General features: G+C 38.7%; 2 protein-coding genes and 2 long non-coding RNA genes across 10 annotated transcripts; 3 read left to right on the forward strand and 1 right to left on the reverse strand.

Annotated features, from left to right (window-relative positions):
• Positions 1-11,278: 11,278 nt before the first annotated feature.
• Positions 11,279-21,236, reverse strand: LOC111090106. The gene is made up of 4 exons (XR_005370914.1): positions 19,373-21,236; positions 17,810-18,065; positions 16,624-16,850; positions 11,279-11,327 (listed from the first exon to the last, which is right to left on the reverse strand). It is a non-coding gene; the product is annotated as an uncharacterized LOC111090106 (long non-coding RNA).
• A 6,901-nt stretch (positions 21,237-28,137) lies between these two features.
• On the forward strand, positions 28,138-36,005 carry LRAT (lecithin retinol acyltransferase). The gene is given in 4 exon segments (XM_038559078.1): positions 28,138-28,250; positions 29,375-29,705; positions 29,707-29,916; positions 34,148-36,005. Coding segments are annotated over 3 exon segments (693 nt in total). The 5' UTR covers positions 28,138-28,250; position 29,375; the 3' UTR covers positions 34,301-36,005.
• A 3,426-nt stretch (positions 36,006-39,431) lies between these two features.
• Positions 39,432-49,704, forward strand: LOC111098916. Of its 2 annotated transcripts, none has more exons than XR_005370009.1 (3): positions 39,432-39,748; positions 41,782-41,887; positions 49,547-49,704. It is a non-coding gene; the product is annotated as an uncharacterized LOC111098916 (long non-coding RNA). The 2 variants fall into 2 exon arrangements; XR_005370010.1 differs by lacking the exon at positions 49,547-49,704 and adding an exon at positions 42,794-43,498.
• A 6,316-nt stretch (positions 49,705-56,020) lies between these two features.
• On the forward strand, positions 56,021-106,915 carry RBM46 (RNA binding motif protein 46). 6 transcript variants are annotated; one of them, XM_038559082.1, is made up of 6 exons: positions 56,021-56,174; positions 69,916-70,077; positions 73,233-73,700; positions 74,250-75,032; positions 96,575-96,634; positions 103,499-104,739. In XM_038559082.1, the coding sequence occupies exons 2-5, from the start codon at positions 69,927-69,929 to the stop codon at positions 96,628-96,630; spliced, it is 1,458 nt and encodes a 485-aa protein (XP_038415010.1). In that variant the 5' UTR covers positions 56,021-56,174; positions 69,916-69,926; the 3' UTR covers positions 96,631-96,634; positions 103,499-104,739. The 6 variants fall into 6 exon arrangements, with proteins under 6 accessions (XP_038415010.1, XP_038415009.1, XP_038415011.1 ...); XM_038559081.1 differs by having other exon boundaries at positions 104,601-104,735; XM_038559083.1 differs by lacking the exon at positions 103,499-104,739 and adding an exon at positions 102,908-103,492.
• The last annotated feature ends 37,264 nt before the right edge of the window (positions 106,916-144,179 follow it).

Below are 144,179 nucleotides of genomic sequence, written 5' to 3' on the forward strand. Positions count from 1 at the left end.
TTAGAAATATACCTTAACAGTCTAAGATCAGAAGGTTGCAATAAATAATTCTATACGTACCACCTCAAATCAACGATCAGAACAATCAATGCTAAAGGCGGTATAATAGATGCTCCTACTAGGATATAAATAATCCTTTCTGTCATTTTTGATTTTGGAATATGTTCCTATTTTGGTTATTTTGGTTCGTTGGTGTTTTATGCCTGCCTAAAAGCAACAGTGAGGTCATACATTATTTTTGGCACTCCTTCACCCCCAAGTAAAGCCATTTGTCACTCCTTCACACTCTGCATGGGTCTTATGAAAAGGCTTGACCTATTTAATTTTATTATTATTCTTTAAATAGGCTCCACGCAGAGCATGGAGCCCAACGTGGAACTTGAACTGAAAACCCTGAGATCAGGACCTGAGCTGTGACCAAGAGTCAGATGCCTAACCAACTGAGCCACCCAGGCGCCCACACTTTTGACCTGTATTAGATGTTTAGGATATGTGAGGTCGATAGCTATTAGAGCGTATGTGTGCCACTACACTTTGATAAACAAGTTCAGAAGGTGAGGCATTGCAGATAGAAGGTTTATACAAGAATTCTGAGAAGACAGGCAGGGAGCAAAACCAGACAGATCACCACCAGTGTTTTGAGTGGGAGTGTTTGAAATGGGCTGGCATTGCAACCTGAAGAATGACTCGGGCAAGGCTTAATTGAAGACCATGACCCAGTTGCGTGGGGTCACGGTAGGGTGGAACTCTTAACAGGTTGAAACCCATTGGCTTAGCCTTTCTCAGGGAAGACAGGTCATGATCAGAGAAGTTAGCAAGGCATACTGAGAATTTCTTAAGGAACATAAGACAGCCAGATAAGCTGAGTTCTAGCTCTGAGATAGCACTACATATCAGTTTCTGTAAATTATTGGGATAAGCTATATTTAACCTGCCTTTTCTCCATCTGGACAGGTACAAGCCTTCCACAGGTAGCTTTGCCACTGTGTCAGTATTTCTAAGACTACCGCAGAGCAGCAGCTGTGTTTTCACACTTCCAAGACCTGAGCCAAGTTTGCGTGGGACGGCAGTGCTCTGCCAGGAGACTTCGGCAGGAGCCCTCTTAGAAGTCCTCTGATTTCCTTTTAGCTTAGCCTCCTTCATGGGACTTACACTCCCTCCCTACCCCTACATTTTGGGCCAAGGGCCAGGCTTATAAAGCCAGGCATTGGGTCAGGGTTTAGACATACATGGCCTATAAAAATGTCTCTGAATCGACAGTAATTAATCTCCTGTGCAACTGTATTTGGCTTTACAATGCTACGAGTGTTTAGCAATTGCTCTTACTGGAACCAGATCTACAGAGATTAGGTTGGGGATGATATAAACATTTTCCGAAAAAAAAAAGAAAAAAAAACATTTTCCGTCAATGGGGGAAGATAACCTAGAAACATTTCTTTTTACTGTCTCCTCGTCAGAGCTTTTTTTTTTTTTTTTTTAGTTCTTTTTTTCTCGTCGAGCTTTTATAACTACTGACCTCTGATCTAAGGTCCCTAAGTATTCCTGGGGAGAGCTTCATGCTAGTGTGACTTGATTCTGCAGGAGTGGCAGGCTGTCTAAAATCAGCTAAGTTATTCTCAACCCAGGGCATTTAGAAACTAATTGGACTGGGTTTTTGGTTATCACAATGACAGGGGAGCAATTCTGGTATCGAATGGATGGAAGCCAGTGATGCCACCTTCCTACAATGCACACGGATAGTCCTTGCGGAACCAAGAATTACCCTACACAAAGTTCCCACAGCACACTCGGGACTGACAATACTTGTAGTGATCTCTAGTTGACTCCCACTTGCATTTCCACTAGTAACTGTCCCAAACTATTTTCTCAAAACCACCCAATTATGCCCTCATTTCATTTTCTTGTTTCCTCAGACTCTTCATTCAACAAAACTTATTCAAAGTCCCTCCCTCTTCCCTTTACTGTTTTCTCTGTGTCCACCCTGTTCTCCTTCCTGCCCTCTCAGAAGAAGGCATCTTTTCATCTCCTTCCCAAGGATAACAACAGATCTACCCAAGGCGCTGGTCCCTCCACCCCCCCCCCATTCCCAACTCTTGTCTCTTGCATCTTTAATGCCTCACCAGTACTTTCCACCCCTTAGAAAAGTACTTGAGTCTTTCACCCCTAAAATATCAAATAAAAGCAAAAACAAAACTCTTAAGCCTACTACTTGCTCCCTCAAATTAACATTCCACTTCATTTCTTCCATGTAGGGCCCAGTATCAATAAACCATTTTAGGTACTCACTGGTACTATTTCTTTACCATCTACTGGCTCCTAAAACTCTCATAATGTGATTTCCACTCCCAATTCTGCTCTCTCCTGAAGGTAATCTCAATGGCAAGTTGCCAGACCACTCACTCTTCAAAATCCTTGGATTTCTTGGCGAAATGGGATCCTTGATAAATCACTTATTAAAGATCATTCTTCCCCACTTTTCTTCAGTTTGCCATGTGATTGTTCCCAAGAAGAGCAGAGCCACACCAGATGTGGTTCTTCATTTTCCTGCATTCCCTTTTAGTATTTCCCTATTTTCCCTATTAGTACATGCTCACGACCCTGACAGTCCCATCTTTGAGGCTCCTTTTCCTTCTCCCTTTGCCATACGCTGAATGCAGGTGTTGGCCACCCTCTACTTGGTGTCCTTGCCTTCTTCTTAACCAAGTGAATGATCCTTAAATCTACAAACACTCCTAGCCATGACACCACTCTTCAACTTCAGGCCAGACTGCTTGTTATCCGACAGATAATTCCACCTGGCTGATCCACTGCCACTCCCTAAATTTAATAAAATCTAATACATTCTGGTGTGTTTCTCTTATAGCACTTTAAGTTTGGTGATCATTTTTATAGGTGACGGTCTTCACTACTGACCTGGAAATTCCTTGAAGACAAGGATGGTTTCTTCTTTAATTTTGCCCTAAAATCTGGTGCTTCAAAATGTGAATTGGATAGTAAAGAAGTTGATGAGTGAGTGAAGACTTATCATTCCTTAGAAAAGATTGTGTCTTTCATATCTGTGGTCCAGTGCCTGGCCCGGTGCTTCGTGCATAGACAAATATCGTCTGAGTGACTCTGCCTTCTTTTCTTCCAAGCCAGTATCTTCTATTTTCTTTCTTGTCAATGTCAATGATACTAGCATTTTCCTACTTACCCAGGTTGTAAACCTCAATATTCTCTGACCCTCCCAACAGTACCTAATTCCAATAAGTTGCCAAGTCTGGTAAATCTCCCTCAAAGATTTTAAATATTCCCTTTTACAGGCATACCTTGTTTTACTGTGCTATACTTTATTGCACGTAGCAGATATTGCATTTTTTTTTTTTTTTACAACAAAAGGGTTGTTAGTGGCAGCCCTTGTGTCCAGCAAGTCTCTTGGTGCCATTTTTCTAAGAGCGTTTGCTTACTTTGTGTTTCTCTGTGTCACTTTTTAGTAACTCTTGCAATACTTCAAACTTTTTCATTAATATTATATTTGTTAGGGAACTCTGTAATCCATGATCTTTAATGCTACTGTTGTAATTGTTTTGGGGTATCACACACTGTGCCCATGTAAGACAACAAACTTAATAAATGTTCATGATCATCATTCTCTTTCTTCCTTTCCTTGGGCCTCTCTATTGCCCTTGCCTGAGACACAGCAGTGTTGAAATTAGGCCAGTGAATACCCCCACAATGGCCTCTACATGTTCATGTGAAAGGAAGAATCACCTCTCACTTTAAATCAAAAGCTAGAAATGATTAAGCTTAGTGAGGAAGGCATGTCAAAAACCCAGATAGGCTGAAAGTTAGGCCTCCTGTGCCAGTTAGCCAAGTTGTAAAGGCAAAGGAGAAGTTCTTGGAGGAAATTAAAAGCTCTACCCCAGTGAATACATGAATGATAAGAAAGTGAAACAGTCTAACTGCTGATAAGGAGAAAGTCTGAGTGGTCTGGATAGAAGATCAAACCAGCTATAACTTCATTGTTGTCTTATTTTAAGAAAGTACCACAGCCTGACCTTCAACACCCATCAACATCAAGGCAAGACCCTCCACAGGCAAAAACATTCAGACTCACTGGAAGCTACGATGATGGTTAGCATTTTTTAGCCATAAATTATTTTTTAATTAAGGTAGTACATTTTTTTTTTTTTTTTGTGGACATAATGCTATTGCATGCTTAATAGTCTACACCTAGTTTAGCAGAGAAAATGGGAAGGGCATTCCAAGCTCAGGAAACAGAATTTGCAAGTAGGAAATCAGAATATAATGAGTCTGAGGATGGGAGCTTTGGTCAGAAAGTGGAGGGCCGCTTTGCCACACTAAAGAGCTTAGACTTTACCATCCCCAGTAGATAATCTGTGCTTTCCCAACTCCATGTATTGGATCTCACTACTTCTTTCTATCAACCTGCTCTTCTTCCTCTCCATCTTTTCACAACCAAACACTCCTATTGCCCTTATAAATCCTAGCTCCAATTATTCTTCCCCTATGAACTGTCCTTAATTCTCCCAGGCAGAAACAACCTCTACTTTTACTCTTTAATTCCCTTCTGCTTTGTTTGGCATGTGTCTCTCTACCTTGTATTGATGTTGTTGTAGACACTTTATGGCTCCATCAGCTCCTTGAAGGATAGGGAGTACGTTTTCTTCCCCTATTACGTCCTTACATTCTTTTGTTCTGGGCACTAAGCACATAGCAGATGCTCAATAAATATTTGTGACCCTTGGATCACTTTTTCACAGATTTTTAGTATCACTTTGTTAGCTAGTATTTAGCAGTAAACAAGATATCTTTGTTTTCCAGAACATCTTTTTCAATAAGAAAATATCTTTGGTAAAGGAAAGCATTAAAAGTACTTTTTTTAGTTTTTCAGGACACTTAAAAATACTTTGGATTATTGAATTGTATAATTTGGGGTCTGTCTTTAAATTGGAATTAGAATGAATTTTTGAGAATGGAGAGTAAAAGCTACTGGAGGAAAAGTTAGAAATTTTTATTTAATTTAGGAGAATCATAAGGATTATGTTACAATATGTTATGTACAATTATGTTACATAATTATGTTACAATTATGTCTTCGTTCCTAACGGATTACTTTTTTGTTAATTTTATGCAGGTGGAAAGATTCAGTCAGCAGTTTTTTTACACACATTGTGAATGTCATTTATAAAGTTATTAAATAAAAGCATTTTAGGAAAATTTACATTTTTCAGGTTTCTAATTTTTTTTTAAATTTTGTCTTTAAAAAAGTAAAACAAAACTTTTGCCCCCAAAGAAATTAATGTGCATCATAATGGAAGTATCTAATCAGAAAAAGCAAACCTTATATATTCTATTGCTCTTCAGTTTATTTCAGTGAATATTCAGTGTTTGAATAAAGTAATAAAGTACATTTCCTAAGAATGTAATAGTTCCCTAAATACACAAGTTTACTCTTGTGTCAGTCAGGCATAGTTATAGGTTTATGCCCACATATGTCTTTCCATAGGAGATAGTGATTTTAAAGCCTGCACCACCTAAACCCACCTACACTTTAAATATTTAAGCAGATGTGATATATTCATTGATCTCTAATGATGTTGATAGACCTTCCAGTTCATCCTCACCCTCTCACCCTATCCCCTTTCTTATTTGTAGGACGTTCCTGCATGAAAGTAGAGCCATTTGCGCTAGAGACAAAAATACTGATTACCCTGTATAGTGCTAATTTAGTACTCATTAAAAAATTTCCCTAATCAGTTGCACTAACTAGCACCAATAGCATAGGCTGTTGGACATAAACATTACTCCAATGATTTTTAAATGGTACAGCCATTATCATTATCAGTCTTTGGATGATGGAATCTGTACTTGAAGTACTAAATCCTAGGAAATGTGTAGACCAAGAAAAGCAATTTCTGATTCTGCTAACCAGAGTAGCATGTGGCCACCACATGGGTAGTAATACAGCCACCCACCAGCTCCCTCACACCATACACACACACACACACACACACACACACACACGGTGCTGCAATTTTTCTGAGAACAAAGAGCCTGTTTCGTCATTCATCCTAATAAACTCATGTTTCCTATCAGTACCAGGGAAAACTACACAAAGCATCCCTTTGAATATCTTCGAGTGACTTCATGCTTAGATTGGTTCCTAAAGGATTAGGGTTTTCTTTGTATAACATCATTTCCTAAGTGTGCTTAATCACAAGGAAATCGTGAAAGCTATAATACATTAAATTTAAGATTTTTATTTTCTGGATAAGTAAAATTGAAGAAAAATCATATCCTTTTTTGGGGGCCATCTGGTAACCTAAGAAGGAAGGAGTAAATATGTTTCTAGTTGCTTTGAGCAAACCCATATGCTGCCAGTCATTACTAATGCTGGCCAATGAGAGAGTTGAATTTCACTAGTGTATTCTGAGATGTGCTCCGATCATCTGTTGCTTCTATAGCTAGATTCTGTGCAAACATATTTTCTCTCTTGTATTTTCATTTCATACTTTCCAAAGACTATCTATAATCAATTGATATGTTCTACTTTTCTCTAAAATTTGCCAATAATAATTTAGCCAAAACAAACAGGAAATTCTTCTGGAAGTCTGATCTCTAATTAATTCTGAAACTAAGCTCAGCATATTAAAGGAAGTAATTAAAAAGGCACCCCACAGTGTTTAGATATACTAGGTCAGCTAAAACAGAGGATTTTTCTATTTTTATGAGCTTTTGTCAAATTTAAAGTATGTTACATTTTAAAACAAAAATTTAAAAGAATTTGTTAGTAGCAATACCACTCTATAAATATATTTTTTTCATGATTCTTTTGTCACTTAAAGATGATTTTTGAAACAAATGGCCTAGATATGCCAATAAAACACCTATTCAATTTGCAAAATAGTAATAAATATCACCAGTATTTTCCAGTTGTGTGTGTGCACGTGCATGCACATGCCATATTACATACCAGCCATGTAATAATATTAGTTGTGAAAGACTGTAGAGGTCATCTGGTTCATCACCTTACTTCAGAAAGGGCTGCTCCCATTATTACCCCTGGAACAAGGTTAGCTAATATTTTTCTTATCTCTTGCTCTTCCACTTTGTTTTTCTTCATTGCAGTCTTAATCATAACTATCCTTTTTATAGTGCTCCCTGTTTGCCAAGCACTGCTGCACTTTTCATATACTGATTCCTGTAACCCTTATAGCGATCTCTTAAATATTGCCTCCAAATGCCTTTTCTTTGTTCTCTTCTCACTAAACTCAATTCTGACTTTAGATGGAATCTCCTTTCTTTTTTCTTATATTTTCCTGTCATGCTTCCTTCTTACTCTTTTTATTTTTCTGCCCTGGTGCCCTATTTGGGTCACTAATTTATCTTCTGCCATTTTTTTCCCTTCCTTCTATCACCTTTTCCCAGCACGGTTACCTTTCCTAAAATCCTTAGCTGGAAGTGTTTGCAGGACTCAGAACTCTCAAGGTGTGCAGAGTGGGTGTTCAGCATTCCCACGCCTGAGCCACTTGTTCCCGTCTCTGTGGGGCAAAAGTCTAATGGGCTTACAGGTAACACTTGCAATGAATGATGTACAGTGCCAGTTTAGGTCCAGAGACGGTCAGTCAGATTGCTATGCACATTTGCAATTTTGTGAGAAACAAAAGTCCACCCTCTCTGATGAGTATCTCAAACACTCTTTCCAGCAAAGATCTTTTAGAGTAGTGCTTAAGAAATTTTGAGCTTATGTCAGTCACCTGGAGAACTTGTTAGAACAGCCTGCTAAGTGCACCCCCTTATGCAATGGAAATTGGACATTTGCAATTCTTTTTTTTAATATTTTATTTATTTGAGACAGAAAGAGTGAGAGAAAGCAGAAAGAGGGAGTGTGGCAGGCAGAGAGAGAGGGAAGAGCAGGCTCCCCACTGAGCAGAGAGCCAAATGTAGGGCTTCATGTGGGGCTCCATCCCAGGACCTCTGGATCATGACCAGAGCAGAAAGCAGATGCTTAACCAGCTGAGTCACCCAGAATTTGCAATTCTGACTAACTATGCAGATGCAGCCTGCCCACAGATCACTGTTTGAGTAGCACTGCTTTGCAGTTCTTTTCATTTTTCTAATCTCTTACTTAAATTATTCTGGCTTCATTTTAAGGCCAAGTACCTGTATCCTTCTTCCTTTGGTAAGGATCTTCAGACAATCCCTATGGAGTGACATTCAGTCATTCGCTTATTTTCATACACATAAATCTCTTCAGCTTCTTTATAAAATCGATGCTGTAAATCTTTTATCGCTATTAATTATTCTCTTTCATTTATCCTACCAGTTGTCTGCATCATCCTCCAGTTGTAGATATGCAAGTGAACTTGATAATCTATATAGTGTTTGAACTGAAAAGAAACTTGCTTTAGTTAAACTTTGGTATGTGGATTAACTTTTGGTTTCTATGTATTTAATTTATTAATATATATGTAGGGGTGTGTGTGTGTCTGTGTGTGTGTGTGTGTGTGTGTGGCACCAATATGTAATGTACTGTGCAAAGTGAACTAGTGTTACAAAAAAATGTGGCATATGGATCTAGCACTCGAGTTGCTTTTAGCTCTTTAGGAGTATAAAGCAAAACAATAATATGACAACAAAAACAAAATCGCAGAGAAGTAGAACTTTATTTTTTTTAATTATTTTTTAAATTATTTTTTAAAGATTTTATTTATTCATGAGAGACACAGAGAGAGGCAGAGACATAGGCAGAGGAAGAAGCAGACTCCTTGCAGGGAGAAATAGTCTACTCCAGTTCTAAAACTGGAGTAAACATCAAAACATAAATAAACATCAAGCCTTGAATAGCAATACAAAATTGAAACAGCAATTCAAGGGAAAATGGTTGAGTCAATCATGCTTGAGAAAAGAATGACCCTGTTAATAATTGTTCATTTGTATTTCAGTACCTATACATACCTAGTTTCTATCTATGCCATCACTTGAGATATGCCAGCTTTTGTAATCATTGGTATTGTATGCCCTATCCTCAACTACCATTTAAGGCCCTCCAAGACAGAGATGATGTCTCACACCTCTTCATATTACCAGCACTGAATATAGCATAAGTATATGTCCCCAACTTACTATTGACTAAATAAATGAAAGTAAACACAGGCCACACACTGGCTGACACAACCGTGGTCATTGAATCAGTTCTGGGAAGCCTGCCAGGTAATTTCGCATCAGCCATATCAAAGATCCTTGTAGGAGGTAGCATCTAAGCCCAAGTGTGATGTCCTGCATGGAGAAGGACCTCCAGCATACTTTGAGCTATAGCAATTCATTCAATGAGCATTATTTTTAAAAGTCCAACTGACTAACTGAGGGTCTTTCAGCACGTATTAATTCACTTATTCCTCCTCACAACCTAATGATACTGGGCAGGAGGTACAGTACGCAACGAAGAAATAATTTACATAAGGTAACGGTAGTTGACCCAAGATTCAACTAGGCAATGTAGCTCTCAACTCTGTGCTTTTGATGACTACGCCACTTTACCTTACCTCTCAAAGCACTGCCCATCACAATCTATCTCTGCAAGGAGGTGACACCCTCTCTTGCACTCTTTCTTTTGGCAGAGTTGGACATGTTTGCTTCCAAGATGGAACAGGGTATATATGATACATGTGGGTTTGAGGCTTTACCTTGATCTATGTTTAAAGTCATCCAAATTTTAATACTATGAATATCATGAGCTTAGTTTGCTGCTGGTTTAAACAGGATATTGGAACTCATATTTTCAAGTCTCTGATAAAATATGTTTATAGTTTCTAGATATTAAGATAAGTATCTTGATTCTTCCTTATCTGGAGTTAAGGTTTTTGTTTTTGTTTTTGTTTTGTAAATAAATTGTTGATCCTATTCATGATCTCCGTCTCTGCAACAAAGTATTCCTCTCTTGCATTATTTCTTTTTCCAGAGTTGGACATTATTGCTTCCAAGATATAATGAGATGTATAGTACATGTGGGCTTGAGGCTTCATCTTCTTCATCTAGCACTAACACACTAAAGTGATTCAACTTGAATATATATGAGTCAATCTTGGCCAACATTTGTCCTTCTTTGAGCTCTTAAAGGACCTCACATTATCCTCTTGTCACTCTCAGCCTTGGATTGTTATGGAAGGCTGGTCTACATCCTGCAGGGCAGAAATATCTATCCAGTAAACCAGGAAGTAGATGAAAGAAGTCTGGGGAGAATTCTGGATCACCTGAAATTTATGAGCAAACTTTTCTTTTTGAATGTAATTGCAGTAATTATAAAAGTGTCATAAATAACGGTTCTTATATAATGTTCAATCTCTTCGTTAAGCCCACATTCTACTTGGTTATATGTAGAAGGAAAAAATGAGTCAAATGTATATTAACAGTCATTAACTTACAAAGGAAATAGTAAGCTAAGGCAGGTTTCCTTATTCAAAATTAATCTTTGCTTGAAAGGATGCATTTAGAAATTGCTCTTAAACATAGATATTATCCATTTGAGTAATAATGAATGTATTTTTTAAAAGATTTTATTTGTTTATTTGAGAGAGTGAATGAGTGTGGGCACAAGCATGCAGGAGTGGGTGGGGTGTGCAGGCAGAGGCAGACAGACAAACAGACTCCCTGCTGAGTGTGGAGCCCTACCTGGCTGGATCCCAGGACCCCAAGATTATGACCTGAGCTGAAGTCAGACACTTAACTGAGGAGCCCCACCCAGGTGCCCCATGAATGTTTTTAATACTATGGAAAATTGGTAACTGAAATTGCACAGTGGAAAAACAAAATCAAAGGCTAGTTGTTTCAATTCCTCAAGGTAAAAAGTCTAAGAGGAAATAATAATCCTCCCTTATACCAGTCTGATGATTAACACAATACATGCAATATTCACAAAATGAATATATGAAGAAAATGAAGAACTGTTTTAAAGAATTGACGATGACGTTGTCTTCTATCAGTCTTAATGCTAGGACAGATGTTGAATGTGTAAATTCTCCTATCAGTGCCTGCACAATCAACCACGATATTTATTCTACATCCATAATAATTTTATTGCTTTTATACATCCTTGCATAATTGCAATTGTATTCATTTTTCCACATTGTTATTCAAGAAATTGGCAAAAACTATTTAAAATATCATAAGGAGGGGGATCCCTGGGTGGCGCAGCGGTTTGGCGCCTGCCTTTGGCCCAGGGCGTGATCCTGGAGACCCGGGATCGAATCCCACGTCGGGCTCCCGGTGCGTGAAGCCTGCTTCTCCCTCTACCTGTGTCTCTGCCTCTCTCTCTCTCTGTGTGACTATCATAAATAAATAAAAAAAAAATTAAAAAAAATATCATAAGGAAAATATTTTGTGACTAGATGAAAGTATCCATACTATATCCCAGCAGTTCAGCCACTTTTATTTTTTCACTTAATTTCCTCATTTCTGCTTCTCCTTTCACGGATACACATCTTGGTCACCCCTGTGACCCTGTCCTGGACAGTGGTGATCTTCTCAGAATGACCTCCATTCATGTATACGGACACATAAGTATAAATGAAGACACATATATATAAAATAATCTATTAGTACATACTATATGTACTATATATGTATGTATTCATATACATATATATCTTTTTCCCATGCTCTGAGCCCAAAGAACATTGAACAGAACATACAATATATCTGTCTTGTGGTCATTAGTAAATCTTACCAGTAAACACTCTCATGAACCTATCTGTTGAGATATTCTGACTTCAGTGCATATTTTGTGGCATATGGTTTGGTCAATGCTCAAAGGCTAAAGCTTGAAGGCAAAAAAATTTAGGGGGAAAAATAACATCTTGATATCAGCCTCATGATTAATATAATAGGTGCCGTATGTAGACTTCTTGCTGTCTACTATCAATTTTGCATCCTGGCAAACGGTTTTGAATTTTAAGGCTGATAGCAGTATGCCAGTGCTAGTGCTGATGCTATAGCAAAGAAACTGGAAGGATGTTTCTGTACATTAAAATGCACGTTTGACCCTGACATAAGTTTTCTTCAACTAATTGTCAATTAAACAGTGGGGAAAAAATAAATAAATAAACACTGGGGAAAGTCAACTTAGGATTTGATGGGAGCCCATTGCTGATATGAAGGGCATCATCATTACCACTGCTGACACTTGGGAGGGCAGACCAGTAACTGTTAAGGACCGTGCCCGGAGGAAACTATGGCTAGAGTCTAATCAGAGCTTTAGGAAGAGGGATTGCTAACACAGCCTGGCCATGCTTGTTCATAAGGACCATATTGTATCTATCCAATAAGATGTTCTTCACTTAAAGCTGCTATGGTCGAGGACATGCTTTTTACCTTTCACCCATGATGCATATGTGTATTTAAAATGCCTTCTGGGATGCCTGAGTGGCTCTGTGGTTGAGTGTCTGCCTTTGGCTCAGGGCATGATCCCGTGTCCGGGGATCGAGTCCCACCTCGGGCTTCCTTGCATGGAGCCTGCTTCTCCCTTTGCCCCCTCTCTCTCTCTCTCTCTCTCTCTGTCTCTCATGAATAAATACATAAAATCTTAAAAAAAAAAAAAGAAAACTAAAAATAAATAAAATGCCTTCCAATTCTACAAGGACCCCTATGGGGTTAGATTAGGGGTATCAGGATAAACTTATGGTTTTTAATGTATATAGACAGACATGGAAATAAATATAGATTACAACATATGTGGATATATATACATATATGTGTATATATATATATATAATTATTTTTTTCTGTCAGCTGAGAGGGCCTAGAAGCAATAGTAATGAATAGACCAAGTATCCAGATTTTTATTTCTAAATATTTTACACTAGGAGAAACAATGGCTGTATGGATAAATGGCTGATTGAGAATTGGGGTAGGAAAGAAAAAGATAAGCTTGGAATATCTTGTGGTGGCAGAAAGTGGAGAAATGCTCAAAGAATAAGAGACAAATCCAGAATACACAGGCCAGTCTGAAGGAGCTCCCACAAGGCAAACTTGGTAATGATGGTAATAATTTGGTGATGATAATAATTTGAACATCAAAATAAATAACACGAATGGATTGTAATCCACTGGATAAAATAAGAATACAATGAAACCCAAAATAATATTAACGAGTAGGGGAGAATGGAAAGTTTTTCCTTATGATAGAAATCTAATATCTTACTATAGAAAGGATGATGAAAACAGGAAAATTACCACTTGGTAGTATTTTGAATTTCTGGACCCAATTTCAATGGCACAAGATTGGAGTATGGTTTTCTCTTAACACTAAACAATTCTTTGGGCACCAACTCCAAATGGTAATATCCTACAATTCAACTCAATTCTGACACTGTCTACCTAGAGCTCGCAAACCAGGACACAACCTGGAGCTAGATATAGGCTATGGGCTCAGTTCTCCACCAGCACTTCAGATGCTCCTCTAAAGCGTAGGTTGTTACCTATACTTCTGACTGATTGACTGTAAACCAGAGAGTCCAATAATTCCCTCCTTGGGTTTGCTTAATTTGCTAGAGCGGCTCACAGAACTCAGGAAACCCATTTATTCACTAGATTACCTATTTATTGTAAAAAGGATACAGCTCAACAATAGCCAGATGAAAGAGATGCATAGGGCAAGGTAGGTGGGAAGACACTGGAGCTTCTGTGCTGCTTCCAGGCATGGCAGTGTCACTGCATCTCCATGTGTTCACCAACTTGGAAGCTCTAGGAACCCTGTCCTGTGGAGGTTTTATGGGGTGTCCTTACATAGCATAGTTGATTAAGTTATTGGCCACTGGTGACTGATCTAACTTCCAGCCCCTCCCTCCTCAGTGAAGGTCAGTGGGGGATGGGACTGGAAATGCCAACCTTCTAATTACCTGGTTGTTCCACTGGTGACCACCCCCATCCTTAAGTGATCTAGGGGCATTGCAGAAGTCACCTCATTCACATAACAAAAGACACCTTTATTCTTCTCATCACTTAAGAAATTGCAAAGGTTTTAGGAGTTTCGTGTTAGAAATGGGAGAAAGACCAAATACATTTCTTATCATAAATCACAGCATCACAGGCCATGATCCTAGTAAGAACCGATTCAGGCAAGAATCATCAATGGATACTAAGACTGTGGTAGAAAGTTAGATATTACTGGAACATATCAATAGTCTCCACGGAGCAGTTAGCATCACTAGCATCAGTGCCTTGCAGGTTGAGACCACCAGGAGCGCACCTGTAGTTGAACGAGTTGGGATTATTAATCACGGCAGTAAGGAAGAGTGCACACAGTGGGAAAGCATGGGGCGGATTGGTGGGAGGCTGTTAGGTAACTGCGGAGGGGTAAAGAAAGTGGTTCTGAGTTGGAAGTCGTCAGGAAAAGTGGGTAATCCTGTCAATGCGTGTCTCCGGAAATCTTATGCGGAAGGAAGGAAGAGTAGACTAAAGCAAGAGCTGTAATTGGCAAAGCAGCCACAGGCATATATATCAGCCAAGAGAAAGGGAGTCTTGGCCATTTTTGCAATGATGACAGTGTTCATTGTTTTGTCTGTGTTCAGACATGATAATGGAGGGGGTCTTGTCACAAGGTCACAGAGTAGCCTTGACGAATATTGATGTTTTGTGAAACAGATTATGTTCAACATAGGAACACCAGGGCCCAGCTCTGAGTGCTAGGGCATCTCCTAGCAACACGCCAAGCACTAGCAAGTGGCATTCTCAGACGCCAGATGTCAGGGACTGCTTTTCTCTTTCTCACTAGTAACCCATTAACCAGAATCAACCAAATCAACATCACGCGCCTACTGATATGAAAAGGAAAACATTACTCTTGTGGTATTTCTGCCAAAAATGCATACCCTGAGCCCAATCAAGAGGAATATCAAACACGGATTGGTGGATATGCTGCAGAAGAGTGGGATTGCATTCATGGGCCTCAAAAATGTCAGTGTTGTGAAAGAAAGAGATTGAAATTGTTCTAGATTAAAGGAGATGAGCCAACTGTAACAACTGACTGCAACCTAAGAATTGGAATTTTCTTTTGCTATAGCAGACATTACTAGGCTAACTGGAAAATCCTAAATAAATCTGTAGTTTAGATCATTGTAGCAATGTTAATTTTCCAATTTTGATAATGATACTATGATATTTAAGAGAATGTCTTTACTTTCAGGAAACACATTGAAGGATTTAGGGGTGAAGGGGCATCATATCTACAACTTACACTCAATCAATTCAGAAAAAAAATGTATATATGTATAAACATGAGTGTGTGTGTGTGTGTGTGTGTGTGTGCGTGCGTGTACACAGAGAAAGGATAAAGCAAAATTTGGAAAATCTGGGTGAATACATGGAAGTTCTTTACATAATTTTTGCAACTCTTTGTAATTATACCAAAAGTTAAAAGAAAAAAATGCCTTTCTCTTGCCATTTACAAGTCCTTTTCTTTTTTGAGTAAAGGTTATCTTGGGTGAGGATGAACTCAGCATTGGTGTTTCACTCACTACATTTCTTTTTTTTAAGACAGAGAAAGAGAGAGAGCATGACTGGGGGAGGGCAGAGAGACTATTAAGCAGGCTCCATGCCCAGTGCAGAGCCTGGTGCCTGGCTTGATCTTCAAACCCTGAAATCATGACGTAAGCTGTACTCAGGAGTCTGCCATTTAACCGACTGAGCCATCCAGGCACCCCTCACTCACTGCCTTCTTGAGTAAAACATCTATTTATATGCGTATTTACATCTAAATCTCCTTAATTTTTATGGCTAATATTTTAAGGCTGGTATGGGGTTTCCTTGGGGGGTAGCTACTTCCTTTAGCAGCCCTTATATTTGGTAAAAATTTATCATAATTCATCTTCGTTTAAAAATTCTTTACATATGGATTGCTAGGAACATATATATATATTGAGCTTTGTTTTGAAAAGTTCTCTTGGTGGTGGAAGCACTGCCTCACTGAGGAGTGATCCACAGGCGAGCGCCTAAACATTGAATGTTTTCCCTTTGGTGTCCTTTCCACGGGTTGACATTAGCCTGCATCAACACCATTCTATAAAACATAACGTATGAACTAATACCACAGAACTTTCTGAATGAGGAAGAAAATAGGAGGGAAGTCTCTTTGGAGAACTTGGTGCAAAACAGTTATCTTCATTATAAATGTTGCTTAGAAAACTTGTGTCTCAAGATTCAAGAAAACCGTTCATATATGATTTAATCTTGAAGCTAAAGAATGTTCAGTATTCTATAGATTAAGGAAAGACATTATTTGAGGTAAAGAAAGTTACTCTGCGTTATCATTGTCCAGAACCAGCTGAAGCCACCCACGTACAATGGAACTGGGTTGAAATATGCCTGGATCGTCCTAAGAAGGAACTAAAGTCAGTAACTTGAGCTCACTCCAGTGTATCATTTAGTCTTAAAATTTACCTATCACTTTGAAACTTTGCTATATTTAGATCTTCTTAATGATAATTGACAACTAGTGGTAGCTATGTGATTTTTGATAAAAGTATTGTTACAAAATTTTGTGTAGTAGGTGGAAGCTTCTCGTAAGTTCTCACGTATATACTTTACCATGAAGACTCCATTATGAACTTCGCTCAGCCCCATTACCTTTTGTCAATGACCTGGGTTTAGCAGAATTATAAAAAAGAAGATCTTCAGTAAAGGTGGTTCTCAAGGTGTGAGGGCCACTTGCCTGAAGATCACCTGGAGTGCTTGTTAGAATGAAGATTCCTGCCTCCACCTCAGACCTGTTCAGTTGGAGGCTCTTGATGGGAGGCTCTGTGAAGCAATTCTTAGGTATCTAACGTGGGAAAAACATTCCCAGTAAGACTTGCCTGAAATGAAATTTGTAACAGTGGATGTACTTTATAGCCTTTTATATCTCTTTCATATTTCTCACCGCATCACATGGTTAATGTCTCAAACATGAGAAACCACAGAAATGATCTTATTCCATCTATTTTAGAAGGTTAGAAGTACATAAATTATCCTAAATTCAGCTTCTCTGTAGTTCTGCTGTCTTTTAAGATTTTATTTATTTATTCATGAGAGACACAGAAAGAGAGGCAGAGACACAGGCAGAAGGAGAAGCAGGCTCCCTGTCTCGATCCCAGGACCCTGGGATCACGCCCTGAACCGAAGGCACTCAACCACTGAGCCACCCAGGCGTCCCTGTAGTTCTGCTGTTTTTCAATCCATCATTTGAATTATCCGAAGCCCATGAAGTCATTCTGAACTTTGGTCATTGGTTAAAGGAAGGGATTGTAGAGCTGCTAAAAACAACTCACATCTTCAGCTGTGCTTCTTGTCTAAGCCAACAACCTACATTATGCTGAAATTCAGATTGTTGTAAACATATGGCAAGTCCTTAACAGAAAGAAAATCTATCAAAAATTAAACTCATGGGGCACCTGGGTGGCTCAGTCGGTTAGGCATCTGCCTCCGGCTTAGGTCATGATCCTGGGGCCCTGGCATCAAGTCCTGCATCAGGCTCCCTGGTCAGTGGGGAGTCTGTTTCTCCCTCTGCCTCTGCTCCTGCCCCCCTCATGCACTCTCTCACACTCTGCATTCTCTCTCTCAAATAAACAAAATCTTTTTTAAAAACTAAACTCATTTTTCCTCCCATAAACCTCTACCTATGCCTCCCTTCCTCCTCCTCTTACTGTTGGTCCAGTTGCCCCAGTAAGGGAACTGCAGAATCATGCCTGGACTCACCTTATTCCTTTATCTCTAGAAGAAGCTTTGCCCCTCCATCTCATCCCCCCCGACCCCCACCTTATTCTAGCTCTCTCACCTGCCCAGCTGCATGGCCTTCCAGCTGGTCTCTGCTTCCAGTTTTTCTCCCTTCTCCCCTCAATCCGTTCGCCACCCTGCCTTCAGAGTCACCTTGGAGCACACGGTTCACCTCCCTGGAAGCCTGCGATGGCTCTCTGCTGCCTCCTCAGTAGAGCCTGAAGTCCCTGCAGGGCATGGGAGGCCTTCGCAACCGGCCCCCACAGGCTGCCAGCTGGAGCTCTCACCTCTACTCAGAGACACATCCACCTTGTGTGCTGCAAAATACACCAAACACTTTTTGAAATCCTGCCTTTATTCATGCTGTGCCCTTGCCTGGCCCCTTGGCACCAGTTCTGTCCACCTGTGTGCCTGGCAAACTCTGACTTCTCGGGGTACTTAGGTGCCACCCCTTCCCTCACTTTTCTTGCCCCAATTAAAAAATGATTGCTCCCTCAGAAGTATGCCAACACCTTTAGTGCCTGCTGCTGTTCAGCACATCACACTGAATTATGGAAATTTTATTTGGGTCTGTCTCCTCCCCACCTAATGACTCCGTGTTTCATTAGGAAGGGGAGTGAATCTCATTTCTTGTTGTATTTCTGGGCGCCCACACAGAACTTGAGGTTCACCTGGAGATCCATCACATTTGTTGAAGTGGACTAGAGATTAGAACTCTCCCATCCCCGTTTCTAGAATTTCCTACTACCCTATGGATCCTCGCTGACTCTTGCAAATTTCTATGAGTGCTATGGGCAGTCAATAGACTGTTAAAGTTTAATTTATAAATTAGGCATAGTAGGAGATTAACCGTAATTACTAATCATAGACCAATTATAGCAACAAGAAACTAACAAAAGTTACGTGACTGTGGTCTCTCTCAGAATTTCCTACTGTACTGTACTCCCCCTTCTTGTGATGATGTGAGATGATCGTGCCTACACGATGAGATGCAGTGAGGTGAATGACGTAGGCTTTGTATAGTAGTGTTAGGCTACTATTAACCTTCTGAGGATATGTCAGAAGGAGGGCCATCTGCTTCCAGACTGTGGTTAACCAGAAATAACCAAAACCAAGTGAAGCAAAACTCAGATGGGAGCGTGGGGGTTGGCACTGTATAAGAAAATCTGGTCCCTTTCATCTAAAGTAAAAATAAAGGCTGGAAGAGCCATTGTTTAAGGAAAACAGAGAATTCAGACTGTCATCTTGTATTTGACTTGGCAGTGAGGCACGCAGGATGACTGTCTCTAGCTGTTGCTCGATTGAATTCCAGAAAGTTCAGGAGGTGAAGAGATGATGAGAGTCTTCAGCAGGAAGTAATGGATACTGTCACACCTACTGTAGGAGGACTGACAGGACACGAAGAGTGGAACCAATTTACTTAAGATCACAAAGTAGGTTGTGACAATATTTTGGGTGATACTGGGCTGAATGTAGGAATTCTACTACCAACATCAAGGATGTCTAAATTCGGGCCTTTGGGCCCGGCACCAACATCACCCTATAATGGCTTCCCCATTGGTACGGCCTGCTGACTCTGGCCTGGCACCCTGAGCTTCACAGCATGGCTGGTTTGGTTACTTACTCTTCTGTGGGAGGCAGGTCACTAGTAGAAGAGACAAGTGATCTCATGGGCCATTCTCATGCTGACTGTAAGCCTGCATTCCCAGATTCCAGAATGCATTTAGGATTCCGATTTTCTGGATGCCATCTGATCCACAAAGATTAGAGCCAGTGGGGATGGTGCCCTTAGAAGATATCACAGAGAAATATCTGAACCCTCCCTTTAAGACTAGCAACTTCTAGAATTAAGTAAGAGAGATAAAAGAATGACAGATTAGAAAAGAAAAAATGTAATATATGTAAGTGTTAACACATGAAATAGTTTTGACCAAAGGGCAAATATCCTGTTTTATTCTTTTTGAAAGTTAAACTAATTGAACATTAAACTTACAGTGATTTCTGATTTCAACCTCTAGTGGATGAAAACAATTACACAGATTTTTAATTCATCTTTAAAGAAAAAGTTATTGAATTTATTTTCTGTGTTAATTCTGTGTGATCCAAGCTCAGCTCCACTTACATGCTTTTTTCTTTTTTAAGTAATCTCCGCACTCAACATAAGGCTTGAACTCACAACCCAGAGATGGAGAGTCACAGCTCTACTGACTAAGCCAGCCAGGAGCCCCCTATTCATATGCATTCCATGTACAGAATGGGCAAAAATAGAAGGCAAGTAATTCAACTTAATGGGAAGTCACTGTAGAGGGCAACCAGGATAAAAATAAGTGAACTTAATTCAAACAGGAAGGTTTGTGCCTGTAGAGAAGAACACAAGCAGCCTAGTTCTTAAAGAGAGATCTGTCCACGTGGACTTTTTCCAGTTAAGAAACTCGAGACAATTTAAAATCAAATTTCCCCTTTTCATAGGTGCTTGAGCTGTTTAGGTATGAGTCAGCTTTAGCTGAACCACGCTGAATTTTGTTTTAGCATGGGGTGGGTTAAGAGTAAACGTAATTACAAAACTACCAGAATGATGCGCTTATTACTTCCCTTCAAATTCAGTTTAGAAATCAAAGAGATAATAATTTCTCTTCAAGAACATATCAATACTAGATATTGCTACAAAATATTTATGAAACAGGGTGTTTATACCATTTAAAGTTTCTATGTGATCTCTGTAAGTTGGCTAATTGAATTTAAATTAAAAAATAATAAAAGTTTCTATTAAAAAATAATAAAAGTTTCTATATGATCAAACATATGTAATCAAAGGAGCCACTGATTGATTGCCAGCACCAACTGCTACCAAACTTTTGCCCCGTCTCTCCTGCCCTTCTTACGGAATTACTGTTTCACTGGAGTGTGAGTGATTTCTCTCACCTTTTTTTTTTTTTTAATTCAGTGAGGCACTGCATTGTTGAAAGCAGTTATTGTGAATCCTATTTAGATTTTCTAAGACTGGACAGTGATTTATCTTCTTTTTCTGGTAATTACTCTCTGTGAAAATTCACCAGAACAACAGCTAAGACTCTCTGCCGGGCCTGAATAATCTGATTTTCATAAACTCCAGGACCATTCACACCTCCACCTTGGAGGGTTTAGAGAGTATGTCATTCTAATCCAGCTCAAGAAGCTTTACACATGAGGTCTTCTAGGCCCCAGGAGTCTGTGAGATCTCACACACCATCAGCTAGGAGGATCTAAAGCTAAACCTGATATTAGGAAAATTCTGCAGTTACCTGTCATTATATCCTTCGAATGTCTGTGCATTTACAAAGAATTTTTGAAATATTAATAACATGGCATTTATCAGTGTTCCTAGTTGTTAGCATTACTGCTGATTGCCAATACTGTCCTGTTGGGTTGATGACAGTACCTCATTTCTCCGTTTATTTTGTATATGAATACAGTGGAGGTGTATTGCCTTTCAAATATGCAGCCAAAGGCTATTGTATTTGCTTTTTTATTTTTATTTTATTTTTATTTATTTTATTTTTTAAAATTTTTTATTGGAGTTCAATTTGCCAACATATAGAATAACACCCAGTGCTCATCCCAAGTGCCCCCTCAGTGCCCATCACCCAGTCACCCCAATCCCCCGCCCACTTCCCCTTCTATCACCCTTTGTTCATTTCCCAGAGTTAGGTGTCTCTCATGTTTTGTCTCCCTCACTGATATTTTCACTCATTTTCTCTCCTTTCCTTTTATTCCCTTGGACTAATTTTTATATTCCTCAAATGAATGAGACCATATAATGTTTGTCCTTTCCTGCTTGTATTTCACTCAGCACAATACCCTCCAGGTCCCTCCACGTCGAAGCAAATATTGGGTATTTGTCGTTTCTAATGGCTGAGTCATATTCCATTGTATACATAAACCACATCTTCTTTATCCACTCATCTTTTGTTGGACACCGAGGCTCCTTCCACAGTTTGGCTATTGTGGACATTGCTGCTAGAAACATCGGGGTGCAGGTGTCTCAGTCATTCACTGCATCTGTATCTTTGGGGTAAATCCCCAGCAGTGCAATTGCTGGGTCGTAGGGCAGGTCTATTTTTAACTCTTTGAGGAACCTCCACACAGTTTCCCAGAGTGGCTGCACCAGTTCACATTCCCACCAACAGTGCAGGAGGGTTCCCCTTTCTCCACATCCTCTCCAACATTTGTTGTTTCCTGCCTTGTTAATTTGCCCCATTCTCACCGGTGTGAGGTGGTATCTCATTGTGGTTTTGATTTGTATTTCCCTGATGGCAAGTGATGCAGAACATTTTCTCATGTGCATGTTGGCCATGTCTATGTCTTCCTCTGTGAGATTTCTGTTCATGTCTTTTGCCCATTTCATGATTGGATTGTTTGTTTCTTTGCTGTTGAGTTTAATAAGTTCTTTATAGATCTTGGAAACTAGCCCTTTATCTGATACGTCATTTGCAAATATCTTCTCCCATCCTGTAGGTTGTCTTTTAGTTTTGTTGACTGTTTCTTTTGCTGTGCAGAACCTTCTTATCTTGATGAAGTCCCAATAGTTCATTTTTGCTTTTGTTTCTTTTGCCTTCGTGGATGTATCTTGCAAGAAGTTGCTGTGGCCGAGTTCAAAAAGGGTGTTGCCTGTGTTCTCCTCTAGAATTTTGATGGAATCTTGTCTCACATTTAGATCTTTCATCCATTTTGAGTTTATCTTTGCGTATGGTGTAAGATAATGGCCTAGTTTCATTTTTCTGCATGTGGATTTCAAATTTTCCCAGCACCATTTATTGAAGACTTTTTTCCAGTGGATAGTCTTTCCTGCCTTGTCAAATATTAGTTGACCATAGAGTTGAGGGTCCACTTCTGGATTCTCTATTCTATTCCATTGATCTATGTGTCTGTTTTTGTGCCAGTACCACGCTGTCTTGATGACCACAGCTTTGCAGTACAACTTGAAATCTGGCATTGTGATGCCCCCAGCTATGGTTTTCCTTTTTAATATTCCCCTGGCTATTCGGGGTCTTTTCTGATTCCACACAAATCTTAAGATGATTTGTTCCAACTCTCTGAAGAAAGTCCACGGTATTTTGATAGGGATTGCATTAAATGTGTAAATTGCCCTGGGTAGCATTGACATTTTCACAATATTAATTGTTCCAATCCATGGGCATGGAGTATTTTTCCATCTCTTTGTGTCTTCCTCAATTTCTTTCAGAAGTGTTCTGTAGTTTTTAGAGTATAGATCCTTTACCTCTTTGGTTTGGTTTATTCCTAGGTATCTTATGCCTTTGGGTGCATAACTCTTTGCATACATAACTCATGTATAACCCATGTAAATGGGATTGACTCCTTAATTTCTCTTTCTTCAGTCTCATTGTTAGTGTATAGAAATGCCACTGACTTCTGGGCATTGATTTTGTATCCTGCCACACTGCCGAATTGCTGTATGATGTATTTGCTTTTTTAAACAAATCTGGGCCACCGAATGTTCATATTTACTATAGCCTCACAATGCTAAGTTGAAATCAAAAGGAAGCAAGATGAAGTTAGTGAGACGTCACACGACTCGCCATTTATTATTGGTGTTTTGAAATGAAATGTGCTTTCCCTATCATGGGGCATCTCAAACATTTGCAGTCTTCCTTGGTATTATGTCATTGTATCATTTCAAACATAGACATTTGGGGGGGTTTTAAAAAATAATTTATGTATTCATGAGAGATACAGAGAGAGAGAGAGAGAGAGAGAGAGAGGCAGAGACACAGGCAGAGGGAGAAGCAGGCTCCATGCAGGGAGCCTGACATGGGACCCGATCCCAGGACCCTGGGATCACGCCCTGAGCTGAAGGCAGTTGCTCAATCACTGAGCCACCCAGGCGTCCCCATTTGGGGGTTTTGTATGTTTTGAGAGGCATCTTCAAACAAGACTGGCCTTTACCTCCGTTTTTATGAATTATAAACAAATTCATTGGTGGTGAGCAGCTGCAGGGCAGAGCTCTAGGGAAGCTTCTGAATCTCCTGTGTGATCCTCCCCATGCCCGCTGTCTGCTGACTGGCCCGTGGGGTGGCACTCAACGCCAGAACACGTCCATGCCTACTTTCCGCTCACCCTTGTGGCTCTGGGCCCAGCCATGAGGAGGGGTCTATGAGTAAAAGCATATCCTCTGTGTGCACCGCAGATTTGATTGTATTTAATCTCCCAAGCATCCCTTTGCAATATCATTCTCATTTTAGAAAGATGACTTTGAGGCTCAGAGGTGACAAAGTGACTCGTCTGAGTTCATGTAGCTGTAAATGGTACCACAAGGCCTTAAACTCCGGATTTTTGCCTCCATCCTCTATGTCACAGCTTCCTCAACCTGTGGTTCATTTACATGAAGCTATATTTGTGGTCATGATTCTTCATATGAAACGTACATTGTTTTTGCTCAATGTTCTTATTTTATGGTTCGCAAAAGAAACAAAGAAACAACAACAAAAAACCCTAAATCCTGTCTGGCTGAAACTGCAGTATTTAATCTTCCTAAAGACAATAAGCAGGACTGGGGCCCTCATAATAAGGTGCTAGCCAACCAGGAAGGAAGCTGGGGAAGGAAGCCTTCCTCGCAGCAAGTAATTGATTCCTAACACTCTAGGTAGCAGCGATCTTGGAGGCTCCAGGGAAAGGTACCTGCTCTTTCTCCTCCGCCCCCAGGGGAAAGTGCACAAAGCCTTTAGTCTCCCCACTCCCTTAGAATTAGCCAGTTAGGGGCCCTGTGTGTCCAGGGAGCCAGACCTGAACATATGTAAATGAACCGAAGGCAGGAGGATGGCTCAGAAGAAAAACAGGTGTTAAGATTATGATTTGCGAGGCCTGAGCGGCTGCCTTCAGGCTCAGGGAGTGGTCCCGGGTTCCGGGATCGAGTCCCACATCAGGCCCCTTGTGGGGCACCTGCTTCTCCCTCTGCCTGTGTCTCTGCCTCTCTCTCCCTCTATCTCATGAATAAATAAATAAAATCTTAAAAAAAAAAAAAAAAGTGGGCGGCCCAGGCGGCTCATCGGTTTAGCACTGCCTTCAGCCCAGGGCGTGATCCTGCAGACCCAGGATCCAGTCCCATGTGGGGCTCCCTGCATGGAGCCTGCTTCTCCCTCTACCTATGTCTCTGCCTCTCTCTCTCTCTGTGTGTGTCTCTCATGAATAAATTAAAAAATATTTTTAAAAAAGATTATCATGATTTATGTGCTCCCAAGTTTAATAATCTTAAAAATCTAAGAATGACAAAATAACCCTAAAGGAGGGCAGTTAATTTTAAAACACAAAGTTTAGGAAACCAAATTTATCAGGCTTAGAAGCCAGACGGGAAGAAGGTATGAGAGGTAAGAAGTCTGGGAAAACCTAGGTTCTGCTTCTGAGCCTGTGCCCTGGGGCAAGACACCGAAGCACAGAGGTCTAAGGAGGGTGTGGGACCACAAGGCCACCGAGTGCTGGGGCCTTCCTGGGGAGGGAATGCTACTAACCAGCATCTTAATCAGACCTTCCTCGCCTTTGCAGGAAGATAACTGATGCTAAAAATTAGACTCCCGTGGCACTAGAGAAGCAGGGAAATGAAGTCTAAGTGAAAGAGGAAAGGCGGGGGATCTAAGTTGAGGGTTAGGCATTTCATGGAACTTCCAGGACAAGCACAGCAGCTGACATATAGCGGTATTTAATAAATGAACGGATGACAGGTGGGTGGACTGATGGAAGGTCAGTCCTTCCCCAGGGTGATGGACCCGGGGGCAGAGAAACCAGTGGTTGAGTCCTGATCCACACCAACACAGTGATGGAGGCGAAACTATAAGCCTCAACTTCTTCCTGTGTAAAAGGGGAAATGACACTTCACAGGGCAATGAGGGTTAAGTGAGAAAATGCTTTGTTCAGAGCCTAACTATGGAAGCACACAATCTGGTGATCACATCCTCCACTCTGAAGACTTCACTGAGGCACAGGGGGGCTCCAGAGGCGAGAAGTATGCCGGGAGAAAACTTGTTCGATTTTCCAGATTTCTGCTGGACGCTGCACCTCGTCTCTGAGAGCAGGCCCTCTTTCTCCTGGGACCCATGATGAGCTCAAGATGAAGCCCAGAAGTTAGGCGGGCTCTCTGCGCCCCAATTTCAGCCTCCTCTGCACAGAAACCCTGTGCAGCTGGGAGAAATGGACCCAGACTGGAGAACCGCAGGTGGGGATGCTGTCACTGTGGGATGGGAGGGTAGGGGAAGAGGTGACCTGGGTGCGAGTCCCGGGACCTTTCAGGGAAGTCTGGGTGTTGACCTGGAAAGCCTCAGCTCTTTTAGGATCCCCAGGCCACACCTGGCCACCCATTTGTGTGCCTCTGAGGCATTTGCACAGGGAGGTTTGAAGACAGCTGACTTTCATACAGTCTGGAAAACAAGAGGTCTTTCTGGCAACCCAGGAGGATTCTCCTGGTGTAGGAGGGAGAGATTTCTTTTTTTTTGGAAGGAGAGATTTCTAATGTCAGATTTCTCCGGGAACATCTAACAGCCCCCCCGCCCCCCCCAGTTTAGCTAAAATTGATGCAGACGGGAAAGTATCAGTGTGCGTGTGCCCGCTAGCGTGAACCCTTAGGGAGTGTGCCTGGAGGGAGCAACGGGAGCAGCGGCCCTCTCTCAGGTGGGGTTTCTGGGCACATCGGTGGGGTTTCTGGGGCTCCTGGGCACATCAGGTGGGGTTTCTGGGGCTCCTGGGCACATCGGTTGGGCCCACAAGAGCTCATTCGAGGACGCAGCAAATTTCCTTTTCTTTTTTTTTTTTTTTCTAATTGAGAAGCAGCCAATCGTCCCCAGCCACTCCCCGCCGAAGGTTTGAGGAGACAGACTTCAAACACAGGACAAACGGAAACGTCCTCCAGCCTCGTCTGGGTTCCCCGAGGCCGGATTTCCGCAGGCGGGGCGGGGCGGGACCCCGCGTGGGGTGCGGCCCTCGCGGCCGGGCTGGGCGCCCCGGGCTGCTGGCGCGCCGCGGGGGCCCCGTGCTCTCCTCGCTTCGGTCTCCGCAGGGCCCCCGGGCGGGGGGGAGGAGGGAGACGGTCGTAGGCGTTAATAAGCCGAAGGAGTGACCACCGGAGACGGAAATCGCTAATTACTAGGTCCTCTCTGATCTCCCCGAGCCGTTTGGCTCCCGACCCGGGGGGGTCCCGGCGTCTACGCCGCGGGAGGACTGTGCCGGGCTCGCGTGGCCGGAGCCGTAGGGCCGGGCGCCGGGTCTGCGGTTTCACGTGCGCGCGGAGGTCTGGATCGCGCTTTCATTCATTCATTCATTCATTCATTCATTCATTCATGATAGAGAGGCAGAGACCCAGGCAGAGGGAGAAACAGGCTCCACGCACGGAGCCCGACGCGGGTCTCGATCCCGGGACTCCAGGATCGCGCCCTGGGCCGAAGGCGGCGCTAACCGCTGAGCCACCTGGGATCCCCTGGATCGCGCTTTTAAACGTGTCCGCCGACTCCCCGGGTTTTCTCTCCGGCGGCCCAAAGTTTACAACCGCTCATGGGCGGGGCTGCTGGATTAACACCAGCGACTCCGCGGCTCTGCGCTTTAGATTTGGGGAAATAAACTATTACTAATTGCCAATGCGCCGCCTGCCCCGCTTCTCCATCCTCTGCTTTCGATCCGTTTGCGGGAGCTGGGGGTCTTCTTGTCTTTGCCGGGACTGTAGAGCGATTCGGGATCGTTTGTGAAATGAACAATAGTCACGGGCAAGCGGGGGGACCGGGGCGGATGGCGGACCCGGGGTGGGAGCGAAGGGCTGGCGTCCGAGGAGAACTGGGAGGCAGCCTCCCCCCGCCCCGGCTCCCCCCCCCTCCCCCGCCCCGGTCTCCAGGGTCCCCTTCATCCTCCAGGTAAGATGAATGGCCCTTCATCCATCATGCACAGTCAGCCTCCTCCCCCGGGCGGGCGGGGAAGCTGCTTTCCGAGGAAACCTATTAGCTCCGAATCGGGCAGCTTTGTGGAGCCACCCGGGGCTCCCCATTGTGGTCTTTGTCTGCGGAATTTAAGCATTTACATCCCGCGTCAGCCCCGAACCCCGCGCGGGGCCGGGACGCCGCGTGCCGAGCGGGGCGGGACCTGCTGCAGCTCGCTCGGCGGCGCCCGGGGACCGCGGCCACCTCCGGGCGGCGGCGCTTTGCAAGTGGCAGAGTCTGGGTGCGTGAAGCCGCGCTCGTCCCTCTGACCCCGAAGCTAGGGAAATAAACGGCGTTAATCCGCCTTTTGCAGGCGGTCGTTGGGGGCTTCGCCGGTTTTCAAACGACCGTTGGGAGCCGCGCGCTCAACGGTCACCGGCGCGCCCGAGCGCAGAGGCGCCGCGGGTTCCAGTGGCCGGAGCGTGACACGGGGACACGGGGACGCGCGGGGCGCCTGGCAGCCCCGGGCCTCGGGGCAAGTCCAGGGGAGGACGGCGCGCGGCGCGGGGGACTAGGTCCCCGGGGAATCCGCGACGGCGGCCCGGGGCTTTGGAGGTGCGCGCGCTTCGCAGAGTAAATGCAAACACTCTGGAAAGCCCTGGGTACCCGGCCTTCGGGGGGAGATGGTGCGACCCAGGACCGTCCCCCGGGGACTCCCAGGCTGCCCAGAAGGCGCCCCCGTCCGGACAGGTGCGGGGGCTTCCGTGCGGCCGCCCGCAGGGTGGGAGGGCTTCGCGGGCGAGCGGCCGAGGGCAGCGGCGTCCGCCCGGGATCCGGGGCTCCGGGCCGTTGCGCCCCTCGGGGGAGCCGCGCTCGCCGCGGGCGCCCAATCAGCGCTGCCGCCGCGGCCGTGACGGCCTCGGCCCCGCCCCCCGGCGGCGCTAAAAGGTCCCCGAGGCCGCCCCGCCGCCCAGCTCCGCGCGGCCCTGCGCCCCCGCCCGGCCCCAGGTGCGTTCCGCCCCCGCCGCCGCCGCCGCCACCGCGCGCCCCCCGGCCCCCGGCCCCGTCCTCCGCGCTCCCGGTGCGGGGCACCCAGACCAGTCTCCAGGCTTCCCCCCTTGCCTCGGTGCACCCCCGGGACCCGGGCCCCCGTCCTCCGCGCTCCCGGTGCGGGGCACCCAGACCAGTCTCCAGGCTTCCCCCCTTGCCTCGGTGCACCCCCGGGACCCGGGCCCCCGTCCTCCCCGCTCCCGGTGCGGGGCGCCCAGACCAGTCTCCAGGCTTCCCCCCTTGCCTCGGTGCACCCCCGGGACCCGGGCCCCCGTCCTCCCCGCTCCCGGTGCGGGGCGCCCAGACCAGTCTCCAGGCTTCCCCCCTTGCCTCGGTGCACCCCCGGGACCCGGGCCCCCGTCCTCCCCGCTCCCGGTGCCGGGCGCCCAGACCAGTCTCCAGGCTTCCCCCCTTGCCTCGGTGCACCCCCGGGACCCGGGCCCCCGTCCTCCCCGCCCCCGGTGCGGGGCGCCCAGACCAGTCTCCAGGCTTCCCCCCTTCCCTCGGTGCAGCCCCGGGCCCCGGGCCCCCGTCCTCCCCGTTCCCGGTGCGGGGCGCCCAGACCCGTGTCCAGGCTTCCCCCCTTCCCTCGGCGCCCCCCGCCCCCCGGGCCCCGGGCCGCCCGCCTGCAGGTGAGGTCCCCGCGCGCCAGCGGCGGCCGTGCCCCCGACACTCGCTGTCCCCCGCAGGATGAAGAACCCCATGCTGGAGGCGCTGTCCCTGTTGCTGGAGAAGCTGCTGCTCCTCTCCAACCTCCGGCTCTTCAGTGCGGGCACCGCGGGCGAAGACCAGGCGAGGCGCGGCTTCTACGATACCAGCTCCTTCCTCCGCGGCGACGTGCTGGAAGTGCCCCGGACGCACCTGACCCACTACGGCATCTACCTGGGCGACAACCGAGTGGCGCACATGATGCCCGACATCCTGTTGGCCCTGACCGACGACACGGGGCTCACCCAGAAGGTGGTGTCCAACAAGCGTCTCATCCTGGGCGTCATTGGCAGGGTAGCGAGCATCCGCGTAGGACACCGTGGAGGACTTCGCCTACGGAGCCGACATCCTGGTCAATCACCTGGACCAGTCCCTCAAGAAGAAGGCGCTGCTCAACGAAGAGGTGGCGCAGAGGGCCGAGAAGCTGCTGGGCATGACCTCCTACAGCCTCCTGTGGAACAACTGCGAGCACTTCGTGACCTACTGCAGGTTCGGCACCCCGGTCAGCCCCCAGGCCGACAAGGTACACGTGGGACTCGCCGGGGACTCGCCCTTCCCCATCCCTAGCCTTTTCCCATATACTCTGGGATCAGGGATTGAGTCCTGGAACAAGGAGCGAGCTCTCTGGTGTTCCTAAAAGAGGCTAAGTAAATAAAAGGCGTGGTTGTCCCCTGCAAGGTAACCTCGAGATGCACGGTCCGGAGTGTGGCGATTGCAGCACCGCCGCCGGCGATTGCAAATCTACCCAGTTACTGCTGCCGAGGCCCTCAGGGTGTGCACCCAGTAGTCGAAACGACTAAAGAGCAGGTGGGGGTAAGGGGGGGGGGGCTCTAGAGAAACTCTGTCGCTGTGTGCTTGCAGATTTTCCCAAGAATTGCAACTGGAAGAAAGGCACTCAGAGTTTGTATTTTATCTATAACCTTGTGTACAAATTGCTGTGCCTTCAAAATTAAGGAATCGGGCAGGTTTCTCCGTCTGTAAGCTGTGGCCTGGATTCCCTTTGCTCACTTGAAACCTATCAAAATTCCCAGTACAAAGACCTCCCTGGTAGATAGATCCCTTCTGGCTTCGGAGAAGTCATTTCCTTGATACTCTGAATTCTTTCCTTGCAGGCTTTAATCCCCATCTAGACTTCCTCATTGTTAGGCATCCTGTAACCATTAGCTCTAAAGGTGGGTTAGATTGTTTATGGGTTCCTCAGAGATCAGAACAATTGATTTTCAAGAAGATCCATTCAATGTTGTAATTTTTATGGGCACTTTAAAAAAAAAAAACAGTATTAGCATTAAAGATGATTAAAGTTAGCCACAAATCCAAAGGGGGGGAGGGAATGGATTTTTTTTTTAATTTCTTTTTGAAACCTGCTCATTTAAAGATAGGCAACTTTTTAAGCCTGCAACTTCATTTGCATTTAGCTTTCTCAACCTTCCCTGTAGTTGTTAAAGAGGTTATTGTTTTTTTTTTGTTTTTTTTTTTTTGCCAAGTCTCTGTTTTATTGAGATATAATTGATATATAACACTGTATTAGTTTCAGGTGTACAACATAATGATTGGATATATGTACATATTGTGCAATAATCACTGCAGTAAGTTTAGCTAACATCCGTCACCTTACATAGTAACGTTTTCCCTTTGATAAGAACTTTTAAGATCTGTTCTATCAGCCACTTTCAACTATAGAAAATAGTAAGGAGGTTATTGTTAATGTTTACTCTCAATTGAAACCTGGGCCATCACCTAATAAGCTTCATGTTTTAGCCTTTAGATGTTTTTCGGACCAAAAGAATGCATCCATGCCACCGATTTTTTTATTGCTCCACATCTTGATTAAATTTTTGACCCATACGGGAAAATCTTTGTCTCCTCTGTGGCAGAGCACACAAGTACCATGCTTTTTACACATCGGTATATGAAACTCCTTATAGATTATTTATAGAGCCACAACAGACTCAATCTTGGAATTCTTTTGTAAGTAAAATAAAAATATTGTTAGATCAGTGTGCAGTGATTTAAGAATCACAGCCCCAGTCCAGGCCTGATTAGAAATGAACTTCACTACATTTACAAACACTAGCTCCAAAAGTATACAAAAAGGAAGCACGTCAGATTTATTTAGGAACCAAGCAAATGATTTCTCTAAGGAAAAACAGTATTTCTATCCGTAATTAGGAGTTACTCTTTCATGGAACACAGATGGCACTGTATTCTATATTTTGACCAAAACCAAAACAAAACCGTACAAGGGCTTTCCTTGAGCTAGTAAAATATTTAATCTGCATAAATAACTAGCTGGAGTAGTTTTTCATCTTTGGAAACTTTGTAAGGTTTTACAGAAGTAGAGAAGTGTTTTAAATTGCTGTTGCTGCCTAACACCTCTTGTGAAACTGACTTTTTGTCTTCACTTTGAATGATGTAACAGTTTGGCCAGAGTAGATTTCTCGGGAAAAAAAAAATCCCCATCCCAAATTTTCCAATTCTAAGAACTGTTTTTTGAACATGCCTTCAGAGAAGTAGGTCATTAATACTGGAGGAGGACTGATTCCTACTTTTCAGAGATGTAAGGAATGACTTGAATTGGGGTCTGATTGTTTAGTTCTCCATCTGTGTATACTATGGTAAACCTAACACTGAGAGTTGCAAGTTGTCTTACTTAAATTCGAGTTTATAAACACTCTGAAGAGCACTTTCCCTCTTGAGAGCCCTACAACTAATTTGAAAATTAGTGGGAAGAAAACATTTTGCTTTTTTGTAGCGTGAAGCTCTTTTTAACAAGTTTAGGAATCATAAAATTAAGGGCGTTTTATATTACTGTTAACAATTTCAGCGTTTTGTAAACTATAAAGACCTTTAATTACTATTACTCTGCCTTATGCTTTTTTTCAACTCTTTGTTTTTGTTATTGTTGCGGGTACTGCTTTTCATTGCCAAAAGAGGAATGCAAACATCCCTTTTAATTTGGGGGGTTTCAGTGCTCAAAAAGTGCCCCTATAGGCATCTTAACACCTAGAAATGCAGGACATTCCCTCCTGTTGAGCATCACTGGAGATGCCTCCTGGGCTAATAATGGCCCATTGAACAAGAACAGAACAGTAGAAATAAGATGCTCCTTGAGAAAATCTTTTGGGGAAGGGATTCCACAATGATTCTCTGTTTTCCTTAATTAACCATTATTGGGGGAAAAGACAAAATAAGCACAATTGTACGAAGACAGCTTACTCATTTACCTGAATGTATAACTTCCCATTATTTGCCAAGCACCTTTTCTCATTGTCCTGAAAACTCGATTTAGTTTCATCTTCACTACTTTAAGATGTTATGTTTAGGTCTCAGTGTTTAGTAAAAAGGGACAAATCATCTGATTGATATGTAAGAAAAACAACATCTGGATAACTAAGAGGAAGCTTTTTGTCTAGAAATTTTACAAAAGTATGGATAGAGACAACCTCACGGTCAAGAGAGTGCATTAAAATAAATTGGTCTTATATACTATGTGCACTTAGAAACCGAGGTGTTCAGGACCGTATAGGCCACTGTAGGAGACCATCAAAGCGTATACAGTGTCATGTCTAGAAAAGGAGCTTAAAACTAGTAGGAGTAGCAAAAGTCCTATATTAAAAACAAAGCCGTTCATTGCTAAATTTTGCCCTGACAGTGAATAGGTAGAGATGATTGTCAACAGATGTAGCAGTAATAATAGTCATTGTAATGCCTTACATTTATGCAGCATGTAGAAGAATACAGAGTACCTTTAAAGATTTCACTTGATCCTCCCAACAACCTTCTTCTTCTTCTTTTTTTTTTTTTTTTAAGATTTATTTATTTATTTATGATAGACAGAGAGAGAGAGACAGGCAGAGGGAGAAGCAGGCTCCATGCCAGGAGCCCGATGGGGGACTCGACCCCGGGACTCCAGGATCGCGCCCTGGGCCAAAGGCAGGCGCCAAACCGCTGAGCCACCCAGGGATCCCCCCAACAACCTTCTTATTCCCATGGAAGAGAAGAGGGTAGTCTGGACAAGTTAAATGATTTACAAGAGATTTACTTGAGCTAATAAGAGGTGAGCCAGGACTCAAACATAAGCCATCAGTACTGAGTAAAATTAGTTTTTAAAGAGAAACATTTTCACATGTTAGAAGCATGCCTTCCTCAGGGGTATGGATCATATTTAATTTATCTTTATCCCCGGCAGCCAATTTTATGTCACAGAATTGATTGAATTTAATTTATTCAGGGAATGGGATAGGACAAAAAAAAATTAGACTTTCTGTGCCTTTAGATTTAGAGACGTAGGAAGAAGGTTGTCATTGGTATCATCAGATTTTCAAATGATGGGTTATAGGAATTGAATTCACCAATAATAATAATAAGCTAAATTCTATCACTCACGATTAGAGATTCTTTTGCTTATATAATTTTAGATGTTATTGACAGGTAGTTTACAGTTTTGACTTTTAATCCTGAATAACTCTTATGTGGTTACATTCTCTATATATAGTTTTCTATAAAAATTCTGCATTTACAAAGGCAGCTGCTATTATGAACTCAGTTGCCTAAAGCATCATTTCAGTTACTATGGGAAGTGGAATCAAGGAACTGAACTATTCAATCTTCAGTTCTTTCCAAAGTCATCAGAGAAATACTAGTTTTTCTGTTAGACAGAAAATTGGTGAGAAAATTATGCTTTACTAGTTGGTACGTGTGATCCTTCTCAGTTTTAGCCATGTTTTCTAATATTCTTCAATTTTATTTTCCAGTTCTGTGAGAATGTGAAGATAATTATTCGTGATCAGAGAAGTGTTCTTGCTTCAGCAGTCTTGGGGTTGGCATCTATAGTCTGTCTGGGCTTGGCATCATATACTACCCTTCCTGCAATTTTTATTCCATTCTTCTTATGGATGGCTGGCTAACTTCATATCCCCGTGTCAGTGTGTGTATTCTGTGTGTAAATATGTTTATATTTATAGAGCACAAGTTTAAGCATCGGTCGAGAAAGATGTGACCTGTAACACTGTGTCCTAGATAAAAATGTGATTAAGAATCACTCAAAGTGCTTACTGTGTAAGCCCAAGAACAAAGGCTTTCTGAATCTTCTCAGGCAGTTCCATTTTAAAGCACTGTGCAAATCTTGGAAACATGACAACTTCTGATAGCATTCATCATTACAGGAGAACCAGCCCCTAAGATGATGGCCACAGGAGATTATTTGTTTGTTTTTTTCTCCTGTAATCATTGTTCTTCTCAGTTTGGCCTGAATTTGAAGATTAGAAGACTTACTGAATGAGACCACTAACTTCATTGTAAATTTATTCTGGTTCATTGGAAAACTTACATTAAACTAAACTAAACGATTTTCCCCTCGTTCAGATGAAAACATGTTTCATGATTGGCAAAAAAAGATTCAAAATCTTTTTTTTCCATGTATTATATATAATTCCCAATGAATCAAAAATACTTCCATTGCTTGAAATCCTGTTGGCAAAGTTAGAGTTTAGTGATAAAGAAACTGACTAGAAGAACTATAGAAATCTGCATTTTCTTGCAGGAATACCTATTATAGCATCAGCTGAACAATTTCATTTGGCTTTACTTACTCAGAAGCCTGGCATTTGTTAATTTTTTTATCTCTTATGTGTCACTCTGGTGCCGTTCAAGCACTCTTGAGAGGCAAATGGATATAGGATTGAAGTAATTTGGATACTTGGAGTGTGTATGGGCCAATTGAATATGCAAGTGTCCACCTATACACAGACTGATGAGAGACAAATTAAGTTTGTACTTGATTGCTATGTTATACCATTGTGGTTACCAGGGAGCATTTGTAGAAGTAAATATAAAAATAAGCTTCGTCTGTTTTCTTATGACCTTTGCATCCATGGTATAACTTGCATATATGTCATTGGATGGTTTACCTTTTAAAGCACTTACTAATGTATAATTTTTTAAAGTCCTCAGATTTGTCTTCTAATGGACTTCTTCATTTCATTGCATAGTTTCCATTCTTAAAAGAAGGATGCCACAAGGAAATAACTGTCAGAAGTAGGTTTTGAGTGTCTCCGTACCACCACGCATGAAAATTGATTACACTGAGCCTGTCAAGAGTTGAGATGTTGCACTGTTAGAGCGAGCGTTCATGTACTTTTGCAGAATTACCAAACTTATAAAAACTAGGCCACAAGCTAGACTTGCATTTCCAGTATTAAAATTGCTTTATGAACTATCAGGAATCACAAAATAATGAGTCACCATTATTGAGTGATACAGGGAGAGTGGAGTCATTTACCCAGTGACGCAATCAGAAGAAATTTAAGAGCAGATTTTAGCATAACTGATGTTTTGCTACCACTAATTTACAACAAATTCAGTTGGAGCTTAATAGTAATTGAACTTTGTGTTTAATCATTTAAATGTTTTAAGTTGTTAAAACATGAAATGGCAACACCAAAACATGAAATGGCATAAAGGTTCTTTGGGCCTATTCCAACCACTTAAAATTATCTTAAGTATGTGTACTTGAAAGCAAGCACTATGTGAACTGCATTGTATTAGAGGTTTTTCACTTACTATATATTACCTTTGTAGCAACTGTTTAAATAAATTGATTTTTTAAACATATGGTGTCCTCCTAAAATAACTACCTTTTTTGCAGGTTTTCAGTATTTCCGGTAGCAAAAAACACTGCCTGTTGTTAAATATGTGTTCAAAGGTACGATCTCTTATTAAATGCTAAGGGAAGTACTAAGGTTAGAATTAACATAATTAGTCCTACTTCATATCCTTAAAGTAAGATCCAATTCCTAGTTCATTTGAGTGCTCATTATATGCTAGACACTGACCTGTTGTAATTTCACGATCTCTAATTAATACTGTATACATTGATGTGTTCTACTATTTACAGGAAGAGGAAACTGGAAGGAAGGTTTTATTTATTCAGTATTCCACAACACTAGAATCTGTTGAACTTAGGACAAAGGAAAGTTTTGTTTTATTGTGCTCAGTTAGCAAGTTAGAAGCAGCATAGATCCCTGATTGTGGTCGTGGAAGAAACAGGTATTTCTGTGTCTCTAATGAATGTCTCTGGGCTTCATTAACTAAGGTTCATCCTTATGATTCTGCAAATCCCTTACAGTTCTAAATTTCCCTTCTAACTTGTGAAATGATAAGCAGTGTCTAACACAGCTTTTTGTTGCTTATGTTGTTGCCATATGTAGATGAAGGCCAAAGAACTAGCTGGGGCTGAGGTGAAATAATGTGTCAAGTACTGTGCAGGTACTAGGAAGGAAAAGAAGAATGAGACCTGGGCCTCCGAGTTTGTGGCCTCATTGACATCGAAGCATTAAGACTACATAGTAGAGCGGATTTAAAGCACAGAAAATGACCTGGCTAGTTTTAACCGAGAAGGCCAAAATTATAGGGACTGTGTACTGAGACTTGGAAAAAATGGGATGTCTTCCAAGGGGCACAGATTTAGGCAGGGCATTCTACACATTGGGAACAGGATGAGCGAATGCAGGACAACTGTCTACAACATGCCTAGCACACAAGTTCGTTGACTATAGCATGAAACTGCATGGAGTAATTAGGCAGAGGCAAGTGGTTCAGAGGTTAGTGTGGAGCAAGGGTGATGAGGAGAGGTGTTGGAAAAGGAGAGCAATGATCAAGTGATGCAAGTTTTGTGTAGACCAAGAAGTTTGGACTTTATGAACCGGCAGTGGACATTTGAGTTCAGAAAGGTAACTCCGCAAAGTACAGAGGAAGGATGGGGCATGGGGCAAGACAGGACAAGGGACTGTCCTAGAAGACTAGTTATGGCCCTTAATCTCTCAAATAAGGGCCTATAATTGTGAGGGTGGAGAGCAAACATGTCAAGGAAGTGTCAGCCGACTAGCCAAATCCTATTTGACTCATGAGTAACTGTTGGTAGGGTGTCAGGGAGAAGTCATGTATCCTTTCCTGCCAGAAAATTGGTTCCTGAAATATAACTTAATATGGTGATGTATGTATATTGGATAGTCCAGATCTTTGTTCTGCTGGTTATGCTTCTTCATAAGGACAAGCAAATAAGTACAGATTTGTTGTTTAAATGTTGTTTTTCAGAATAGATATTTCTACTTTTTCCATTCTCTATTTCATACTATTACTGTCAAATATTTATAAAGATGTTTTTTAGTAATATCACAGTTATGTCAATGGCAAAGTCTTGTTATAGATGAAAAACATATAGGAAATGATGACTGCCAATATTGTGTTTTATATGATCTGTTTAGAGAATTTTACCTAACCTAGATCTGATTGCCCAACTAGTTTAAACTTGGTATATATGTGTATGAAATAAAATCAATTTTATATACCGTCTTCTCTTGTCTTTGAATTTGATATACATAAACATTTTTCTGAGCATGGTAGCCTGAAGAATTTGGTCTTTCAAGGCTTCCTTTATTGAACATAGCTGGCTTTACATATTTGAAGTTAAAACTATGTGGATCTGCCTTTAGATTGACATGATCTATGTCATCTACATCTGGGAGCCTCCTTTGGTTATGGAGAAAAAGTTTCTGCATAATATTAAAAAGCAACTCTCCATTCCATAAAACCAAGCAGCTACAACACAGAGCCATGGGCATAAACTCAAACACTACCAAGGTGGCCTGCCAGTTTACTCCGGCTATGGATCGAACTGGGATGAAGCAAATCCCAGGGTCAGTCTTGAAATATATTTATTGCAAAGAACCACAGAGGTTATTGAGCCATACTGTTAAACACCTAACCATATTTCAGACATGAAAAAGCAGGCACAGAGGTTGAGATACTTTGTTATTTTACGCAAATAATCACAGGCAGATCCACAATTTGACTCCAGCTTTCCTTCCTCTCTATGACATTGGCTTCCTGAAGTCTCTCATAAATTAGACAAGCTTTGGTCCAATTAATGTATTAATTTCTTGCAGACCCTTTGTGTATTCCAATCAGGGCCACAAAAGAATGAACTAGTTAGAATCTTAGTTCTGTGGTTCCTCAGTCTCATGAGAAAGAAAGGCAAGTAAATAGATTTCAAAACAAGAATAAGCTTGTACAAGTGTCCGAAGGGCAGAGACAAAACCTATAGCTGTCTGTTGAAGGCCAGGAAAGGAGAGAGAAGAGAAACGTGTTTTCAGTGATACCTTAATTGAGTTGTAAAGAATACAAACATTTGAAGTGAAAGACCTCCTTTTTCTAGGCCATTACAGGCACCTAGAGAAGTACATACAAAGGCACAGAGTCATGAGAACCCACATCACAGTGGGATCACTGCCAGTCCCTAAGAACAATTACCCTGTGTTTATATTGTTGCTTTGAGAGTAAGGGACCTATACTGTTCCACCATTCCTTTGAGGAAGACAACTCGGCTCAGGTGAAGTTAGAGACCAGAGGCAAGGTCATGGAGGACTTGACACTATAAAAGTCTCAAGTGGAAAGAAAGCACTTCCTAAACTTTCCAAGTACCTCAGGTGAGGCTTATGAGCATTGGTTTGGTCAAACACATGATGAAGAGGGGTGGGATTAGGTTGTTAGGAAAAGAATCCTAAGGTTTATGGACAGAGGTTTATTTCAGGGGACATGGAGATGTGGGAACTACAGGAATCAAAGGGTGAATGGTTACATCTCCCCCATCAGCTCACAACTACTTCCACCTTCCAACAACAACCCTGGTGCCATCCTCCTCTTGATTCTAGATTCTGTCCCAGATTCTTCATTCCACTGACCTTATAACTGCTACTACTATTGCTGCTCACTTACTGTTCTAACCTTCAGTGTATCATCACTTCTACTGCCTCATGGTTTTCCTTACACTTTGATTTTGTGTTACTTCTACTTTTCCACTCTGCTCAGCCTCTGTCTCTCATTTGAAAATTCCAAAGGGGGGGAAAAAAAAGAAAGAAAATTCCAAAGGAACTAAGCTGACCAATTAGGCTGACCAGTCATTACACAATATTGGTGGTCATGACCAAAGTTCTCTGGCCAGGCTACCTCATGGTCATTGGTTCTTCTCATATCCTTTAGTTCTGTTCTCAGGTGACATCCTTGGGCCAATCAGTTGTTGCCAAGTTGCACAATGACATGCTCCAAGATATGGTGATCTATTCTAAAGGGGCTACTTGTAACTGATTTTCTTTAGAAGATAGTTATCACTTTTAATTTAAAAAGAGTAACATCTCATTATCATCATAGCTCATTCTGCAAGAATGTAGAGAATGGATTAGATGAGGTATAACTCAAAGGACATACATTCTATCACCAGACTGTAAGAGAAATGATGAAGACTAGAAGTAATTCAATGGCAATGAGGATGGAGAAAGGAGAATGGATTGATTTGAGAGGTGAGGAGGGGGTTTCATACAGGTTCCATGAAGAAAACAGAAACCATTCTAAGTCTTGCTGGGCAGGATGTGTGTGTGCACGTGTGTAATACCCTAGTTTTCCCTTTCCTTTCACCCTCCAATCTCCCGTGAGGGCCTCACGTTGGCCAAATAAGCCAGAAACCAGCTGGCAGAGAGCCTGCCAGGAAAGGCAATAAATGTGTCGGCACCAGGATACATATAACTGGTTGTATATGACATACTGGCTAATTTAGGGGAGTCAACTTTGGGAGAAGTAGGACAAGCCTAGTTTGGGACATGTAAATTGGAGAAGCCTCGGGTCTCATAGATGGAAATACAGGGTAGACAACTGGAAACTGGAGTCTCATGCTCAAGACAGAGCTCCGGTATGAGGACATATTTAGAAGTCATGACAGTTGATGCCAGGGATGTGTATTAGACCATTCTAGGGAAGTCTGTGCAGAGTCTTACAAGGTGGAAGGATGTAAGATTAAAGTCACACACACACACACACACACACACACACACAAACAAACAAGATGGAAGAAGAAAGATCAAGAACAGTTCTAGAAGAAGACTGAGGAATAGTGGCACAAAGGTTAGAGCCGACTGAGGAGAGACTGTGGGGCCAGGAGGAGCGAGGTTTAGAAGCTAACAATCTGAATAGCATCAAGATATAGAAGAGAGATAGGGACTGAAGGGTGTTCACAGTGGATGTGACAAATAAGGAGACTGAGTGGCCTTGATGAATAAGCATCCCACTAATGTTAGGTAGGGGGGGTATTAGGGAGGTTAGGGGAGAAGGCAGATTATGGGTTGAGATGGAAATGGAAAATGAGCGTGGGCTTCCTTTTGTAGTAGTTTGGTGGGAAAAGGAAATAAATAAAGCCCAAAGACTCAGAAAACAGTATAGTATCTGACATCTCTGTTTTCCCTTCGGCATTCTTTGGAAGGGAACATACTGGGAACTGCTTTATGCCTCACTTAAGAAGCATAAATCAAGTTAATCTTCATAACTATTTTCAGAAGGACACTCTTTGTGATATTATCAGAATTGCAGTTTTCTTTCAGAGCAGTGATTTCTTTTAGAGGGTTAAGTCAAATCAATGAACATTCTCATTTCTATTCTTTGAAAAGAACACATTCATTCAGATGGAAATCCTGATAAGGTTAGGGGAAGTGGAAAGGTGGAGAAACCATACTGCATGGACTCTAGAGTCCTGTGCTCTCCTCCAAACAACATATTGGGGGCAGTCCATTACCATTTCTTCTCTTTCACAGAATGGTGGAGAGATCAAGATATGGTGCAAGACTCAGATTCAAATGCTATTGGAATTTTGGGGGCATCATTACCTCATAAGTACTTCAGATTCTCTACAATTAAAATAGTCATAAAAATTATAATGGAAGATTAAACTAATCCATTAAATTAATGCTAACATGTTCAACCAATATTACATAAAATAATGGTTTCTTATCCTTCAGTCTATATTGACCTCAACACATGCAGAATTTTGAGATAATTTGATCTGCTACTTGTCTGAATCACTTATTCTTTGAAGAAGACTGTGTTACTATTCCTGAGTAAATCTTCTTGTTTATACGGAATCAAACAATGAGCTGAAACCCCAAAATCTATCAGATGAACAATCCTTGTCTGCTAAGCCTGGCTCAGTCTGTGGCTGCGCCCGGAGGATCTGCTCAAGCAGAAGAACCAGAGCTTTAAGCTCCATGTTGGTCCAGACACCTGTTCTGACCAGGTGCCTCACTGCTGGGTGGAAACCAAAAATGTAGCAATCGCTACATGCTTGAGCAACATCAAGATTCATTTCCTCTTCGAGACTCCTCAATTCAGCTCCACACTCCACCAATGCACGCACATCTCTCTCCACTTCACCTCTGGTAAATCACAGACAAGTGACTGTCAGGGAATTTATTAACAGTGACAAATTCTCTTTGTTTCATCCTTCATCTGATTCTTCCTGGATAAGGCCTTCAACTGACAATAACATTTGCCACAATTATCTTAAAAGCTCTAAAGGAACTGAAGCTGTGAGACAGGGAGAAAATCTGAAAATCAGGAGGATGAAGAGAATGGCTATAGAGCACCAGAACAGTCTGGGACTAGTTCCTCAGGAGGTGAGGAGCCACTCCATCCCCGCTTCTCTTTGTGGGCGCTGTGGGAACTACCCCCCCTTCTGTAGCTCAGATTTCTCTACTTTGCTGACACTCATTCCCATGACCACTCTGAAGCCAAGTGCTATGGATATCTTCTCTCAGAAGAGATTTTGAAAAAATGTGCTTTTTGCATTTATTCTATACACACCTCAGCAATAGGTGGAGAAACCAACAAGAAGACTTTCTTTTAGAGCAGTGATTCTCTGAATATGGCCCTTTACTTGGTTTTCATGCCAGGTCTCAAACTGCTCCCCCCCTCCCGCTGCCCCATCCCAGGTAGGCCCATCCATTGGTCTGTGCTAGAAAGTGGGAATGGATGGGATTGATGAGCTGCAGTCTTTGTCTTCTTATGAGGCAGATATAAAAGCTTAAGTCATTGTGGGAGAGGGCTGCGTGGCTTGAATGGACATGAACTAGAAGAGCTGTAATCTTGGCTTCACGTGAGCATTTGGAAGTTTACCCTCTTGCAATGCCATTAAGTATAATTAAGTATAATTTGTAAATTTGCTGTTTTCCTTTTTATCTATTATTATTATTATTATTATTATTATTTATTTTTACTTAGGGATATATGAGTCCATTTTCATTCTTGGAACTTCATCTTTATTTTTTTTATATGAAAGGCAACTAAGGGTGCCTGAGTGGCTCAGTCGGTTAAGTGTCTGCCTTCAGCTCAGGTCATGATCTCAGGGTCCTGGGATCGAGCCCCACATCAGGCTCCCTGCTCAGTGGGGAGTCTTCTTCTCCCTCCCTATCTGCTCCTTCCTCCCAGCTTATGTTCACTCATGCTCTCTCTCTCTCTCTCAAATAAATAGTTTTTTTTTTTTTTTTAAGGCAACAAAGTGTTCATCTTTCCATCACGTCTAGGCACTACAGCTCTCAGTGGCTTCACCTGCTCATCTGGACCTTTTCAATGCCAGGTGAACTGATGCAACACGCACAAGGGACACTCAGCAAGAGACCAGAACATGAAAGTTTTAAGATTGATCTAAGTAGTATGTTGAAACTATGGAATGTCACCACATCTGTGCCAAGCTGATTAATAGTCAGACTACCTCCAAGAGGCAATTGACTAATGTTGAACATCATTCACAACACGTGCTTCTAAGTCACCACGTTAGCATGTGCTCCTCAGTACACATTTTTCCTGATATGAGGGAGACATGGTAGGGTCAGTGAGGTCTCTCCTGAGTACCTGGAATCTGTGGGGCTGAGTTACCAACCACTCCACATTTGTACTTATGGGCTTAGGATACCAACTACTTTTTGGCAGGGCAAAGGAGCCAACTCATTCCCATGGCAGAGAATTCAGATTCTGCTGCATTCCTCTCATTCTGCTCACTTGTATTGGGTATCCATTATATAGTAGTCACTGAACTTGGTAACAGGGCTACAGAGGTGAGAGAGAAAAGTCGTCACTCTCAATGAGCAGGTATATTGTGACCACAATTTTAGAAGTATCCAAGTTGAAAGTAGCTTTGGAAAATATCATTTTCTCATTTATTATTTTATATAAAGTACTGTCGTGCACATTTGCTTATTTAATAACTATTATCCCATAAAGGAGACACTGGGCCTATAAACATTAAATGACTTGGTTTTTAACCACAATGGTTGTTATTCTCATTTTATAGTCCAGGAACTTGAGGCTAAGCAGGTTCGATGTTCATGATCCTGCAGTCAGCAATGTGGTATCAGGACTCAAGCCTTGGTATTTTTACTCTAAATTCTGTATCATATCAAATGGCCCAAACTGTGGGCAACCAAGTAAATGAAGTCATCAATTTCTTTCCAAGATCATATTGTTGCAGCCAGCCAATGTCTTGTCATGAGGAGGCACACTTACTTGCCCAGTCTTTACCTGTGCTTTTTGGCTGTACACCTTAAAGTTCAAAATAATGCAACAGGTCTTAAGATCTTAAATCCTTACAAGAAAGTGATATGGAAAGGTAAGGTGGTCCCTGTCCCTGGGATCGGAAAGTTTAGCTAATACAGCTAATGTCTGGTTTCAGTTCTGTTAAGGAACACAAACTGTACCCAGTTACACCAGATACTGTGCATGTTCAGCATGCTTCATGCTCCAGCAGAGAGCATCAGCAGCTCTCTGATGTGTACAGTACAGAGTCTATAAGCTGACACCATGGTGAGCACCCTAAATTCCACAGTGAGCTGTTTACAAGGCAACTTCCTTTTGTGAAGCAATGCCAAGACAGATAAAACAAAAGCCTGTAATAATAACAACAGGTGTGTCCCTCTACCATCCATTTGTTGGTAAATACACAGATATACAGTTCCCTAAACTGCACATCTTGTTATTTGGGATTTAGTATTCCAGCAATGAGATTCACATTCGAAAAAATAGCCTGGGAACTCAACTGGTGAATATTGAAAAGCTAAGAAACGGGGGTGGCAAAGGAACCATTCTGCCTCTCTACCAGGTAGGAATAGTGAAAATCCTTCTTAGAAGGTTTATGGTGAGGGGTAGAGTCACAAGTAATACCAGGCCCTGGGTTACAGATTGGAGGACATTACATACACGTGTGATATATGTAATACTGTTGATTCAGCAGTAATCTGTCTTGGCCATTTTCTGAGGCAATCTGGATTGATTATTGGCCTTAGTTCTAAACATTTTTCCTCCAGTCTCTCTTCTTATGAACCAGGCCCTAGAATCCCTGACGACAGCCCGTTGAGTGCACAAGTCAGAGGTGACAGGTCTGAAGGGTGAGGCCCTAGAGGAAATTAGCCTAGGAGATGGACATGTAACAGAAGGCAAAGTGGGAGACAGGTTCAGGATGGCAGCTGTCGGAAGGCCACAGGATTGGCCTGGTTCATAAGTATAGGCCTCATGTGGTCACAGGATTGGCCTGGTTCATAAGTATAGGACCTCATGTGGTCCCACTGGGCACCTATTAAGTTCCAGACCGAATGTCTGCAGCAGCGTGAGGAAATAAACAGAAAGCCTACACTGGAGGTGACCTAGTGGATGCAGCCCCCTTTATTCATGACTCTAAAATGGGTCTAGGCCCATTCAAGAGGCTAAGATGACCCAAACGCCACAGGTTGCAGGTTTGTAATCAATGCATTTGCTTCGTCGACAGCTGGCTTGTCAGGCTTCTGAATTAAACCATAGGCTCTTTTCAAGTGTTTCTGAGTGTCTGGCATGGTGCCCAATAAATTCTAAAAAATGAATATGATTTCACTGTCTCTCACAGTTTTTTGGTTTTGGTTTTTGTTTGTTTTGTTTGTTTCTTACAGACAGTCAGCCAAAGGAAGAACATTCTCTCATTTTTAGGTCCTCAGCACTCTTACATTCAAACATCTAACCAGTCATCCTCTGATTCTTTTGATTCTTTTTTTTTTTTACTTTCTTCCTTTCAACAAGTATACACTGACTACTTGAGGGAGAGGTACTTTATGTGCTATGGCTGTGGGTGATGAGGCCCTGGGTCTTCCTTACCAGCAGAAGGGTGGCTCTGTATTGCTGTATTGCTGCTTATACTCTTGTGCCTGACAGTGTTCATGGGGATATTATTCAGGCTGTGATTTATGGGCATAAGCCTGGCACTAATCACCACGAGTTGTAAATCTCTCGTTTAATCCTTTGCTTATCTCTGTAGAACATCTCATGTCATAGTTTAACATCTTCATTCTTAGGACTTGGTTTAAGGCTGGTTTAAGGCACAAATGGTCTTTCTCCATCTTGCTAAATTTCTTCTGTTGCCCAGACAACTAACTTATAAAAAAAAAAAAAAAGTTTTGACAGTGCACCAAGTGGAAGTGTTTTTTTGGCTGGATCTGAGAGCACCACTGCTCCCCCAAGTGTGGGCCTGCTGCCCACCTTGCAGCTGCAGCAGGCACACCTGTCAGTGCCGTGCATGGGCTTGCAGGTTGGCTACATGACGGGTTCCCTTAACCACCCTTGATATTTGCGAAACAACCTGTTCTGTCTTGCAAGTTTTCCTGTTTGTCCACCATCCCATCTCTGGGAGATTGTCAAAATAATTGTATTTCTAGATTTAATACGAATAATGTTTATGCATACTAGAAATGCTGGTTTTGTTTAACCCTTTAATTTTTCTGTCGTTTCATAAACATTATCACATTTATTTGTGATTCCTCACCATACCTTCACTCCCAGCCCCCTCCCCCTCCCCGCCACTGATGCTGTTCAGTCTTTGTCAGGGATCCTCTGTGATAAAAATGGAAAGATCTGGCTTTGATTCTTGCTCCCGAACAGCTGAGAGTCTTTGGCAAACTATCTCATTTTTAATTTTCTGCAGTATAAATGGGGGATGATATTCCTTCTCAAGATTATTGTGAAGGTTAAAGAATGTCGAGCCTTTCACTGGGCTGGGAACATAGATGTGCTTACTAAGTGGTAACCAGGAGGCTGTGGTGAGTATTGCCTCTTCCATGCACTAAGCCGTATTTCTGGGCTTAGGCTCCCTTGCTGGGACCTATACACCGATTCTTTCTCTTAATGTTTACCAAAGGGATTCTCTGCACTCAGCCTCTGCTCTGCAACTTTAGCTCTCAGAAGCAAAGCAGCTGTTTGGCTCTCCTGCTGTGGAGCTTTTGTGGAGCAGGGTCTGGCCAGGGTGAGGTTTCTATGCTGGCAGAGTGGTCAGGCTCCAAGGTCCCCAGATGGTTGTTTAGGCGGTCTGGCCATTCCAATGATGTGACCCAGCTGCTGACCTCTTGGAAATACCAGCAGTGGCCAGGGTGGCCTGGCTTACAGCAACTGGATGTGCTGGCTCCCTTAAAGCATAGACTTCATGAAGAGAAAGGGCTACTGCCAGTGAAAAGTTTTTTTATGTGAATCTGGGTAATAGGAAAAGTTTAGAAGCAGCCAGGAGAAGGAGGGAGGGAGGGAAAATGAAAGGGTGCCCTTAACACAGAGGCCATGAATGTGAACCACAGCTTGTGGCATAAGTGGACACGTCTTATTCTAAACTCAGAACCTAGGAAAGCTGACATAACTGTTCAGTTGTCATTAGCAATCATATTGATCACTGGGGTTTTATAGCGTTCAAGATTCCACCGGAGAGAAAGACTCAATTACGATTAGTCTCTGGGGGTGGCGTGTGTGTGTGTGTGTGTGTGTGTGTGTGTGTGTTCCGGGTTTATTATTTATTCTGGATACTTGGAAATAATAATCCATCTATAATGACATGACAATACTTAGCGAGCTAAATTTTTTATTAGCACTCACACTCCATTTCCTTTTTTTTTTTTTTTTTTTAGTTTTTTTTTTTTTTTTTTTTTTATTTATGATAGTCACAGAGAGAGAGAGAGAGAGAGAGAGAGGCAGAGACACAGGCAGAGGGAGAAGCAGGCTCCATGCACCGGGAGCCCGATGTGGGATTCGATCCTGGGTCTCCAGGATCGCGCCCTGGGCCAAAGGCAGGCGCCAAACCGCTGCGCCACCCAGGGATCCCCTCACACTCCATTTCTATTATTCTTAATCGATGTCAGCTTTCTTCTCAAGGTATGCGTTTCATCAGGTCTGAGTGCCTCTGATAAATGGACTGCTTTTTTAATTTTTTTACCTTAATACCATCCAAAAAGTAAATAAATAAACCTTAATGTCACCCAGTCCTACTTTCCCCCTTATTCTGATTGCCTACAGTACTATTCTCTAATGTGTACTCCGTGGGCCACTTGCATCAGAATCACCCAGGAAATGTGTTGAAATTGCAGGTGCCTGAATAACATTCCACAGACGGTGGAGCTGGGATTAGTAGCTGGCTATCACCACAGCACTGTTGCTCTTCTCTTTAGTAACATGATCCTGATTTAGTTGGGACTAGCAAAACACCTATTAAAATACTGAATTTCCGGACTGCCTTTCCCATGCGATAATGTTCTGACTCATCTAACGAAGACAGGCGTGTTCTGTAAGAATTTGTGGAAGGGAAGGAGTGCTACTTTTAATAAAAATGAGACTCTCTTTTTGCCATGAAAATCATAAGCAGTGTTTTCCACGTCATGGCTACTCTTCCGTAAAGAATTTTTAGTGACTGTCAAATACTCTACCTTATGGATCTTTCATAATTTATTTGATTAATCCCTGAATTTCAGACATTTTGCTAGCTGTGCAACCTCCCTTTTCCTCATCTGTACAATGAGATCAATAATAATGCCAACTTTAAGGTCTGTCAGGAGAATTAAAGGAATTACCCAGGCAAAGGCTTCAGAGCCATGCTGATAATCCTCTTTTAGACCATGACCACCATCAAAGCAAAAATCTTGTCTGCCTTTTTCAGTTTTGTATTTCTAAGGTTTGATATCAATTTGGCAGCTAGGAGTTGTTCAATAAATGCGAATAGTAGCATTAGTCTTAGTAGTACTGGAGGTAGAATTAAATTCACAATAAATATTTGTTGAATAAACCTTGGGTTAAACAGAAGCAAACAGTTATCTTTTTTTTTTCTTTTAAGATTTTATTTACTTATTAATGAGAGACACAGAGAGAGAGGCAGAGATATAGGCAGAGAGAGAAGCAGGCTCCATGAAGGGAGCCTGATGTGGGACTCGATCCTGGGGCTCTGGGATCACACCCTGAGCCAAAGGCAGATGCTCAACAGCTGAGCCACCCAGGCATCCCCCATAAACAGTTATCTTTACCAGAAGACATCTCAGAACTTCTAATAAGCTACTATATAGTGATAATTTTTAGAAAGGGATGTGGGATGTAGTATGTAGTGTTTCTCAAATTAATTTGATCACATAATTATTTTTTCATAGAGCATTTTCTAGTTCAAGTATTGTACTAAACACAGTTTGTGAATTCAAAGAGACTGTTTTTGAAATATGGGTATCTCCACTCAATAAACAAGAAGGCATACAGGGAGTAGCCTGGAGAGAGAAAAGGGACAGGCCTGAGGTGGATGTTATACTAAACACTTTACATTTACCATCTGTGGTAGTCATTGATTCTGATGCTCAGCAAAAATTCAGGTGCTTGCATTCTGGGTATGTAGAAGTATACCTCTTAGGCTCCTTTGTTGGTGGTACCATGTGACCAGTTGCAGCTAATGCAATGTGATCGGAAGGATATGTGTCAGTTTGAAATCTGGCATGCGATTGCCCGTGTGAGATTGTCCTTTTCCTCTGCCATGGCAGCCTGCAATGTAATAGCTAGCTGGTCTCCATCAGGCTGGGTTCCTGAGTAAAGGGCTGCAGGATGACTACATGGCAGGAGAAGCACAGCTAGTGTAGCTCAGGAAAAAAATATACCTCTTATTATAAGTTGAGATTTGTGGGATTATTTATTATTGCAGCATAACCTAGTTTATCCTGACTGATATAGTATCTTATTTAAGCTAGACTACCAATAACCAAAGCAACCAATATTGCTGTTTGAGTGATTGATATGAAAATGGAGACTTTGGGAAGCTAAATAACTTGTGTCCAAACTGACACTGTCAGTGCTTGAACTATTTCATTCCAAGGTCCATCGTATCTCCACTTCATTACTGTGGCAAAAAAAAAAAAAAAAAAAAAAAAAAAAATTGAAATACAACTCATTAGACTTCCTAAGTGCTTAGAGAGAAATAGGTATTAGACAAATATTTGTTGAACAGTGTTGCTCATGTCCTTGAACTACTCTTTCAGTGATGCCTGGGGTTGGAGTCCTCAATTGTGACAGCTAAGTCTACTTCTGAAGGCTAAAGAGAAGGCTGGCTATAAAATTTCCTTTGGGGTCTACAGGACTTTAAACTTCACTGTAATTTCAAATCCCAGGATAAATAAACAGAGCAGCTTCAACTGTCTGAAACGTAATTTTGGAGGCTTATTTCTATCAGTTTCAAAATACTTTGAGCTATATAACCTCTGTAAACCCTGACATTATGAAAATTATTTCACTCATATTTTGAAAATAAGTAGTTTTCCTGGAAGCAGGGAGATGGAGATAAGGTCTGTCTACATTTTGGTAATTTGGTAAATCACAGAGGAATTACATTTTTCTTTCATTCAGTCACTTTAAGCATTCAAATTTGAGAAGAAATTACCTGCGTCTAATTTTTAAACTTTTATTCACTCCTTTGTGTCATTTGACCAATAATTGTTAAGGGCACTATGTAAGCACTGGAGAGGGGGCAAGGAATAAAATAGACAAAAATCTCTGCTTTCTTGGATCCTGTATTTTAGGAGAAGAGACAGTTAATGGCAAGATAATATATGGAGAGATAGATGGTGAGAAACACTGTGGAGAAAAATTAAACAGGCATAGATATAGCTTGTATGAGTGATGGGGACGAAGGATGTAACTTATACAGTATGGCCTTGGAGGGTCTTACTGAGAAAGGGGAATTTGAATAAAGCCTTAAAGAAGATGAAATGGCCTGCCACTTGGCCTTGTATAGGAAGCACATTTCAGGGGCATGGAATAGCAAGAGTACTGGGCCTGGGGCAGAAGTTTGCCTGGTATACTCCAGAACAATCAGGAAGTCAGTGTGGCTAAAGTGAAGGCAAAGATTTTTGTCTTGTTTACCATGAATCCCCACCTTACCAACTGGCATTGTGCCTCATATGTAGTAGGCACTCCATAAATGCACACTGAATAAACGAACCTATCAATTGGCAAAGGGAACAAATGGGAGGCCAAAGGAGATTCAGTTTCTATATGTGTGTATGCGTATACATTTTTTTAGTAAAAAAATAATGAAAGCCAAGATGACTGGATGTTAATAGCAGTCAATTCTGAGTTGTGAGAAAGTACATTTTTAAAATGTCTATTTTTAAAATTTCTAAAATTACAATACTATACAACCAACAATTCAAAACATGACACTTAAAATCTCACATCCTACAAATGAAGTGGGCACTACAGGGCTTGGTATTTTCACTCAGTACCTCCTATTATATACTACTACCTGTGAGACAGTTGGTGTTACGTCCATTTGACAACTGTGAAAACTGAAGCTCAGAGAGGCCATACACAACTGGAAAAAGAAGAGCTGAAATTGGCATAGAGATTTTTTGGCTCTAATTCCAGTGCTTTTTTTTTTTTTTTTTTTAATACCACCCTACATATAAGATGCATATAAAAAGAGGCTTTTCTATAAACATAAAGTAAGAAATATATTTAACTATTTGTTGCTTGTAGTAAATAAGTAGTAAGAAAAACAAATCTGTGTAAAATTTTAATATGATTTGATGCTATTAATATCTGTTCTTAAAGCAGTCATCATGAATTTATACCTTATGGTCATTCTACACCTACTCCTCTACCTCTATACCTAAACTAAGTGATGTATATAGTATTCACTCACTTCCTAGCCCTTTAACCACATACCACAGACTTCCTCTGTCCCTTAGTTATTGTAGTACTAAAGCCCTATCTCTGGGTTACACAGGGCTACTGGACTGAACCAAAGAATCAGTTCTAATCCGGTTTGGTTAGCCTGCCCCATATACACTGGGCAGTCCTGATGAAAATCAGAATTACACACTAGCTGTTTCCACAGTTTACATTTAAATACATTATTTCAACAGAACAAGATTAGGGTTTTCTGGGATTCTTTTTGTTTTTGTTTTTGCTTTATTTTGTTTTGTTTTTTAACTTGTAAGGATTTAGTAATTCAGTGGTGCTAAAGTGCAAATTGAGATGAAAAGGGAATGTATGCCTTTTATTGAGAACGATTGGATTAAAAAAAAAAAAAAGAACGACGATTGGAATGGAATAAGTGAAAGTTGGCAGAACATAAAAAGTCAGTGATTTCAAGGATGCCCTGGAGATTGTACATCTAAGCAGAGCAATGCAAATTAAAACAAATGATTTATTAAAAAGATCTGATGCTTTAATTTAAAACACTGACTGACTGAATTGTGGATTATAATGGTATCCTTTCCTCTTAGGGTTCCAAGGACTCTCTATTCCCTGCTTTTGAGAAAATGCAAAACACTCCCCTAGTCAAAGAGAGGGAGTCTTCCTCTGCTTCTTGGGCTAAGACAATAACTGAGTTAGATAGACAGGGCTGGAGTCACCTTGGGAGGGCACCACCCATGGAGTGTGAAGAAAGAAACCTCAATACCCAAGAAATTGCTTTACTTCACACATCCTTTCTGGCCAGGTATACTAATGTTCCTGAACCAAAGCTGACCCTGTTGTCCTCAGCCAAATACTTTTCTTCATTGAATATATTCATAGGTGTTTTTTTTTTTTTTTTTTTTTTAAACCACTGTAGAATTTAAAGCACAATTTAAGTTTCTGTGAGAGCCAGGTTTTAAGACTGAAAGTCAGAAGAGAGACGCTGGAGATCTAGTATTGCCACTAACTGACTGTGATTTTTGGGCAAGTCATTCTGGCTCTCCCAGCTTAAAAATTGCTGGTGTCTGTCGGCTATAGTTCCACTATAATTTGTTACCTAAGAAAGCTGCTTCAGTGAGATAAGACAGGAAAGCTTCATCCCACTCTCTCTCCAATCAAGTGTTTAAATTTTTAAGCAGAAAGTTATTAAAAAAAAAAAAGAAAAGAAAAGAAAACACAAGGAAAGAAAGTTATTTTTTAGGGGTGCCTGGGTGGCTCAGTCAGGGAAGCATCTGACTCTTGATCTCAGCTCAGGTCTTGATCCCAGGGTCATGAGTTCAAGCCCTGGGTTGGGCTCCCCATTGGGCTCCACACTGGGTGTGGAGCCTACTTAAAAAAGAGAGAGAGAGAGAGGAAAAGAAAGTTATTTTTTACATACAGTAGTTATTTCATATAAGTTAAATCTCTATTTCTCAAAGGGGAAAAAGATGATTCTTATAGGATAGCATTATTTCTAATATTATTAAAAAATCATTAAAAATTATTTAAAAAATAGTAATTGGATGTCTGGATCTTGATGTTAACTACCAACTAATACCAATCAAAGGTTGCCTTTACTACTGCTTCCTTTAGTTGGTATCTATGTTAACTGAGGCCTTCGTTATAGGTTTGGTTCTTGTACAGACCATTAAATTGTGTACAAAGATCTCTATTTCTAATTTGTTGCCTTGGGAAGATAGGTTGTTAATCATGGGAGGTACACTGACTGAATGTAAAGATGGCTTGGGATAGCCTACTGGGAAAAGCACCTATTCCACCTTATAATCATCGTGGTGCTGACATTCACATTCCAGACACATCAAAAGTTCAAGTTAATCTGTTAAGTAGAAATCATCAAATGAGGGTGGTCAGTAAATTGAAATAAATATATTTACTCTGAGATTTTTTTTTTTTTAAAGCCCTCATACTTCTGAAAGCATTTTGAGATATCTTTTAGAATGGAGAGTTGCCAGGTTAAAGAATGGCCCTTAGCTTCCAAGTTTCCTGTAGAAAGATCATTAATTCTATAAACATGTAAACAGTTGCTATTTTTTGGTGGATCTACGCCATCACCGCCAGATATGATATGGAGGTAGGAAGCTCTAACACTATACAATGCTCTTTTTTTCTGTGAAACTGTTCACCTTTCATTTCTTCTACTATGACTAAGTTGGATTTTAAACATTTATACAGACTTCTCATTGCTTTTCTTCCTTTTGGGAGTTTGTATTTTACAGAAGGTGTATGAAGATTTTATTCTAAAAAAATTGCATTTTATATGAGAAAAACCACATTTACATTGTATCTAGACTACTTTAACCAACTATATCTTTTACATCTCTTTCAATTTTTATTGATAACTTTTTCTTTCCAGGTCCCATAGTGATGCAGACCTCCGCTTCTATTTTTTTTTCCCTTACCAACAAGTATTCTACTTTAGGCTGCTTTTCAGTAAAAAAAAATAATACCTCCATATCACTTATCTTCACTCTTCCCATTAATCTGGATCTCCTTTCCCCATAAACTTGCAAATAAATTTATAACAAACCCTAATTTGGAATTTATTTCTGAAAAAAAAAATTCTAGTTGGTAAAGGTATTTAAGATTCTCTTTTCTAGGAGTCTTGAGAAATAAAGGTGATTCCTTTACTTTTATATACACAGAATATAGTTTTTATAGCATTTGAAAAATACATCTATTACTAGATTTTGGATAGTAAAAAAGTTTAGGAGAAATCTGACCAAAAGGACAGACTACACAAGCACTGCAAGGATCTTTAAATAGTATTATCTTCATCTAAGCACGGTTCTATGGCCTGACTAATGCCTATTGAGAAGCCTTTGTTTGGTTTTTTTTATATGAGGGTGGGGGAGGGTGTCTGGTGGAAGAAAAAAAAAGGAAGCTAGAACTGTAAAATAACTCTTCAGGGGATTTCCTGGAACTGTCTTTCGCACCTCACAAGATAACATCTCCACCTAGTGAGGTTTTAAGGATCTTACAGCAACTCCTAGAATTTTTTTAGTTGTTGGAACTTTTCAGATTAATGGGCCTAACAACACAACTTCAGCTAGTTTAAACCTTCAACATGTGCATTTAGAACTAATTACTGAGAACTGCCGATGGCATCGACATGAAAATATGAGTAATCTCTTTCTGGAGAAATGAAAGAGCGGTCACAGACATAGTCAATATGATAGAACTTGCCACCTTTGCTGTTCTTAGAGAATTAACATATTAAACACACACACACACACACACACACACACAGCCAAGTAGTTACATTCTATGTCTAGATTTTCTAGTTGTTTATCATTATTATTTATATAGGCATATAGCCTACATACATGAGATTGGTCCTATCCCTGGGCTGAAGGGCAGATGGTTTAGGAAGGGATTTGTTAAGCTTCTACCCAACATGCTCTGGGCACTCTGGGCATTATGCCACTTGTTTCTGGACACATTTTGAGACAGTATAGCACAGTGGTTATGTCTGCAGGGTTCAGAGCAGAAATAAACTTACTTGCTGGATGACCTTGAACAGACTACTTCAGCTGTCTGGGTGCCTCCACCTGGAATATGCAGCTACGTGGGGCCAAAGTACCTTTGCCAGTCTTACCGTGAGAGCTAAATGCACCCACACGTGAAAATACCTTGCAGTTGTTTCTGGCACATAACAAGGGCTCAGCATTTGTTGATATTATCTATCATTTATCTTCCCATTCCCCGTTTTAGACTGGGGCTCAGAGAAGTTGTGTCACAACCACAAAACGGTACCAGGGATTGGAGTCCAGGTCGGCCAGACACCAAAGGCCTTGCTCAATCCTACTATGAGGGGAGAGGGTAAAAAGTACACAGACGCGGCTTGTTCACAAATTTTTTGTTGTTGTTCACAGATTTTAAGACACTTGTTAGTGCCTTGAACACACGCAGGCAACAAACTGAATTCACCGGCCACTGTGGAAGACGGCCCTTCGAGGTTGTATAACCCGGTGGATTATTCCGGGCTTCAGGTTCCTCATTTGTTGGAGCAGAAGCTACGTGATGGACGGGGCTTTGCAGTCCTATTAGTCTAGGAGTCTGATTGGGCATTATTTTTATTTTCTTCGCCGTTTAAACTCACGCTCTATCTTCAAAGGGAGCAAAATTCAAGGCGTGTGTGCAGAGCCCGTGAAAGCTGGTTTCAGGCCAGAAGAGCAGTCGGAGCCTCAGCCGCAGGCCGCGGCGTCCCCCGGGGCTAGGTGGGCCCGGCCGCCCCGGCCCCTCCGCCCCCGCCCAGCGGCCTCGCCCCGGCCCTCAGCCCTCGGCCCACCCAACCGCGTGTCCGCTCCTGTCTGTGAAGCCGCCTGCCCCCTTAAACCTCCGCACCCTCCACCCTCAAGCCCTCGTTAAAAAAGGGCCTAAACCAGGAGGTTAAGATTCGAAAACTCCCACCAGCCGAGAAGAACCAGTACAGTGTATCCGTATCTTCCCCGAAGTAAGAAGCACGTCAAAAGCAAAGCCTTTTGTTTTTCTGCACCCAAACCAAACACGCAGGGCAGTCTCGCGGCACCGCTACGTTACGCCCACCCCCAGCCCCAATTGGCTAAAGGGCCTGTCACTCCAGGCGCTTTCACGCCCCCCCTCCGAGAGCCTCTTTCTGATTCAAACCTTAGTCCCGCCCACTCTCCCCGCTCTGACCCCGCCCCCCCGGGGAGGAGCTGGCCGCTGATTGGCCGGGGCTCCGCTCCTCGTGGGGCCGCCTCGGGCCGCTGCGCGCGGCGGCTGCCGGGAGGCCGGCCTAGGCGTGAGGACGACGCGAGCTCCTCCCCGCGGGCTCCCCTCCTCCGCGGCGGCGGCCCCCCCTCACCCTCCCCCCACCCCCGCTCCGACCGACTGGTCCCCGAATCGGTGGCGGCGGTTTGTGGTCGTTGGTCCCAGAGATTTAGGACCAACATTTGAAGACCCGAAGGGGTGAGGAGGGGATGGGGGCAGCGGGGGCACTGCCGGGGGCCGCCGGTCACCGCCGGGAAGGGCTGGAGCGCCTGCCCCCGGCCGCAGGGCCCCGCGGGGGGCGGCGGTGTCGCGGCCCCGAGGGCGAGGGCGGCCTCGGCCCGACGGCCGCCGCCGCAGCCTGGGCGCCGCGTGCTCGCGGCCCTGGGCTCCTCCCGCCGCCCCGCCCCGCCCTGCCCCCGCGCTGCCCCATTTCCGCTCTGCCCGCCGCCTTCCGGCCGCTTCCCGCCCGCTGCCTCCCGGTTCCCCCAACGCCGCCCGTGGAGCGCGCGCCCGGGGCGTCCGGCCGTTGTCGCGCCGCGCGTCCCCTCCGGCGGCCGTGGACGACGTCGGGGCGTCCGACTGCTGGGTGAGGTTTGGCGACCGCGCCTTGTCCCTGGGTGCCGGCGGCGGGCGAGCCTCGAGCTGGCCTCCGCGCCCGCGTCCGCCTGCCTGTTGGCTCCCCGGGCGAGTGGGGCCCGGCGCCGGGCGGGGCCGCGGGGCCGCGACCGGGGGCGGCGTGGGGCCGCGGCATCGCTGCGCGCCGAGGCCTTGCTCGTTGTGACCACACTCGGTGAAGTCTGACCCCCGAGGCCGGAGACCCGGGACTCCGTCGTGGTGGCATCGGTGGGAGCCTGGGGTCCCCGGGAAGCCAGGACCCGTTGTTCGGGGCACCGGGTTCCTCCTCTGTGGAGTTAGTGTGGTTTGAGCTCCCGCTCTGCCTTCTTGGCCGACGGCTCGCAGCCTTCACGATCCGCGACGATGCCGAGCCGAGCCGCGCCGAGCCAGCGTGGACCGGGCAGTGTCGGGAGGAGCCCGCAGGCTCGGCGCCTCTGCGGAGCGGGCCGCCCGGTGTCCGGGAGCAGGACGTGCCGCGCACCAGGGCCCGTGCCCTCTGGAGGGCCCCGTCCACGTGTCGGTAGACTTCTGCTTATTGGGAAGGAAGGAAGGAAATAATAGGATGTTTTCGGGAACCACTGCGGTGTATAGTTGAGCGGTTGCACCAGCTTCCCCTCGGAGACGTTCAGAGCCAAAGCCCCTCGGCTGTAATGATTTTTCTGCTTTCCAGGGTACACGTGGAAAAGTCTCTTTTTAAAAAACTTGTGCTTGTTTGCGCCCAGAGGCCATCCCAGACCTGGAGATGGTGGTTGGCGCGGCACCTGCTCAGGGCTGGCGGCGCCCCGGTTTCTGTTTAAGGCACGGCCTTAACCGCGAATGGTCACTTTATTATTATGTTTTAAGATTTTTTTTTTTAAAAAAAAAAATTCATTTATGTAAGACAAGAGATAGAGAGGCAGAGACCCAGGCAGAGGGAGAAGCAGGCTCCACGCGGGGAGCCCGATGCGGGACTCGATCCCGGGACTCCAGGATCACGCCCTGGGCCGAAGGCGGCGCTAACCGCTGAGCCACCTGGGATCCCCGAGTGTTCTCTTTAGAGGGCGGAGTGTTGGACTTGAACGGTATGGCCAACGATCCTAGTACATGTCAACATCTGAAATGTAGGCTTGTGTGTTGCTGGGTGCAGAAGGACTTAGCAATTCTTAATAGGAATATGCCGAATTTATGGACTGAAATAAAGCGCCATAGTTTCGATGTTGTCATTTTGGTTAGGAAGGCAGACAGGGCGTTTGCAAACACAAATCGAATGGTTGCCGTAGAATCTGACCAGACCTGGATATGAATGCTGAGTTGTGTCTTCATTTTACTATCCGGTCCTTGGTAAAACAAAAATGAGGGAAGAAAATACAATCTCTGTTGAAATTGTAACACTTTGGATGAAAGCTTATAGAAGACCTAATGTGAGGAAAGCAGTGTATTGTGTCAGAGCGTTCAAGAATTTTGGTTGTGGGTATCTTTATCCTAGATTCAGAGAATTTTGTGTTCGACACAGGATTTAAAGACTTTATTGTTAATTATATAATAAAAAACAATACTGCCCTCCACAGTATTGCTAAAAGTCGTGAAACACCCAGTACCAACACTTTTCATATATTATTATATTTGACTTCTAGGAATAAAAACGTGTCTGCATTTTTTTAATAAAAATCATTTAAAGTGGAATTGAACTGTTCCATCTATACCTTTTTATTTTGAAATAATGTTAGGCTTCCATATCTCTACACTTTTAGTAATCCTTCTCATTTTCCAACCGTGTGGGAAATAGTGCAGTCTGTCACTAAAATGAGTTGCCGCCGAAACGTCTCCATTGATTTGGCAACCATGGTCTCAGTGTATCATACTCCATAACAATTGGATCAACAGATCAGGAATATAATCCCATGTAATTTAAGGAATGCCATATAGATCTAATGTGCTTTCTATTAAAACATTTTGATATCTTTAAATGTTTTAATTATTGCATTCACTTTAAAAAATTATAGTGAAATTTAAAATGTTCATCTTCATAAATTTTAACAGTAATTCATAAGATGAAGTTTCAGTTTAGGTTTCAACACAGCTGACAAATTCCTTAAAGTGATTAATTTTCACGTATATTTTGCTAAAATTGTACTAGTAATTTTTTATTACTATATTTTCTATTTTAAAAGGAAGTATGAATTTGAAAGTTTATATTTTGTCAGCTTATTAAAGTACTTAAAATTAGTGAAGATATAGTTAGCATTTAAAGCTAAAGTCCTTTAAAAAAAAAAAAAGTCTTGATTCAAATTGTTCCGTGGATATCTATCCTGTGATTGGCTGTGCCATCTTGGCCTTCTACTTCATAGCTTAGAGGACTTTTTTCTTTAATGTTTCTTCAGTTTTACTTTTGAAACTGAGCTGGAAAGGAATCTTTGAAAGTCCAAAGTTTAGGAAAAAAGATCTATCTTGAAAACTAGAGTTTATATGTGATATAGCAACTCTTAATCTGCCGTCCTGTCCCCACTTTGGTTTGTTTGTTTGTTCATGTCGTTCTCTTGCTCTGGGTCCTCCTTCCCTTACTCAGATTCCTTGGATCAGCAAGAACTAATTGAGCCTACAAGTTTCAGTTGGCATGTCAGTTTTGTCATATAAGACTGCTATGCTTTCTTGGAATTTTGGTAATTCTCAGATTGATTCTGGAATATTTTAGAATAAAAATAACTGTATACCTGTTTTAGATTTGATTTTTAATTCTCTGGTTGAGGTTCTTGAATTCTGGCTTTTTTAGAAATGTATTTTGCTAGATATACTATTAAGGTTAGATATTTTTAGATTTTTGAATTAGATATGTGTATATGTTACTTTTGTTGAGGCTCTAAGATAAAACACCTTTCTAAAGAGAGAGTGAGACAAAAAACATAGGGTGAGATTGGTGACTCTCCTGTGTGTCTTATACTTTTGTAATTTTAAGTTTTTAAAATATTTTGATTGAGATTTCTTTAAGTGTAGTAAGTCTAGCATATGTTTCTAGTCATTGTCTATTAAAGAGAGTCTTAATGTGGGGACTAACCAACTTCATCTTGACACGGTGGATAATATGTTAATATCTTTAAAAATACAACTTTAGAGACATGAATTGGCCCAAAATAGATGTCTATAAGTAATTGCAGGGGTGGGTTGGATTGCACAAATCAGCCATTCAGAGTAAGCTATCAGTTACAGAAAAACAAAAAACTCCTGTGTATTAATTAAATTCTACATTTCAGGTAAAATAGAAGCAGAAGGTATATTTATCAATTGTTTTTATGGCAGTAAATAGTGTACGTAAGGTGGCATATTAAACTAGTAGCGTGTTTAAAAAATATAAATCTCACACTTTCCTAGTCTCCACACTGTATCAACATGATGTTTTTAGTGTAATGGGCCGGTAATGTGTCCTCTGGGATGTTTAGACTCTTAAGGTCCCTCTGGACTAAATTATGGGAGAGGGCCAGAGTTTATAAATGTCTGATGGTTTGAGGCACAGGTTTGTCAGTTACTAGCGTTGTGACCTTAAGCAGGTCTCTACTTTATTTGCTGTTGGTTTTCTAAATGTAAAATTGGAAGTGGTCCAAGGTCCACTTGCAATTCTAATATTCTCTTAGTAGAAAATCTTCAATGATGGTATAGTATCAAAACCTGGTAAAAACAATCTTAAACGGAGAAAGGTAGCTTTATTATTATTTTTTTAAGTTTCTTTAGAATATCACACGTACTTGTTCTTCATATGTAAATGCATTTCTAAAATGAATTATCAGGACCCATAATGGGTGGATAATTTGTCTCATTACAAGGATGACAGAATGTTAACTATTTAAAAAGACAATGTAGAATTAGTACTATTCACTGGTCCAACTAGGGCAATTTAAAAATATTTTCTAATTATATTTGGAAAAATTGCTCTCAATTAAGCATGAAAATAAGAAAGTTATGTCTTGGGGGCACCTGGGTGGGTCAGTGGGTTAAGTGTCTTGACTCTGGATTGCAGGCAGCTCAGGTCATATCTTGGGGTTGTGAGATCGAGTGCATCAGGTGCGGGGCTGGGTATGGAGCCTACTTAGGATTCTCTCTCTCCCTCTGCCCTCCTGTATCTGTTTCCTTCTCTTAAAAAAAGCTACGCCTTGGAAAAGGAGGTTAAGTTAGGACATTTCATAGATGGGACACAAGTGGGTAAAAGATTAGAGGGAAGGTTAGGAAGAGCTTGTTGGTTGAATCTAATAGGATGAAATTCAGTATGACTTTAAAATCCAGTTACTTCGACATAGGCTAAAGAAGATTTGGGTATTTTGTTGACAGTATGTTTGATTTGAACCATCAATGTCATGCAGCTATGTAGAACATTGGTATCTCTCTCTGTAATTTTGGCCACCATGCTTTTAAGGGACAAAAAGACGGGATAGTGAGGGAACATGAAACTATCATATAAAGTACAATTAATGTTTGAGAGACAGGAGTTAAGGCTGCAAGGTTTTTTGTAACTAAAACTTTTCACGGCCTTAAATAGGCTGATGTTCATTGTGATACTCTTAAGGGAGAGGTCTAGTGATTCTCAGATGTATTTGGTTATTTTTGAGGTCTATTAATAGCTCCTGGAATAATATGTTAAGGGACATCATTTTAGGAAAAGTTGGGTTTAAGGAACTGGTAATGTTTGGCTTGAAGAAGAGGAGAATCACTTTTCAAATGCAATTCTATGAAAGAGGTGTATGTTCACTTTGGCTAGAAGGATAATAGGAGGATCTCTATGTACAAGTTACAAGGGAAGAAATTATAATCCAGTATAAGGAAGAACTTTCTTAAAGAGTTAACCAAAGTCAGAGAATAGTGATTTTCTTGTAAGAATTCAAGAATAAAATAGGTGACTGCTTTGCACACCAATATTGTAAAGGAGATGCAAACATCAGGTGGTATTGAATAAGATGAATTTTAAGGTCTCTAATAAATCTGAAATTATTTTATTAGAGTTTTTCCAAAAGTTTTTTTAATTAACTTTTTTCCTTCTAAGTTTAATACGTTTTTTTTTTTGTTTTCGTTTTTGTTTTGTTTTTTTAAAATCATGCTGTAGTTTTTCAAAGGAGGCATGCGTAATTTAATAATTTTTATAATTATGTTAAAAAAACTATTGATGTGAAAAAAATCTGGATTCGGGTCCTGGTTTTGTAATTTATATGATTTTAGGCAAATCACATCACTTTTTGGAGATCTCAGATTATTAAATATCTAAAATGAAGGTAATCTAAAGTGGGCTCTTAGGAGCCCAATATCTAGGCAGACAGGTCTCTGATTGGAGTATCTACTCCACCAATTTGCTAGTACTGTAACTTTATCTTAGTCTCAGTTTATTTTTGAAATGGAATAAGATCATATGTACCTCACAGGAGTATTTTAAGTACTAAATGAAATCATGTATAAACAGTGACTGTCATTGTGCAAGGTATACAAGGTGCTAAACGAAAGAATGCAGAAATAAGCATTAAATGGAATTTCACAGAGTTGCAAAGTAAAGGTAAAAACTGTAAAGTAATTCGTCAAAGATCTCTTGACTAAGCCCAGAACTCAGGTCTTCTCTCACCCAAGTCCATTATTTCTAGTTAAATCACGGTGGTCCTCTTTTTCTGCCTCGTTTCCTGAAGAATAATCGCATAGCAGGGAGTGTACGTGGTGGTAGAGTTTTGGAAATAAAAGACTAGACCCTTCTTAATATCTGGCAGAATTTAGGAGAGAAGGAGGTGGAAGGGATTGACAGAGCAGCCCTCTGAGATGGTCTGTGACAGTAGCACACACAGAGGAATCCCCAATTTAGCAGAGATGGGAGGGTCAGGGGGTGGTTTCCCTGGAGGATGTTAGGAGTGGGAAAGGCAAAGAGAGTGAGAAAGGACTGGGAACAAGCTACACAAAGGCTGATATGTGGGAACTTGGCACATTTGACAAATTGCAAATACGTAAGTACTGTTGTTGCCATATAGTAAGAAATGAAGTTGGAGAGACAGGCTGGGCCAGATTATGAAGGGACCTTTAGGACATTTTATTTTATTTTATTTTATTTATTTATTTTATTTATTTATTTATTTATAAATATTTATTTATTTCAGTCTGTGAGAGAGAGAGAGCACAGTGGGGAGGAGCAGAGGGAGAGAGAGAGAGACCCAAGCAGACTCCTCACTGTGGGCAGAGTCTGACTGGGCACTTGATCTCAAGACCCTGAGATCAGACCTGAGCTGAAACCAAAAGTCAGGTGCTTAATCCACTGTGCCACTCAGGTGCCCCTATGGCTTTTTAAGGAGTTTAGACTTTATATTTAAGGAACAGTGGGAAACCCCTGAAAGGGCTTCTTGATTTTAATACAAGTAGAAGATATTCTTGACAGTCACAGAAAAGTGAGAAGTTAAGGTACTTTGATTCCTCATTCCTACTTAACAGTGATAATGATTGTTAAAGTTTCTTATAAAATTTTTCTAAAATTTTTGTATGCTTATATAGACATGTGAATATATATATTAATATATTTAAACAAAACATTCAGCTGGTAAACCAGTAAACGTACTGCTCTCCAACATGCTTTTTCTCATCTATTTCTTGAGTATTTTTCCGTATTAGCTCATGCAAATCTGACATTCTCTAACAGTTGCATAATACTTCATCATGTAGTTATACCGTAATTTTTGAGTAAGTACTCTATTTGTAGACAAGTAGATATTTTCTAGATTTTTGTCTTCTTTTTTCTAAGATTTTATTTATTGAGAGAGAGCAAGAGTGAGAAAGAGAAAGAGCATGCAGAAGGAGAGGGAGAAGCAGATGGTGAGCAAAGAGCCGGATGGGATGGATCCTAGGACAGGACCTGAGCAGAAGGCAGACACTTAAGGAACTGAGCCACCCAGGTGTCCCCCCCCCCCACACCCGGATTTTTGCTTTTACATACATTGTTTCAGTCCACATTCTTGTGCATTTATTTTTGGGTACTTGTGCAACTATATCTAGCTTAATTTTTTAGTAATTGAATTGCTAAATAAGTTTATAAACATCTTAGATTTTGATAAATATTGCCAAATTTCCCTCTAAAAAGATAATTCCAGTTTAATACGTCCCTGTTAACAGTATATGAAGTCCTGGTAAGGATTTTTCTGAATTTTCTGCTAGACTCTTCATCCAACAAATAATTATTGAGTACCTACCATGTACCAAACACTGTAGTGGATAATAGGGAAAGTATTCAAGGAAAATGGGATCTCTGCCCTTAAGCAGCCCAGAATTAAAACCATAGAAAATCTGTCGGTGTTTTATTTGGTCTGTTGTATAATATTTGTTACTATTTTTACATATGAATTAATTTTCAGTTTTTTGTTTGGTTTATTTTAGTTTTCTTGACTACCCACTACTCTACTTTCAAGGAATAGAGATATTGCTCTCGAAAATGCAGGCTTAACACATAGAAGTCACCTAATTGGATGATGGTATACTATATCCTGGATTATAAATTCTTTTAAGCCATCATCTGTGCTTTAAGTCCATACCAGATTTTCTAAGGAATGGCCAAAACCACATGGTCCAGCAGTGTACTCTTTGCTTGAATCTCTATAGCATGTTTAGCTAATGTTTGAATACTTCTACTTGACAGGAAGTTACCTTCTGTGGCAGTCCTTTCTGAGTACAGTTCTGAGTAGAAAGATATATAAAGGCATACTCTATCCCTTGCACAAAATGACTGTAGTTCTACTCCTCAAGGTGATCAGTATGACTAAAGTCCAGTAAAGTGACTCAGACATAGAAAACAGTTAATAAATGTGTAGAGAATTGAACTGAATTGTGAGAATTTGACTCGCTATTAAGTTTTGAATTGGAATTTAGAACTAATGTATATATACACAGGACTAAATTTGAACATGATTTTCTACTGTATTACTCTCTAGTCATGCCATCTTAATGCCTTTGAGTATCTGCACATGTAAATAAGATGATGTTTATGTAGCTTTGCAATATTCTACTTAATTTTTGTATTAAAATATACAGTGTTATGTTAGTTTCACGTGTACAATATAGTGATTCAACAATTCTCTATGTTTTCAGTAGAGAGTATAAGTATACTCTTAATTTCCTTTCATCTGTTTAACCTACCACCCTACCCACCTCCCTTCTGGCAGCCACCATTTTGTTCTCTGTATTTAAGACTGTTTTGGCATCTCTGTTTTGTCTCTTGTTTTTTGTCCATTTGGCTTTGTTTCTTAAATTCTACATGTGAGTGCAATCATACGGTATTTGTCTTTCTCTGATTGACTTATTTTGCTTAGCATAATGCCCTTATAGGTTCATCCATGTTGTCACAAATGGCACAGTTTCTTTTTTATGGCTGACTAGTATTCCACTGTTTGGATTATGTCACATCTTTATCCATCTGTTTATCAGTGGATACTTAAGGTTACTTCCATAGCTTGGTTATTGTAAATAATGCTGCAATGAACATAGGAGCACATATATCTTTTTATTTATTTATTTATTTATTTATTTATTTATTTATTTATTTATTTATTTATTTTATTTTTTATTTATGATAGTCACACACACACACACAGAGAGAGGCAGAGACACAGGCAGAGGGAGAAGCAGGCTCCATGCACTGGGAGCCTGAGGTGGGATTCGATCCCAGGTCTCCAGGATCGCGCCCTGGGCCAAAGGCAGGCGCCAAACCGCTGCGCCACCCAGGGATCCCACATATATCTTTTTAAATTAGCATTCTCCTATTCTTTGGGTAAATACCCAGTAGTGGAATTACTGGATCATCTGGTAATTCTATTTTTAATTTTTTGAGAAACCTCCGTACTGTTTTTCATGGCAGCTGCACCAATTTGCTTTCCTACCAGTTTTGCAGGTTTAGTAGGGAAATGTAGTTCTTTGGTTCTCAAATTTTAAAAATTGAGATTTCACATTAGAATCAGATTTACAGCTTCCTTCCTGAAAAGTTGGAAAATTTGGCGGCATAACTGTGTAAACTAGATTTGATCATGCTAATAGTTTGCTAGAATTGAGTAGTCACTGCCCTTTCAAGATGGTGCTTAGCACTTCTTAGAGTCTTGTCCTTGGCCTTTCTGCTCATTTAACATTTCTTCCCAGGGCCTTGTAGGCATTTGAGTTAGTCATTCAGTGGATACAAAAACTTATGTCCAAAACTGAACTTTGATTTTACCCCTAAAATCTGTTCTTTCTCATCATTTGGCTTCTCATTGCTTGGACCAGTACTTTGGTCTTATCCTTGACTTCTCTATTCATTTCATGATCCGTATCTAGTGTATTGGTGAATTCTGTTGGCTATATTTTCAAAATATATCTCATATCAGAAACTACTTCTTTTTATCTTTTTCCTTTCACCAGCCTCTCTCTCATCCATGCTACCATCCTCTCTCACCGGAGTTTTAGTCCTAGTTTACTCATTGGTCTCCCTGCTTCCTCCTTTGTTCTTTTTGTTGTTGTTGTTGTTGAAGATTTGATTTTTAAGTAAACTCTACACCTAATATGGGGCTTGAACACACTTGAACCCTGAGATCAAGAGTCAAATGCTCTACTCGCTGAGCCAGTCAGGCACCCCACTTCTTTTTGACTTTAAAAAGGCAAGATCATATTCTGTGTTTAGGAATCTATGGTGGCTCCTCATTTAAACTCAGAATAAAAGCTAGGGGCACCTGGGTGGCTCAGTGGTTGAGCATCTGCCTTTGGCCAGTGATTGAGCATCTGCCTTTGGCTCAGGTTGTGACCCCGGGGTTCTTGGATCGAGTTCTGCATCAGGCTCCCTGCAGGGAACCTGCTTCTCCCTTTGCCCATGTCTCTGCCTCTCTCTCTCATGAATAAATAAGTAAATTAAAAAAAAAAAAAGCTAAAGTCCTTCATTACCTGAATTTTGGTCTGTATCTGTGTCTGTGACTTAAGGTCTGTGTCATGTGACAGCTTGTTACCTCTCTGATCTCATCTCCTACTATTCCTTTTTTTTTTTTTAGATTTTATTTATTTATTCATGAGAGACACAGGCAGAGGGAGAAGCAGGCTCCACGCAGGGAGCCCGACGCGGGACTGGATCCCAGGTCTCCAGGATCACATCCTGGGCTGAAGACGGTGCTAAACTGCTGAGCCATCTGGGCTGGCCATCTCCTACTATTCTTATTCCGAAATACCCATCCCCCCCCCCCCCCCCCCCCCCCCCCCGCCGGCTTTACCATACCAGTCACTTTGCTGTACCTTTTGTGTGCCATGCACACTTCTACCTTGTACCTTTGTCTTCATTTTTCTATTTGTGCGGAAGGCTCTTCCCAAATAACTAGATGGATACATTTCTTAATTCTTTGCTCAAATGTTTTCTCATTGAGGTCAGTACTAGTTATCCTATTTAAAATTGTACCCTGTCTTCTGTCGATCCCTTCTATATACCCTATACTCCCTCCTACACACAATTACCTTTTTTTTTTTTTTTTTTTTTTTCCGAGCCTGATGTGGGACTTGATCCCAGGTCTCCAGGATCACACCCTGGGCTGAAGGCAGCACTAAACCGCTGGGCCACCGGGGCTGCCCACACAATTACCTTTTAACATATATTACTTCCTTATTACTTTTATTAGCATTTGTTTTCTGCCACTGGCGAACAAGCTATTCCAGGGAGGAATTTTGGTCTTTTACTGATGTAGCCCAGACATAAGGAATAGTACTCACATACAGTTGGTGCTCAACAAACATTTGTTGAACAAGTGAATGAATCTGAGTTTGCAATCCCTGGTTTGCAGTTTGTGCTTTTCTTATTATTTTACTAATTTATTGGACAAAATTTTATTAGAAGTTAGTTTTATTTATTGTGTATTAATTAGATAGTAAATACATTTGCATTGTTATATGCAAAATACTGTTTTTTAAGTCCTTTATGCTTAATCCTGGCAGCAACCCTGTGAGGTAGAAACTATTATTATCCATTTCTTAGGGACAAGTAAACTGAAGCCAAACTTGCCCAAAGTCAGAGCTATTAAGGGGGAGAACAGGACTTGCATAAAAGCAATTATTTGGATACTTGAATTGGCTCTTAATTGTGACACCATGCTGTTCTTCTTTATTTTAAATTAGCCTTAAATGTGTGTGTTGCAGATCATTTTTCCCTGTTTATAATTTTCAGTCTTGATTTTGTTTTTTTTTTGCCTTCCAAAATAATAGTTAATATTTAGTGAAAATAATATAGCAATATTTTCCTTCGAGGCTTTTTTATTTTTTTAGAATGGCCTACTTGATTTTAAGATTAAAATGTAAATGTGCTAATTTTTTCTCTTTAGTTTTGATTTGTAGTCAAAGCTTAAGATGATATACTTATTTTATTTTATTTTTTTAAAGATTTTATTTATTTATTCATTAGAGACATAGAGAGAGAGAGAGGCAGAGATACAGACAGAGGGAGAAGCAAGCTCCGTGCAGGGAGCCTGACGTGGGACTGGATCTCAGGTCTCCAGGATCAAGCCCTGAGCTGAAGGCGGCGGTAAACCACTGAGCCACCCGGGCTGCCTGATATACATATTTTATATCACCTTGATAGCATCATGGAGATTTTGTTCAAAGGGCACAAGACTAAAATCTGGAAACTAGTACTAATTCTGGTAATATTTGAGAACAGGCTATGAAGATTGATTTCACGATATATTCAGTGGTAAAATATGCAGATCTTTGTGAATGATTAGCTGTGAATCAAAGGAATACTCTGGGTTAACTCATGAGTTTCTGGTTGTGAAAGTTTGGAGGGGAGGGAGTATGTTTGTTGTGCCCTTGTTGAATGCATGAATTGATGACAGGAAACATAAACAGGTTTGGAAGATAAAATGATATTCCAGTTTTGGGTATGTTGAATTCAGTATGCCTATAGATTATCTTAATTCTCTCTCTTTTTTTTTTTTTTTTTTTTTTTTTTTTGAGAGAGCACTAGCAGGGGTGGAGGGATGGGCAGAGGAATTAGGAGAGAATCCCAAGCAGTCTCCTTGCTGAATGCAGGGCCCAATGCAGGGTTAGATCTCAGGACCCTGAGGTCATGACCTGAGCTGAAATCAAGAATCAGACCCTTAACCGACTGAGCCACCAGGTTTGCATAGCTAGAAAGTGGCAGAGCTAAGTCAGACTGAGGTGCTCTGGCTGAATATTTCATACTTTTTAAAATGGTGTGCTACAGTGACTTGGTTTCCATTTAGGAAAGTTCTATTGAAAGCCAAAATGGTTTTCCCAGTACATTTCCTATACTATGGATTTTGATTTTTGTTATTTGTTCATGATAAAACCAAATAAGGGAGATATAAAATTAAGAAATGGAATAAATCACAGTATTAATCTGTAGGATCAATGTGATTTTTCTGATGACTTACAGATATGGTAATTAAGTTCATTTAAAAAAATTAAAAACATTTTTATATACAGTGGTCAACACAGATCTCACGTTCTCCCTAGCTCCTGCTTACCCATTGATGTAATTTTTAAAAATATTTATTTTTGAGAGAATGAGAGAGCTTGAACAGGAGGGGCAGAGGGAGAGGGTGAGAGAATCTCAAGCAGACTTTGTTCTGAGCATGGAGCCTGACACGGACTTAATCTCACAACCCTGAGGTTATGACCAGAGCTGAAATCAAGAGTCAGATGCTTAACCTACTAAGCCACCCATGAACCCCTTAGGTAATTTTCTTAAGCTGCTGCTAGTTGAAAATCACAGTAGTTCCTGTTTCTGCTCAGAGAATGTGATCCCTGCTTTCTCTAGTAGCTGCTTTTAGGAACAGGGGCTGGTTTGAAGTTCTCTTTACTTACTCCAACTCCGAGCATCTGTTCAATTTCTGATAACTAGTGGAGCTCTTAAAGATTGTTGACAACGTGAGCTATACTGGCATTAGGCTACATTTATCCGAAAAATGTAAGGCACAGTAAAATCCAATTGGCCTATATGATAAAAAACTTAAATTTTGGCTGTATCGATCAGCAGTGGTCATATTCATTAATGGCAGTATATTTATTTTGTTACTTCTTTTGCTTTTTTTCTTTGCTAATTCCTTTTCACTTATTCTTTTTTTCTTTTTCTTTTTTTTTTTTGTTCTTTTCTCTTTTTTACTTTTGCCTCCCTTTCTTGTAGCTTAGACTTTCTAAAGGTACTGCTTGATTGATCAGTGACATTAAATGAAATTTCTAGCTTCCATTTGTGGAGAACCTAGTGGGCAGGACTGTAGTGATCACCAAATGTAGCATCCACAAATGTTTTTGGTTCCTTGCAACCCAAAGAAATCCTTCACAGAGCTCTGTGGCTTCATGTCATAAACATTATTTTTGAATATTGTTTTAGGAACTGCAACCATGAATGAAGAAAACATAGATGGAACAAATGGATGCAGTAAAGTCAGAACCGGTATTCAGAATGAAGCAGCATTACTTGCTTTGATGGAAAAGACTGGTTACAACATGGTTCAAGAGAATGGGCAAAGAAAATTTGGTGGTCCTCCTCCAGGTGTGGATTTATTTATGTTCAAAAAAGTTGAATCTTTAATGTACATTAGGTATACATATCCATAAGTATGCCGAACAATAGTTCTTTCCTCATAACTGCTTTAAGATCTTAGCAATCGTTTTTACTGTTGTGAGACCTTAGCAATCGTTTTTACTGTTGTGAGAGAAAAGAGGTAGATTGTGTATATTATGCATGTTTGATTCTTTTATTTTTTTTTTCATCTCTGCTCTTGATTTAAGAAATAGTTGAGAAGGAAGTTGGGTTTGCAGGTTTTTTCCCCCAAATTTTTACTAAATTCTAGTTGGTTAACATATAGTGTAATATTGGTTTCAGGATTAGAATTCAGCGATTCATCACTTACATATAATACCCAGTGCTCAATGCAGCAAGGGCCCTCCTTAATACCTACCACCAGGTAATGACCCCTGTACTCCCTGGCTCTAGCAACCCTCAGTTTGTTCTCTGTAGTTAAGAGTTTCTTATGGTTTGCTTCCCTCTCTTTTTTCCCCCTTCCTCTATATTCCTCTGTTTTGTTTCTTAAATTCCACATATGAATGAAATCATATGGTATTTGTATTTTTCTGACTGATTTATTTCACTTAGCATCATAGTATACCCTCGCTCCATCCATGTTATTGCAAATGGCAAAATTTCATTCTTTTTGATGACTGAGTAATATCCCGTATTGTGTGTGTGTGTGTGTGTGTGTGTACTACATCTTTATCCATTCATCAATTGATGGACATTTAGGCTCTTTCCATAATTTGGCTCTTGTTGATAAATGCTACTGTAAACATTGGGGTGTATGCGCCCCTTCAAATCAGTATTTTTTTTTTTTATCCTGTGTATCCAGTAGTGCAACTGCTGGGTTATAGGGTAGTTCTATTTTTAACTTTTTAAGGAACTTCCTGTTTTCTAGAGTGGCTGCACCAGTTTACATTCCCATGAACAGTATCAGAGGGTTCCATTTTCTTGGCATCTTTGCCATCATTTGTTTTTTCTTGTGTTGTTAATTTCAGCCATTCTGACAGGTGTGTATTGTAGTTTTGATTTGTATTTCCCTGGTGATAAGTGATGGGGAGCATTTTTTCACATGTCTTTTGGCCATCTGGATGTCTTCTTTGGAAAAATGTCTATTCATATCTTTTGCCCATTTCTTAACTGGATTATTTGTTTTTTTGGGTGCCAAATTTGATAAGTTCTTTATAGATTTTGGATACTAATCCGTTATTAGATGTTATTTAAATATCTTCTCCCATTCTGTAGGCAGCCTTTTACTTTCATTGATTGTTTCCTTCACTGTGCAGAAGCTTTTTATTTTGATGAAATCCCAATAGTTCATTTTTGCTTTTGTTTTCCTTGCCTCCAGAGATGTGTCTAGTAAGAAGTTGCTATAGTGGGGTGCTTCAGGGACTCAGTTGGTTAGGCATCTAACTTTTGATTTAGCTCAGGTCGTGATCTCAAGGTCATGAGATTGAGCCTCATGTCGGGCTCTCTGTTCAGTGTGGAGTCTGATTGAAGTTCTTTTTCCTTTTCCCTCTGTCCCTCCCCCCACTCAGGCTTGCATGCATATGTGTGCTCTTTCCCTAAATAAATAAATCTTAAAAAAAAAAAAAGTTCCTATGGTTGAGATCAAAGAGTTTGCTGCCTGTATTCACTTCTAGGATTTTGATGTTTTTCTGTCTCCCACTTAGGTCTTTCATACATTTTGAATTTATTTTTATGTGTGGTATAAGGAAGTAGTCCAATTTTATTCTTCGGAATGTTGTCGTCTAACATTTTGTTTTCCCAATATCATTTGCTGAAGAGACTTTTTTTCCATTGGATATTCTTTCCTGCTTTGTCAAAAATTAGTTGAACATACAGTTGTGGGTCCATTTTTGGGTTTTCTGTTCCATTGGGCTATGTATCTTTTTGTGCCAGTACCATACTGTCTTGATGACTCCAGCTTTGTAATATAGCTTGAAGTCCAGAATCATGATACTTCCAGCTTTTTTTCCTTTTTCAAGATTGCCTTGGCTAATTGGGGTCTTTTGTGGTTACATACAAATTTTCAGATTTTTTTTGTTCTAGCTATGTGAAAAATGCTACTAGTATTTTGATAAGGATTGCATTAAATGTATAGATTGCTTCGGGTAGTATAGACATTTTAACAATATTTGTTTTTCCAATCCGTGAGCATGGAATGTTTTTCCATTTCTCTGTGTCCTCTTCATTTTCTTTCATGAGCATTCTGTAGTTTTCAGAGTATAGATCTTTTACCTCTTTGGTTAGGTTTATTCTTAGGTATCTAAGAATATCTGTGATTTTTGGTGCAGTTTAAATGGAATCAATTCCTTGATTTCTCTTTCTGCTGCTTCATTATTTTTGTATAGAAATGCAGCAGATTTCTGTACATTGATTTTATATCTTGCAACTGAATTTGTGTATCAGTTCCAGCAATTTTTGGTGGAGTCTTTCAGGTGTTCTAGTTGGGTTTATAAAGAAGTCAGGATTGAGTTACGGGGGAAAGAATCCTTTAACTATTAAAGGAGAGGTTGTTTTGGGGAAGATTTTGAAAGAGCAGTGAGTAGAGGAGTGGTGTTTATACTAGAGGCAAACCAGATGGAAACAGCTATCTAAATATGTTTTGCTGTTCTAGTAGCTAGTATAACTTATTTGCTCATAACTCTCCAATTATCTTTCTGTTAGACTTAAAATCTGGCCTGTAGCCACATGGATGGCTGCAATGCCCACCACTTTAATACTACCTCAAGTACTCATTAGCCATACAGGCCTATGCACTTGATGTTGTTTTAACATATAAAACACTTGCTTTTTCTTAATGATATGTTCTGAAGGCTTATTCCCTCATTTTATTCAGGTCTCTGTTTAAACTTCATGTTCTCAGAGAAGGTTTACCTGACTACCAAAAATATCAACTCTTGTGTGGCTTTTTTTTTTTTTTTTCCCCCCATAGCACTTACCAATCATAGCCTCTTTTCTCTATTGAATTTAAGCCAATGAGGGAAAGGTCTTCTGTTTTGTTCATTTGTATCCTCAACATCTGGAGTGGTGCACAGCACATAGAAAGCACAGTAAATTTGTGGAATGAATGATCATTGAATAGTGCATATAAATATGTTAACTAGAATTTGTTTATTTTTGACTTTCAGGTTGGGAAGGTCCCCCTCCACCTAGAGGCTGTGAAGTTTTTGTAGGGAAAATACCTCGTGATATGTATGAAGATGAGTTAGTTCCTGTATTTGAAAGAGCTGGAAAGATATATGAATTTCGACTTATGATGGAATTTAGTGGTGAAAATCGAGGGTATGCTTTTGTGATGTACACTACAAAAGAAGAGGCTCAGTTAGCCATCAGAATTCTTAATAATTATGAGATTCGACCAGGGAAGTTTATTGGTGTGTGTGTAAGCTTGGATAATTGCAGATTATTTATTGGAGCTATTCCTAAGGAAAAGAAGAAAGAAGAAATTTTGGATGAAATGAAGAAAGTTACAGAAGGAGTTGTAGATGTCATTGTTTATCCAAGTGCAACTGATAAAACCAAAAATCGTGGTTTTGCATTTGTTGAATATGAATCTCACAGAGCTGCTGCTATGGCTAGGAGAAAACTAATTCCAGGTAAGCTTGTCCTTCTGAAGTTTATTTTTTCATATTAGCCGTAGTATAAACATGGAAGAATGACACCTCATAGATCAATATTTTGAAAATATGTAGTATCTTTAAAGAGGTAGGTTTTTTGAGTAAGAAGTGAAATAAGGGTTTTAAGAAGGCCAGAAGTTGTTCCTATGAGTCATTATCTGTAGTTATATACTAATTTACTGGATGTATACACTTTTTTGTGGTATTAATTGTTGTTTGATAAAAATCCAAAGGACAGTACCTAATTCTTCTGGTAAAAGTGTTTTTGAAGTGTCTTTGTACTGTTGACTCTTGAAATGAATTGTATTGTAAATTCTAGCTGGGGTTTGTTTGCCTTAGTAAAAACTTTCATGAAGGTTTTCTTGTGAGAAACTAATGTTTAATCAAGTATACTGATAGGTATTTGTGTTCCTGCTTCTCTGGAGAAAGTTTTCTTTAATAGTTTTTGACCTTTAGTTGTTGTTTTTTTTTTTTTTTTTTCCCCTTTAGTTGTTTTAATTGTCTTCAGGTTAATTTCTTTTTTTATAGGTACCTTCCAACTATGGGGCCATACCATTCAGGTAGATTGGGCTGACCCAGAGAAAGAGGTTGATGAGGAAACCATGCAGAGAGTTAAAGTTCTCTATGTAAGAAATTTAATGATCTCAACTACAGAGGAGACTATTAAAGCAGAATTCAACAAATTCAAACCTGGTGCAGTTGAACGAGTAAAGAAACTTAGAGATTATGCTTTTGTTCACTTTTTCAACCGAGAAGATGCAGTGGCTGCTATGTCTGTTATGAATGGAAAATGCATTGATGGAGCAAGTATTGAGGTAACACTGGCAAAACCAGTAAATAAAGAAAACACTTGGAGACAGCATCTTAATGGTCAGATTAGCCCTAATTCTGAAAACCTGATTGTGTTTGCTAACAAAGAAGAGAGCCACCCAAAAACTCTAGGCAAACCACCAACTCTTCCAGCTCGTCTCAATGGTCAGCATAGCCCAAGCCCCCCTGAAATCGAAAGATGCACTTATCCATTTTTTCCTGGAACAAAGCTTACTCCAATTAGCATGTATTCTTTAAAATCCAATCATTTCAATTCTGCAGTAATGCATTTGGATTATTACTGCAACAAAAATAATTGGGCACCACCAGAATATTATTTATATTCAACAACAAGTCAAGATGGGAAAGTACTCTTGGTATATAAAATTGTTATTCCTGCTATTGCAAATGGATCCCAGAGTTACTTTATGCCAGACAAACTCTGTACTACATTAGAAGATGCAAAGGAACTGGCAGCCCAGTTTACATTACTTCATTTGGGTAAGTTTAGAAATACTTTAAATAATATCATAGAATATGAAATGAGGAAGAAGTATTATTATAAATTATTTTGAATTATTTAGAATTTGTAATGTTTAACCTGAATTTTACCTCAATTTTATGAATTCATGGTAAATTTTGTTGAGACTTTTCTCTTGCATAATCTTCCTGTATTTAGCTTTTTAAACATTGCTTACTTGGGGGAAAATTTGGTTTTGATTTATTTTATAGAGTTCATAATCTTATTTCATTAATTTGTTGTTTTTATAATGACTAATTCTCATTTGATCATTTCCATATGATGTTATTTTAAGCCAGTTTCTAAGAGTGTCCCCACATCTTTGGTGAAGTCTACACAGTAGTCATTTTGAGGGGCATCAGTAGGGAGTTGGTAAAATCTGAGGCATTTCAGGTGGGTCCTGTGTAGACACAGCCTTATGCTCACCAATCTGGAAATTCATCATTATTACTCATCTAAAGACAAAAAGCATCACTAAGAGATGTTTATGACCATTTCCCTCTTTAATTTCATGCTTTGAAGAAAGGTTTCTCTAAAGCCTTTGAGGGATAGTTAAAAAGGCTTTGGGTCATATGGTAACAAAATATTTGGCATTGTGAAGGAAGAGATGCAGTATCACTCTGGTATTCTGTTTTTTATTGTTATGTTAGTTCCCTGCCCCTACTTTTTCTCATTTTTTTTTGTTTAACTTAGCTATAGATTTCAGTTGGTGATTATTTTGTGCCCCAAATGACATTAGAAGGATAGTGGTTTCCTTAAAAATAACGATAAGAAGGAAGAAGGAAGAGTCCCCTACGATTGATTATAATTGTTTCTTGATTATAATTGTCAAACTCTTAGTTTAAAATTGATTTATTTTATGGTTGCAGAACCATACAGCTGAAGCTTATTTAAAATGGGTAGTCACAGATTTATTAAAGGTAAGGCAGTCTAAAAGGAAAACCACTGTCAAGGGGAGAGAATTTTATACATTGTACGGATGTATTTTATACAGTGCTTATCTATCATAGCCACTCCCAGGGTATGCATATTTTTAGGAGACTTGGATATTCAGAATTTTAGGGCAGAAGGGTAGGTTTCTTTCAAAGAAACTTTTTGGTAGTGTCCTCAGTAATAACTCAGTTGGAGATAGTTGAGAATTTTACAGTCTTGAAATTTAAGTTAATAAATTCTTAGGTATAATTTTCGTTAATGCACAAAATAGAAGCCTTCCATTTTTTATTTTAATAAAGACAATTTAGGTTAAAGATAAAATGACTTGAACAGCAAGTAATTCAAATTAGGGTCCTTAGAGAAAAATGGATCAAATTATTTTTTGGAGTGGAGTATAGGTAATTAGTTGCTGAGCAAGGTTTTCTGATACTTGTATCTGATCTAACATGGTAATACTGAAACATATTTCTATCCCCACTCATTTCCCTTACAAATTTAACTTCGCTTAAATTTCCAATATTCTTAAAGTATAGCCTTAGTTTATGTCAGATTTTCTGTTTAGACATGATTTGCCCATTTGGTTGTCCTATAAAGAAGATCAGATGTTATATGGAACCAGAAGTTTTTCATCAGCTTTTAATTCCATTATTAAGATGGTTTTTATTTGAGTCCTAGGACCATAGTTAACTTCTTCTTCTTTTTTTTTTTTTTTTTTAAAGATTTAATTTATTTATTCATGAGAGACAGGGAGGGTGGTGGCGGGGCGGGCACAGACACAGACAGAGGGAGAAGCAGGCTCCATTCCATGGCAGGAGCCCGACGTGGGACTTGATCCCAAGTCTCCAGGACCACACCCTGGGCCAAAGGCAGCACTAAACCACTGAGCCACCTGGGCTGCTCCCATAGTTAACTTCTAATGACCTTATAGTTTCCAAAGAAAATCCCTGTTCAAGTATAGTATTCACAACTTAATTTTGTTATTTAGGGATGAAATTAGCTTCAATAAATGAAATACTTAGAGGGCACAGTTTAGTCATCTATTTCAGATTTTATCAATTTTATGTAAAAGCTACTTTTAAAAAATGGTCAATTTGTGTTTCATGCATTTTCTCAGTTTCTAATTACCTAAGAGAAAAGACCTAAGATACAAGCCAAAAATGTTAAACACTAGGGCTTGTTTGGATGCTGTATACAAGGCCTAAGGCCTTGTCTTCAGGGTGTAACATAAAAATCCTTATTGGAGTTGACTAGAAATGTGAGAGAAGGTTGAGTAGAGGCAGCTGAGGAGAAGGAGGGATAGAATTTAGGGAAGTATAGGAATCATAAATTAGGAGTCAAGGAATCTTTGGTCAGAAAACAAATGCCTCACCTTTGGAGGTTACTAAAATAGGGCGGGGAGCTATAGATAGCCAAGAGGTTACATGTTGCTATATGGGAGATTAAGATACATATAGCTTGAATATTGTTGTGGCAGTATTCTGACTTGCTTTTTACTTTTGTTAATATTGGAGTCTCTGGGCTTTAAAGAGTTGATGTCTTTTTAGGTGCAAATTCTTTTATCTAAAAGTTGCAAAGTTTTATTGGGTGGTTAAGGGCTGAGATCAGTTGGTAGTGGTGGTGTGTTCTTCATATTCTGCTAAATATTTACGTGTTTCAAGCATTGGGTTTTCCTGAGATCTTGAGAGATGGTTATTGGTTCCTGGAATCTCTCAAATAGAGTTCATTAAATATTAAATCATCTTTTGGCTCTGTTTTCTTAAAGAATTCTATCTCTCTAGGCAGTGAATTTAACTACCATTTTAAGATGTCTTCTTTGGTGTAGTAATTTTTTTTTTTTTTTTTTTTTTTTTTTTTAGTTTGTTTTGATACCCTTCTGTTAACCCTTTCAGTTTGATGCTGTTTTGAGCATTATTATCCAGCCTTGATGATGTTTGATTATTATATGTGAATGGTCATTTATCTTTTTATTTCAGAATCTTTTAAGAATGTACTTTTAATATCCACATTGTTTTGGTGTTACCATGCCCATTTTCAGGTTTGAAAAGTAAAAGAGGAAAAATGAGACTTTAAATGATTATCATTGGTGTTATGAGGAAAATAGTTTTCTTAAAGGCATAATAGTTACCTAAACGAGTATTAGAGATCAGATAGTTTACTTCTTAGCAGAACCCCAAAAGTTCTTGGTGAGTAGTACTTTAAAATCAATTTTTAAAAAATTTTGGGTTTTTTGGTCCCATTTAAAGTGAACTCTGTTTTAAGCAAAATACCTCAATAGATGAAACTAAAAGCTTGGGATTAATGCCAAAATTGAATGCTTTGTGTTTTTGTTTGTTTGTTTTATTTTTGTTTTGTTTTGTTTTTGATGTGAAAGTTAGAGACTATCTTCATCTTCATAATGTCAGATAATGATTTCCCTAACCTCACTGGAAATTGATCACCCAACCAATGGGATAAGAAATTGTTACCCGTTTATATTTAGGAACCTATGATAAGTGGGATACTCAGTGGGTTTAATACATAGAATATATACTTATAGGCTAAGAGTTTCTGTACTAAGTATTTGATGTATGGAGACATTGTGGGTCATTCAGTATCTTTTTAAATAAGCATTTTCTATCTCATAATTTTATATCTGTTTAATAATGGATCAGACTATCATGTGAATAATCTTGATATTCCTAAAACTTTGCCTCTGTTTTGAATATGGGCCTTCCAATTTTGCCACTGCTTTCCCCTGGAGGATTCTTCACCACCTAAGTGGGATAAGCAAAATAAAGGAAATAAAGGAACGTCCTGGAGAATTATAGCTTTGAAGAAAGAAAGTCCTGGAGAATACTTACTGGAAGGAGGAAGGTAGCCTCAAATGTGTTATTGGCAATTCACCTTGTTAAATAACTCATTAACAACTAATTGAAGGCAGGGCATTTCTTTTCTTATTTCTGTGTTTAATACCAATGTAAGTGGCAGTTTTTTACTTGTATGACCACACAAAACTTTCAAACAGGACTAGAGAACCTCTGTCACAAAGCAGCTAGTGCCATTGATTGAATTTCATCTGACTTGTATGCTGTTGTTTTGTCTATGATGGATGAAGTTTAATTAAAGAACTTGAATGCCTCTCACGTACTAAGCATACTTTTCTAAGTATCAGGAGATAAACACAAATAAAATACTGTTTTTGGTCTTAAGACCTCATGATTTACTGAAAAAAGCAGAGACACAAACTCTGCAGAGGTTGTTTTGAGAGTACAAAGGAAGGGCATACCTCCCACCTGATTTGAGTTGTAAATCTTGAGGAGAGTTCATGGGCAGAGGAGTACAATGTGCAAATTCTTGCTAGAAAAATAGCATGGTGGTGGGTTAAGTGGCAAACAGTTGTGTATAGTGTTTGCTTTGGTGATTTCAGTTGATTTTAAAGATTAGAAGTTGAGAGGATGTGGCCTTCGGTTAATTGAAATTTCACCAGTCTTGCTTTTTAAAACTTTGCAAGTTGTTTTTGTTTGTTTGTTTTTTAGTACAACTATGTGGCTTTAGTTGCTTTTCTTCTGAGCAAGTGATTTTTTTTTCTGGATGAATCGATCTTAATTTGTGTGGACTATTTTACGTGTCATTTTATGGTCTTTTTTTAATATCTCCTTTACATTCTGTTTCCAGTATTCACTTTGTGGCTGACTTGCATATTGCTTCTCATATTTTACTTTGTAATGACATACATCATTAGAATTTTTATTTTTTTGTAGTTATAGAGTGGAAAAATATTTAGAAATATATTCTAAGCATGATAGCCATTATGTTTGCTATCCCTTTACTATCATTAAAATTAGGTTTTGATTTTTTGCTATTACTTGTAATTTGGTTGACAGTTATAAAATAAAATAGAAGATACAATAGGATGAAAGTAAAACTTCTGAGAAGTTTTAATCTGAAAAATAATTGGTGCTTTTTTTCTTATGAGTTATCATTTCCAGATTGATGGGCAGAAATGCAAAAATAAAATTGTGATTTTAAAAATATCTAATAAATTGCTTTGAAACAGAAACTCTTTTTTTAAATTTAGATAATATTTTGGGAGACACTTAAGCTAAATACATAAAATGGTTGTATCGTAACAAAATTTATTATAAATAATTTAAAAAGTAATACTTTTAGAAAGTTGTCTTTTCCAGTTTTAATTACGGACCTAACTTTGATGATACTATTTCAAATTGATGTAAAGAATAAAATAATTTGCTATAAAATTCACTTAAATAAGAAGTAGGAATAGCACCAACATTTGTTCATTAATTTGCTTTCATATGACCAAATGGTGAAATGAAAATTCCATTAACTCAACTATGTATCTTTGACCCTCTAGGGGGCCTAGTGCTCATGAAAACATATTTCTGTTCCTCTTGAAACTTATATTTTTTCCTGAAATATCATCATCTGGTATTACTCATAATTCTTATCTTATTAACACTTCTGTATTAATGAACCATAATTATGGAGTTAGTAATGTGAGAGAAGCAGCTTATTTAACATAGAGTATTGAGTAAAAATAGAAGAATGTTTAACCTCAACCACCAACAAACCATGATCTTGGATGGCAAATGAATCATTCACTCTTTGGGGACCTCAGTGCCTTCACCTCTAAAGTATCAGGGTTTTACTTAGTGAGCTTTAATGATTCCTTTATCCCCCCCCAATTTATGATTTTGTTTAAAATACAGTGAAAATCTTATGAAGGGCCAAAAATAATACTTGAATTTAAAAAAAACTATACCAAAATATATATATTTGAATTCAAATAGTTTGAAACCAAGAGTTGCTTTTGCAATAATTAACTTTCAGTTTAGTATCCCTTCCTGTATTTAATTGAAAGCTTTTATCTGTCTACTTCACAGCAGAACAACTGGTTTAAAAAAAAAAAAAAGGAAAGAGTCACCTGTTTTATTTGCATGATGACAAATAATTGCTTTTTGGTTATTTCCTTTCCTGAATTTTTCAGTTAAATCTAATCAAAACCAAGATTGTATAAAACAACATAATTACTTAAAAGTTTGGAAATTTGTTTTCTTTTGTAACAGAAAATCTAGGAAAATAATGATGTGTATTAAAACATCATGTGTCAGTATTTGTTCCATAGTTATTAACTGCTAATGTGATCTGTGATTTCATTTGCTTTATATATTTATTTAATCCTGTTTGATCCCTTTTTCTTTCATATCTTTGGTTAATACATTCCTAAAATAATTGTTCTAATACACATTTTAACAGGTGCAACTGCTTTATTTTGAAATTTAACATCTGATTTTGTCATTTAATATTTAAGAAGTAATGGTTTGTAAATATTCCCCTCTCATATCAAACGCCACAATAAATTTTGCACGTATACTCTATTCTTAGATGTCAGCAGCAGTTTCTAATTTTGCCACATGATGTCACCTAAATATATTTTTTAGCATGGCGTTGAAAGAAATTTCAGTGTTACATTGATTTTTCTCTCCTTTGTGGCTTATTTTTGGAAGAGAGGGTTAGAATCAGTAAAATCTATGTGAAAAGCTGCATTAGTCTTCTGCCTGTTGTGCCGTTATTTCTGTTTCCTATTTAAAATTTAGTAGACAACAATTGCTTATGATAGAGCAATATAATTTAGTAAGTGGACTAGTGAATGTTGACAGAAAATGTTTTGGAAAAGCAGTTTTACTATGATTTTATTTAAGTAATTATCTGTGCTTTTAACTACTTAAAAATTATTCAGTGTCAGTTGCTTCCAGGCCTTTTGGTTAGATTACATATAGCGTCTACTTCTGTGAGTTAATTTCAGATGTATCATCTACTCTAGAGCCAATTTATCCTCTGTTCTAGAGTAATACATCCTCTTTGCAAGACATAGTAGTGCACTATGTCCAAGAATGGTGTTTTTACCTCTGGGGATTCAAAATAAAATAAAACAACAACAACAACAACAACAAAACACTTTAGTTCTACCATCTAATTAGAAGTTAATAAGAACTCAGATTCCCTTACTCTTTAAATTTGTGGTATTTGCCTGAAGATATGCTAGTTACATGTGAGCCATTGTATATCTCATAGTGACATTTGAACTATAAAAATGACCTATATGTAGGTTTTTAAAAATACATAATATAGTTCAAATTTTAAGAAAGTGATTTGTCTATATACTCTCCTGTGTTTTGATTCAGTAAATAGCATCTGTATACCACACTGATAATGAATTATACTATAATTGTATCTACAACTTTAGGTTAAAAAGTATATAGGAATGCAATCATTAGGAAAAATCTGTTGTGATTGTATTGCCTGATAATTTGGAGAGCGTACACTGAAGTCTCCTTTGTGTTTAAACAGCATAGCTTGATTTTTCTATGTAGATTAACTTAAGGGATTTGCATTTGAGTAAACTTGAATAAGTAAAAATAATGTAAACTAGGATGTACAATTCTAGCTTCCTTATACAGTATATATCTGTGTTGACCTCCACCTTTTGCACTTTTTGATTTTCCTTTTTTTTTATAAATTTATTTTTTATTGGTGTTCAATTTGCCAACATATAGAGTAACACCCAGTGCTCATCCCATCAAGTGCCCTCCTCAGTGCCTGTCACCCAGTCACCCCGACTCCCCTCCCCTTCTACCACCCCTAGTTCGTTTCCAGAGTTAGGAGTCTTCATGTTCTGTCTCCTTCCCTGATATTTCCCACTCATTTTTTCTCCTTTCCCCTTTATTCCCTTTGATTTTTCTTTCATTATATTTTCTAAGGATATTACAAGAAATGCTTTTTAAACTTTTTTTTGTAATCTTGTTTTGTTATGTAATTTTTGTAAGACTGCAATGCAAGCCTATTAACTTAATATTTTTTCTTGTTACCTTTGTTTCAGCAATACATGTTCCAGTCTGCTTGTTTACTGGCCAGGTTATGGGGTAAACAAATAAGTTTGTGGCTTATGTGCCATATGTGTGGCTTTTTTTTTTCTTCTATTGCTGTGTTAATTTTGGTTTAAGAGTGATCAAATCTATAGTTACGAATTTGTGAAAACTATAGATTATTTGAAGCACAGAGTTTTATAAGATTCCAAGTAAGCCATTATGAATCTTTGGAAAACAGTTTTAAAGTTGTATTCTGTACTATAAAGTTAACAGTTTTTGCCAAAAGTAAAAAAATAATTCAAGCAGGGACATACTTACTAATTTAAATGATTCTTACCTGTGTATATTATGTGTCTGTGTTTCCTTGAGGTCTCAAAATTAAGTTTTCTTGAGTGTTCAAGAATCCCTTAGGGATTCCTTGGTATGAAATTTAGCTTTATCAAGTACAGAAATAGTGATGGTATCAGAACAATGGAAAGTTTATCCTTTTCTCTTACGAACTAGAGGCAAAAAGGAGATACTAAGCAAAAATAGGAATACTTGCCCTATGAAAGCACTCTCCTAGCTCGTGAGGGGCATTTACAAATATGATGAAATAGTCATAATTGTTTTTTCTTTTCCATTTCTTAAATTTTTTTTCCTAATTTATTTAGTAGTAGACTTAAGATTTTTAACTTATATTGCAGTGCATCTAGGTTATCTGTGATTTTCCTGGTCTTTTTGCAGTCATCTACTTTTATTATATAAATAAAAGTGTGTGTGTGTGTATATATATGTGTGTGTGTGTATACACCAGTGTTTTTAAAAAATCTCACTTCTCTTGATTTTTAAAAACCTTTAAACTTTATTTTTACTTATTTATTTGTATTTATTGTAGTTCATGTGCACACAAGGAGTTGCTACATTAGTGAACATGACTTGGGGAGGGAGATGGACAAGCTTTTTCATTAATCCTCTAAGGCTTCAAAAAGTAGATTGCTGGTATCAGGCACTCTCTCATTTGAGTTGGTGACTAAGGGAATTAGTCCATTGCCTTAAGATTTTAAATGCATTTTCAGGTAATTTTTATTTTGAGTTCCTTCAGTCTAGTATTCTGTATATGACAAGATCAATTCTGTAGCCACCTCCCAAATATTTATATTTAGATATGAAGTATGAATAAACCAAAACTAAATAAACCAAGTACAATTGGCTAATTTATTTAATTATATTTGTTTATCCCGGAATGCTGTTTAAACGTATGGTTCATCAATTCAGGGAATTTACATATATTCTAAAGCCCTATTATAAAATCCAACTTAGGAAAAGTGGGAAACTTCTCTTCAGCTCAGTTTTCTATTGGGGAGGATGGCATTATCTTATGTTCGTGGAGTGTATTAACTTGAGTAGAATATATATCTTTCCTCTATTCTCTCTTTTTTTTTTGCTGGTAGTGGACGGGTTATTCACTTTAATCCTTACTTCATTGTAAGAAAGATACGAAGTGGATTATTAAAAATGTGTAAAATACAAAAGGATTCAAATTTTAAAGATTTATTTATTTTAGAGAGAGTATGCATATGTGCATATGTGAGGGGCCTGTGGGGAAGGGCAGAGAGAGAGAGGAGAGAATCTCAAGCTGACTCCCTACTGATCAGAGAGCCTAACACAGGGCTGGATTCCAGGATCCTAAGATCCTCACCTGAGCCTAAATCAAGAGTCAGATGCTTAACCAATTGACTGAGCCACTTAGGCACCCCAGGATTCAAATTTTAAATTGAAAGAATTGAAGCAATGGGAAATTATGTGTAGGAAATAAGGCCTAACAATTGAGCTTCTGCATTTGGCTCAGGGCATGATCCTGGAGTCCCAGGATCAAGTCCTACACAGGCTCCCTGTGAGGAGCCTGCTGCTCCCTCTGCCTTTGTCTCTACCCTGTCTCTGTGTGTCTCATGAAGGAATAAATAAAATCTTTAAAAAAAAAAAAAAGGAAATAAGGCCAAACAAAACTAAAGAATTTATTGTTTAGGGATATAGGAATATGTGGCAAAACCATAGAGAAAAGCAAGGGAATGCTTAACACTTAAAAAGTAGGATCATGGTTAAGGGTTAGAAGGAGAAATTAGAAATGATGCAGGAGAGACTTCTAAGTTACTGATAATTTTCTGTTTCTAAACCTGAGTGAGTACATGTTTTTATTTTGTAAATAATATAGTTGTATATATTTTATATATTCTTCTGTTTTAATAACATACTTTTATAATGAAGTAAAGAATTTGGCAAAGAATGAAAGTTTGCTAGCCAGCCAAGAGTAAGAACTTAATTATTTTATCAAAATTAGAATGAGTAGTTGTACTCTAGGGATTCTCAAATTCTTATAATTCAGGGTATAATATAGGAAAGTTGTGTTGTTTCCAGACCAAATATTTTTATTCTGTTCAGACTAGGTATGAAATGTTTTGTTTCTTTTTGGGCACCAAGTTTAATTAAAACTTGACAACTAGAGAGAACTTGGAAACTCTAATGCAAAGTAGGACAGTGAACAACTGAAGAATTTGGGACTTTTTAGTTTATAAATCCTATTTTTTAAAAAAGATTTTATTTATTCATGAAAGACACAGAGAGAGGCAGAGACATAGGCAGAGGGAGAAGCAGTCTCCATGCAGGGAGCCTGATTCAGGACTTGATACTGGGACCCCAGGATCATACCCTGAGCTGAGGGCAGATGCTCAATTACTGAGCCACCCAGGCGTCTCTATAAATCCTGATATTAACAGGGGAAATATGATTACTGTCTTCAGATGTTTGAGGAGCTGACACCTGGGAAAAAAACTTTAACATGTGAAATCTAGGGGTTAGAATTAAGTCTAATAGAGGAAAGTTTCAAGGAAGTAGATAATGATTTAATACAACCCAGAACCATGTAAGTTTTTAAAGTACTAAAAGCTCTATTTCACTTAGTTAAAAAAGAAAAGAAAGTTAACCTTTGATTTTTTATTTTTTTATTTTTTAAATTTTTTTATTTTTAATTAAAAAAATTTTTTTAACCTTTGTTTTAAATCTATTTATATTGTCAAACAAATATGTAGGGAAAGGAAAGATTCTTTACTAGACAATTAGAAGTTAGAATTATCTTCCTTAACACCGCTTAAGAGTATATTAACCTTAACTGTTTTGAAGCCCTCTGAAAAATGTGCTTTTCGAAACTTCAATGTAAGAAAGTTTGGTTTTGGCATTCTTATTTGCCTATGGATAACCTTTCTGTTTATTAGTCACTTCTTTAGGCTTTCTGTTCTCCTTTTTGGCTTATTAACTGGCACCTGACTGATTGTTAATCCTTGTTAATATGTGGTTCATTCAATAAATACTTGCTGAACACTCTGTAAAGTCCTGATGATCTGTAGTGAATCAGACCCAGTTGCTCCCTTCATAGAGTTTACATTCTATGAGGAAGATACTCAGTCACAGTTCTGATAAACATTGTGAAGAGGTATAGGGTGTACCAGAATACATAACTGGATGACCTGACCTAATCAGAGATATGAGAGGGTCAGGAAATAGTACATTGTGTTCAGAAAGAATTTCAGCAAAATGGAATTCAGTACTTAAATTTAGTACCGCATATAGTCTTCATGGACTAAAAGCATGGCATTTGGAGCCAAATTTCCTGAGTTCGTGTCCCAGCTTCTTTACTTATTTGGAAAAGTTATTTTAACCTCTTTGTTCTTTGGTGTCCTCATCTGTAAAATGGGAATGTTAACAGTATTTATCTCGTAGGGTAATTATATGTATTAAATGAGTTAAAATGTTAAAAAGCCCACAGTAGTGCCTTTTGTATATTAAAATGTGCCATGTAAGTATTGAAAAGTAACATTTTTTTCAGAAAACAAATCCAAGACAACCGTTTCTAATAATTTATAATAACAAATGTTACTAGTAATAATAATAGTTCAGATTCTTTGAACACTTAAAAATTTATAAATTTATAAGTAATTTTATAAATTTAGCACTTATGCTAAATGCCTTTATATAGCACTTGCTTGAGGTAAATATTACTTTAATGTCTATATACTTTTTTGGGTAACAAATGAAGAAACTGAGGCTTTAGTAGATTAAATCATTTGTTCAGGATTCCCCAGTTAGCTAAGACTCTGTGTGCTCTTAGCTGCCGTTCTTATGTCATGTGATTCAAGTGAAAAACTGACCTTAGTCTGATGTTAAACAACAGACTATGAACTTGTAGAATATTTTTGGCCAATTATTCTCCTAAAAATTAAAATAGAAGGAAGTGGGTCTTTGTTCCATGCTTTACTTCCTTTTCAGACAGTTTTATCTTGACCAGTCCTACAAGCCTGTATATCAGACCAATTCGGTGTAGTGTGGACCTAGGACATCTGTTTCAAACCTAAATGAATCATTCTAAATTACAAAGATCTTGTGAGTATACTTCGTTTACAAAGTAACTGGGATCTTTAAGTTTAGGGTAAGCATTGACAACCAGTAGATGATGTGTTTTGTTTTTTGTTTTTTGTTCTTTTTTTTTACCTCTATCAGATGCTAGACAGAATTTCACGTAGGTGGAGTTTGTTTATATCTATTTCACGGTCCCTTGTTTGGTACTTTCATTTTGCTCTCTGATTATACTCAGAACATCTCAAATACATAATTCAACCATACAATTTTTCACTCCAATTTTATCTATGATTTTTCATTGTTATTTCCTTGTTCAGGAACCAACAATGGCTTGCTATTGTGGTATGATTAGGTCCTCTGAACTCCACATTCTCTTGTTCAGAATGCTCTCCTGGTTTTCCCCATCTTACCTAACCATAGACAAATACCTCTTGTTTTGGTTATCTGGATTCACATTGCTCATTGGTACTTCCAGGCCTTTCCTAGTGTTGTTCACTCTACTTGGAATATTCTCCCTGATTTCATTGACTTACCTTGTTATGAAGCTTTTCTTAGACAAAGTAACTGCTGAGGATAACTTGTTCTGTATAATATTAACAATTTAGTAATTTTTAAATTGCTGTTTATTTACTATTATAAAATTTTTGATCCCTCAGGATTGTAAAGGCAAGGGACTTTTGTACATAAGTTTTTTTGTTATTATTTCCTGCATTTATATAGGTCAGTACTGTCTCCTCCTTTAATACTTAGCATGTAGTGCTTTTCAAATAATTGAAAATTATCTATGTGCTGTAAGATTAAAAGATAAAGATTCTTATGAAAGATAAAGGCTGTACTTTGAGCAGAAAGTGACAAAGGATTGGAAAGGAAGTATCTGAGGTGGTAGGTACAGACACAGAACAATTACATTATGAATGGTGGTTAACAGAATGATATATACTTATATTTCATTTAAATAGAAATGATCAGTATGGTTTTAGTGAAATCCTTGAAATGACTTGACATGAGTCATGGATTATTTTATATTAAAGATGTGTGTATTATATATACGTATAAATGAAATTTGGATAGTCGAAGAATAGGGGATTTTGGTTGTACTGTAGAATATAATGGATCATATTACATGCAATTTTATAATTTTATTGACCATTATGAAGATTCTTAAGCTCATTACATAAGCTGTAGTTATATTTAGTACCATCTGTAACATTTCTTAGACTTCACAAATGGAAAACAGCAATAGCTTGTTGTATGTTATTTCTAAACTACTTATACTAGCTTGCATTTCATGTTCATTCTTCTAAACAGGTATAAACTAAGAAGATGGAGTTCTTTTAGTTTAGTTTTCTAAAAGCAAGAATAGCCCTAAAAGTTGAGCTTGCTAATGTAGAAATTTTATTTGGATTATACTGGAATCCTGTGCATGCAGTTATTTTCTGTTTTGAAAAGAAGGAAGAGTAGTATGCCGTATCTGAGAGTCTGAAAAACAGTTCTTCATTTTTTTGTACCAGTTATTTAAAAATTTATATGGAATTCTTCTTCAAACTGAAAATCAGTGAAATCTTAAGAGATACACAGTTTTCCTGTATAATTAGTTTTAAGTGACTTCTAAAACTTTTCATCAGGGGCACCTGGGTGGGCTCAGCTGGTTAAGTGTCTGCCTGTGGCTCAGGTGCTGATCTCAGGGTCCTGAATTTGAACCCTGCATCTGGCTCTCTGCTCTGCGGGGAGCCTGCTTCCCCCAGATCTCTCTCTTGTTCTTTTTCTCCCTTGCGCGTGTGCTCTCTCCCTCTCTCAAATCAATCAATCTTTAAAAAAAAGCCTCAAAAAATAAAACTTTTCATCACTTGTTTATAGAACAATTCATATCCACAATGTTAGGTCTTAGTGCATATAATGAAAATAAATACCCTAATTAGTAGGAATTTTACCTAATTTATCTTTTTTGGCTTTTATTCCTACATAACAACACTAAAAATAACGTATCTAATGATTGCATTTTTATAGAAAATAAGATCCTGTCTCTGATCTCTGAAATTTGATGTATCCTATTCTTATTCTTGACTTTTTGACATGCCTTTTCTTTTCCCTAGTTTTTTCCTTGTGTCTCAATAATTCCTTACTGAATAATCACTAATGTTGTACACCTGAAAATAAAAAAAAATAGGAAACACATTTCTTTTGAAATAATTTCTTAGAATATATTCATTAACAGTCAATACTTTTTAAAGGGAATGATGCTAACAAATGAGATTAAAGGACTAGTAACCTTCTGTTTAACATTTACTTGAGATTCTGCTGATAGTTTTTACTTTTCCTTTGAGGATTATCATCATGTCTTCTGCACATTAACAGAAATGTAATTGTCCTAGACTGATAATTTAAATCCCAGCATTTTTTTCTCTCTTAAGATTAATGCATTAATTGTGAAACTCCAGGTGGTAGTATGTGAAGGCCTTATGGAGGGACAACTGGTTCCATATTTAATAGTAATTTCGATTAGCATCTTTACTGAAAATCACTATTAATAGTTTTTAAGTTACTCTGAATCATTTTTATTTTGACCATAACTGTGTTACAGTGTTTTATTTTTTGACCATAATTATAAATGATCAGTTTCTCATTTATGTATATCACTGTGATAGCTGTTGTGATTCCCCCCTTTTTTGACTTTGTGATTTATTACTTTACATGCAGTCAGAAAAGTCCACAAATGACTGTAAGCTTTGTGGAATTACTACAAAGGAACCACATCCTTTTAACTACTAAGACATAAAATATCAATATCCCAAAAAGCTCCTTCGTTTGTACCCCAATGCACATATTACCTTCTCTCTTCCCACAGGAAACCATCTTTCTGACTTCTGTGTTTTTGAAATTTATTCAGCATTTTATATACTTTTGTCTGGCTTCTTTTAACATTATGTTATGAATAAAGATTGGTCCATGTTACATGTGGCAGTACTGTTCATTCACTCTCGCTGATAGTAATGTTCTATTAGAATGTTAGAATTTATTTGCTGTTTCTATTGTTGATAAATATTTGAGGTACTTTCAGTTTGTGCTATTTGAATAATAATGATGCTGTGAAGATTCTTGCATGCATTCCTGTTGAATACATGGGAGTAAAAGTGGGTCATATTTTTAAAACTTGGGTAAATAATGCCAGTTTTTCAAAGTGATTGTATCAGTTTACGCTTCATGAGCAGCATATAGATTTTGGTTGTTCCAAATTCCTGCCAACGCTTGAGTATTACTAACCTTTGAGCATTTTGAATATTCTGTTAGTATATATTGATGTCTCAATGAGATTTTAACTTTTATATCACTGTTTACTAATGATATTGAACATCTTTTAAGAGAATTATAGGGCATTAAGATATCCTCTTGATGAAATGTCTGTTAAGTCTCATTGAATACAAATGATGTAGTGGGTTGTTTGTTTTTTCTTTATTACTTAAGATACAGTCCCCTTGTTGGATATGTTTTCTACAAATATCTTCTTCTGTGTGGCTTATTACCTTTATACCCTATTTATGGTACACTTTGAAAAATACAAAAGTTCTTAATTTTAGTTTGGTTCATTTTATCAATCTTTTAAAGTTAATCCTGTTTGTGTCTTAATCTTTGCTTAGATTTGCTTATCAAAGTTGTGTGATATTCTCTTATATTTTGGTATTTTTTTTACTCTTTTAAATTTAGTGAGGGTGTAAAACTACATGTTCAAGTTTGGTTTTATTCTCAGTATGTATAATCATCTACATAGCACTGTTTATTGAAAAGACTATCCTATTCCCATGGCTCTGAAGTGCCACCTTTAGTGGAAATCAAGTATGTATGTTGTGTTATGTACACACAGGCACACCTATATACATATATATGCTTCTTCTGGATTCTTTATTCCATTGATATAATTTAATTTAGTATACCATCTTTAAGTTACTACATTGTAACTTTGGAAAATCTTAAGATTTGATAGAGAACATCTTTACCTGTTTTTTCTTAATTATCTTAGCTCTTCTCACCCTTATATTTCCATATGAATTTTATAATTAGATTGTAAATTTATACCAAGTTTATACCAAAAAAGAAGTCTACCTGGACTTTGATTAAAGTTGACTTGTATCTATAGATCAATTTACAAAGAAATGACATATTTTATAGTATTGTAACTTCTGATCCATGAACATTATAGATCTCTCCATTTATTTAGGCTTCCTTTAATTTCTCCAAACATTCAGTAGTTTCCTGTGTAAATTTCTCCTACATCTTTTATTAGATTTATTTATAGGTATTTAAGGTTTTTCAACAGCATTGTAAAAAGTGCCTTTTAATTTGACTTCTGATTGTTCCTGTTTTTATAAATTCAGCTCTTATGTATTGAATAAAACTACTTGATTTACATTATTTTTGGTTTGATCCTACATTATTTTTAATTTTCTACCTACACAGTCATTTCAGTTGCAAATAATGAGCTTTTTCCTTCCTTTCTATCCTTATAGTTTTTTCTCTTGCCTTATTGCACTGGCTAGAACCCCTTGTCCAGCATTGAATACAAATGATGATAGAAGGCTTCCTTTTAAACTTTCACTATTTCGCCATTAAGGTAGGATGTTTGTTGCAGCTTTTATTATAGAAGCTCTTTGTCACATTAAGGGCATTTCCTTCTATTCCTAGTTTGCTAAGAGTTTTTATCAAGAATGAGTTGGGTGATGAATTTTATTAAGTGCTTTTTTGTTTATACTTAGATAATTATTATTTTTTTTGTCTCTTTTAATGTGAATTGCATTGATGTTTCAATGTGACATCAACCTTGTATTTCTGTAATAGATGCAATTTGGTCATCATGCGTTCTCCTTTTACTGTATTGATAAATTTGGTTTTTGTAATTTTCTTTAGGATTTTTATACCTGTGTTCATTTGGTTTTTGTAATTTTCTTTAGGATTTTTATACCTGTGTTCATTAGTGAGATTGGCCCATACCTTTCCTCCTAAAAGAAGGAAGTTTTTTTTTTTCTTTGTTGTATGGAAGAGTTTGTATATAATTGGTATGATATAGTTTTTGAATATATGAAATATCTAGGAAGCCATTTAGTTTAAAGTTTTCAGCCTTTCTTTTACTACAATATTCCCTGCTAAAGTATGGTTATAGCTGCAACATTTATATTTTGCTGTATTTTATTTTTATAATTTATTTCAAAATATTTTGTTTTAATTTCTTCTTGAACATAGGAAATTCTAAACATAACAGAAGTTTTTGTAGTTATTTACATATATTTTTTACTATGATCAGAAAGTATCATTTCAGTCCCTTTGTTTTGTAACAACCAATTAGTATATATATGCCATGCTTGCTTATTAGAAAGAATATGTTTGCAGTTGTTAATTGATTGCAGTGTATTTGCGAGCATCGCTGTGGCAATATACCACAATCTGAGTGGCTTAAGCAATAGAAATTTACTCGCCCATAGTTCTGAAGGCTAAAAGCCAGAAATTTGAGGTGTTGGCAGGGCTATGTTTTCTGTTAGGCTAATAGAGAATTTCTTTGCCTCTTTTAGCTTCTGTTGTCAGCAGGCCTCAAGTTGTTGGCTTATAGTGTTGGCTTATGGATGCATTTCTCTAGTCACTGCCTCTGTTGTAATGTTGTCTTCTCCCGGCATGTCTGTCTTCACAAGGCAGTCTCCTTTCTGTTTTTCTCTGTAAGGATACCAATCAGATCAATGACCTAATCTTAACTAATTATATTTGCAGTGACATTATTTCACATAAGTTCACATTCAGAGGTAAGAGCATTTGGTACTTCACAACGTATCTTTTTGGGGCATACAGTTCGGTTAGGTCAGGTTTGTTGATCATATTTAAATTTTATCATGATTTTTTTGTCTGCTCGTTCTGATATTGAGAAAGGGTCATAAAAACCACCCACTGTGATTATAGATCTATTTTTATTCCTCCTTTGGTTCTGTCAGTTTTTGCTTTATATATTTTGAGATTTTATATATTAGGTACATGGAAATCTAGAATTGTTATTTTTTTTGGTGAAATGTACCTTTTGTCATTTTGCTGTCATTCCATCTCTATCATGAATTCTTGACTTAAAACAAAATTTACTTTCTCTGATATTAACGTAAGCTTATAAGCTGTCTTTTGGTTAAAGTTTGCATATGATGTATATTTCCATTTTGCACCTTCTGCTTTTCCTGTATCTTATCCTTAAGATAACACCAGTATATAGTTAGATTCTGTTGTTGTTTTTGTTGCTGCTGTTTTTGTTGAAAGTCTATTTTTTGAGTGTTTGGTCAGCTAGCATTTACTGTACTTATTGCTTTGCTTAGAATCTCTCATCTTGCCATTTGCTTTCTATTCCTTGTTCTGTTGCCCTGTTCTCCTTTCTTACTTTCTTTAGATAGGTGATTACTTGGCCTTTTTTCTCTTCCTTTAGCTATATTAGAGCTGTAGAGTCCTTTACTATTATTTTTTTTCTTTAAAGATTTTATTTATTTATTCATGAAAGAGAGAGAGAGGCAGAGACATAGGAAGAGGGAGAAGAAGCAAGCTCCAGGCAAAGAGCACAATGTGGGCCTTGATCCTGGGACTCCTGGGACTCTGGGATCACACCCTGAGCCAAAGGCAGATGCTCAACTGCTGAGCCACCCAGGCGTCCCAAGTCTTTACTGTTCTTTTAGGGATTACCCTGTAGACTCCAACTTGCATTCTTAATTTATTGAAGACTAATATTAATTAATGCTTTTATCATTTTCTAGACAGTGCAAGAGCCTTTGTACACTCTAACTTATTTCTTCTTCCAATTTCAATAGTGCCTTGGTATTTCTATATGTTTTACCTTTTTTTTTTTTTTTTTTTGAATAAGTAAGCTTCACACTTAGCATGGAGCCCAGTGCGAGGCTCAAACTCATGACCCTAGGATTGAGACCTGAGCTGAGATGTAGAGTCAGACACTTAACTGTGCCACCCAAGTGTCCTGATATTTCCGTGTGTTTTAAATTTATATATTTTAATCCCGACATACCTAGTTATAATAGTTTTTTGTTAATATACATTTGTATTCATTTACCATTTATATATTTATCATTTCCTTTGCTCTTCATTTCCTATTACATCACCAAGTTTCCACTATGATTATTTCTATATATTCTGCCCAAAGAACATTAATTTGTATTTTCTTTAGTGTGGATCCATGCTTATGACAGATTTCATTTAGTTTTGTTTTACCTGAATATGTCTTTGAAAGAAATATAGATAAAAAAATATATATTTATATAATATACAATAAATAATATATAATAAATATATTTTATATATATATATATTATATATTTAGGTCACCAGTTATTTTCCTTTAGCCATTTGAAGTTATAATTCCACTCACTGTCTTCTGGTTTCCCATGGTTTCTGTTGAGAAGTCAACTGTCGTTTATTTATTGCTCCTTTGAACATAAACTCTCCTCACCCCTGCAGGGAGTTTTAATATTTCTCTGTGATTTGGGGGAGTGCCATTAAGATGAACTTACATATGGTTTTCTTGGTTATCTTAATTGAGACTTTCACTGCTTCTAAAATCTGTGAATCAATGTTACTCAGTTGTTGCAGAAAATTCAGTTATTCTGTTTTAAAATATTGCTTTTGTCTCATTTTTTTCATTTGGTACTCCAGTTACACCTGTGTTAGACCTCTACAGGTATCCCATATATTTATTATGTTCTTTCTGCATTTTCCATTCTTTTTATGTGTAGTCTGTGTATTTTCTTAAAATCTTTTGTTTGGTTCATTAGTTCTTCTTACACTACCCCCCCCCCTTTTTTTAAAGCATGTGTCTATCATGCTGATAAAACCATTTATTTGTATTTATTTCTCAGTTCTAGAATTTCTTTTGACTCTTTTTTGATTTATATTTTTTCTTCCAAATATTTAGTCTTTTATTTCCTTGAGCATATTAGGCATAGTTATTTTAATATCTAGTTCTGAAAACTTTTACCTAAATTCCCTGTAGATCAGTTACTGTTGACTATTGTTTCTGTTGGTTTTAGGTTAGATTGTTTTATCTTTGTATGACTGGTTATTTTTGATTGAATGTCACATATGTCTATGAAAAATAAAGAGTTTGAAAGCTAGCATGCTGCTTTAATGTTTATAAGGGAAGATTTATTTTGCTTCAGAAAAATGGCCAAGGGACTGTCAATCCCAGAGTGCCTTATTAATCCAGGAAGGCACTGGGAAGAGTTGAAGTTAATCTCTTTTAAAGTTGGTCTACTTCTAGTTCAGTTTTATTCAGGTTCGAGACATGCCTTATCACTAGTTTTTCAGCTCTGATTTTGTACTTTTATCCTTAGAAATTCGTCTATCTCTTGTTATCTTCTGTTGGCTGTCAGATACCTCTACAGGATCAGCTAGTCCTTCTAGGGGAAACACACCTCCAAAAGATGTGCAAACCATTTTGGGTTTCCTTCTTATCCAAGATCATGATCCCATAATTCTTCATTGTCTTCCTTGATCCTTCTTGGTGCTCTCTGATAGATACTGTTGCTTGTAATAATTGCTTCCATTTTCTAATTCTCACCAGGAAGATTGATTGAAGTTACCTAATTTCATTATGTAGAAATCAAGAAAATATTGTGACTATTTTTTTTTCTGAGTTATCTTTAAGATGGCTGTTTAAAAATCTATAGTTCTTTGTGGATCATCAAACATTTTCATTTGTTCATACTTTTTTGCACAGTATCTTAGGAGAGGGTTGGATGTATGTCCCTACCAGAAAGCTTTAAGGGATATAAAGAGATAGCCACTAAAATGTATGGATAATCCAGAGTTGTACTGTATATGGTTATATTGGGCTTCAAGTAGATTGTTGAGCTATTAATAAGCAAAAATTTTTTTAAGCTTAGTATTATTTTGGCCATCTATCTCTTTTTAAAACAGAAGGAAAGGATGGTGGTAGTTTTCAAATTTGTTTAGATTCTTTGGGCTATCTGCTTATCAGAAATTGGGCAATCTTATTTGTTTTTAAAGTCCTTTATTAGTAGAGTAGCAATTCTTGAAAAAACCAACTAATAAGGACTTAATTGGTATAGAAATACTTTTGATAATGTATTAACTCATACTTTTCATTCAGATATCAAATACTGTTCTCTTTGTTCATCTTTGCAGAGATTCAGAAATGATAATTATTTGTCACTTGTTTCTTTTCTCTATTTTCCTATTTACTGATCAGAAGGTTTTTAACTAAAGTTATCAAGGATTCCATGCACTTCCAAGATTAGGGATAACACCAATCTAAAGACTCAATTCTTTTCTGTCTTCACTGATTACAGACAGGGAACACAATCTCTTCAGCCTGGACCTATGTAGAAGAATTTGGAGAAAATAAACAGGTAAGAAAAAGTCTTTTGGGAATATTAAGTGATATATTTAGTTTTCAGAAAGCCAGTTATAAATTATCCTTCTTATGGTTATAAGAAGAAATATTTAAAATTGTCTAAAGAAGCTTGTGAAATAATTTGGTTATAAAAGTTTTGTTAATTATAGATTCATTAAGCAAAGTTCAGAAAGTTAAACTGGTTCCCATATTTCAGGTCTTCTCAAGGCTTATGACATACTAATGTATGTTGTGAACCACCAAAGATGGTAAACAGTGTTTTAATGTAGATTATTCAGCATTTCTCAAGATTACCTGTGAAATTTACCTATTTTTTTGAATTAATACAACTAAAATTATTGTTGATACAATACAAAAATAAAAATAAAAGTTATTTACTAGGATTCACTCTTTAGTTTTTCCAACATGATACTGAGAAGATAAGTTTTAGTAGAATGTTAAAGGTAGTTTATAGTTCAAATAAATATTACCATTTAAATTCCTTTTTACCTGTTGAGGCAAAAAGAATGTTGTGGTTCCCTGGGTAGACTCCATGTTTTAGTTCTTGTTGTTAAATAAGCAATTTCATCTTTCTGTGCCTCATTTTTCTTGTTAAAGAGGAAAATAATAGTACTTATTTTATAAGGCTTTTGTAAGGATTAAGTAGTGTTGATGTTGTATAGTTATTTTTGCACTTTGTAAGTACTCAATAAATATTAATAGAATTCATACTTGAGATACAAGGAGATATATTTTGCTTGAGGCTTATAACTATTGTAGATCTTAACATAAAAACTCAAATATATGATGTTATTGTCAGAAGTACCTTTTCTAACAAGTCTTTATAGTTCAAATTTTGAATTATGGGGACTAATTTTACTGATAGAAATGAAACTTGAAAAGAGTTGCTATCTTTCCTAAGACTTTTATCGTCTCCTAACTTTTGCCCAGATAGTTTTTTTTAGCAAGTTACAATTTTTGAGCCATACTGGATCCTAAATAAACTGTAGTGCTCAGATCATAAGTTTCTCTCTTGTAGGTTGCATTTCGATTAATCTCTTCCAAATGGTTTAGAAACTGTCATTAAAAGGAATTTGACATAATCTGTTAAACAAAGGTAGCAAATTGGAAGCTCCTGATATGGTTTGCTTTGTCTGTTTGGTTTTTTGAAAGGAATGCACCTAGATTTAATTTCAGGACAAATAGTAGACACCTGTTATACATTTAGTCCTCTTTGAGTTCTTTTTTCATTTGTTTGTTACATCTTAGCTTCTTAGGGCAGTTAAGTTTGTAATCACTGTGTTTAACATAGTTCAAGAATATTTTTGTTTTGTTTTTAATGTTTCCCTATTACATATTAGCCCCCCATTAAATGTTCTTCCCAAAGTGATCTGCACGTTGTTCAATGAAATAACTGTTCCTAAGGTCAAATAATTGTTCCTAAGGTCAAACAAGTTTGGGAAAAACTGTGTACTATATACTGCCCTAGCATAATCATAATGCTTATTAGCATATTGAAAAGCATAGTAGTAGCAACCTGTACAAGTGTTAAATCAGTTTTACCAATTTTATTTTTTCAAATTTTTTTTTCTTGGCTAAGGGATTCTTAATGTTTTGAGGTACTTGAATTGTAATAGGTTGGGAAACACTGAAACTAACTCAAGGAAACACTTGGGTTTTGTTTATAACTTTATTGACAATTGAAATACAATAAAGTGCACATTTAAAGTGTACACTTTGGTCAGTTTGCACTTATGTATACATCTGTGAAATAATATTACAATCAAGAAGACAAACATTTCTGTCACCCCTAATGTAACCTGTTCCTCCTGGAGGACTACCTTCTTTTTCAAGCAACCACTGATCTGATTGCTGTTACTATATATTACTTTGTATTTTCTAGAATTTCATACCTTTGTTTTTGAATGTTTATAATCTTTAGATAAATTAGGATGAAACAGTTGTAATTTCTTAAAAATATAAGTACAGATACCTGACAATTATAGGTTTATAAAAATTGTTATATACAAAGTTTCACAATAAGAATTTGAAACTCACATCACTCTTTCAAAATTATATGGAAAATATATTGTAAATTTTAAAAATACTTCAATTAAAAACAAAAGCAGGTGATTTCCCCCCCCCCCAAAACTGAATCTGAAAAATATAATTACTAAAAATAGAGAACTAGCCAACTAGAACTTTCTAGAAAGGAGTTAGAGATAATAACTTTCATTTTTATCCAGCCACCATTACTAAGATTAACATATTGAAAGCCTCCTAAAAATCATCTTAAAACAGAAAAACTGACTTAAGCTACTCTGTGAGCCTAGTCGTAAGAAAAAACATTGGTCATTTCATGTCTGCTATACTATATTTGCTGTCAGTTGCCTTCAGCAAAAATTAAGTAGGGGGTAAAAATACTTTTTTATTTTTATTTTTTGGTCAAAATTTAATTGTAATAGGGAAAGTAAATGAGATTTTAAAAATGCCAGTAAATTTGATCATAACTAAGTGTGCTAGCCAGAAATATCACTTAAAAATTTCTAGTTAGTGATTTGTAAATATGTCATAGGCTATAAGTTAATAATTAGCAATTTTGAAAATTCCTTCCTCTGTTTTACAGTTAGTTCTTGATAGGTTCTTTACTAGGATGGAAAGTACAAAATAAATGATAAATGTCAATTACATTATACTAGAAATTTTAGAAATCTCTCTTTCAACCCAGCCATGTTTTCTGTTCTGCATATATACAGTGCTGTGTTAACAAGTGTTAACACTTTTGCAGATGAAGTTCAGTGAAAGAAAGTTACTGAGTTATTTCATTTGTGGCTATTTGAATGTTAGAAATTGAAATAATAATATGGTGAGGTGAGGAAATGTTTTCAAAAATTTTAATAAAGATCCTATAGAAATCTAAAGAAGTAATTAAAATATGAATTAAAGGTGTGGGGAAATGTATTTCATAAATCAAAATATCAGGTGCTTCATTCTCACACTGCCTGGGGGAAGGTAAAACAGTATAGCTGTCTTGGGAAACAGTATAGTTGCCTCAAAAAGTTAAACATACAATTCCCTTATGACCCAGCATGTCCATTTTTAGTTATTTACTCCAGAGAATTGAAAGCATATGTCCACATGAAATTTTGTGCATATTATTCCTTAGCAGCATTATTTATAACAGCCAACAGATGGAAACAACCTAACTGTCCATCGACTGATGAGTGTATAAACAAAATGTGGTATATTCATAGAAGGGATTATAAAGAGGAATGGAAAAAAAAAAAAAAGAGGAATGGAGTTCTGATATATACCACAACATGGATGAACCATGAAAACATATGCTAAAGAGCTAGTTTAAAAAGATGACATAAATTGTATGATTCCACTTATATAAAAAATCCAGGACTGGCATATCAATAGAAACAGAAAAATTAGTGTTTGTAGGAGCTGGGGGAGAGAAAATGGAGGAGTTACTGCTAATAGGTATAGAGTCTCTGTTTAGGGTGTGAAAATGTTCTGATTAATGGTAATGGTTACACAGCCTTGTGAATCTATTAAAAACCACTGAATTGTACACTCAAAAAGGGTGCATCAGAAAGAGGGAGTGGATGTGAAGGTAGAACTTAGTTAACAAGAAAAAATAGTTAAGGAAAATTATGAGGGAGGGTACTTATAAATGGAAAATTAAAGAGTATGGTCAGAAACAAACTAGAAGAAAAAGCCGAAATAAGTATAAGAAGACCTTTTCACTGAACTCAGGTTAGAGTCTCCATTAAGGGTTTCCTCCTCTTTATATGAGGCAGAAAAGCAGTTCGAGAATCCATGGAGTTTGGTCAAAATGTGTAAGAGAATTAGAAACAAACAAGATACAATTGGAGTAGAGCAGTGTCTGTCGTCCATTGCTTAGGTTTTCACAGAGAAGCATATTGATGGTATTCATCTCTTGTGTTGGACAGAGAAAGGTAGTAGACCAAATTATTATTTAAAAGGTGGGGCTGATGAGTAGGTGGTGAATGTGCTGCCAGTCTCTGCACTTGCTCCCAGGTCAGTGGCACAACAGTTACAACCTCTTCACTTTCCTGCTCTTTCTAGACACAGCTCCCGAATCCTTCAGAATCTGGGGTCCTTTTAGCCATTACTGCTTGATTAGAATTGCACTTAAGGTTAGCCTATTTGCTATATAGATCAAAGTGTTATTATATGAAAATGTTTGTATTCATTCAAGATATAAATATGAAATTGTAGAGGATTTGACCGAAAATGCTCTCTCTAATATTATATTAGAGCAAGTCACTTTATTTATTTTTTATTATTTTGCAAAAGGACCTTTTATTCAAATGAAATTCTTAGATAACATTTAGCATATACATTGGGAATGCAGAGCAGTATGCCTTGAAATGGGAAGTATGGGGTGGCCAGGTGCAAGTAGCGGCCAGGTAGCTTAGAGCACCTACTACTGTATTTCTATCCCCTGTTGCTGATAACCTCTTGAGACCCTTAGCCCAACCAAGCTTTGAGAAGATTGCCAGAGTGAAAAAGCTTGGTCAAGTAGAAACAATACTTTCCTAGGAATTAGGAGGCCCAATTTTTAACTTGTTTTTCTTCATTTAACTGTGGGAGTGTACAACAATCAGCCATCTTTTGTCTGTCATTCTTCAATGAAAGAGGTGATTGGAATTAGAGACTTCTGAGGACCAGCCTATCCCTGGTTTATGATTTTGAGTTAGAGAATTTGATTAGTTAAAAGCTTTATTAATACCAACCATAAATAGTCAAACCAATAAAAATGAGCAAAAGTCTTGAAAACATACTTTACTAAAGAACATGAATGTTCAGATGGGAAGCTAAACACATTAGTCATGAGGGAAATTCAAATTAAAACTGAAATGACATACTATGTCACATCACTGGAATAGTTACAATTCAAAACACTGGCAATACCAAATGTTGGTGAGGATGTGGAACAGCCAGAGCTCTATATTTTCCTGGTGTGAATGCAAAATGGTCACATTGGAGAACTGTTCAGCAATACCTGTCTGCCCTATAACTCACCAGTTTCACTCCTATTTACCCAAAAGAAATGAAACCATATATCCACAAAAAAGCTGGCATAAGAATGTTCATAACAGCTTTATTCATAATAGTCAAAATTTAGAAACAACTCAAATATTTATCTGTCAACAGGTAGATAAATGGATTAAAAAACGTTATGCTGTATATGTACGACAGGATACTGCTGAACAATTAAAAGGAATAAACTGATGCAACGTAATGAATCTTAGAAATTGTATTGAGAGAAGCTAGATTTAAAAGTACTTTAAAAATACATTTTATATGAAGTCCAAGGACAGAAAAATCTAAGCTGTAGTGAGAAGTCAGGAAGTGGTTGCCTCCAGTAGAGGAGCTATTGACTGGAAAGGAGCCACAAGGAACTTCTGGATTGATGGCTATGTTTTATATCTTGTTCTAGGGGTTGGTTGCCTAGGTTAACAGTTACCAGAACTCATTGAAATGAACACATAGGATGTATGCATTTCACTGTATGTAAATTGTACCTCAGTTTAAAAAGTATTAAGACAATTGAATCATTCTCAGTGTAAAACTTAAAATCTGAAATTGGCTCTATCATTCCCTTAAGAAGGGGAAGGGGGAGTACGGATCCAAGTCTGAGACAGAAACAGTGGTATTGAAGAGTTAAGGATATTCATTGGGGAAAAAAACCAGGGGTGGGCAAGTAAGTACATGCTAGGAATTGTAACTCACTTATTAACTTGTTTCATAAAAATCAGTGATGTCTTTTGATGTTTATTTTCTGTGCTATATATTGTATGTTAGATCTAAGGAAAAGATGATTCATCTAGGTTTATGCCAATAGTTACTATCTTAAGTTTGATATGTATTGTATTTTCTAATTACCTAGATTTTTTCTGAATATATTTAGATTATTATGCCATAATAAAATTTATTTTTGAAATGCTTGTAAAATCTTATGAACACTGAGGCTTTTCATTTCCTAATCTTTGTAGCATTAGGGGGAGATTTTTTTTTTCTCTTGATTCATCCTGTATGAATGAGGTCATCAAAGTCAGCTTTTAATTTTGTATTTTAATTTAGTTTCCTTAGAAATGTAGGAAAACAGTGGTTGATTAGTGTATTCTTAAATTAAAGGTTTGCAGTAGGAGACTATTAAAAATGCCCATTTTCAGACTTAGGTACTATGCCAGTAGTCCGTTGTCTTGCTATCTTCTTTGTAAAATCGTTCCCTGAAGCTATCTCTTTTATCTAGATTTCAAAGAATATGCTGCATTAACTCTTGCATGGATATAAACCCAAAGTTGAAAGTGATTTCTCTGAAAACTGCATTTTCCCCACCTACAGAAGTGTAACTAAAGATCTGCTCTTCTAAATTATATTGTTTATGACCACATTGTTAAAAATTGAAAGAGCTAGTTGTATCATAGATGCATGTCTAATAAGGAATTGATTGTATTTGTGTAATATTCTTTAGGAGGAGAGAATCAAAACTTTGTAAGCAATTAATTTGAATTACAGGAGCACTAAGGTTTCTGTTACTACTAAATACCATACCCTTCAGGCAAAGTGTATCCATAAGAGAAGAAGAAAAATTCTGTGACAACTACTTATCCTACTTTGGATATTAAAAAAGCAAATGGTATCAAAGTAATTCCTTATCCAATTTCAAAATACTGAAAATATTTTGAACTGGATATTTTAAATGGATTTGTTTTCTTGGAACAGACTGCTTTTGTTGGTTTTATGGCACCATTAAAATTAATCAAGTTAGAGTTTTGCAGTGCTAGAAATTAAACCTATATTTAACTGATTTTTATTTTTTCCATTTTTTTTTCTTAACTAGGTCCTTACTGATGTTGCTTGAGCTTATTCTCCTGCAGTTGATCTCATTCCTGTTGGCTAAATATTAAGCCCCATGACAACATTAAGTTAATGCTCATATGTTTTAGGCCTCATCTATAATACCAGGAAAATACAGAAAAGACTTGTACATTAGATTACCTAATTCCTTTTCTTTCATTCCCAGAAACACCATGACTTTTATAAATAATCATCTTATAGTTATTGTCAGACCTGTGGCCTATTCTACCCCAAAGAACATAGTTGAGTTTTTGGAAAGTACAGGATTTACAGATTTGGTCTTTAATATTCTTACACACATATAAACATTACAATTAATGAAGCAGGAAATTATTGGTGCATAAGATGAATGTTTAATGTGGAATAATAATATTTCAAATATAACTGGTTTTTTAAAAATTTGTTTTTAATTTTTGGATTTTTCTATGCTATAAGTTGATAATGGTTTCTTGAAGTTTATTTTATAAACACGATTTATTTTACTGTTTTATGGTACAAGTAGGAACTCCATTGTTAAATTGGTGTATTGAGTTATACAAATGTTTATATTAGTATTTAAATAATGAAATATTGGGCAGTTAGTTTACACCAAATGTTTTTGCAGTCCAGGGGAGAATGTTTCTGCTGATTTGATGCCTAATACAGTTTTCAAAAAGGATAAGCAAATATGAATTTGCTGTTTTTTTAAATCTTTTCTTCATGGACTACCCCTTAGCATCAGAACCAAATTTAAAAGGAGGTGCATTGTAGAGCAAGAGAAATCAGAGGTTCTCTTTTTTCTGTGATCAAAAATACACAAAACAATGAATAGATATACAAGTAAAAGATATCCAAGAATGCATTCTAGTAAGACCTCTGAAGCCGTTGTGTCAGTGAAAGAAATAAGACTGACTGTAATAAAACCTATCAGGATTTGCAATTTAGTGAATGCTGAAACATTCTTTACTAGCAAAATAGTATTAGTACGATTTTGAATGTTAGAACATTATGTTAAACTGTGATTATGGTTTTAATGCTTTGTCTCTTTGAATTAAATTTGTATCCATAAAGATGTGCAGCATAATTGTTCATGTATTTATTTACAGACTACACTTTCCGTCGCAGCTCAATAAATAGTCTTTCCCCTGTTAGTGCTACTCTCTCTTCTGGGACTCCCAGCGTGCTTCCTTATACTTCAAGGCCTTATTCTTATCCAAGCTATCCCTTGTCACCAACAATATCACTTACTAATGGCAGCCATGTTGGACAGCGACTATATATCTCCAATCAGGCCTCATTCTTCTGAAGAAGATACTGTAAACATTGAGTATGAAAGTTTCTTTGTAAAGCATGCAAATTAAAATATTGTTTTATTTTAGAATCGGGTTTGCACACTTGGTTTTAAAATGATACATATATATTTATTTCAACATAGTAAAAACATCAACCATAATTCAGAATAACCTACAGTTGTAGAACTTGTGAAAATGCTAAGTTTAAAAAGTTATTCAGTGGTTTCGTTTGATAAAGATATAGCAAACTACTCCTCTTTTTAAACTTTTGGGATTTTAAATACTTCTAATTCCTGAGTGGACAGTAGAACCCAATAGTTTGTGTTAGATTTTTGCATAATAACTTTGCCAAATAGCATTTCACAAATATTTAAGCACTTGCAGACAATGGTTATGCTAGATTTGATTACCAAGGATCACTATCTGTATTAGAGATTTTAACAATTATATAACCAGAAGCATCTATTATGTAGAAAGAAATGAAGGGCAAAAAGATTAAGATACAAATTTTATGCAGTACTAAAGGAAAAGCACTCTACCATTGTGGTCCTTGAAAATAACTAGAAATATTTTTGTTAATTGTTTGTTATAGAAATAAATTTTAATTTTGCTGTTAATGTATTTCAGGTTTTTATAGTTATGCTTCTTTTGTGTTTTTGATATTCACTGTATAGTTGTTTGAATAATAAGTGTTCACAGTTTTCTAATGTTGAAATCATGTGTTGTTTAATTTTTGTACTTGAATTCAAATTCTTTGACATTAAATACATGATGCTTCTAATATGCATGTGTTTTATTTTTGTTTATTAGTATGTGTAAAAAAATTAGCTGTCACAGTCACCTTGACCTTTTCATAGGTGTCTTCATGGAACCAAAGCAAAGGATACTGGAAACAAAATTGTTAGTTTTGTGAAACATTGTAACCAGAATCCTTCTCAGGAGCTAATAGTAGAAATATTTTGTTGAAGCAGGTGAAATTTCCTTTTTGTTATGAATATTTAGTGAATCCAGGCATTTTGACTGTTTAATGGTTTGGTAATGTACATATATAATGAATTTCTAATGATGGTTTACATAATTGATGATCACGGACAAAATTTTTTCCACTCTTAGATACCAGATATTAACTTTGTTGACAGCAGCATAGGACATGGAATTTGCATACATAGGATATGAAATGGTTGCAGATATTTCTTCTGCTGGCTTAAGTTTCTGGCAGAAGTTATATGGAGAGTAAATTACAGTTGACCTTTGAGCAACACAGGTTTGAATTGGGCTTCACTTATGCAAGATTTTTTTATATAGTGTGATAAATGTATGTTCCTTATGATTTTCTTAACATTTTCTCTAGCTTTATTGTAGGAATACATAGATAAAATATGTGTTAATAGACTGTTTATATTACTGGTAAGACTTCAGATCAATAGACCCCTAGTAGTTAAGTTTTGAAGAGTCAGAGATTATACCTGGATTTTTGACTGTGTGGGGGTTGTGGGGCAGTTGGTGCCCCTAGCCCCCCGTGTTTGTTGTTCAAGGGTCAACTGTAGTCTTCTTTTTTTTTTTCCCCTTCTATATGATGCTTATTCCATATAACAGAATACAGTACTTAACTTTCTGGGTTATTGCCTTAAATCTCATTTAAATGAACATAGATACTATACTTAACCAAAATTAATTTTTTCCTGACATAGATTGCATAGATATTGCAATTTAATTACCGTGACTTACAGGTTCATATCACTCCTTTGGCAAACATATACAGAGTTTTTGTTTAGTCAGCTACTGTGCTAACCCTTGGGATACAGAGATGACTCAGATTCCAGACCAAAGGAAAACACATTGATATCGCTCTTCATAGAAATGTTTGTAATGGCCCAAATAATCATAATTACAAGTTCCCACATAGCATTTTCATTAAAACACAAACCCACAAACAGTTGAGAGTGCTTACCAGCCACACACACAGTGTATTTGGAGATCCATAGTAACATGATGGAAAATATGTTAGCTTTGGCTATCCTACTGGATCACCACCACCTCAATTCTTCGAGCTCAAGCTCAGTTTTTTATTTGGGGTGATATACACCTAATAATGTTAAAAAAAAAAAACACCTGGCAAATAGAAGTCACACAAATGGTAGCTGATTTTGAGTATAATTATATAAATCATACACTATTAATTTATTTGTACCAGTGTTTCGTCTCTTCTCCCTTCAAGCAGAAATCTAGCAGTACATTCATGTCAAACATGGTCTCTATACGATATTATAGATGGGCAATTAATTTTGTTCATACTGCACATGAAATTTCATTTGCCTTGTGAATGTAGCTGCTAATTACTTGATGCTTTAATTTTTATAGTCTAAGGCCTTTGATTCAAATAAGGGCTTTCCTGGTTAGTTCATCACAAACTATTATTGATAAGCCTCTTAGCTATTTGATATAGCTCATTGGTTGGGGAAACAATTCTAAAGACAGCCCTTTTCCAGGTTCTCTATGCAACTTTGTGCAAGGGACCATGGCTGAGATGTGGAGTAGATCCTGTTATGTAGCGATGATCTGTTTTGCATAAAAACTGTCGTAAACATCAGAAGGTTATGCAGAAAGCTTAACTTTATTTCTCTAGTTTAATTATTTTACAGTGTTACAGTGGGAAAGAGTTCTCTATGACTTAAAATCTAGTAGCCATTATAGAAAAGGTTGGCAAGTCCAATTAAAAAAAAATGTGCATGGCAAAAAAGCATATGTAAAAGACAAATGATAAAGTTGAACAAGAATTGCAAGTTATTTTTACAAATGGCTAATGCTAATCTCTATTACTGTAAAATATCAATAAAAGACCATCCACTCAAGGGGCGCCTGAGTGGCTCAATAGGTTTAGTGTCTGTCTGACTCTTGATTTCAACTCAGGTCATGAGCTCAAAGCATGAGGTGTAACCCTCTGGTGAGTCGCACATTCAGTCTGCTTGTCCCTCTCCTTCCAAGCGCTGTGTCTCTTTCAAATAAATAAAAATCTTTAGAAAAAAAAATCTACTCGAGAAAAAATGGATACAATAGGCAGATAACAGGCCCTTAAATGTATGAAAAGATGCTTTATCTCAAGTACAAACTAAAAGTTCAAATTTGCAGAAATTCAAAGGTTTGATAAGGCTTTAGTAAGATTTTAAAGAAACCAGCATTCTCCTATATTACCACTGGAATTATAAATTGATATGATTTATATAAAGAGCAGTTTGGCAGCTATTGTCAAAAATCACTAATATTTCAATCTTTTGACCCTGCAGTCCTCATTCTGGAATATACTTGCATGTGTGTGCAAAATGATATATTTAAAAAGTGATTCATCAAAACATTTGTAGCCTAAATACCCATCATTAGGGGACTAAAATAATACATTTATTGGTGCATATTAAATACAAAAGAGATACTATTCCTAATATAGAAAGAGATAGTGTTAAGTGGAAAACAGCAAAGGTCAGAAGTATGTGTATAATAATGCTGTATTTTGGATAAAGAGGAAGAAAACATTTGCATGTGCTTATCCTTGCATACCAAACAGTGGAAGGCTATACAAAAAACTAAGTGATTATGAGAAAGCAGATAGGATCACACTTTTAAAGTTCCCCTTATTCCAGGCACAGTGTGACTGTTTAATCTATCATCGATCTTCATTTAAAGTAAGAAGACCTATAACTTTTCTCAGAAATAAAATGAAGATCTTTAGTGAACCTAATCTGAACATCAATACATTGGGAACCTAATCGGAACACAAATACATTAGGAAACTCAAAATACATTAGAGAAACCTAATCTGAACCCAAATACATCAGTGATCAGTGACTAACCACGAGTTGGGTTTTGAGTAGGGACCCAGGGAAAAAAATAAACCCAGGTGGTAACTGCAGTGCAGCAATGCAAGCAGCTATGCACTTCACTGCTTTTGACTCAATGAGTCCAGTGTACTTGAAATATTCAGTAGCACTGCTGTCAAGTAGAAATGGTGTAAAGAATATTAAAGTGGGACACCTGGGTGGCTCAGCCTGCTTTTAGTGCCTGCCTTTGGCCCAGGGGCGTGATCCTGAAGTCCCAGGATCCAGTCCCATGTTGGGCTCCCTGCATGGAGCCTGCTTCTCCCTCTGCCTGTGTCTCTGCCTCTCTCTCTCTCTCTCTCTCTCTCTCTCTCTGTCTCTCATGAATAAATACATCTTTTTTTTTTTTTAAGAATACTAAAGTTTTATTCTTGCTATGCTGCTGTCCCTTAATCTCTTGTATCATGGAGGGTTCCTAAAACAGGTTGGCCAAGGGGGAAAAAAATGGGAACCTAGGATTTTAAGGGTAATGTAAGTCACCAAAATCCAAATCTCTTTAGCCATCCTCTAGAAACTATCCAGAACAATAACGAAAACAAGATCACATTATCCACGCCTTTATAATGAGAGAATAGTATAATTTGAAAGTTAGCTGTAAGTAAAAATAAATGCCAGGAGAATTATTTTTTGAGCTCTTGATGCAACCCTTCATGGAGAGCAAGAGGTGTGTTGAAGGATCTGGAAAACTAGATAGTCCTCAGTGAGTAAGGTGAGCGTCAGAATTAGCACAGAATCCTATTTAGCACAGATGTTTTGAGGTGAAACACCTCAGCTCCGATTAGGTAATTGGGCACTTCTTACAAAAGGGCTCTGCAGAATGTTCTTCAACCATAGGTAATTCTTAAAAGGCAACCTTCAGAGAACACTGGAGAGGGGAATGCAAACCGGATTGTCCTCACCGAAGGATCTTTGACCCTTGAATTGGTGCCTAAGGTATCTAAGGCCAGTGCCACTGAGCATGTGCTGTCTGGCCTTCTGGTGCCCCGGGTCACGGCCTGGGGTAGCACAGGGCGGGTCCTGATCGGAGTGTCCCACCTGCAAGAGACGGTGTGTGGAACTAGGGAAACTCGTCCTGCGAGCGGGGGTGGGGTGGTGGGTGGTGGTATTCCTGTTAGAAGAGGGGGTACGTGGATGGCCTCGCGAGCCCCCCCCCAGCACGTGCAGGCGGCGACACGCGGAGCGGCGGGAGGATGAGGAGGGCGCCGCCGGGGCAGGAGGGGGGCCGGCTCCAGGGGGACCCGTGGCCCGCTTGCTGTCTGGAATCCAGGCTCGCATCCCGGGGGGCTGGGGGGGATGCGCGGCGCGGGCTGCGGCCTGGCGGGGCGGCGCTGGGGGCCGCGGGGGCCGTGCAGGGGGGTGCGACCGGGAGCCGCTTCCCGCCGCGCCCATCCAGCTCTGGCCCGCCTTGTGGGCAGCAGAGCTTCCCGCCGGACTCCGGTTCTGCTAAGGCGAAGGCGCTGGGCTCGCCGAGCCCCGGGAGGGGGAGCGGGGCCGAGGCGCCTCCCATGCGGGGCTCGCGGCGGCCGACGTCGCGATCGCTCGGGCCCAGTGCGAGCCTGGCTCAGCCGTGGGCGGGGTGGGGGGAGCCCGGGCGCTGCGGAGAGCGGGGGGGGGGTGGGCACCTGCACCTGCGGGGGTGCGGGTGGTGGTGTGGGGTGCTGCACCTGCCGGGGCGCCTGCGGGCGGGGCGGGGGGCGGGTTGCTGCACCTGCCGGGGCGCCAGAGCCTCAGGGGCCGCGGCCGCTCCGGACTGCGCCTTCAGCCAGCAGCTTGCACGAGCGCTCGCTGTCCCCGTGTTGTGACCCTTTCCTGCTAGAAACATCTAGAAGGGCCACCGTCTCCTGCACTGAAAGGGGCAGCATGTCGCTCCCTGCCTTCGGGACAGCGCAGCCGCTACCAGGGTGCCGGTTCCCTTCATCACTAAAATTTTGCGGAATCAGGACATCCCTGGGCGGCCCAGCGGTTTAGCGCTGCCTTCGGCCCAGGGCGTGACCCCGGGGACCCGGGATCGAGTCCCACATTGGGCTGCTTCTCCCTCTGCCTGTGTCTCTGCCTCTCTCTCTCCGTGTCTCTCATGAATAGATCAATAAAATCTTTAAAAAGAATGTGTGGGATTAAAATTTCGAAAATCTGAAATTTGGAGTATCTAAGATTCTGAAAATGTGAAGAAGTGAGCTGTCGGAGCGGAAGCTGCGAGTTGGGTGTGGATGGCGCGGCAGGTGCACCCAGGGCTCTGGGAAGGGAAGGCCACGGCGGCCTCACCGGCGTGAGTCCCCAGACACGAGCAAACTCCGATGGATGAACAAATAAAACGTGAAGGACAGGAGCGTGTGCCCCGGAGACGTGTGAACAGGCACCAAGATTTGTCAGAACCCCCACCCTTAGTGGCCACTCCCTCCAAGTTGCCTTTCCTCGCAGGGCCTGGGCAGGCCAGCGCTTCTCCCCACATTTTTTCTTCTAGAACAGATTTTTTTTTAAATCTGAGTTTTCCTGAAGGGGGCAACATCCTCCAGTTTATGAGGACCAAAAGATAAAAATAAAAAAAGAGAAAAAATAAGAAAAAAGAAACAAGAAATGAAACCACCCAGTATCAGCCATCGGGCTTGCTAAAGATTGCAAGTGCTTTTAGAAATTAGAAGGTCGCAAAAGTGTTTGCTTGATCCCTGGTCTTCTATATCTTGGATGAAGGATAATTATATCCTCATATGTTTTTTTTTTTAATTTTTATTTATTTATGATAGTCACAGAGAGAGAGAGGGGCAGAGACACAGACAGAGGGAGAAGCAGGCTCCATGCACCGGGAGCCCGACGTGGGATTCGATCCCGGGTCTCCAGGATCGCGCCCTGGGCCAAAGGCAGGCGCCAAACCGCTGCGCCACCCAGGGATCCCTATCCTCATATGTTTTTAAATAAAAACCTACTTTTAAAGCCTGTGTGTTCTCCTAAGTCAATGTCCATTGACCACCTGTGTAATATTTACTGGACACACAGGCTGGGAGGGCCCGGGCGGCTCAACCCGTACCTGACCCCCTGCTGTAATGTGTTTGTCTGAAGAGCTGGAGAGAGCCAGCAGGGCCGAGGAGAGGGCAGGAGGAATGAGGTGCTTGGGAAGGGAAGATGGGGTCACCGGGCCTCGTGCGCTTCACCCCTCAAAGCCTCCTGACTACCTCCCGGGTGTGAGGCTTTGTGCCATGAGCTGGGGATGCAGAAGTGAAAAACGCGGTGTTTTTGACTTTAAGTTTAAAGAGAAAAAAATTCATGTTTGGCAGTAAAGCATTTTAAAGCTTTCTTTCAATCTGGTTTTAAAAATATTTGTTTTTCAGGGAGCTCAAAGGGGCACACCATTGTCATTTCACTCTATCTTTGGGCTTCAAGAGGAGAGGTCGCTTCACCTCTCTTCATGCTTCACCTGGTTTTTCACCGCCAAATGGCAGCACCCAGAGGCCTTTGCCAGCTCCTCAACTGCTTTGACTTTCCTATAGCATTTGAGGCCTTTTTTTAAAAAAGTTATCTGCCTATCTACCTATCTAGCATCTATCTTCTATCTATCTATCTATCATCTATCATCTATCTATCTTAATGAGAGAGAGAGAGAGAGAGAGAGAGAGAGAGAGAGGGAAAGTGTGCAAGTGGGTGGAGGAGGCGCAGAGGGGAAGGGACAAACCCTGTCCTGAGCATGGAGCCTGACGCAGGGCTCGAACCCACAACCCCAAGACAAAATGAAGAGTTTGCACTCTACCGCCTGAGCCACCAAGACTCCCCAAGGCCATTTCTTAGAAAGCTTTACTTGTATGCGATTTACAGAGTGTCTTCACACATATTATTATTATTTTTTAAATCCTCCTTCAAACCCTATGATGTTAGCAGTGCAGTGAAGCTGAACTGCAGTGAGATGAAGTGAATCGATAGGGCTCTCTCCCCCCCCCCCTCCCCGGAACCTAAGAGAGTTACCACATACTTTATTATTATTTAGATCTTCTTTTTCTTTATACTGTCCCTTGAGATATCCCGTGGAAATCTGAAATTCAACATAATTGTAATCCAACTAACCACATCTCTTATTTCCTAAAATACTGATTCTCTTACTCCCATCGGTCACACAGTCTTCTCCTTGTATTTCCAGATGTGTCGTGCTTTTTTTCTATCCTCCTTACCTGCCACTGACATTCCTTAGAGGCCGAACTAAGTTTTGTTGTTGTTGTTTTGTTTTGTTTTTTGTTTGGCCTGGACCATTACAGTAGCCTCCAAACTGAGCTTCGTATTGATGACTTCTTCCCACAGACAAAGTTTATAATGATATATTGTCAGTATATGTATTTGTTTATTGCCTATTTCCTTGAGGGCAAAGACCCAAGTATATACAACATTTGGAATAATACACTGATGCTTCTTAATAACAATTAGTTGGATGAAAGTTGGAGTGATGAATATAATCATCTTCCCAACTCCCACTTCTGATTATATCACGTTTGCCCCAAAGCTTCCATGGCCGACACAGGTCTAAGCTCCTTTGTCATTGTCTGGCCTATACTTACTTTTCCATGTGTCTGATATGGATGTGGAGAAAAGGGAACGCTTGTGTACTGTTGATAGGATTGTAAATTGGTACAACTCCTAAGGAAAAAAAATAAAAAATAAAAATAGAACTACCATATAATCCAGCAGTTCCACTTTGGGGTATATATCCAAAGGAAAAAAGAAACCCACTAACCCAAAAAGATACCTGCACCTCCATGTTCATAACAAGACTATTTATAATAGTCAAGACTTTGAAACAACCTAAGTTGTATATCGAAAGATAAGTAAATTGTGATAAATATACACAATGAAATAATAGCCATAAAAAACGAGGAAATTCTACAATTTACAGCAACATGTTGGACCTGGAAGGCATTGTGCTATGTGGAATAAGTCGGAGAAAGACAAATATTGTATGATCTTAAATTTGGAATCTCAGAACCAACAAACAAAAATAAACTCACAGAAACTGGAGGAAGGTGCAAACGTCCAGTTATAAGATAAGTACTAGGGATGTCACGTACAACATGATGACTGCAGCCAGCACCACTGCCTGAGACATGGGAAAGTTGTTAAGAGAGTAGATCTTAGAGTTCTCATCACAGGGAGAAATTTTGTTTTTATTTTCTTTTTATTGTATCTATATGAGAAAATGGATGGAACACTCAACATATTGCAATCATTTCACATTATATGTAAGTCAAACCATCATGCTGTACCCCTTACATATATATGATGATGTATGTCCATTATTCCCCCCGCAAAAAAAAACTTGGAAAGAAATTCTTAAAAAAAAAAAGAGATGGGGGGAATCTGGGTGGCTCAGCTGGTTAAGTATCTGCCTTTGGCTCGGGTCATGATCCCAGAGTCCTGGAATTGAGTCCCACATTAGGTTCCCTGCTCTCCAGGGCGCCTGCTTCTCCCCCTCCCTCTGTCTGCCAGTTCCCTTGCTTGTGCTCTCTCTCTCTGTCAAATAAATAATATCTTTTTTTTTTTTTTTCTTAAAGGATGGGTTTTGGAGCTAGATCAGTTACTGTGGGACTAATATCAGAGACCCATCTCTGGTAGGTGGGGTGCAGATCACTCCCACCGATGCTCTGATTGTTTAAAGTTTTACTAGTGGTGAATTGTGATGCTGTGCTGGCATAAAGGGTTACGCTTGCTGGTGCAATGGATCAGGTATTTGAAAAGTAGGAAGGGAATTGTAATTTTAAGAATGGAATTGATGACTCTGGGTAAGTTTGATCGATGTTCTATAAAATGATAATGAAAGGCAAGGAACATTTAATAGGCAATGAAAACCAAGTGTGAAAGCCAGAGGGCATAGGTACCTTCCAAAAAGGCTCTCATTTCTGAAGACGAAGCTTAGAGAAGCTGTGGAGATTGGAGTCATGCCTAGGACTTAATTCTCAGAGTAGCTCAGCTCCAGAAAGTGTTAAACTTCCAACCACAGCAGGTAGGTCCTGGTTAGCAGGCTTATTGAGAAAGAATGGGACCCTGACACATAGACAGTGATTCCTCTGATGCCCAAATCTTCTTTTTCTCAATTTTTAAGTGTTACTAATTTTTTTAAATTTAAAAATTTTTTAAAAATTTAATTTTAATCTTAATTCCAGTATAGTTAATATACAGTGTTGTATTAGTTTCAGGTGTGCAATATAGTGATTCACCAATTCCATATACTATTCTGTGCTCATCCAATTCAAGTGTACTCTTAATCCCCCATCACCCCATCCCCTGGTAACCATCAGTTTGTTCACTATGGTTAAGAGTCTGTTTTTTAAAATCTTGTTTTTTTTTTTTTTTCATTTGTTCATTTGTTTTGTTTCTTAAATTATACACTGGTGAAATCAGAAGGTATTTGTCTTTCTCTGACTGACTTAACTGACTTGACTATTCAACAATATTTATTCTTCCAATCCATGAGATGGAATATCTTTCCATTTTTTTTTCATCATCTTCAATTTCTTTCATTAATGTTTTATAGTTTTCAGAGTACAAGTCTTTCACCTCCTTGGTTAAATTTATTCCTGGATATTTTATCATTTTTGATCTAATTGTCAATGAGATTGTTTTCTTAATTTCTCTTTCTGCTGCTTCATTATTAGTGTACAGAAACGTGATGGATTTCTAGACATTGTTTTTGTATCCTGCAACTTTAGTGAATTCATATATCAGTTTTAGTAGTTTTATAGTGGCGTCTTCAGGGTTTTCTATATATACTACTGTCATGTCACCTGCAAATAGTGAAAGTTTTATTTCTTCCTTACCAATTTGCATGCCTTTTATTCCTTTTTCTTGTCTGATTGCTGTGGCTAGGACTTCCACTACTATGTTGAATAAAAGTGGTAAGAGTGAACATCCTTGTGTTGTTCCTGACCTTAGGGTAAAAGCTCTCTGTTTCTCACCATTGAGTATGATGTTGGCTATGGGTTTTTCATGTATGGCTTTTGTTTTGTTGAGATATGTTATCTCCAAACCTATTTTGTTGAGAATTTTTATCATGAATGGATGTTTTACTTGTCAAATGCTTTATCTGCATCTATTGAAATGAAATTAGGTTTTTATCTTTTCTCTTATTTGCATGATATATCACATTGATTGATTTGTGAATATTGAGCCACCCATACACCCTGGGAATAAATCCCACTTGTCTGATCCTCAAATCTTGAGTTTCTAGATTTCCCTGAACTCTCTGATCCTGAATAGCCCTCTCCTCCTATTAATAGCTAACATTCTCCCTTTGTTGAAGGTGATGCAGAGGTACCCCCTTGGGATCTTCCCTTGTATCTTCTCCTGGCCATAGGTCCTGGATCCAGAATTAAGTCTCAACACAACCCAGCAGGATATGCTGGGCCTGATAAAAGAGTAAAGAGAATGTAGGAGGAGTCAGGAGAGTATGAATGAGACTGGGTTGTGAGGTGCTTGATTAGTAGAGAGTATATTAGTTTATGGACATGCTTTGGTGATATAAGACTTAAGGAACCCAGAAGATGTTGTGAACTTGCTATTAGGGTGGTCCCTAGATGCTGGATAATGATACTTCAGCTGAAATATGAAGAAGGGGTGGCAGGTAGCCAAGCAAAAGAAGTTATGGAGTGGGTGGAATCAGGTTCAGGACAGCATTAGGAAGTTTCTCCTGAGCTGTGGGGCTGGGCCTCACTGCTGTTGAGGTCACTGCTAAACCATCACTGCAAACCTGTGCCTCTCAGAGACTCTGCTCATCAAGGCATGGCCTTTAAGCTTCTAAGGGCTTTCTAACTCTGGAAATCTCAGCCTTGCTTTATTTGAATGTGGCAGAAGCCAATATAAACCTGCTCCAGGCTTGTTTGTCAGGTGTCTCTTTAAGTTTGATTTCTCTGTGGATACCTCTAAGCAGATGCCCTAGGAGGAATTCAGACCCATGCATCAAAAGATTGTCATAAAAATTACGTTTGATTGCCTCCTCTTCCTATATCATGTTACCCTCTAAAGATTATCTTAAAACTTAACCTCTTATCACCCCTCTCTCTCTATTTTTTCAGCAAGAGAATGGAAAAGGGTTTTAGGCTGAAGGATCATTTTGGTAGGAGATTTCAGACAGTGTGAACAGTCTCTAAAAGCATAAGAGAACTGGAAAGAAAAGATATGGTTCAAGGAATGTGAGAGCTGGAGTGTAGAGTATGACGGTAGGATGAAGAGCCATGGGGCAAGATTGCTAAGCACTGGTGGACGATGTAGAGTTTCATACACCAGGCTGAGAAGGTTGGGGCGTCACCCAAGGAGGGTAGGACACAAAAGAGGGCTTTGTTTGGGTTGTGACATCACCATATGGTACCATTATACGCTATAGTCTGCGGAATGATTTGAGAGGGAGGATCTTATTAGGTAACTTTTATTATTTTATTTATTTATTTATAAAGATTTTATTTATTTATTCATGAGAGAGAGAGAGAGAGAGAGGTAGAGACATAGGCGGAGGGAGAAGCAGGCTTCCCCCAAGAAGCCCAATATGGGACTCGATCCTAGGACTGCAGGAGCATGCCTTGAGCCGAAAGCAGATGCTCAACCGCTGAGTCACCCAGGCGTCCCATATTTTATTTAATGTCAACATTTAGCTCATAGCTGTTAAAGTACACAAATATATAAGTAAATAAACACTTAAAATCATAAATATATATCTTCATTGCATGTGTTCAGTATATAATAAATTATATTCTTATAAATAAAAAAATAGCTAACATTCATTAATTAGCTTTTCAATGAAAGCACATGTTAAGTCAGTGTGGATGAGGACCGTCAAAATAGCAGACAGGATCCCTGCCCTCCACGGGAAGGAGGCTCTGTGGCCCAGGGGGGCCATTGCCAAAGCTGAACCTGGGCCTCTGTGTTTAGCTAATAGAAGGAAAATGCTAAGGGCATAAAGACTCTGTGGTTGTGCAGATGGAAGGAGCTGGCGAGGTGAAGGGTGCCAGGTGAGGCGGGGGAGCCGGGTTAGGGCCCCGGGGCCCTGCAGCTGCAGCTGGGGGCTCCCAGGCCCGGCGGGGAGGGGGCGGGCGGCCTCCGGGCCTGGCGGCTCTTCGCCTGCCTCGCCTTCCTGTCAAAATTCTGTGTTTGAAAGCTCACCTCACTCATTACTTCTCCAAAGCCCTTCGTGATTCCAAGTCGGAATTGAAATCTCTCCCCACTCCTCGTGAGCATGGCCAGCTAACCACCTACCTCCTCCTCCTCCTCGCAGGGAGGGCCAGGAGCGGCCTGCCTCCCCTGGGTGGAGGCAGGAGCCCTGAAGTTTTGCATCTTCCACCCCCAGAACAGCCCCTGAGGCCCAGAAAATGCTTCAGAAGAATTTATTTATTAAATTGGAAAGTAACTCAAATCCCTGGCTGAGTAACAGATATAGTGGTGGACTTGGGAACAGACTCCAAGTCCTGGTCCTTCCCAGTGTGCTTCGCAGAGTCTTTGCTAATAGAACATTCTACACACACACACACACACACACACACACACACACACACACGAAAGAAAAAGAAAAAGAAAAAGAAAAAGAAAAAGAAAAAAAGAAAAACAAAAAGAAAAAAAGAAAAACAAAAAGAAAAAAGAAAAAAAATAGAAGATTCTACACATTTTGCAACGTCCGTTACTAGTCCCTTGCATGATTGCCTTTTCCTCCTGGCCTTGGTTTTTTTAGTTTTATGTTTATCCTACCCAGTTATAATGAATTGATTTTGGTGAATTTTCTCAATTTTTGTGGAATGAGGCAGGGTACACATAAATTTTTAAAGGTAGCTTCTTAGAATTAGTAATGCCTAGGCACAACTTTTCTATTAAATATGGAGCTCTGTGAAAGGGGGCAATTGTAAAGGAAAATGATTGGTACTAGATTCTCCAAACTATGGGAATAGCCTCTTAGTGTTCAGAATGTGTCTTGAGAAATCTCCAGAAGCAAAGGGAGACCTGCTGTGCAAGTTATGAAGTTGGGTAAACTGTAAACATTGTGTTAGCAGCAAGTTGCAGGACTCCGCTTTCATGTTTGTACTGGTTACATTTCTGAATATGTCACCCTGAGCTTTGTTCTTCTTCCAGCTATGAGAGGGATAGAAACCCATGAATCCATTACAGATGAGCAATGAAGGAATTAAGCTTGACTGATTTCCATAGTAAGTAAAATTAAATTCATTCCATGCAAAAGGAATAGATATTAAGGAGGTTCAAGTTTGCATATAAATTTACTGATATTACTGGGCTCTAATGGGCAGACTAAAAAAAATTTATTGATTTGACATTGGATTAACATATGTTTCTTTTATTCTTTATAAGTTAAATTTTTTCTTCAAAAGCAGAGGAAATCCCAGCAGTTGTTCTGAAATTCCAAACAGCAGCCATTTTTCATAGACATGAATGAAGCTTTAATTATTTAATAGTAATTCATCATTATGCCAATACAAGCATATGCTTTGCCTCAGTGAAAGTAGTGCTCTTGCTGGCCTATGTTTCTGCATATATAATTTCACAAATTGATTAATTTTTCGGTTTTTTTTTTTTTAATAAAACCTGCTTTGGTGAATACATCTCTCTTGAAGAAATTTAAGAGTAAATATATATATATATTTAAATATATAGCTGCATTGGCTTTTTCTTTGCTGAAGGCATGTGTACAAGCAAGTCTCCAAATCACAGTGTGTACAAAATGTGGCAATAAAGTCATGAAGGATTACTGTAAATTAATATTTCATTTCATTTTAACTTTTTAAAGATTTATTTATTTATTTTAGAGAGAGAGCATGCGTGTGAGTGCAGGGAGGGGCAGAGGAAGAGAGAGAATTCTCACGCGGACTCCTAACTCACTTTGGAGCCCAACACAGGGCTTGATCCCAGGACCCTGAAATCATGACCCGAGCCAAAATCAAGAGCTGGATGCCCAATCAACTGAGCCACCCGGTGCTCCTATAAACAAATATTTCAAAAGTTGTATCCAGATCCACTGTATGGGCCATACAAGAAAACTTAACCTCATTATTTCACTCACTTCTTACTTACAGCCTCAAACACGATTATCCAAGTTTGTTTGACTCATTCATCCCATTATCTCCAAATGACTTGGATTTTTCAAAACCACACCTGTTCTCAATGGATTAACACTATCATTGAGACAACCTTGAAAGCAGGTTCTATTTCTGACTCATCATATAACATATTGTCTGGCTTATGGTATGGCTCAGCAAGCAAATGAAGAAACTCCTCAGGAATTCCTGAATCTCTTCAGTGCAGAGAATGTATCTTAAATTTCTAAGATACCACATAATTTAGCAGTTATGCCTCACACCTGAATATTATACATAGAAAACTGCATTCCATTTTGAGCTGGAAATGAAAATCCATTATGGAAATCTCTCTACCATGTGTGAAAGATTTAAGTGAAAATGAGTCACAGCCAAAACAATATAATACTAACAGTTTTCAGTACTATAGTACTTTTTTGCTTTTCCAAGGTCTTTAAAATGCATTGTTTCCTTTTATCCTCATGACAATCATGTGATATCAACAAAAAGCGGAGGTAGAGGATGATCTAGATTTTCTTTCTTTCTTTTTTTTTTTTTTTGAAGTTTTTATTTATTTATTCATGAGAGACAGAGAGACAAGCAAACATAGGCAGAGGGAGAAGCAGGCTCCCTGCAGGGAGCCTGATACAGGAGGCTCCTGGGATCACACCCTGAGCCAAAGGCAAATGCTCAACTGCTGAACCACCCAAGCATCCCTAGGTTTTCTGATGGAGACTAAAGCTTATGTAATTTTGGGGATCGTCAGAATAAATTATGTAAGAAAATATTTTTTTGGAATGAGGAAAGAAATCACAACACATTACAACCTTAAAAATATGATAATACCATAATCATCTCCAAAACTAAAAATATAACTATAGTTAAATAATTTTTTTAGGGATCCCTGGGTGGCGCAGCAGTTTAGCGCCTGCCTTTGGCCCAGGGCGCGATCCTGGAGACCCAGGATCGAATCCCACGTCGGGCCCCTGGTGCATGGAGCCTGCTTCTCCCTCTGCCTATGTCTCTGCCTCTCTCTCTCTCTCTGTGACTATCATAAATAAATAAAAATTAAAAAAAATAATTTTTTTAAAAGATGTTGTTTATTTATTCATGAGAGACTCAAAGAGCGAGAGGCAGAGACACAGGCAGGGATCCCCATGTGGGACTTGATCCCGTGACCCTGGATCATGCCCCAAGCCAAAGGCAGACGCTCAACTGCTGAGCCACCCAGGCTATAGTTTTATTAATGAAACATATCTATAGGACATTTTCACTATATTTCAGGCAGCATAATCTTTTATTGCTTATTTATATGATAATAATTCAATATAATTTTTATATAGATGTGAGTGATAATTCCATCTTTTAGTGTGATTGATTATTGTTTTTATGATTGATTGATCACTGGGATACATAAAATATGTGACTTGGCACACAATTGCATTTGTAGCTTGCAGACTGCTACAGGATTATACCCTTCCCAAATTATGACAAATGTTACTTTGCATCATTCTTAGCATAAAGAAAAATATTTATGGCTCATTGATATTTGCATACATTGGATTATAAAATATATTGCCAACAAGGGAGAACTCCTGTTTTGACCTAGTCAGTGTCGTCCAGCCACTTAAAAATTATTCCTATATTTTTATAGTAATTAAAGCCACTTAATAAAATAATTATGTAAATTACCAAAAAAAATTTAAATGTTATGCAAAAATTAAAAATAAGACTTTACATCACAGAAAGATATAGAACTTGAGTGATTATTTAACATTTTCCCATTCTGCTTAAATCTGAAGAAGTTTAAGACATTCCTTATTGATTCTTACAATGCACCCTATGAAATACATTTTATTTATTATTTTATTTATTCATTCATTTATTTATAAAGACTATTTATTTATTTATTTATGAGAGATACACAGAGAGAGGCAGAGACATAGGCAGGGGGAAAGCAAGATCCCTGTGGGGAGCCCAATGCTGAACTCAATCCTAGGACCCTGGGATCACAATCTGAGCCAAAGGCAGATGCTTAACCACTGAGCCACTCAGGTGTCCCAAAATACATTTTTCTTTTTCTTTCTTCTTTCTTTCTTTCTTTCTTTCTTTCTTTCTTTCTTTCTTTCTTTCTTTCTTTCCTTTCAGTTCTGATTGCGTTTGCTTTCTATTCTTTCTTTCGTGTCTTCTGTTCTTTCTGTCTTCTTTCTTCTCAGTTCTTTCTGTCTGATGGCCTTTCTTTCTTTATTCTTTCTTTCTTCTTTCTTTCTTTCTTTCTTCTCTTTCTTTCTTCTTTCTTTCTTTCTTTCTTTCTTTCTTTCTTTCTTTCTTTCTTTTCTTTCTTTTTAATTTTTTAATTTAAATTCAATTTGCCAACATAGAGCATAACACCCAGTGCTCATCCCATCAAGTGCCCTCCTCAGGGCCCGTCACCCAGTCACCCCATCCCCCCACCTGCCACCCCTTCTGTAACCCTTTGTTTGTTTCCCAGAGTTAGGAGTTTCTCATGGTTTGTCATCATCTATAATTTTTCCCACTCAGTTACCCTCCTTTCCCTTATAATCCATTTCACTATTTCTTATATTCCCTGTATGAGTGAAACCATATTATTGTCCTTCTCCGATTGACTTACGTCAATCAGCATCGTACCCCAAAGTTCCATCCATGTCGAAGCAAATGGTGGATTTTCATCCTTTCTGATGGCTGAGTAATATTCCATGGTGTCATATTCCATCATATCTTCTTTAAATAGAGGAGAAAAGGAGAGAAAGCAAGAGAAGGCCATGAGGAAGCCAGATGAGAAGATGAGAACAGGACAGTGACTTCAAACAAAGAGAATATACTGATTATCCAGGCCTCGTGCACTTGAATACTGTATTGCTTGAGCAAGTTACTCGACCTCTTCGAGGCTTTGTTTTTTGTATCTGTACAAGGAGGACGTTGGTGATGGCTACGTCACGGAGTTTTTGTGCGAGGATTGAATCCCTTAATATATACTGGGTACTAATATGAGGTAATACTATTCCTTAGATTGTAAGCTTCAAAAATGACTTAGTCACTTTAGTTTAAAGGTTTAGTATTAGTATTATTTAAGTTATAAAAGGTTTACATTTAGTAACTCTTTAACATAGCGATCAGCAGACAACTGACTTTATATAGTGTATGTGGTCATTCTCTCATTTTTGAGCTTATTCAGGATAATAGAACCAGGGCAACCTACCACAGTGATAATTTTTCTTTGTGCTGCGGTAATAGGTAAATGATCTGCTTGAAAACAGCTCAAAGATTTGATTTAGTTTGAAGTTGAGTTCTGTCCCACATCCACCAAATAGTTTAAAATGTACTCGAAATTTCATGAGTACCTGCATCCATTAGCCAAATTTCAGAGACAAGGGGAAAGTGGAAAGAGACATAGAGGGAAACGTGTGTCAGTTCCTTTTTATGTGTTGTGGTTATGCAGCCAGTGGCTGTCTTATTGATTATTGTTTCCCAGTACCTCCTATAATGCTAGAACAAAACATAGGCACTCAATAGATTTGTTAGGCTTGAATTTTGTGATTGAGATATAAAATAAGAAAATTTGCGAACAATTGGTTTGGTTTTTAAAAATCTATTTTCTAGCCATCTTTTCCTAGACATTCGAACACTTTATTATCTTCTAATGGAGTTGCTGAAATAAGAAACTCTCCAATTAATTTTTAAAATCTGATTTTATTGATTGGTAATCAAGGTTCTTTTCCAAAAGGGGTTTATGCTAACGCAGTGGAGGAGGCAATTTAAGAATAGGTTAAGTTTCTGCCAGTTACTCTGCTCTTCTCCTAGCCCTTATCTTTAGCTGCTTATTCGAAACTGGATTCCTGGCATATCTGCTTTCAGGTTTGGAGGAAAGGAAAAAGAGCCAAAGTCCTGGAAAGGCAGCTTGTCTATAAAAAGGAGCTGATGTAGACTTTGTACACTCCATTTCCCTCACCAGTCATTGGCTCAAGCTGTCAGGCAGCCCACCTGGCTGCAAGGGAAACTTAGAATTATAGTCCTTGGCTGGGAAGCCAGGTGCATGGGAAGAACAGAATTTGAAAGGACGTATTTGGCATGATCATTTTAAGCAGCAGCATCAATCATTTTTGTTTTGAAATTCCTCAAGACAGTATACACATTTTCTTTTCTTTAGGGAGTAGAGCTTTAGTGCATTCAAAAGAATCTCAGGTGCATGACAACATTGGGTGCTATATAAAAACTGATGACGAGAGTATCCCTGTGAGGGTAGATGGTCAGAGTGCTAGGTAAGAAAGAAAACATTTCCTCCAAACTGCTATGTGACAGGGTGTGATCCTGGAGTCCTGAGATCCAGTCCCCCATCGGGCTCCCTGCATGGAGCCTGCTTCTCCCTCTGCCTGTGTTTCTGCCTCTCTCTCTGTGTCTCTCATGAATAAAGTAATAAATTCTTTTTTTAAAAAATAAAATAAACTGCTATGTGAGAGGTTACCTTTGTTGGAAAAGTTTAGCACTTACCTTAACATATTTAGAGATAGGTACCTGGAGATAGTGTACTGTCATAACAAAAAATTGATGATATGTTGCTTATTAGCAGATGAATTGCAGGTGACAGGGAAATAGATATTGGAGCCTGGAGTGCCACTGGCCATTTTTCATCACATAATAAAATGTGGTAAAATGGTCTATTTTAAAATAAAATATCTTTAAAAACTACAAATAAAAGAGAAGTTAGCATTCTTATTTTCCAAAATAACGATAGCTAACGTCACACTTAATGGTGAAATGTTGAATTCTTTCCCTCTGTGATCAAGAAGACGAGCGTGTCTGCTATCACCACTTCCATTCAACATTTTCCTCGAGATTCCAGCGAGTTCAGTAAAACTTGAAAAAGAAATAAAAGGTACGAGGATTAGAGGGAAGAAACAAAACTGTCATTATGCAGACTTGTGAGACTTTGTGAAAACAACAGACATGAATTGAACTGTACAGATACCATACACAAAAACATAAAAAATATGGAGCACTTTGGAATGAATCCAACAACCTATGCACAAGCCTTCTATAAATAATCTTAAAAGACTTTATTGAAAGAATAATATAAAAGTGGAGAGTTATGTACTATGTTTATAAATTGGAAGACTAAGTACTATATGGACTTAGAGTCAATGCTATCTGAATCACAACCGCAGAAGGCTTTGTGTGTAACTTGGTAAGCTAAGCTAAAATTTATATAGTATACAGAAGGCCAAGATCACCCTAAAGAAGAACTAGATGATAAGATTTGCTAATAGCTATCAAAAAATTTTTTTTGACAATATAGTGATTTAGGCAGCATGGTATTGGTATGGAGATAGGCAAATCAATGGAATGGACTAGAAAACCCAGAATCATATCTACACACGTAAAGGTATTTGATATTTGACAGAAGTAGCACTACAGATTAGTGGAGAAAGGACACAGTTTATAATAAATGAAGCTGAGATAATTTGGTATCCATGTGGAAAAAGATAAAGCTTGATCCTACTTCATCCCATACTTAAAAAAAAATTCCAAGGAGGGGGCAAAATTCCAAGAGGATTAACATCTTCCCATATTTTATCAATTCTAAGAGACACATTTTAAACATTCAAATATCTCTTTCTCTGAAATCAGGATGTTTCCCAATCAACGCCATAGTTTACTTGGCTTATATAGTCCTTCTTTTTTTGTGTTGAATATATTAATGGTGGATCTTACATTTTTTAAAATTTTTTAAAAATTTTATTTATTTATGACAGAGAGAGAGAGAGAGAGGCAGAGAGAGAAGCTCCGTGCTGGGAGCCCGACGTGGGACTCAATCCTGGGTCTCCAGGATCACACCCTAGGATAAAGGTGGCGCTAAACCGCTGGGCTACTGGGGCTGCCCTGGATCCTACATTTGATGATGACTAAGGTTTGATGAAATATGATGTAGCAGTTTGGGTCTGATCAGGAAAATAAAAGTCAATCAGTATTCCAAGAATAAAACATTTTAATACAGACAATTAGAGTCTTCCACCACCACTGAGGGCTGTAAGGAAGAGAAGAGCTGGGAAGTTGTCATTGTTACTCTAACCCAGCACTGCTTGAGAGCTCCCTGAAGATCTCAGGAACCTCCAGAGGAGGCCACTGACCACTTCCTCTGCCTGCAGCTTCTCAGGAAGCCGATACCAGTGATCTGAGGTGCCTAGAGGTCTGCATAATTTGAAGACGTGTATTCCTTTGAGCCTTTGGTGTTGTTAGCAAAGTATTATAAGAACGAGATAGGCTCAGGCTGGAATTGGTCCTCATTGTATATTATGTGCATATTGGGAAGGATGTAGATAACATATATAAGCTGCTTTCTAGTCCAGAGGAGCCACTCTGGACCAGATGGAAAAGTTGCTTGTCATTCAGCATTCAAGGATCCTGAATTTTGATCTGGCCACAGTAACTGAATGGGATGTTGAGTATTTTAGGAAAAGGGTAGTATGTTCCATGTGTGGGTGGAATGGTGTGTAGGAAAATCGGGTAGACAGAAAGGCAGACCACAGCAGAATGCAAGTTGTCTCTTTCTTCCTGGATATGTGGTAATTCATACAGAGACTACATTTCTTAGTCTTTCTTGCAGATGGGTGTGGCCATGTGACTAACATTGGACAAGGAGATCCGGGAACTATAAGTGACATATTCAACTTATATCTCTTCTCCGACTTCAGGACTAGTTACTTTTCCCAGACAATGGTTCTTTTCCCCCTGCAGGAACTGGAACACAGACATGCTAGGGACCTATGACCATAAAGACAAAGACAATGCCTTTGTGAATGACCAAGCACAGGTGGCAGACACATGGATCTCAGAATGCCCATGTGGAGCAGAGAGGTCCTGCCAGCCTCAAACAGCTAGTCTATAATGTGGTAGGGAAATAATAATCTATCTTGTTTAAGCCATTCTCTTTTGGGGTCTCTGATCTATCATATCAAAATTATAACCATTGACAAATACAATGGATACAACTTAAAATTATTTTTGTAGTTATTTTACAACACAATGAATTCAGCAATAACTTTTTAGTCCTCGAGATCATTTTATTTTTTTAAGATTTTATTTATTATTTATTCATAGACATAGAGAGAGAGAGAGAGAGGCAGAGACACAGGCAGAGGGAGAAGCAGGCTCCATGCCGGGAGCCCGACTCAGGACTCCAGGATCGTGCCCTGGGCCAAAGGCAGGCCCTAAACCACGGAGCCACCCAGGGATCCCCTCGAGATCATTTTAAAATGAGCAAATCCAAAGCCTTATCCTTGAAGTTTTTCCTTAGTCCTAGGTTTCATGACTTATATTCCCTGAACTCCCAGTAGGTGATTAATTCAGACAATGTGGATTGTTTTTCATGGTATATCTTCACAAACAAATCCAGGGAAATTGTAGAAGCTCAATAGTCTTTTATTGATTAGAAATGAGGTAAGTAGATTTGGTCTTACCAATTTGGTCTATTGGTAAGACCAAATACTGTGGTGTTTCAAAGGAATTTTTATTTTTATATATTTATTTATTTATTCATGTATTTATTTATTTTTAATTTATTTATTTATTTTTAGTTATTTATTTAATTAATTAATTAATTTTATTTATTTTATTTTTTTTCATTGTATTTAATTTTATTTTTGTACATATGTTTTTTTTTTTGTTTTTGTTTTTTTATTTTTTTTTTTTATTGGTGTTCAATTTACTAACATACAGAATAACACCCAGTGCCCGTCACCCATTCACTCCCACCCCCCGCCCTCCTCCCCTTCTACCACCCCTAGTTCGTTTCCCAGAGTTAGCAGTCTTTACGTTCTGTCTCCGTTTCTGATATTTCCCACACATTTCTTCTCCCTTCCCTTATTTTCCCTTTCACTATTATTTATATTCCCCAAATGAATGAGAACATATAATGTTTGTCCTTCTCCGACTGACTTACTTCACTCAGCATAATACCCTCCAGTTCCATCCACGTTGAAGCAAATGGTGGGTATTTGTCATTTCTAATAGCTGAGTAATATTCCATTGTATACATAAACCACATCTTCTTTATCCATTCATCTTTCGTTGGACACCGAGGCTCCTTCCACAGTTTGGCTATCGTGGCCATTGCTGCTAGAAACATCGGGGTGCAGGTGTCCCCGCGTTTCATTGCATTTGTATCTTTGGGGTAAATCCCCAACAGTGCAATTGCTGGGTCGTAGGGCAGGTATATTTTTAACTGTTTGAGGAACCTCCACACAGTTTTCCAGAGTGGCTGCACCAGTTCACATTCCCACCAACAGTGTAAGAGGGTTCCCTTTTCTCCGCATCCTCTCCAACATTTGTTGTTTCCTGTCTTGTTAATTTTCCCCATTCTCACTGGTGTGAGGTGGTATCTCATTGTAGTTTTGATTTGTATTTCTCTGATGGCAAGTGATGCAGAGCATTTTCTCATATGCATGTTGGCCATGTCTATGTCTTCCTCTGTGAGATTTCTGTTCATGTCTTTTGCCCATTTCATGATTGGATTGTTTGTTTCTTTGGTGTTGAGTTTAATAAGTTCTTTATAGATCTTGGAAACTAGCCCTTTATCTGATATGTCATTTGCAAATATCTTCTCCCATTCTGTAGGTTGTCTTTGAGTTTTGTTGACTGTATCCTTTGCTGTGCAAAAGCTTCTTATCTTGATGAAGTCCCAATAGTTCATTTTTGCTTTTGTTTCTTTTGCCTTCGTGGATGTATCTTGCAAGAAGTTACTATGGCCGAGTTCAAAAAGGGTGTTGCCTGTGTTCTTCTCTAGGATTTTGATGGAATCTTGTCTCACATTTAGATCTTTCATCCATTTTGAGTTTATCTTTGTGTATGGTGAAAGAGAGTCGTCTAGTTTCATTCTTCTGCATGTGGATGTCCAATTTTCCCAGCACCATTTATTGAAGAGACTTTCTTCCAATGGATAGTCTTTCCTCCTTTATCGAATATTAGTTGCCCATAAAGTTCAGGGTCCACTTCTGGATTCTCTATTCTGTTCCACTGATCTATGTGTCTGTTTTTGTGCCAGTACCACACTGTCTTGATGACCACAGCTTTGTAGTACAACCTGAAATCTGGCATTGTGATGCCCCCAGATAGGGTTTTCCTTACACATAAAGGAGCTAGAGAAAAAACAGCAAATAGATCCTACACCCAAGAGAAGAAGGGAGCTAATAAAGATTCAAGCAGAACTCAACGAAATCGAGACCAGAAGAACTGTGGAACAGATCAACAGAACCAGGAGTTGGTTCTTTGAAAGAATTAATAAGATAGATAAACCATTAGCCAGCCTTATTAAAAAGAAGAGAGAGAAGACTCAAATTAATAAAATCATGAATGAGAAAGGAGAGATCACTACCAACACCAAGGAAATACAAACGATTTTAAAAACATATTATGAACAGCTATACGCCAATAAATTAGGCAATCTAGAAGAAATGGATGCATTCCTGGAAAGCCACAAACTACCAAAACTGGAACAGAAAGAAATAGAAAACCTGAACAGGCCAATAACCAGGGAGGAAATTGAAGCAGTCATCAAAAACCTCCCAAGACACAAGAGTCCAGGGCCAGATGGCTTCCCAGGAGAATTTTATCAAACGTTTAAAGAAGAAATCATACCTATTCTCCTAAAGCTGTTTGGAAAGATAGAAAGAGATGGAGTACTTCCAAATTCGTTCTATGAAGCCAGCATCACCTTAATTCCAAAGCCAGACAAAGACCCCGCCAAAAAGGAGAATTACAGACCAATATCCCTGATGAACATGGATGCAAAAATTCTCAACAAGATACTGGCCAATAGGATCCAACAGTACATTAAGAAAATTATTCACCATGACCAAGTAGGATTTATCCCTGGGACACAAGGCTGGTTCAACACCCGTAAAACAATCAATGTGATTCATCATATCAGCAAGAGAAAAACCAAGAACCATATGATCCTCTCATTGGATGCAGAGAAAGCATTTGACAAAATACAGCATCCATTCCTGATCAAAACTCTTCAGAGTGTAGGGATAGAGGGAACATTCCTCGACATCTTAAAAGCCATCTATGAAAAGCCCACAGCAAATATCATTCTCAATGGGGAAGCACTGGGAGCCTTTCCCCTAAGATCAGGAACAAGACAGGGATGTCCACTCTCACCACTGCTGTTCAACATAGTACTAGAAGTCCTAGCCTCAGCAATCAGACAACAAAAAGACATTAAAGGCATTCAAATTGGCAAAGAAGAAGTCAAACTCTCCCTCTTCGCCGATGACATGATACTCTACATAGAAAACCCAAAAGTCTCCACCCCAAGATTGCTAGAACTCATACAGCAATTCGGTAGCGTGGCAGGATACAAAATCAATGCCCAGAAGTCAGTGGCATTTCTATACACTAACAATGAGACTGAAGAAAGAGAAATTAAGGAGTCAATCCCATTTACAATTGCACCCAAAAGCATAAGATACCTAGGAATAAACCTCACCAAAGATGTAAAGGATCTATACCTTAAAAACTATAGAACACTTCTGAAAGAAATTGAGGAAGACACAAAGAGATGGAAAAATATTCCATGCTCATGGATTGGCAGAATTAATATTGTGAAAATGTCAATGTTACCCAGGGCAATATACACGTTTAATGCAATCCCTATCAAAATACCATGGACTTTCTTCAGAGAGTTAGAACAAATTATTTTAAGATTTGTGTGGAATCAGAAAAGACCCCGAATAGCCAGGGGAATTTTAAAAAAGAAAACCCTATCTGGGGGCATCACAATGCCAGATTTCAGGTTGTACTATGTTTTTCTTTCTTTACAATTTTGAGATGTAGTTTCTTCTAACAAACTGACCCAAAACACCTAGGCTATAATGTATTGCTCTGTTATGTTCACCTGTCTATTTATATTTCTTCTTTTTTCTTTTCTTTTTCTTTGTTCTTTAAGTTTCAGTTTTTTTATCAGTGATATCTTTTATTTTTTTATTTTTATTTTTTATTTCTTTAAAATAAATTTATTTTTTATTGGTGTTCAATTTACCAACATACAGAATAACACCCAGTGCTCATCCCGTCAAGTGCCCCCCTCAGTGCCGGTCACCCATTCCCCCCCACCCCCCGCCCTCCTCCCCTTCCACCACCCCTAGTTCGTTTCCCAGAGTTAGGAGTCTTTATGTTCTGTCTCCCTTTCTGATATTTCCCACACATTTCTTCTCCCTTCCCTTATATTCCCTTTCACTATTGTTTATATTCCCCAAATGAATGAGAACATACACTGTCCTTCTCTGATTGACTTACTTCACTCAGCATAATACCCTCCAGTTCCATCCACGTTGAAGGAAATCGTGGGTATTTGTCGTTTCTAATGGCTGAGTAATATTCCATTGTATACATAGACCACATCTTCTTTATCCATTACCCTGAACTTTATGGTCAACGAATATTCGATAAAGGAGGAAAGACTATCCATTGGAAGAAAGACAGTCTCTTCAATAAATGGTGCTGGGAAAATTGGACATCCACATGCAGAAGAATGAAACTAGACCACTCTCTTACACCACACACAAAGATAAACTCAGAATGGATGAAAGATCTAAATGTGAGACAAGATTCCATCAAAATCCTAGAGAAGAACACAGGCAACACCCTTTTTGAACTTGGCCACAGTAACTTCTTGCAAGATACATCCATGAAGGCAAAAGAAACAAAAGCAAAAATGAACTATTGGGACTTCATCAAGATAAGAAGCTTTTGCACAGCAAAGGATACAGTCAACAAAACTCAAAGACAACCTACAGAATGGGAGAAGATATTTGCAAATGACATATCAGATAAAGGGCTAGTTTCCAAGATCTATAAAGAACTTATTAAACTCAACACCAAAGAAACAAACAATCCAATCATGAAATGGGCAAAAGACATGAACAGAAATCTCACAAGACATGGCCAACAAGCACATGAGAAAATGCTCTGCATCACTTGCCATCAGGGAAATACAAATCAAAACCACAATGAGATACCACCTCACACCAGTGAGAATGGGGAAAATTAACAAGGTAGGAAACCACAAATGTTGGAGAGGATGCGGAGAAAAGGGAACCCTCTTACACTGTTGGTGGGAATGTGAACTGGTGCAGCCACTCTGGAAAACTGTGTGGAGGTTCCTCAAAGAGTTAAAAATAAACCTGCCCTAAGACCCAGCAATTGCACTGTTGGGGATTTACCCCAAAGATTCTGATGCAATGAAACACCGGGACACCTGCACCCCGATTTTTATAGCAGCAATGTCCACAATAGCCAAACTGTGGAAGCAGCCTCAGTGTCCATCAAAAGATGAATGGATATTTATTTTATTTTTATTATTTTAATTTTTTTCAAAGGAATTTTTAAAAACTAAACTTAATAAATAAAACTTAATACTTAATAAAATAAAATAAACTTAATAAAATAAACTTAATAAAGAGAGCCCTCTTCTTCAATTTTGGATAGATATATTAATTTGCCCAAAGTTGGAAGTTCCTGACTGAAACCATTCTTTTTTATTTTATTTTATTTTTATTTTATTTTTATTTTATTAATTCAATTAATTAATTTTATTTTTATTATTTTTATATTTTTCAAAGGAGTTTTTAAAAAATAAACAATAAAAAGAAAGAGAGCCCTCTTCTTCAATTTTGGATAGCGATATTAACTTGCCCGAAGTTGGAAGTTCCTGACTGAAATCATTTTTTAATTTATTTTTATTTTTTAAATTATTTTATTTATTTATTTATTTATTTATTTATTTATTTATGTTTTTTATTTTTATTTTTTTTCAAAGGATTTTTAAGAAATAAACTTAATAAAAAGAAAGAGAGCCCTCTTCTTCAATTTTGGATAGAGATATTAATTTGCCCGAAGTTGGAAGTTCCTGACTGAAACCGTTCTTCAAGCCATTAAGCAGTAGCTCATTTTTTTTTAACTCGGCCTCAAAAAAGATGAGATCTTACCATTTGCAACAACGTGGATGGAACTAGAGGGTATTATGCTAAGCAAAATAAGTCGGTCAGAGAAAGTCAATTAGCATATTGTTTCACTCCTATGTGGATTTTAAGAAACAAAACAGATGAACATAGGGGAAGGGAAGGAAAAAGAAAAAAGATAAAAACAGAGAGAGAGAATGGAGACTCAACTATAGGGAACAAAATGAGGATTGCTGGAGGGGAGCGGGGATGGGAAGATGGGGTAACTGGGTGTGGGCATTAAGGATCCCACGTGATGTAAGGAGCGCTGGGTGCTATATGCAATTGATGAATCACTGACCTCTATCTCTGAAATAATGATACACTGTATGTTAATTAATTGAATTAAAGTAAGATTTTTAAAAAGAAGTGGCTCATTTTTCACATTCATGTATGTTGGATTCTATTCTTTCCAGCCATAAAGCAATCTTTGGGCATCATTACATCCTTATTGCAATAGATAATTCTGAAATGCGTTTATAGGTGAGAATTTTGTATATTACAGTATCTTCCATCATTTATTTTAGTTTTCCTGAGATGTTCTTTCTTAATTTTAAATGTTTCTGATGGCTTCCATCACCTTCTTCAGCACACTCCTCAAGCCATCTTCTTAAAGGTGGATCAAAAAAAAAAAAAAAAAAGGTGGATCATTCCATTTAAAACTACACATCCTTCCCACCCCCACATGCCTGACCCCCTTACCCTCTCTGGTTAGTTTCCGCTGCACTTACCATCTGCCAACATGTCATGTGAGTTACTCATTACAGTTATGGTTCATGTCTGTCTCTTCCCACTAGAATAGAGGGTCCATTCAGTTGGGGATTATGTCTGTTTTATGAACTGAAGTAGCCTTAGTACCTTCAGTGGCTGCTCAGTAAATAACAGTTAAATAAGCAAATAATCTCCATGTTATTAAAGACTAATTTGATTTAATTCTATTTAGATGACCAATTGAATAATTTGATACAAAGACCCCTAAAAGTAGATTCTATTTTTAAAACCAGAGTGTGTATTTTCAGGAAAGGTATTCAAACAGCAAAATGAGTGAAGCCAGATTTCTTTTCTTCTTCCCTGTATGCTTTGTTTGTTACCCGCTTTGGCTAAGAAAAAAAAATTCTCACATGCAAGGCTAATGACTGTTCCATGCTATTTCAGCCCACAATTTTACCACACATTGTGTTCACAATCTGAACGTGTCACCCCATGTTTCTGTTCATAAGAAATTTTTGCACTCTGCTTTGTTGACTCCATATAACTGCATCCAGTTGGTTCTGACAGGTCCAGTGTCACCTCTAATGATGACAGGATCCCACTATTTCTGGGATTATTGTGTTGCTACCAGGCACAGGGGCGAATTCAATCCTGCAAATTAAATTTCACATATAATCAAGAATATTGGGGGAAGAAAACGTGCAGGAGGCAAAGAAGTAATCATGATTATTGCCCAGATGGCAGGGACTCATAATCATGCCCAGTGCACATCACCACTTGGGTGCAACTTAGTGCTGTCTTAGTTTGCATTCCTGCATCTTTTCATTCCCTCATGTCCTTCTATGAGTAGCTGACATTTATTTACCTACTGGTGTCAGATAGTGTTATCAGTGCTTTGTTACCTGTGTGTGTGTGTGTGTGCGCGCGCGCATGTAATTGACTCTTCTCAGCAATATGATGAATTAGATGTTTTAACTCTCCTCTTCGTGGAGGCATAGAGACAATTTACCCAAGTGCACACAGCTAGTAAATGGCAGTCTGCATCCCCACCAGCAGTCCTCCACTAGAGCCTATGCTCTCAGATGCTGCCCTAGTGGGAGATCACTCTTTGAGTCTCCTGTTCAGAGGTTCCCGGATGCCTGTTAGGTCCACTCTCCTTGCCAGTCAGCACTTTCCATACTCTGGCTTCCCCTTGTCCTCCACTGCATCTGCCAACATTCTATGCTTCACCAATAAATCTAAGGATTTATTGCTGTTTCTCGCCTGCTGTGTCAGTGGTGATTTACTTCTTAAAATTCCTTCGTCAGAGACCATGTCATACGGAGGAGTGTGTTAATTTTCCTTAATCTACATGGACAGTGCCTTGTTGCCCGAAGAGGAATACACATTTCAGGGATGGTGAGGTGGCTTTTAATCAAAAGGGCACTTTCCGAGGAGAGAGCTCCTAGGAGCTCTCCAACTATCTTTAGCTCTAATCAACACTAGGCGTTCTGTTGATTAGCAAATGAATGTTAGAAGTTAGTTTTTGCCAGCGAAATGAACTGTGTTCTAGATGTGTGACTTAGCCAGAAATGTGGATAGAGCATAAGAATCCAGCAGGCCCGGTAGTCTCCACCCTTTGGTTTGGTGTCCCTGACTTGATTCACAAATGCTGCCTGTGGACAGCCTCCTACTCAGAAAAGTGTGGTTTTCTCAGGCTAAACAGAAGGTTCGTTGACCCTGCCTTTGAAAAATTATTAATTCCTCTCTAGTGACCCTTTTGAGTCAGTTATGTTTGGAGCACCTAAAGACATAGCTGGGACTTGACCTCATGACACAGGTATCGGGCCCCTTTGGTTAAGCATCTGACTCTTGATTTCTGCTCAGGTCATGGATCACAGGGTTGTGAGATGGAGTCTGGCAGCATGGGGCTGTGCGCTCCGCAGGGAATCTGCTTGTTTCTCTCCCTCTGCTCCTCCCCCCACTCATGTTCTCTCTCTTTCTCAAATAAATAAATAAATAAATAAATAAATAAATAAATAAATAAAATCTTAAAAAAAACCAGGTTTCTATTTATTTGTCTGTTTGCTAATAAATGTTTATAGGTGTAGACACATTCAGTTTGAGAGTTACTTTTTCTGGAAAGTGGTAGTGAGATTGTGGAGGCTCCATAGGGCCTCCTGCCTAATAGCCCTTGCGTATCGGTGGCTACAGATATCTACTGTAAAATTCTAATTATAAATGGCCACATCGGCTGCAGGAGTTTGGCACCACACCCGTTCCAGGCTCATGTCTCCTTTTTAAGCTCTTCCCATGAGTATTGTTTCCTGCTGAGTTACTGTTCATCTCAGCTACACATTTTGCAGGACAATCCATCTTTTTATTTTTATTTCATGGCCCAGTTCAAAATTCCACATTCCATGAAGGCTTCGCCGACTCTTTCAACCCTTTCTCATCGTTGCGCTGGGCTCTCAAGGCACTCATGTATAGCACACATAAAGAAGCTTTTGATCACACATGAATTTCCGTGACAGTGTGCATTACATGACTGAGGTACAACTTAATTGAGGAGCAAGATTCACATTAAGGGGATCCCAGTTGATGATAATGCCAATCACCACTGGGAGCCATTCCTTTACAAATGAGTAGGCAATGTTGGTGCTTTGCTCTCCGGCTCCTCTGCCCTTTGCTCTGGGGGTGCTTTGTTTATCCTTGTTCCTTTGTTCTCTTATTTGCCTCTGGAGAGTTTGAACTTTGATAGAGAAGCCAAAATAAAGGCCAAAGGTGATCAAGAGAAGTGGTTCCTGAATATGTGGATTTCAGATCAGAGGAGAAAGAGTTTAATCCACCAATTTATTATTTTTAACGTGCAAGCGTGCACCAGAGAGAGTTCTGCTCTAAAAGCCATGTTGGGGGACACGTGGGTAGCTCAGTTGTTAAGTGTCTGCCTTTGGCTCAAGTCCTGATCTCAAGGTCCTGGAATCAAGCCCCACTGTGGGCTTCCTGCCCAGCAGAGAGCTGGCTTTTTCCTCTCCTAATCTCTGTCAAATAAATAAATAAGATCTTAAAAAAAAAAAGAAAGAAAGAAAAGAAAAAAGAAACAAAATCCATGTTTGCTACTGAAATTCTTGTAGAGAAAACAATTCTGTATAGTGAATCTGAAGTTCTGTAGCTCCATGCCCTTCTCTTTAACTTAACAGTTTTTACATATTTTGTTTTTGTTTTTGTTTTTGTTTTTACAGATTTTTAAAGAAAATCTTAGGGATTCCTGGGTGGCTCAGCGGTTGAGCATCTGCATTTGGCTCAGGTCATGATCCCGAGGTCCTGGGATCAAGTCCCACGTCGGGCTCCCTGCATGGAGCCTGCTTCTCCCTCTGCCTGTGTCTCTGCCTCTCTCTCTCTCTCTGTGTGTCTCTCATGAATAAATAAATAAAATCTTAAAAAAAAAAACCCTGAGATTTCTTCAGAACCTTGTTTTAAACACACACATATATATAATTTTATATATTCTACACTTATATATAACTTATGTAATTATTCATATGATCATATATATATGTATATATATATACATATATATATATACATATAATTGCATCAAAAAGACCACATACCATTGTGGTAGAGTATTTCATTGTTCAATAGTTGAAATAACATCTATTCAATGGGTTTTAAAAGTCCTTAAAAGGATAGGAATCTGTTGAATACTTTTTAAGATTTTCTTTATGCTCAACACAATCCTAGGCACAGGGTAGGAGGAGGCAGGAGGACACAGATCCAGTATTAAGTGTTGTTTGACTCGAAGTCCATCTAGCAGTTTAATTCTCTGACAGAGGAAATCAACTTCATACATGTAATTATTCTTCAAAACATTTAATAAACCTGATTAGTTTATAGCATTGTACCTCACAGCAGCTCATAAGAACATTGAGAACTTGAGAATAAACAGAAAGAAAACTTTGTATGGGTCAGATCCAAGAATAGATTTAGGTAATAGGATTTCTAAAAAATGCAAACGGAGGGCAGAGTTTCTTAATGTCATGATTACTTATGTGCTTCACTACTTCATTAGAAAGAGCTCCCCTTGGTTCACCTGATTCCATAAGTAATTGTGTTGTTCCTACCTTGTAATTTGATCTAATAAAAAAACAAACAAATAAAGCCCTAATACTTACTAGCTGGGCAATATAGACTAAATTATGGTTTAGGTTTCATTTTTCCACATTTATAAAATGGGAACACCAGTATTCCATGAGCCGATGTGAAAGCAGCCAGCACTATGCCTGGCACATAACTAGCAATCAATAGTACCAGTTTGCTGGGAAACAAGTTGAAATAACTCATTCAGAGAGCTTTCCTTAATTGTATCAATCAATTATTGAATGCTAATTAGAAGCACTATCACATGATGGTGAAGAGTGTGAACATGACCACATGCACACAGTAGTGCCTGTGACCTTGAGCGAGGTCCTTAAGCTTTCTGTGCCTCAGTTTTATCATGTATAAGTGGAAATAATAAGACCTCCCTTGTGGTGAGGACTAAATTTGACATACGGGAAGCATTTAGAACACTGTTTGCCAATGGCAGGCACTCAATAAATATCAGTGAATATTAAATTACATGCAAAGGACTGTATTAGGAGTTACAGAGGATAATAATTCTCAAAGATGAATGTGATTCAGTTTTTTTTTTTTTTTTCAAGGAGTTTATAATATATTGTATATGGTAGGAGGGAGAGAAGCCAGCCTGGTTAACCAAATATTGAATTTGTGTGAAAGGAGATGCGAAGTAAAAAGATAAGCTATTGTAAGAACGTGGAATATGGAGTCAGAGATTCAGACAAGGCAGGGCAAGAGCGTCAGATGTGGTAGAAGCGTTTGAATAGGCCTGGTAGGATAAGAATTTTAATAGACGATGGGAAAAGTTATTTCAGCTTGATAGAATCACATGAGCCAAGGGTCTTGAAGATGCTTGGAATGTTTGCGAAATAGAGCTAGAATGCAAGAGGCATTAGAACATGCAGGAAAAGAAAGGGACGGAAAAGTATTTTAGAATCAGGTAAGGAGAATCTTGCATGCAATGCTACGAAGGTCTTCATGAAGAACGGAGGCCAGCTCCTCTCCTTCTCATAATATGCAGTATATTATGAACTTTTTGAAAAAAAAAGTGAATCACATTCATCTTTGAGAGCTATTATCCACTGCAATGCCTAGTCTTTTGTAATGAGAAACTTTTTTTTTTTGAGAAAATTTTTAACCTAATAATCTTTACTTTAATTGAGGTAATTGTAGTTCCACATGCAGTTGTAAGAGATGACAGCAGAGAAATTTTTTGGACATTTTTCCCAGTTTCCCCCAATCATTAACATTCTGTGATATTATAATAAAATATCACAACTAGGATATTGACATTGATACAATTCACTCATCTTATTCAGATTTCTCCAATATTATGCATTCTTATGCATGTGTGCATTACGTTTTCACCTGTGTGTGTTTGTGTGACCACAGTAAAGATCCTGAACAAGCATTCTTTATGTTGCTTTTATAACTACACCTTCTCTTCTGCTCTCTTCTCTCAATTGCTGGCAAATACTAATCTGTCTTCATTGCTACCGTTTTTCTAAACTATGGAGATTGATTTTTTCGCTCAAAATAATTTCCTAGAGATTTATTGAAGCCTATTTATCGATAGTTCCTTTCAATTGCTGAGTAATATTCATAGTATGGAAGTACTGCAGTTTCTTTAATCATTCACCTGTTGAACGACATTTGGGCTGAGTATAGGTTTTAGCTCTTATAAATAAGCTGCTATAAACGTCCATATTGCAGGTCTTCTGTGAACATAGGTTTTCCTTTATATTTTTTAGATTTGTTTATTTATTTTAGAGAGAGTACCCGCAAGTGGGTGGGGGCGGGGCAGAGGGAGACAGAGAAGGAGAGAGAATCCTGAAACAGACTCCCCGCTGAGCATGAAGCCCAATGTGGGGCTTGAACTCATGTCCCTGAGATCAGGACCTGAACCAAAAATCAAGAGCTGGATGTTTAACCGACTGAACCACCCAGGTGACCCACGTGTTTTCATTTCTTGGGATAAATACCTGGAGTGTAATTGCTGGGTCATATGATACTTGTGTGTTTAGTTTTTTAAAGAAATTGTCCAACTGATCTCCAGAGTGGCTGTACCATTTCATATTTCCATCAACAATGTATGTGTGATCTAATTTCTGTGCATACTCACCAGCATTTGGAGTTGTCAGCACTCTTTTTTTATCTTAGCCATTTTGGTATGAGGGTAGTGATATCTCATTTGGATTTTATTTTTTTATTTTGTTTAAGATTTTTATTTATTTATTTGAGATACAGAGAGAGCATAAGTGGGGGGGGGGTGCAGAGGGAGAGGGAGAGGGAGAAGCAGGCTCCCTGCCAAGCAGCCTGACAGGAGGCTTGATCCCAGGACCCTAGGATCATGACCCAAGCCAAAGGGTCATGATCAACCACTGAGCCCACCAGGTGCCCCTCTCATTTGGGTTTCGATCTGGATTTCATTAATGGCCAATGATGTGCATTTTTTCATTCTCTTATTTGCTATTTCTTCTCCTTGGTGAAATGTCTGTTCATGTCTTCTGTCCATTTTCTAATTTTACTCTTTGATCTTTTTTATTGTTGAATAGGATTGAGAGAACTTTATACATTTAGATAGGTGGTTTGTAATAATTTTCTTCCAAGCTGTGGCTTATCTTTTTGTCCTTCTCATTGAGTTCTCATAGAGTAAAAGTTTTAGTTTTGATGAGGCCCAGGGGATGTAGAGATCAATGGACAAGGGAATTCCCTCCAAAGAGCAGAAGCAGGGAAACTCCACCTTCCTACCCACCACTGCGAGGACAGGACAGAGATTTCTCAAAATTCTTGTCTGGAAGAATTTCATTATTGCTATGGATCAATGACTATTTTGCCAATTCTCTTTTTAAAATGAAAGTTTTTAATGTAGCTATCTTGTTCTTGCCATAACTTACAAATTAGATGTGAGTGAATATGTCATGTATTTAAGGGGGGGGAGGTCAGGGAGGCAGACAACTTGTATTTTTAGGTTATAAGTCACTGCACCATGAAAAGACATTTTCATACTGGAGAGGAACATGCATCATCCAGAGACTCTGGACTTTGATCTGGATGCGGTTACTGCAAGGGACTTTGGTCTACCCCTTAGGGAGGGGATAACTGTGTTCTTTGTGTGGGGGAAAAAAGGGTGGAAAGGATATTTGATGAGCAGAAGGGTGAACTAAGGTAGAGTTAGACTAGCCATTTACCAAACCTATTTCCTCTTCTTCCTGAGAATACAGTTAGATCAGACATGGACTGAGTTGTGACCTCCTCAAATTCATATGTTGAAGCCCTTACCCCCAAGGTGATTGTATACAGAGATAGGGTCTTTAGGAGGTAATTAACATTAAATGAGGTCATAACAGCTGCACTCTATTCTAAAAGGACTGTGGCCTTATGAGAAGACTCTCTTCTCTTACTTCCCGTCCTCCTCCATCTCTCTGCCTCCTTTCCTTCTCTCCCTCTCTACCTACTCCCTTCTTAGTCATGTGAAGATACAATGAGAAGGTGGCCATCTGTAAGCCAGGAAGAGAGTTCTTACCAGACACTTTGATCTTGGACTTCCTAGCCTTCAAAACTGTGAGAAATAAATTTCTGTTAAGTCACCAAGTTTATGCTATTTTGTTATGGCAGCAAGAGTACATTAATGCGCCTCTCTTAGATGTGCCATATAAACGAGTTCTAATTAATAGAAAGTGACCATAAGTGATGTGCATCATTTTCAGAAAAGGCCTCAAAATTACTTTTATTTTCTTTCCCATGCTCTTGTTCCTTCTAATGACTCAATGAAGACATGCTCAATGACCATGAAAACAATGTTTAAAGATGGCAAAATAGTAAAATAGAAGGTGCTCAAGTCTCTGAATCACTGATGACAGAGAATGCCCCACTTGTCAGAAACTCTTATTTTGGACTATATATGTGCAAGAAATAACTTTTATTGTGCAAGCCAATATTTTGAGAGGTTATCGATGATAGCAGCTGGAATAACTAGTATAATAGGAATATCACTAGATAACATGGAGGAAAGAAAAGATTTTTTTGGTGGGGGGGAAATACACTGGATCAATATTTTTGATGTCTAGTAGGTAATCGAAAATTGAGATCTGTAAGAGAGAACAAAATGAGAAGGTGTCTGTGTTAGTCCATTTAGGCTGCTCCAACAAAACACCCCACACTGGGTGACTTATAAACAACAGAAATGCATTGCTTACAGTTCTGGAGGCTGAAAGTCTGAGATCAGGTTGCCAACATGGATGGGTGAAGCCTTCTTTCATACCACAGAATTCTTGTTTCCAGGGCAGAAAGGGCAGGAGAACTCTGTGAGGTCTCTTTTGTAAGAGAACTAACCCATTCATGAGGGCTTCACCCTCATACCCTAAGCCTCTCTCAAAGGCTTCACCTCCAAACACTGTCACATTGGACATTAGAATTTCAATATATTAATTTTGGGGGGAGGATACAAAGATTTAAGTCACAGCAATGTCCAAAGATATGAATTTTAGGAAAGTCTACATTTAATGGGTTAGAAAATTAAGGAGATAGAACCAAAGAAAGTGTGAAGGGACAGAGAGATGAGAAATAAACCAGCAAGTCAGGAGACAAGGAAGGAAAGAGAATCAGGGAAGAGGTTGAGATCATCAGTTCCAAGTGAGATGAGAATTTTTTCCTACAGAGAAGAAATGAATCTTTGGATGACACCCCTGTTCTGAGGAGTTTGGCAAAGAAGAAAACGATATACAGGAAGAAGCATCTTCGGGTAGCAAGACTGCTGAAGATTTGTCTGGTTTTGTGTGTGCAGTGAGAGGAGACTTGAACATATTTTTTAGTCAGGGAAAAGCAATCATTCGTGGGAGAATGGGATCCAATTTACAGGAGAGAAAAAAGAGTAACAGGAAAGGCCAGATTCCTAAAGAAATAGAATTTCCTGTACAATTTCTAATGAATATTTTCTTAATGAATTTGAAGCGCCTCAGCTTTCACATTATCAGAAGATAAGTTTCATGATATTTGCATATTTATTTCTTTCTAACTCATTCAAATATGAACAGGTGAATCTTTCATTCCTTCCACTGACCAAATAATAACAGTTGCTCTGAGTCAAAATACATTTTGTAGTTATGTTTCTTACTAACTACAATTATTTATCTTTGTTTTTGAAGATTTTATTTATTTATTTATTTATTTGAGAGAAAGGTAGCAAAAGAGACCATGAGGCGGGGGTGGGGGTGGGGAGAGGGAGAAGCAGGCTTCCCTCTGAGCAGGGAGCCTGATGAGGGGCTCAATCCCAGGACCCTGGGATCATGACCTGAGCTGAAAGCAGGTGCCTAATCAGCTCATTTAAATATACGTGCTAATGGCTCTGACATCTACCCTGAAAATACACTTAAAATTTATTCCATATTGTAATAGGAGACTGAATAATTAATTGAATCAGCACCATTAGAAGTCATAGTAGAGGGGGAAAAAGAACTATCAATAGTTTACCTAATATTTAATTAAGTCCTATTTTTTTAACTAAAAATAACCTAACTCTAAAAGCTATCTATTGTGATAATCAAGTCTGACTGACTCAGCCTCACAATGATAGAATTCAATTTCACAGAATGATAGAATACCTGTTGTCTAGGAACAATAGGTTTTCTCTAAATCCTTTGATTCTTACTGTAGGGATTAGATACAGACGTTCAAAATGCTTTTCGATTTTTGCAGTTAGAAATTTATCTATCCATAGCTTCAGTTTTATCTGTTTCTCTACTTCCCTTTCCATGGCCATCTCTATCTCTGTGTCTAGATCTTCCTGTTGTACATGTTTCCAATATACACTGATAGTACACTGCCATTTAACATAGGAGATATGACATAGTACATTTCAGAAATGGAAATGTTAGCAGAGAATTATATTAAGAATCAGTCCAAGGTAACATTAACCTTTTCAAGAGAATATGTACTTCTTTGGTGAGAAATGAAACAAAACAAGAGAAATGACCACATCACTAAAATTTAATCAAAGGCATACAGGCAAAAGACTAAGGTCATGGTCAATTCAATGGTTCTTCTTTTGCATTAGGAATATGTCCATTTGGAAAAAGAGATCTAAATGGACTGCTTTAGTTTAATATGAAAGAAATATTTGGCACCAAATCTATATTTCAACATTTCTATGTAAAATTCTTTCATTAAGGTGCACTCTAATCAGTGTTCAAAGGAATTAGAATTTACTCAGCATTAGGAAATTCACTGACACTATTTTTTTAACATCTTGCTTCATTTTTGTTTTAATCTTGAAAGCTGCAGCTGTATGTCCCCCCACCCCCTCTGGATACCACCTTAATGACTCCCTAAACATTATGGTACCCGGTGGGTACCATAATGAATGCACTAAGTCTCTCCAGCATTCTTGTTTCTTCACCTTGACCTCATTCTGATGTTTAATGACTCATAACACATGGTTTGGTTATATGCCTAAATAGGCATATTATCAAGGGGATGGCTTTTTAAAGGGCAATGAAACCAAGATATATTTATGATAAAGGCACCTCTGGCAACACTCCACATTTTTATCTCCAAACATCGTTAAAGCTATTTCACATATAGTTGTAAGTTTACATGAAGTCATTCCCTCAATATTTTGATGGAACTAGCCTTCCTGGGGAATAATTTAAGACAGATGCTAAC

The sequence above is a fragment of the Canis lupus genome, chromosome 15, assembly GCF_011100685.1.
Source record: "Canis lupus familiaris isolate Mischka breed German Shepherd chromosome 15, alternate assembly UU_Cfam_GSD_1.0, whole genome shotgun sequence".
NCBI classification, from domain to species: domain Eukaryota; kingdom Metazoa; phylum Chordata; class Mammalia; order Carnivora; family Canidae; genus Canis; species Canis lupus.

Bases quoted from the DNA above. Each gene is read 5' to 3' on its own strand.
- RBM46 (XM_038559079.1), top strand. From the start codon at position 69,927: ATGAATGAAGAAAACATAGATGGAACAAATGGATGCAGTAAAGTCAGA. The intron at 70,078-73,232 runs GTGTGGATTTAT...TTTGACTTTCAG, and splicing joins ATTTGGTGGTCCTCCTCCAG to GTTGGGAAGGTCCCCCTCCA. The intron at 75,033-104,600 runs GTAAGTTTAGAA...ATTTATTTACAG, and splicing joins GTTTACATTACTTCATTTGG to ACTACACTTTCCGTCGCAGC.